Source organism: Salvia splendens, chromosome 6 (genome assembly GCF_004379255.2).
Source record: "Salvia splendens isolate huo1 chromosome 6, SspV2, whole genome shotgun sequence".
Taxonomy (NCBI): domain Eukaryota; kingdom Viridiplantae; phylum Streptophyta; class Magnoliopsida; order Lamiales; family Lamiaceae; genus Salvia; species Salvia splendens.
Window position 1 is genome coordinate 12388568 of NC_056037.1, and position 140086 is coordinate 12528653.

The following is a 140086-nucleotide window of genomic DNA, read 5'->3' on the forward strand; positions in this document are numbered from 1 at the left end:
CTCTGCCCTGTAACCGAGCACATGGGTGGAGGGTGGAACGGCGTCGTCGCGGTGGGTGATGGAGTAGAGAAGGGCCTTGAGCCATGTGGGGATCGGTGTGAAAGTGTGTCCATGCAAACTACTGGAGCTCGGCTTCTGAGCTCGGAAATGAAGCTCGGCTTTGAGTCCGGTTGTGATCGAGTGGTGGAGCCTCGGCAGCTCCGAGAAGAGATCAAGAAATAAAGCTCGGCTTTGAGCTAGCCGAGAAAGGCAGTTCGGTCGATAGCCGAGAAAGGCAGTTCGGTTGATAGCCGAGAAAGGCAGTTCGGTTGATAGCCGAGAAATGCAGTTCGGTTGCTAACCAAGAATGGCAGTTCGGTTTTAGCCGAGCAGCGGTTATAACTAACTTTGGGAAATAGAGTTAGTTGGATTTTATTTCTTGATTGCATCTTGTATAAATAGCTCGATAGAGCTCAGTAGTGAGAGAGCAGAATTACACCATATACACACACTCAGAGAGATTAAATCTCAAGATAGCAAGCAGTTGTGAGCGGTAGCGTGTGAGTGTGAGTTCGTTGTAATTGTAAAGAGTTCGTCAATAAGATTCCGGTCATCTTCTCCGTGGACGTAGGTGGATTATCACCGAACCACGTTATATCGTTTGCGTGCTTTATTTCCTCGTTCGTGCGTGTGTGAGATCGGCGGTATCGCGACCCAACAAGTGGCGCCGTCTGTGGGAAACGTTGAAACGTTTTCTTGATTGGTTTTCTGGGCGAGTTGAAGTCCGGGAGCTCTGTTGTCTGAGCCGATCTTGGCGATTGCCCACCGTTTGTTCGAGAAATGTCCACGGCCAGGTTTGAGGTGGAGAAGTTCACCGGCAGAAACGATTTTGGGCTGTGGAGGCTGAAGATGAAGGCCATCTTGATGCAGCAAGGCCTATGGGATGTCTTGAAGGGAAATAGTGATCCTAAAGAGAATCCGGAGGCCGACGAGAAGGAGAAAGGGAGGCTTCAAGACATGCAATACAAGGCCTATAGCACCCTGATCTTAAACTTGACAGATAGGGTGCTTAGAGAGGTTTCCAAGGAGGAGACAGCCGCAGGGGTGTGGACAAAACTTGAGTCATTATATATGACCAAGTCCCTTGCAAATCGATTGCATTTGAAGCAGAAACTTCTTGCCTTCAAGTTCTCGGATGGAAGAAGCATTGCTGAGCAGCTTGAGGAGTTCGGAAAATGTATTGATGATCTTGAAAACATCGATGAGGTAATCAAGGATGAGGACAAAGCCTTGATGTTGCTGAATTCCCTTCCTAAAAGTTTCGAACATTTCAAGGATGCGGTGCTACTTGGAAGAGAGTCCAAGGTTACCTATGAGGAGATTCATTCTGCCCTAAAATTGAAAGAATCACAGAGGATTGATCATCCAACTTCTTCAAGGAAAAATGATCCAGTAGCTGAAAGTTTGTATCTGAAGAAAAGTCAGAACAAGAAAGGCTTCAAGAAAAAGAAACCAAAGAAGGAGAGGGTTGAGGGAGAGAAGGAGACCAGGAGCTGCTATTATTGCAAGAAACCGGGCCATTTAAAGAAATCTTGCAATGCTTGGAGAAGGAAGCAAGGGCAAGAGATGGCTGGCAACCTGGAGACTGCTGATCTAGCTCAAGAGGTGGAGGCCAACGAGGCCTTGAATATACACTCAGGAGCAAAGATTGAAGAGTGCTGGATTATGGACTCGGGCTGCTCCTTCCATATATGCTCTCACAAATCCTGGTTTCAAGAATTGTCAGCATGGAGAGGATCAGTGATGCTGGGGAATGATCAGACGTGTGATGTCAAGGGCATTGGGGAGATCAAGCTCAGAATGAAGGGTGGAAGTGTCAAGACTCTCACAGAGGTCAGGTTTATACCACAGATCAAGAGAAACTTGATCTCTCTTGGATTGTTAGAATCAAAGGGGTACAAGTTTGATTCCAGTAATGGGATTCTCAGAGTAACAAAGGGTTCCAGAATCATTATGGAGGCCCAAAGAAAGAATAGCTTGTACTACTTGCTGGGAGAGACAGTGGTTGATGCAGTGAATGTTGCTCAGTCAGAGAATCTTAATATTTGGCATGCTAGGCTGGGACATGTGGGTGAAAAGGGCATCAGGCAGCTGGCCAAACGTGGTGTGATGAAGTTAGGTACATCAGAGAAACTGAGTAAGTGTGAATCTTGCATTCTTGGAAAGGCGAAGAAGCTGCCATTCACTGGTGGGAAGCACACTTCAACCGCACCCTTTGTGTATGCCCACAGTGACCTTTGGGGGCCATCTCCAACTGAATCCATAGGTGGAGGTAAGTATTTCATCTCCATCATAGATGATTATTCAAGAAAAGTATGGATATATATCCTGAAAGAGAAGTCCCAAGCATTTGAGAAGTTTAGAGAATGGCATGCTAGATATGAGAATGAGAAAGGGTCAGTGCTGAAATATCTTAGGACTGATAATGGCATGGAGTTTCTGTCTACTGAATTTGATAGCTTCTGTAAGGAGAAGGGAATAAGGAGACATAGGACAGTGCCAAGAAACCCCCAACAAAACGGGTTGGCAGAGAGAATGAATAGGACATTGCTAGAGAAAGTGAGATGTATGCTATTTTATTCTGGAATGCCAAAGAAGTTTTGGGCAGAGGCCGTTTCTACTGCAGCTGCTCTCATCAATAAGTGTCCTTCTTCAGCAATCTCTGATGAGACCCCAGATCAGAGATGGTATGGGAGCTTGGGAGATTATTCTGCATTGAAGATTTTTGGATGTGCAGCTTATGCACATATAAGGCAGAATAAATTAGAACCAAGAGCCAAGAAATGTGCAATGTTAGGATACCAAGATGGTGTGAAGGGATACAGATTGTGGAACTTGGATGGAGAAGGTCAGAATGTTATAGTGAGCAGAGATGTAATATTCAATGAAGAAGAAATGCCATTCAAGAAAAATGGAAGAGCCTCTGATGGTGGCAGCAGCTCTAGTATGCAGAACTTTGAGTTTGGTGAAGGATCTGGTGGGACAGATACAGATGAGGATGCTGATATTACAGAAAATCAAGAAGAAGGTGGAGTACTTAATCCTCAACCAGCTCAGGATGCGAGTGATCATGATCCACCAATGGAGCAAGCTGCTGCAAGTCAGGAAATTAGAAGGAATCCGAGGAGGAATGCAGGCTTGCCTAGTAGGTTTTCAGATTATGATATGAGCTTCTTTGCTCTATGTGTAGCAGAAGTACTCATGTTTTCAGAGCCCTCGACCTATGAAGAAGCCATGAGTTGCAAGGAAAGTCAGAAATGGATCAAGGCCATGGAAGAAGAAATTGAGTCCCTATTGAAAAATGGAACTTGGGTTTTGGTGATTGATCCAGGGATACAGAAACTGATCAGTTGCAAATGGTTGTTCAAAAAGAAGGTAGAGGTGGGGGAGGTTGAAAGCATACGTTTTAAGGCAAGGCTGGTTGCTAGGGGGTTCACAAAGTGGAGGGAATTGATTACACAGAGGTGTTCTCTCCAGTGGTGAAACATACTTCCATTCGGATCTTGTTGGCCATGACTGCTCATTTTAACTGGGAGCTGCATCAACTCGATGTGAAGACAGCCTTTTTACATGGAGATCTAGAGGAAACAATCTACATGATGCAGCCTAAAGGCTTTGAGAAACCTGGAGAGGAGAAGAAAGTTTGCTTGCTGAAAAAGAGCCTATATGGCCTCAAGCAAAGTAGTAGGCAGTGGAACAAGAAATTCCATGAGCAGATGGAGCTGATGGATTTTGAGAGATCAAACTTTGATAGCTGTGTGTATATCAAGAGAAAGGGAGATCTGATAGTTGCCTACTTATTGCTGTATGTAGATGACATCCTGTTGGCTGGATCTAGCAAGAATGAGCTGCAGATTGTCAAGAAGGAACTGAAGCAGAAGTTTGAAATGAAAGACCTTGGGGAGGCAAAGCGGATCCTAGGGATGGATATCATCAGAGACAGAGGAAAAAGGGAGCTGAGGTTGGTTCAAGCTGATTACATCAGGAAGGTGATAGAAAAGTATCAAGTGAAGGATGCAAGGTTAGTCTCCACTCCATTGGCAGGCCATTTCAAACTTAGCAAAGAACAAGAGCCAAAGACAGATGAAGCTAGAAGGGAAATGAGTCTGATACCCTATGCGAATATAGTGGGCAGTGTGATGTACTTGATGATTTGTACAAGGCCGGATGTTGCTCATGCTATAAGCGTGGCCAGTAGGTACATGGCTGACCCGGGCAGAGAGCACTGGGCCGCGCTGAAATGGATCTTGAAGTATCTAAAGGGATCTGTAATGATTGGTTTGAAGTTTGGTGGTGGAGCCTGGTCTGAAAAGGATGAAGTTCTTGAGGGATTTTGTGATTCGGATTATGCTGCCAACTTGGACAACAGAAAATCCCAAAGTGGCTACATATTCACGTTATTTGGCACAGCAGTGAGTTGGAAATCAAATCTACAGTCTGTGGTTGCATTGTCTACGACCGAGGCTGAGTATATTGCGCTAACAGAGGCTGCAAAGGAAGGAAAATGGCTGCAAGGGATACTACAAGATCTAGGAATGAAGCTGGGAGCAGTGAAGATTAACTGTGACAGCAACTCGGCTATATGTTTAGCAAAACATCAAATGTTCCATGAGAGGTCGAAGCATATAGATGTGAGGAGACACTTCATCAGAGATGAGATTCAAAGTGGAAAGATCAATGTGGTGAAAGTTCCTACCGAAGAAAATGCATCAGACATGTTGACAAAATCTCTGCCAACTTCGAAATTCAAACATTGTTTGAAGTTGGTTGAGATTGTGGAGTGTTGAAGCTTGTAACAAGGATTGAGAAGGGAATCCAGATATTGATGGAGTTTTGCAAGGACAAGGTGGAGATTTGTGAAAGTGTGTCCATGCAAACTACTGGAGCTCGGCTTCTGAGCTCGGAAATGAAGCTCGGCTTTGAGTCCGGTTGTGATCGAGTGGTGGAGCCTCGGCAGCTCCGAGAAGAGATCAAGAAATAAAGCTCGGCTTTGAGCTAGCCGAGAAAGGCAGTTCGGTCGATAGCCGAGAAAGGCAGTTCGGTTGATAGCCGAGAAAGGCAGTTCGGTTGATAGCCGAGAAATGCAGTTCGGTTGCTAACCAAGAATGGCAGTTCGGTTTTAGCCGAGCAGCGGTTATAACTAACTTTGGGAAATAGAGTTAGTTGGATTTTATTTCTTGATTGCATCTTGTATAAATAGCTCGATAGAGCTCAGTAGTGAGAGAGCAGAATTACACCATATACACACACTCAGAGAGATTAAATCTCAAGATAGCAAGCAGTTGTGAGCGGTAGCGTGTGAGTGTGAGTTCGTTGTAATTGTAAAGAGTTCGTCAATAAGATTCCGGTCATCTTCTCCGTGGACGTAGGTGGATTATCACCGAACCACGTTATATCGTTTGCGTGCTTTATTTCCTCGTTCGTGCGTGTGTGAGATCGGCGGTATCGCGACCCAACAATCGGAGTGGGTTTGAATGTTTCTACCACTTCTTTTGTTGTTTCCAGGTATGTTTTTGTGAAATTCATACACCATTTCTGTGTTTTTGTGGTTTCCATTTTACTTTTGGAATCTCAAGTTAATTAAAATTAAATAAACATAAATTATTATATATTGATAGTACTAACATGCATGCGACAACATAATTACATCATTCCTCATATTTTTCATACCACTTCTATTAGGAATTTAAGTGTCTGTAAAAACAACAAGGTTTTGAGTTGGAGTATTTATTATTTTGCCGTTCATGCCAGCTACAATGCCTCTCTTTTTTTGGTCGACTTAATTAGTATTACTTATTTAATTTTATATTATAGTATGATTTTTTGAAAAATAATGTAAATTGAGAAAGTTATATGTGTAATTTGAAGTTTGTTGAGCATGTGTCATAGTAATAGACACAAATATCTACATCATTATAAATTTATAAGTAACATTGAATCTCACGAGAATCGGGAGATTATGATAGCTGAAATTTGTAATTAACATAATTAATAAAATTTCATGGGACATCAAGCCTAGTCGTTCTATATTTTTATCATATGATTGATATTTAGTCTTAATTTGAATATAAGGTATTGCCCATTTTGATTATAATTCCATGTAGTATATGTGGCAAATTTTGTGATGCTAAATGTCGAACCCAACTAAGATTCCAAGATTACATTGCATATTTTCGATATTGTTAGGTAAAAAAATCTAAAAACCAGCTATTAAATTAAATCAATCAAAGCCCGAATTATGTATATGTGTTGATGATTTTCGTGGATGGGTCTTTACTTATAGTTGCAAATTTTTTCCGACTGTCGACTCTTCGATTTCGATTTGTACTTGCAAAAGCTTTTAGTATGCACCAATATGTTTGCGATCTAGTAAAAATATTTATATTCCTACAATGTTTTATAAGCTCATATTCTTAATTTATCATAATTATATGGAAAGTTCACTCATATAATATATAATTACGCAGAAATTGTAAAAATGAAAATAATAAGCATTTTTCTAAAAAAAGGCAGGAAAGAGATGGGAAAACCATGCAAATGACGCATATCTCTGCAATTCAGTTTGTGGCACGGCACCTCTCTCTCGTGAACCAACTGCCCCTTCACCTAATTCTCACCCAGAACAATACCTCCACACCCACACCCACACCCACACCCACACCCACACCCACATCCACAGAGAAACACAGAATATCTCTTAGTATGCAGTTATAGTTAGTTCGATCTCTGTGTCTGTCTACTACCTAGGAAATAATGCTGCTAGTTTGCAGTTCACTTGTTTTTTCATGATTGACATTAAGACTAGCCTTCTTCTTTCCTAGTATAAAAAGCTTCCACAAAACTCCCACTTCTCATCTCCAAACAAACAAACAAAAAAGGGAAGAAAAACAGATTTTACATACCTTTTCAAGAATGTCTTGGTTTTGGACGATAATGTTTCTTAGTTTTGCAATCATCAACAATTCAGAGTCTAGACTTCCCAAGCCATCTGCCGTTGTCGTTGGGACAGTCTACTGCAACACATGTTTCCAGCAGAATCTACCAAAAGCCAACCACTACTTCATTCCAGGTTTAGTTTCATCAAATGCTATTTCTAAGTTGAGGTCATGTTCAAAACTACTACTATGTTACTTACAGATGAACCCGGCTCTAACACTTTCCACCCCTCAGGTGCATCTGTCACCGTAGAATGCAAGGACGCAAGATCAGGAAAGAGGTTCCGGAAACAAGTTAAAACAGACAGCCATGGAGAATTCAAAGTGCACCTCCCTTTCCCTGTCAGCAAACATACCACCAAAATCAGAGGATGTTCTGTGAGACTAATCAGCAGTAATAAACCATATTGTGCTGTAGCAGCTTCTGCAACTTCATCAGAACTTCATTTCAAGTCAAGAAAAGATGGGACACATGTTTTCTCAGCAGGGTTCTTCACATTCAGGCCACTCAAACAACCACAAGTATGTAATGAGAAGCCAAGCATCACTAATTTCAATAAATTATCAAATCCTAGTGATCCAGCATTTGTACCACCAGTTCAAGATCAACCATCCTTTGGCAGCTTCCTCCCACCGCTGCCTCGACTACCACCACTGCCGCAGCTTCCCCGCCTACCACCACTGCCCGGAATCCCATTTCTGCCACCAGCACTACCTAGAAAGCAAGAAGCAACTAATGTACCAAATTTATCAGAAAATCTGCCAGGCATTCCATTTTCACCAAATCCATTCAACCTACCAAATATATTTCCTCCAAGCTCTCTTCAGTTACCACCTATTACAATTCCTCAGATACTTCCTTCCCCTGTGCAGTCAATTATCCCTCCTCTTTTACCTTCAACCAGTCCACCACCTTTGCTCAACCTGCCGCTTATTCCTGGTTTAATTCCGTCTCCACCTCCAGTCCAGCTGCCCTCATTTCCTTTCCAGCCAACCCCTGGTTTTCCTGGAGTGCCTCCTGCTAAGGTTGCTGCACTGTCAGAAACAAGCTCTCCTTGATTTAATTTAACATAGCTGCAATGTATGATAATCGCATAGCCGTACACTCACCCTTGAACCTTCAACTTCACACATTTTATACTAGTGTTCCGCTTCCTATCAAAAGTGTGTTAACTATGTCTGCAGAACACAAGAGAATGGAAAATCTGACCACTGATTTAGCAGTGATAAATAATGCTTCACAAGGGAATGCTACCTCACAAGAGATGCTATCAATGTGATACATTTTAGCAGTAGCCAGAAATTGTTTGTTTTCCGTTAGTTTTCCTGGTTACTGATGAATAACAGTTCATGCTTTCTTGAAGTATTTGCTTATCAAGATACACACTTGCAAATGAACGATTTCTGTCACGATTCTATATCAGCACAAAACAGATGCATTAAACCTGATATCTAGATTCTTTAAAATAGATATAACTGCCTTGAGTACTCAAAATTCAAGAGACGAAAAAAAGGAAATTAATATTTCAATTACCTCAGGATTGAGAAACAAGTAAAAAAAACATCACTTTCTATTAATACATAAAACTAGTAAGGGGTCGACTTCTTTTTAATTGGAACTGCTTAGTAGTGTAACAAGGAGCGAGCCAAAACTACAAAATTCACTATAGCAGAACATACAGTACTTGGGAATTTAATAAGTTCCAAATGATTGGTAATATGGGGTCTACACGGGCATATTTGCAGTATTTAGTTCATCGCATCATAGTCATCCAGTTTATCATTATACTCCAAGACCTTCCTTCTTATCTTCGATGTATCTACCCATGTTATAAAGTCTTCCATATTTCTTGTTACAAGAAATGCTGGATCAGTGATGGTATCGGGTCCTACTCGAATATGTCCTTGTTCAACATAAGTAACTGATTCTTTCAAGTGCTCTGCAAACTTCAATCTGACCAAGACAGTGGCAAGCCTACGTCTGAAAAAAGAAGACACCAATAAAGCACTGTTAGCATTATCAGTATTCATCTGCTTGTTGAGAGCTTTCTACTGGTAGATTCAATATGTTAACAACTTAACATTAGTGCTACTCCAAATCCATCATTTGTTATTTACTACAAGCATTAACCATCAGAAAACAAGATTCAAAACCCAACAAGATTTTCATGCAGCAAACCTGTGGAGGAGAATCATCTGCAGTAAGATTCAGATAGAATAATTGTGACAAAATGCATTTGCTAAGAAGCACCGGGACAGGAACTAAATACGAATATTGATAACACTTTAACACAATCCAGTGTCCTGGGCATCCCCTAAGCATTTGGGAAGGTTGTTATCTTCTTGCTCTAAAAGTAGTAGTAGTAGTATTATGGAGTTTCTATATAGCATTATTTGACTTCTTATGCCAATTAAAATTGTGGAGCATATTACACTAAAGGATTTATTGATACAGAACACCACATAAATGTGTTACATTTTCACCCCCACTTACCGACAAAAGGATGACACAGAGAGGCGCTCACACAAAGCCAAACTTTTACGAGATGGTATAACACCCATGTTGTACCTATATCAATAAAATATCAACAAATAAGACACCAATAACATAAACTGAACCAATATTCAGTGCTACTGTGCAATGTACTACACCGCAGAAGTTTAAAGAGACGGTGATAACAGATCAGAGCACTCTTCCAATAACAGAAGAATAAATAGCTATATCATGCAAGATAATTTTTGATAAATTACTAGAATCATGCAAGTGAGCATGTCATAAGTACCCATAGGCAATTCATCTATAAAATATCAGCATCTTTACTTTACTCTGCAATTGGCTTTCAGCCTATCACTTAGGGAGTATATGGCTTCTTATTCATATTATCAACATCCACGTGTAATCATGTGTAATACATATCAAAATTCCTCAGGAAAGACAACTTCCTTTACCAAACCAGAGGAAGAACATATGAAACGCCCGTTACTTCTACTTGTTTCACACTTACACTAATATTAACCTGAGACTGTTCAATTATTTTCATTGTTTCCTCTAACTTTTCCTATAGCAGGAACCAAACAAGAATTTATCTTCCAGGCCAATAAGCTGATGCAAATTACTACAGAGTAAGTTGGCTGTTGGCTGTCCTATAAGTATCAAAGAGGATCTAGGATTGCAAGGTATCTCAAAAACGACAAATTTACTTTAAGATGTCTCCGAAAGGCACCGAAAGAATTTGTTAGTCCTAGCATTTTGAAGCAAGTTTACGCATTCATATTGAACTTGTTATAAATCTTAAAATAAAGGCTGAATTACACAACCAAATATCTAAACAACACAATCAAATGCGGAGGTGGTCAAAAACCAAGCTCCCATTTAAAATACTCACAGTTTTTCAAGAAGGTTATCAGTCATCTCTATTCGATAAGGATCTCGCGCATCCATCTGTTTAAGTATGCTGACCAGCTTCTGCACTGTTCTACACAGACGTGAATACCTGAAAGAAAGAAAAAATTATCTACACATTTCTCACCGATCCAAATTCGTAAAATATGAAAAATGATTTTACTTTTTGTAATCGTCTCTGCCAGTAACGTGGTAACGATGCATTACTAGGTTTTCCCTCTGCCCTCCTTCTCTCTTCCATTCTAAAAAGTTAACCTTTTTTAGCAATTTCTTCTCGTGAAACTTTAGCTTCCTCATCTTCTAGGGGAGAAACGAGTATGATCTTCTAGGGTAGAGACGAGATGCACAAACGGAGATAAACCTCGATAAAACCCTAGAAATTGGGAATTACTAATATTTTCGAATTAGTTTCTATCGGTATTTTGGCGACGCCATAAAAGTTCAGGGCTCAGCACCAAGGCCCAAGTGTGAAGCGGCTTGGACTGAAACAGACTATTACTAATATTTCTGGGCCAGTCCAGTCCACTAATAACACAAAATTCATAATCTAGAGCTGAAATAATTAAGCGCGATAACTAAACAAGGCGTATGCCAATATCTAACTAAATTAGGCGATGAAACACTAAACAAATAAATTTACAAGAAAAGCGGCTTCCTCATTTTCTTCAACTAAAATTGAGACTAACAAGAATTTTGAAACTCAAAAACTGACTTGAACATTGAAATAAAATCAAACTAGTACTAGAAACAAATTGCAAACAACAAGAACATACCAAAGCACCAAACCAATATATTTTGTTTAGTTCCTCCTTCAAGTTTTCAAACAAGATTTGCCCAAAAACACTACACAAACCAAACACAAAGAGAATAAAAAAATACTACTCCCCTCATTCGCAAGAGTCTCTATTTACCAATTTAGTCTGTATTATGAGTCTCAATTCATTTTTACTATAAATAGAAGTTTTGCCCCACATTTCACTATGAAAGAAAAAGAGTTTCATATTCCACTATGTTTTTTTACCCATTTTTTTTATATATTAAAAACTCATGTCAAATTCAAATGGAACTTTTAATGCAGAATGAAGGGAGCAATAAAGATGTTTCACAACAATTTTCAAAAACTTACCCGACCACAACAATAACCAAAATAAATATTTAAACCATATCATGTACACCAGATATGTTTCTAAACAACCCCATCAATCTTAACCAAGAAGCTAAGATGTTGGAAGAAAGTACAACACAAGGTTAATAACAATAAATACTTCAAATTCCTGCAACTACTTCACCTAGGGATGTCAATGTAGCTCGCAATCCATGTACTGGCCCAAATAGCCCGCCAAATTTATAGGGTTAGGGCTGGAAATTTCTAGCCCGATAAAATTAAAACCCGATTAGCTCACACCCGATTAACCCGCGACTCGTTAGGGCCAGACCCGAAACCGATGGGCTGGCCCGAAAACCCGATAAAATTTCTATTATTCTATTTTTTACTCCTAATTCGACACTTCATTGATTAATTTTATAATATAGATAACTAAAAAAAACTTTCAATTTTATATTAAATATACAAATTATATATTGAATTTTTATTAATATAATAATTGATAAATAAATTAAAAACTTCAAATTCACTTAAAAAATATTTAAATTTCTACAACATGCATTAAAATTTCACGAAATATCTCAAATATTAGTATTTGATCATGTTTATGATTGAGTTTGACCATATATCTCAAATTTATCATAATTAAATATTTTACATTTTATGAATATAACTAATTTTCATCATTATTTATTGGATTGATCGCATGTTAATCTTATCGGTAGCAACCCGATTAACCCGTTGGGCTAGCCCGAAACCCGAGCTTTTAGGGTTAGGATTGAACTTTTACAATCCGAAAGAATTCACAACCCGATGGGCCGGCCCGAAACCCGATGGGCCGGCCCGATTGACATCCCTAACTTCACCACATGGTGTTAATGTCTTGGCTGTCTGAAAAATGAAATTTCTTTTCAAAGAAGAGAGAAAATAAGTTCAAGAGAAACAAAACTAAAAGCTAACAGTTGAATAGTTAGAAGTATTTTCTAAAGAGTTAGTTGTTACTAAATTATAGTGTTGTGATACAATATGATAACCCACATCTATATCTATACTAATATAAAAGGCGAGTCTTGGGCATAGTTTTGAATATTCATAAGTTTTTGGCATTATACTAACATAAAATGCGAGTTTTGAGCATAGTTTTGAATATTCATAAGTTTTTGGCATATTTTTAAATATTTGGCATACTTTTAAACATTTATTAGTTATGTAGAAGTATTAGATAATTTCTTTTAAATATTTGGCATACTTTTAAACATTTATTAGTTATGTAGAAGTATTAGATAATTTCTTCCTAAACGTTACTAATATGACTGAAAAATTATGTAACCGCCGCCTTCCACGTTTGATAATAAAGTTTCAATTTTTAATGCACTAGAGTAATTGAAAAGTAGAGTAATTGAAAAGTTATGTAAAATAAATTGTGAGATGGTGCTCGAAGTTGCTCTCATTTTATTTTACAAAAATATTGTACACATGATTAATATAGTAAATAATTGAATGCTCAATAATTATTATGCATTTAATGCCCAACCTCTGTGCAAAGTGTGCGTTTGAATTACAATAAGGCTGACGTTTAATTTTTTAAATTTAATATTAACTTATATGTCTGATTTGTCGATTTTAATATCAGGGAACTTATAAAGATTATAAATTTAAATTGTTAGTGGAGAAAGTGGTAGGTTTTGAAAGAGTCTCCTATAATTCTATTTTTTTGGACTATAAATATAGGAGATTTGATGGCTTATAATCCACTCACCCGCTACCGGTTTTTCCATTACTCTCCAACGATATTAACATGAATCAGTTTCTATATGATGTTTTTCCCCCTTTGTCTATTACTATTAAAGTTTGTTTTGAGCCATCATGTCGCTCTCTCAGTTGTTTTGTGGTTGGAGATTTTTTTTTCTTTAGTTTACTGATCTCTATTTCCATCAGCTTATGCATTCAATTTTTTTTATTATTTTTATGTTAATATATTTGTTGTTGTTGAGGACAAGGAAGAGAAGAAGGTGATGAAGACAGAGATGATGAGAAAAGAAAAGGTTTGAGATATATATTTGTGTTTGATATATCCAAAACATTGGTTTTGCTACATTATCTTTTGTATTTTTTGATTATCGTGTCTTCAAGGTATAATGTTCATTTTCATGATGGCTATTATAGCTTGAACTTTTGGGCCTTGGAGATGATGGGAGTGACGTGGAGAATGCGAGGATTGCTACTAAGTTTTCTTTTACTCCCTTCCGGAGATAGTAAAATAAGGTTTTCACACAAAAATATCCAATATTATTTTGGCTATCTAACTTTTCTATGAATATAAATGTATAATGGTGTGGTTAGGTGGTCATTCATAAATTATAAAAAATGGTGTGGTTGGATGGTTATACTCAAATAGATACAAAAGCTTATACTCTCTCTACATACAATGCGATACATACACACACAAAGACAAACTAATGCAGCATTGTATATACCTCTCATCACCTCCATGCTAGAGGTATGATCAACTTCTTCAACAAGACAACAACCGTAGCAGATTGTATTCTTTGACAAAACCTGAAACCCAAACTCTCTAGTTGCAATAGAAAGCACCCCTTCTAGGGCGACTCAGCTTCGTGTGCTGTTTTCCCTTCAACTGGAATCTCCATGTAGCAAAGAGCCATCACCTTAAAAACTAAAAAACATCAACATCTCCCACCCACCACATTATTTACACCTATGAATCGACATCTTGCCCATCGATCTCCCCATCTCTGAAGTTAAACCCCTTGATCATGCGCTCCTTCTCATAGATCAAGATCCTCGAAATCCTACCATTTCCACCATCACCCTCATTGCAACCTAAGCATCCCTTCTCTATGATGCCATCCGCCGTGAATAGATCAAACGCTCAACGCTCCTCGCATACGAATTAGAGCCATCCAAACTAAATCTATGCCTCTCCACATCAAATGTTCATCCTTCTAGAAGCTGCTAGATCAACCTGAGTCACCTCACCACCACATGAAATCCCTTCAATTGAATACTTCCTGAACTCCATCTGATTGCAGGTCAAGGTTTCTTTCTTGTCCTACAGGATCATCTCAGCCTGCTCATGGCCTTCCTCAATGCCTCATCATACAATAAATCAAACTCATTCCAGAATTTTGCATACTCGCCATTCTTTTTTATTGCTGTCACTGGATTCTTCGATTTCTGGGATCAGATGACATTTCAGAGTCAAAGCAGAATCAATTAGTCACATGGAAAAGCACTTTACAATGCAGAATATTGCTGCATTAAATAAGTACATCATCAATTAGATAGGAAAGGAAACTAGCAACCTCTATGCACAGGTTCTCCCTACATCGGTCAACAATAAAATCTATTTCTGTTTACTGTACCTTTCTTGTCTGTGTCGCTAGATTTATCAAGGCCCTCTTAAGCAAGTTTGCAGATCATATCAAGGACCTTGCGGATGTGTTTCTTCTTAATCATTTTCAAGATGTTGTGGTGTTGTAACGTTTCTCTTAATACCTTAAGCGCCAAGGTGTCAGAAATCAGAATCAACAAGACCCTGGTCACATGCACTGATGCACAACTACTGGTCAGGACAGGTCCCATAGCGCGATTGCAACTTATTAGAACAAAATTTAAGGAGACAAAATTACCAGCGGTTCAGATACTTAGGCAGAAGTTATCGAAATTATCTGAGATAAAGACCCATCTCACATAACCTACATGGCGTTTCCAAATCTAAAACTTCACGCTCAACTGAATTGAGATGAATGGTCATTTCTTCTGAGTACTCTTCTGAACAAATTAGAAACTAGAATTCGCCATGTGACAATATCTGGTGTCAACCCACGGGCAACTCCTAGATCTAAGAGAGCACAAGCGTCCCAAAACAAGCCTTCTTTACAGTAAGAACCTATCAAGATATTATAAGTGACGGCATCCGGCCAGACACCCTTACTTTCCAAATTTTCAAACAACTTATAAGCTTCTTTAATCCGACGCATCTTGCACAAACCACTTATCAGAGTGTTATATGTGACTATGTCGGGTTTCAGTCCACTGTAAACCATCTCTCTAAGGACGTCGAATGCATTCTGTATCTTACCAGCTCTGCATAAACTACTTATCAGTATATTGCAAGATAAGCTACTTGCAGTGACTCCCTTTCTCAACATTTCTTCAAAGAGGCCCATAGCTTTATCAACAGCCCCATCTTCACAAAGTGCTTTAATGAGGCTAGAATACGTGAACTCATCTAGAGCACATCCTCGGAACAACATATCATTTACAAGCTTAAACGCTTCTTGCAGAGCTCTCTTCCTCAAGAAAGCATGAATCAGTATATTGTAGGTTACGGTATTAGCTATGACGCTATCTAGGAACATATCCCTATAAACACATAGAGCCTCTTCCATCTTGTCAATCTTAGTTAGCCCGTATATTAAAGAATTGAATGTAAAAATATCAGCTTTACATCCTCTGCTCAGCATGCCATGGTACAGCTCAAATGCCTCTTCTACTCGTCCGTCCCTACATAACGCAGAGATTAGACAATTATATCCAACTGTGTTTAGGGAAAGGCCCTTACGTGACATCTCGTCCATAATATCTTCAGCTTCCCTCAAGAGACCTTTCTTGCAGAAACCATCAATTAGAGTGGTATAAGTTATCAAATTTGGCTCGAAACCCTTGAGCGACATCTCTTCGACTAATTGATGAGCGGAGAATAATAAACCCTTCTTGGAAAGCCCTTGAATAAGAATGTTGTAAGTATAGATATCTGGATGTAAACCAGCAGTAACCATATTCTCGTCGAATAAAGCTTTTGCTTCTTCAAAACGATCATTCATGACATACCCATTAATCAACGTATTGTATAGGATAACATTAGGATTTGGCACTTTCTTCAACAGCACCCTGGCTTCATCCACTCGGCCTGTTTTGCACAACCCTTGCAATAAAACACCACAAGTTATTTTATCAGGGGAAAACCCCCGGATAAGCATCCGATCAACTAGTTTAGCAGCCTCGTGAACACGAAGAGCACGGCAAAGGGCAATTATGACATCATTAAATGTATTTACATCGGGTGTACAGCCCATAAGAAACATCTCTTCCAACAACTTCAAAGCATCATCAATTCTATTATTAACAGACGACGCATGTATTAATGTCTGATACACTACTGAGTTTGGTACACACCCATGCTTTGTCATGTCCCTGAGAAGGGAGCATGCAGAGTCAACTTCATTCACCATACAAAGCGCTTGCATCACTCTAGCAAACGTAAACACAGTAGGAGAGATACCCCGGCTCAGCATATCATAAATGACATTGGGGGCAATTTTGGGACAATTACCTGCCAACAGAACATCCAAGACGGCGTTATAAGATTTGAATGTGGGTTCATAACAGAACAAATTCCTCATATCAAAGAGCAACCTGGTCGATTGACCGGGCAGACCAGCTCTTCCATAATGTCTCATGATCATAATGAAAATGGACTCTTGAAATGACACCTCTTCTTTCTTCATCCGCAATAACAATCTATCAACGGTCTTAAAGTCGTTCACGGTCCCAATTTTATCAACGAGAGTATAGTACACGTCAAACGTATGACGATAGCCCTTCTGGCTACCAGCCCACTCAAACAACTCCATTGATGTGGGCACCTCCAACGGGAGCTGCAGCAATTTATTCAGCTGAAATGGAGTGATGCTTGTGAACGACTTCCGGAGCTCCTCCAGGTCAAAAGGTTTAAGCAATCTCTCCCATTCAGTCTCAGATTCCATCTCAGGAGGGTCAATAGCATTATTATGAATACTTCCATAAACACCACACGGATAACATGAAGCCATATAAACTTTGGGGAATATGTGAAGCTTCTGAAAATCACATAAAATTGGTTTTAATCTCAACATGACTCTAGAGAGCGGCTTCGGAACTCTTAATTCGACTATTTATTGGACCAGTGTAGCAGAATGGCAATAACTCTCAATTTCCGGTTGCAGCAATAAATACCTTAAAATAAGATGGGTATAAATCAAGCTTAATAGATAAAACCCCATTCAATCAGAGCACGAGCGTGACCAATTTACCTCTAATGGCTCAATTTCTACATGAACACAATGACGGAGCCGGGAGGGGTAGGTCCGTAGCCGATGTCGTGTGGCAGGGGGGCTGGGTGTCTGTGGCTAGCGTATACAGCCCAGCAGAGGGCGAAATCGCGGTGGCGCGGGAGGCCGGAGTGTTGTAGGGCAGCGGGAAGAGGGGCAATTACAAATTTGCGATTTGGGATTCAGGATTTCTGAGAAGTGAGAACGTTGGTATCTCCCTCCATTTGTGTTCCTATTTCGATTCAAGCTACTGTTTAATAAATTGATACCAGTATTTAGCTATTTTTTTATATTTTAATTTAAAATTTTGATATTTAAAGATTAAATATAGAAAGAATAAAGTCATAGAAATAAAGAAAATAAAGGAGAATAGCCTAATTTGACGATTTTGTTGTGTCCCTAACAGAAGAAATTGGTCCATTTTTAACAAAATCATCAAAAACTCAGAGTGAAATATAATTAAGTCATTTTTTTTATCCAAATAATATAATGATCCATTTTTGGTATGTATGTAATGTCTGGAACTAATTTGGTGAATATTTACTTATTTGAATAATTTGATTTTTTTATTAAATTAACAACAAGGTTGCACTTCAATTGGATTTGTGAAAGAAATAGTACTATGTGGGAGGAGTATTTGGATGGGCTTGTGGAATACACACAAATTTGGAATACATATATGCTGCTTTGATTGATGGGAAAATAAATGATGTAATTTGGATAAAAATAAATGGGAGAACAAATCTAACCGAACCAAGAGGATCATTATTAATAGAACAAATCTCGATAGCGACTGCCACCAGTCTAGTTTCTCCCTTGCTGGAAGAACTCATATATCTGCGCACACTAAATTTCACAGCTGCTTCGTCACCATAAAATTAAATTCAAATGCCACCTTTAGCTTGTAAGGATGAAGTCTCTCAACAGGAATACTAAATGAAGCTGCGGAGATGCCTAGCAAAGCATAGTAGTGTACAATGGTCCATGCTTTTGGATGGATGTAAGAGCATCTTGCTCCCTCACAAATGAAAACTGGAAGGGGATCTGGGGAACATGGAACAAAAATTGTAGAATCTCAAAGTTACTCTAGGTGTCGTCACCTCTCAACCTTTTTGGAGGGTGCTCATAATGCTTCCCAGCATTTATAGAAGATCGGTACCCTGCATTGAATTGAGAAGTCATTATGAATCAGGATAGGTCATGAATACAGGGGAGGGTTACCCCAACGGTGAAGACAAAAAGGGAAAAAAACTAGTAGTACGAGATTGCACCATTCAGATCTAAGAAACTACTGTATCACAGAAACATGATAGCTATAATTATGTTCTACTCCATATCATATTAGAAGTCGAAATCACATCAAATTAAGTTTTTGGGTAGTGCATTTGCTCATCTATAGTTCTACTGTTATAGTTGATTTGTATGGTAAGAGGATGGTCGCAGGGCTTATGTATGATAAAACTGCAAGAGCATGCAGAAAAGAACAAGGGAGTATAATCCAATTGTAAATGAGAAGAATAAAGAGGGTGGAACCTTGATAGAGAATACGGGATTGGTATTATTGCTAGTAGTTTGTTTTCCAACGTCCAGCTGCACGGAAATGTTGGTTTGGGACAAATCAACTCCTGACGACTGTAGTGAACATTTTAAGCAATTCAACAGCCTGTTAAACACCACAAGTTCCACATTAGTTTGATAAACTTGTGCAGTGGAAGATCTTCTAACCAAATTGAAGATGTGTTCGGTGGAGAGAGAGAGAGCTAACAATGAAGAACGAGAAAAGACAATGTAAATTAAGTGTTGAAGCTCAAGTTCATGTTTAGAAGGCATATTAATAATTAAACTCAGTAGCACATTAAAAATGAAACAGGCAATGTACAAGTATATAACTTCTCAAACATCAAAATCTCAGTTCCACTTAGTTATTATGGTTCAATTAGAGAGATATAAAATTACAGATATACTGATACTAACTCTTACATTTTAAGAGCATCTTTGTGTTTGTAAGTCAAACATCTTATCAATGCTTATTGCTTAATGAAATGACAATATCATTGTAATATGATCAGCACAGCATAACTAATGATTTTCTATGACATGCTAGTTTCTGTTCAATTTTGTTTAACAGTCCAGGTCCATAAAATCCTCTATAAACAAATACAATGTGCATGTATAGTATACCATCTACCATCAACAAACTAGACAAGGGGAGTAGGGACTACCAAATTCAAACAAGCCTTATTCTCATCAAGGTACAACAAATTATAAACATTTGTCAGATACTGTAAATGATCAGAGTAGGATTCTATGATTCTATCACAGTGTTTAGCCTTGAGAGAGACATTTGACAAACTAACAATATACCCACTCACTCAAGAACAGACTGTATGTGTAGGATTCTATCACAGCGTTCAAATCATTATAGATCAAATCAACCAAAATACAATTCACACACCAAGATGCTACCCATATCAAATGCAGAGAATGATTGACAGAAAGACATGATGTGTGTATCAAACCAAATAGACATGTTACATATCAACTGGTAATTTCTTATTGCTACCTTAGCCAATGCTTACCCTTGAGAGTAGACATTTGAGATACTAGCTTCATCACTCTCACTCTTCAGTTCTTCCCCATTAGAGGAGTATACAGGAACCGAACAATCATCTGCACATGACCTACCCTGCCAAAAGTTCAATTGGTCCGCTTCAGTAAAAGATCCTTGGGGCTGGCCAGGTAAACTCTCAAATATAGCTGCTGGAAGTGGCATGGCCATAGTAGGGGCTTGTGTTTCCATGGGTGGGTTATCAGTTGATTTATATAAGGTAGCTCCAGTTAAGTCAGATTCCACTGGGTTCTGCACATTACTTAGCAGGGCTGGATGAACATCGTCTTCGTGACCATAAAAGTTCCTTTCAAAGTGAGTCTGATCGACGAAGCTTGCATCTGGCCCAGAATTATTTTTCTGTCATAAATATGAGAAGTCACCACCAATAATATATAAACCTTAATTTTACAACAGATTGAAGTTGGCAACTTGTCCAGAGTTTGACTTCAGTTGCTAAGAAGATAATAACATAATACTCCACTAGTATATAATATAATCTGTATAATATAATCTGTAACCCAATTTTTCCACCAATCCACCCACTAAAGAAATTGTGTTACTGACAAAATTGGAATTAGCATCAGAAAAAAAGCCACATCTTAAATCTAACTCTGTCAGATAGCAATACACTGCTATCAAGTATCAACCAGAAAATGTTAAAAACCCTGTGCTTTTGCTTTTATGAGGATTGAGCATATCACAAGGGTATTATAAAAAAAGTAGGAAAAAACCAGAAATATATATCAGTTAAACTACAAGAAAACCTGAGGCATGTACTAGAAAGTTTTGATGGACAGCCAACCTGCTACATTTCAATTTTTTAAAACTCAATAGGTATGATGTGAGCCTATGAGGAAGGGAGTAGATTCGGAAAGCATATAATTGTATGGAAAAAAATGCATAAAGGCATGTAAATTTTACCAGAGGCAAACACTTTGTGGACTCCAAGCTCCAACCTTGACAAGAGCCCTCGTACACCTGCAACTTCTCCTGTAAAAATTGGATATACTGTATAACCTGCATGAGAATGGACTTATCAGAATTTCTACACAAACTGTGCAACTTAGGAAACAGAATAAATGACAAGAAAAGGAGGTTGACATAACTAACCTCCAATAGAAACGAAGCTTTATCTCTTTTTTGATCATTTTCAGGTATCAAGTCCCTCAAAATTTGAAATCTGCAACATATATAAACTTTTTTCATCATTCCAAGCCTCAAGCATCTTAACCTAAGTTTGCTCTAGCAATTCATCTTCTCAACTCAATGGACATAGGAATTTCGACTTCCCAGAAAACTTTATTAACTACATTATCCCACTAACAATTCATGAACATAATAAAAACACAAGAAATAGGGCAAAAACATAATGCGCTTAGAATTCCAATTGGCACACGAATAAGACACGAAATTATCGGAAAAACACAAACAATAAGCATCCAAACAACCCTAGCTGCTGGGGTGAATATGAAAAGGAAAAGAAGGGGAAAGAAAGAGTTGAACTCCTGCCTTTGATTGATTTTACTCCTCCTGCGTTGCTCCGTCTCTGAATGTTTGGAACGTAGCTTCTGATCAGCTGCTTTATAGTCTGCAGAAATTTGAAATTTGAAATTAGAGAGAGCAGAGATACAAGATTAGAATAAACATACGGGGCAGAGGCAGAGATACCTGTCGGAGAAGAGCTATCGTTAGTTTCATCGTCATCTAGGTGGCTCGAACTTCTTCCCATTTCCCAAATTCTTCTTCGTGGGTGAGAAGAGATTAAGAAGCAAACGCCGCCGGTGGTCGGTGACGTTTTCGATAACGGCGCCACTCATTTATTTGTCTCCTCTTTTGCGGGCTCTCTGGCTTTGGGCTTTATATTATTGGGCTTTCTTCTTTTCCTGATTCGACCCAAATTCCCAATTATAATAGCCCCCTCAAAATAATACTCCTAAAAAACTAGTTATAAATTTGTAAGAACCAAATTTTCATATCATTAATTACTACTCCTACTACTATAATTTAGGACCATAATTATAAAATCGTACGATTGTCAGCAAAAAAAAAAATTAAAAATAAAAATAAAAATGCAAGTGAACAATTAAAATCGGGTCGGGCCGGGTCGGGCCAATGCAAATTGGGGCACCTAACAGAGTACCACAAGGTTTTAGAAGGGTTTAAATCGGCAATGCCAATGGCAGTGACTACCACTACCATTACAACTACTCTCTCTCACTCTTCAGCAAAACTTCTCATTCTTCACACCTGATCAATCTCAATCTCTCTCTACCGACGTTTGCCAAATCTCCACTTTTCTTTTTCTCATATTTTTCCTGCCGCAATTTGATGTACACCAATAAAACCCCAATTTCTACCCCCTTCAAACCAAACAATTCTTCAAGAGGTTCATTGCCTAACCCAGTATTCTGTGTCGGCGTCCACAAAGCAAGTCCCACAGATATGTGGAGAAACATCGCCAAACAAATTAGCTCAAGAGGCCCGCCCAACTACCGTCGCAATTCCTCGCTCTCCGCTACTCAAAGCCTTCTGGCCTTCACCCAAGCTTCAGTTTTCCCCAATTCCAGACGCATATACCAGCTTAATTCGCTCTCCGCCGATGCTCTTCCGGTGGAGGTATTTCAGAGAAACAGTGATATCGACCTCCATGATAAAAAATTTCCGTCATTTTCTGGAAGAAATCAAGTGAATTGTTATGGGTTGTGCGGGAGGACCTATGCTAGCATAGCTGAGGCGGTGGAGGCGGAGGTGGCAGCGTCGCAGACAGACATAGATGAGGATGGTAGGGATAGTAGTGGTGATGTGCCTGTACCTAATGAAGTTGAAGAATTGTTGAATGTGATGAGGAAAGAGGAGAGGAGAGTGTATGCGAAGAAGTGGAGGCACCAGAGAAATATGCGAATGGGGAATTTGAAGTACTATGCCCTAAAGAAAAGGCAAGCGAAGATTGAAACCGAGGCGTGGCAGCAGGCGGCGAAAGAATATGTGGAGCTCTTGAATGATATGTGCAAGCAGAAATTGGCTCCGAATTTGCCTTATATGAAGTCTTTGTTTTTGGGATGGTTTGAGCCTTTCAGGGATAAGATTGCGGAGGAGCAGGAGGTGATTAGGAATGGGAAGAGTAAGGCGGGATATGGGAAGTACTTTGTTCTCTTGCCTGCGGATATGATGGCCGTTGTCACAATGCATAAGCTGATGGGGTTGCTGATGACCGGTGGGGACCATGGCTGTGCACGAGTGGTGCAGGCTGCTTGTGCTATAGGAGATGCCATTGAACAGGAGGTTGGTTGGCCAGGGCTCTTCTGATTTTGATGTTGCTATGATAGTTACATTTGGAATATTTGATTATTAGGCGTGACATCCTAGTTTTGCTAACTGTAGAATGATCATGCTGTCTTCAATGTTGAAATGCTGATCCATGGAAACTCTTCAAGTAAATATTGCTATTAATTCTAAATTTGCTTCTGTTATCATTTCATGTCTGTTACTTGGTTCTGGAAAACTAGAGGTGCCCTATGCAATTGCCTCATAGAATATTAATATTAATACTAATAAATAAGAAGTTGTTGTGCTTGGAAAGTATTTGCTAGAGCAACTACTTGAAGATAAAACACTGAAAAAAATTAGAAGAAGATAAGTCTGCTCCTTCTATATCAAAACATAATAAGTTGTAAAATTTGGATGGTTATGTCTACATAGCTAGTCGAAGAAAAACTGCAAAAGGTTGCAACTTCATTTGTTTCATTTTTAATATGCAATCAATAGAATGAAGCTATGCCTTTATTCTACTTTTGTGCAACTTTGCTACTTTATGATTTTATTTTCAAAGTTTCATCGAAATAGTTCCATGAATATGCCTTGCCATTGTTAACAAACCTATGTTGCACTGCATGCCCTGCCAATACAGCTTTGTTGGTATTGATAACAAACTTTGTTGCACATGTATAGCTTAGCTTAATTCTCATCTAATCTCTGCTTCCTCATACTCAAGGTGATACACAATAGGACTGACTTTTTACAATATCATGATGGATCAGGTGAAGATAAACTATTTCCTTGAGAAAACAAAGAAGAGAAAGGCCGACAAGGCTGCAGAGAAGGCAGGAGATGTATCTAGTGTAAATTCACCAGAAGAAGAAAAATTACGGAAAAAAGTCACGACCTTGGTGAAAAAACAAAATCTAAGAGCTGTGAGGCAAATAGTGAATAGACAAATTGAGTCTCAGCCATGGGGACAGGATGCGAGAGCAAAGGTCTAAGATCGTCTGTTATGATTGAATTAAGTTTCCAGATCTTGAAATCTATACTTTCCCATTTCAGGTGGGGAGCCGGCTCATTGAATTGATAATACAGACTGCCTATATACAAGCCCCTGCTAATCAGTTGGCAGAGGGTCCACCTGATATTCGACCTGCATTTGTACATACTAATAGGACTGTAACAAAAGAAAATACGTAAGGGTTATAGCATTTTTCGTATTGACCTCTTATTTCCTTCCATGTATGGGTTTTCTCTAGCTTCTCTTTTAACAGGAACTATAGCAGAAGATATGGTGTTATCGAATGTGATCCTATTATTCGTAAAGGTCTTGAAAGAACAGTAAGTCATTTTATGTTTTACCAGTTTTTCTAATTTTTTTAAAACCAGGCAACGTCTATCCAAAAGAGAATGCTTCTCGAGAAATGACAAGAAATTCTTTTACATTGCTTTATGAGTTTTTGATATTAGATCCATGAAGGTGTGGTTGTAGGTTCAAGTTTAAAAGCTCTATGTTCATAAAGCTGCTAAAAGTTTTTATCTTTTACTTACAGGCTAAGCACATGGTTATCCCATATATGCCGATGCTAGTGCGTCCAGTCAAGTGGACAAGGTATGATAACTTGGTTCTTCCTTTTCCAAGTCCAAATTTTCTGATGCCATTATGTTTCTTTTCTCCTGTTTATACTTTATAGCTCTTGAATGCTTTCCGTGATTGATTTTCTGCGACAAGTGTTTAGTTGATGTCATTCCTTTGAATAAGATAATCAGAATCACTTATAATATAGTACAATGGATCTTCTCTGTTTACTCTGCCTTCACTTTTGCTGGCCTTCTTTTTTTGCGTTTGGACTGTACTTACCGCATAAGCTGAAGTAATAAAATAAGGAAACTAATAATTAAGAATCTGGCTAGTGGCTACTAGCAGTGTTCCCAGGGGCAAATATCATTTGATCTACAATATTTAATCTTAGTTGGTTGCTGAACTTGGGAGGATATATTTTATCAGAGCGATAGTGTCCACTAAAATATCAGTCTACCCTGCGTAGAATGTTTGTCTTTGCTGTGTTTATTCATTGGATTTGAAGAAGTGAAACTCAGTTGACAAAAAATAAACTGAAATTGGCTGTTTAGGCTAGCAGAACTTTTCCAGTTTTCATTGGTTAACCGAGGTATTTTTAGGAAGTATTAAATTATTTTCATAATTTAATATTTGGGTCCTCAATGATGGTATCTGCTACAGTGTTAATTTATAATGCTACAATGTTAATTTATAATCTCCTTCCTTAAATGAATGGCCATGCTCAAGTAGTGGTGCCCTGAATTTGAAGCTTAAAATTTGCCAATGTAGCCAAATAAATTTTTGGAACCCCCTACATGATTTGATGAATCGTTGGTTTGCATTTCAAACTTCCTTTTGTTTGGTTATTTTCTTCGAGTCTATCTGTACTTCTCATTACTATTCTCGCGGTTCTTAATTTGATAGGTATGACAAAGGTGCATATTTATATCTGCCATCTTATGTGATGCGCACACATGGAGCACGTCAGCAACGTGAAACAGTTAAGAGAGCTCCTACAAAACAATTGAAACCAATATTCGAGGTTAGCAGGTTCAGGATCCTGATTCTACTGACATGGAGTTAGTGGAATTAATTGTGTTTTATGTGAAAAATGTGTCATGTTTGTTCTCAGGCATTGGATACTCTTGGAAACACCAAATGGAGAGTGAACAAGAGAATTCTCAATGTTATTGATAGAATATGGGCGAGTGGAGGTCGCCTTGCAGACTTAGTTGATCGCAATGATGTATGTTAAATTACATTGTGATGTTTTAAAGAGATTCATACACCCCTTATTTCAGCAACTTCATTTGTCAATTTCGTTCAATTCTTTGTCAAAATAGTTGTTCTAAATTTTCTGTTTTTAGGACTTTTCTGCTGGGGCGAGTTTCAGGCACCCCTTTTTATAGTAACTTCATTTTCCATTCTTATCTTTGTCAAAATAATTGGTTCTAATCTTTTTTTGTCAGACTCCTCTGCCAGAGGAGCCAGATACAGAAGATGAAACATTAATTAAGAAGTGGAAATGGAAAGTTAAAGCTATCAAGAAAGAGAACAGCGAGAGACACTCACAGCGTTGTGATACAGAGCTTAAACTTGCTGTAAGATTCATCTTTGTATCCTCATTATGTTACTTCTGTTGGGCTGAAGGCATCTGATACTTGCATATTGGTCAGGTTGCAAGAAAACTGAAAGAGGAAGAAGGCTTCTTTTACCCCCACAACCTTGATTTTCGTGGTCGTGCATACCCCATGCACCCACACTTGAATCATTTGGGTTCCGATATTTGTAGGGGAATCCTAGAGTTTGCAGACGGTCGACCTCTTGGAAAGTCGGGCTTGCGATGGCTTAAAATACACTTGGCAAATTTGTTTGCCAATGGTGTGGACAAAATGTCTCATGATGGGCGAATAGCTTTTACTGAGAACCATTTGGACGACATATTTGATTCTGCAGATAGGCCACTTGAAGGAGAGCGTTGGTGGCTCAAAGCAGAAGATCCCTTTCAATGTTTAGCAGCGTGCATTAATCTTGCTGAGGCCCTTAGAAGTCCATCTCCTGAAACAATAATATCTCATATTCCAGTCCACCAAGTACTGTTTTCCTAGCATGCAATAATCTAAATCCTCAATATATCATATTACAACTTTGAATTGAATTAATGAATCTCTGCTATGTTTAATTTGTGTTTCATAATTAATATTCTAATGTTTTGTGTAGATTCTTCTACAATTTCAATCATATAACCTATTTCTCTGCAAAATTACTATGCATCCAACTACAATATTTCACTTGAATCTCTTCTTGTCTATTGATTGTATTAGGATCTAAAGTCATTTAATTATGCATTTTCTATTTCCTTTCTGTTTTGTCGATTTGATGATTTCATGTGGTATGCAAAGTTTTTAACTTTGATATATAGATTCATGCTCTTGAAGTACTTGATAACATCATCGTAGTGCACTCATAGATAACTTATCTAAAGCACCATTGGTATAACCTTCACTGCTCTTCTCATATTATTTCAATTTGTGTTTTATCTAGGATGGTTCTTGCAATGGTTTACAGCATTATGCTGCCCTTGGAAGGGATAAGGTGGGTTTCTTCTTTTCTCGATTATCATCTCTCCTTAAGTACAACTATTGGTTTTGAGGTTCTAAAGCCCAGGTCCTGTCTCATTTTGAAAGTGGACTTTATGAATATCTTGGTTATTTTTTGGTAGGCATGTTGATGGCTTAGATATTAATACGTGGCTAAATAAATTTGAAAATTCTCATCAGTTGCACACTGTGAGAATAGTTAGATGAGACACACCTTGCATGCCATTTATGTATTCACTTGAATTATATGTTTTGTATTTTTCTTTTTATTTTTATTATATACTGACCCACATGTATAGGAGATGGTTTCCAACGATGATGATGAGGCTTAAGGCTTTATTTCAACCCTGACTGATTTTTTTCGTTATAATGTATTCAGCTAGGGGCGGCTGCTGTTAACTTGGTTAATGGAGAAAAGCCCGCTGATGTTTACTCTGGAATTGCTTCCAGGTAGCCTCTGACTCCTCTTTCCATATCAGGCCTTCTTTGCTGTTGATTTGTAATTTTATATGAGCATTTCTAATAGCCTCTTCATATCTGTTGTAAAATGGACACACACATATATACATGGGGCTGTTTATCCGGGCTTCAGATTTAGATCTGGTTGTAACTATGAAATAGGACCGAAATCTTGTTGTAACTATGAAATCTTGAGGTCTGGTTGTAACTATGAAATCTTGAGGTCTAACTCCATCACATTCCTCGACTGTATAATGTGCATGCAGAACACTATTAAAAAGCTTTTTCCATGATAATGCGCTCATGCAGGGTCCTTGATATCATGAAGGAAGATGCGCAGAAGGATCCTGTTAAATATCCTGAAGCTTTGCATGCAAGATTACTGGTCAATCAGGTCAGTGCTATTGCTTGAAGCTTTTAGGTCTATGCTGAGTAGAACTTAGTATTTTTTGCTCTACTGTTTTTATTATTGATTAGTAAATTTATTCACTATTTTTTTGTATCAATTTGTCTTCCCCCCTTCCTTACCTCATGGTCTTGTATAAACATTTGAATGAGGTTTAGGTGGATAGGAAGCTGGTCAAGCAGACCGTGATGACATCAGTGTATGGTGTAACTTACATTGGTGCCCGAGATCAAATTAAGAGGAGATTAAAGGAACGCGATCCCATTGGGGACGATGCAGAAATATTTGGTGCAGCTTGTTACGCAGCAAAGGTATGCCATTGTCTGCTTATGCTCCTGCAATGTGAAGTTTACGGACAATGTTCATTCCCATGAGCTTTATGTTATTTGTTTGTCTTCTATGTGTTATTTTACAGCTTATATCAGTGAATTTGTTCTCATGACTTCAGCAAATGCTTATTCAATCAAATTGATTTACATTCTTATCTATCTTGTACTTGCATATTAATTTCCACATTAATCTGAAATTCTATTTACATATTGTAAGTAAGCATGTTCTCTAGGTTCAGACAGGCAGCCCATGTACATGTTCACATTATCTACAGATGTTTTCAAGAACAGAGAACTATTATGCCGCGAAGAGCGGACACAATTGTCTTAGTGGCATGGGTGTGCGACTCAAAGCGTATAATTTGGTGGGAAGTCGGAAAAACAATTAACTAATAATATATACAGTAGTATATGCCTTTAGTTACTGGACAGATTGGCTTATATTCTTCATGAAATGTACCTTCTGCTTGTTTTTGCTGGATAGGTTACATTAACTGCATTAGGGCAGATGTTTGAAGCTGCGAGGAGCATCATGAGCTGGCTAGGAGAATGTGCAAAGGTCAGTGCTGAAAATAAACCCGAACTCGTTTTTTTTGCAAAAAATTACTCTGTTTCTGTTCAATCGCTTACCTACTACAGCAGCTATGCTAAACCACCACTTGTCGTTCATTTGTTTGTTTGTGTTTCGGTGTGTGATTCTTTATCTTCCTCTACCACTATATCATATATCTGCAATAGATTTGCAGGAATTTATATGCTAGTCTAGATTTTTTATGGATAACTACAAGGCTTATCACATATATATTCATTCCCTATCAAATCTCATTTACTTTAAACATAGCATGATTCTTATTATTTTGGGAAAACATATAACTAACTGTGCATAACACTTCAATTAAGTAAAATTGGAAAGCATCTGCACTGTTTTGCTACAATCAGGGAGTCTTGATACAATTTGACAGCCTTAACTGGAAATGTTCAGGTTATCGCATCAGAAAATGAGTCTGTTCGTTGGACAACTCCACTTGGACTCCCTGTGGTTCAGCCTTACCGTAAAGTAGGGAGGCATTTTGTAAGTGCTGGAATTCAAGCAAACATAAATTCTCTACCATTTTTCGAGTTACAGTTGTGTTATATTTTGAGCATCTTTTTTTAATCTTTATCGCAGGTTAAAACTTCTCTGCAGGTTTTGACTCTCCAGCGTGAGACAGAAAAGGTTAGCTTTTTTTCTAAATAGTCATCTATGAATAGAAAAAACTTGTGTGCAATGGTGCATCCACTCTAATTAAATCTAGTTAGGGTTTATTTTCCCTAGCCAAGGTTTATCAGTCCCAATTAGAAATTAATCAGGGTGGCTGCACCATTCATTTGGATGTACTGGAGTGTGCCTCTCTATGAATTAGGTTAGGCATCTTTGGATCATTGTTTTGGACAGCATTGCTGTGGCAGGAATTAGTCATATGTTTACTTTTGAAAGCATTGATCCTATACCTTGATTTGAAAAGCCTCAAGTTCCTTATAATGGCTTTATCTTATGCTTTGCTCTCTTCATATTTATGTTTGTTTTGGCTTCATGAAAACGGGTTTACTATGGATAATATTGACTTGTGATCCCAAACCTGTTGCAGGTGATGGTTAAGAGGCAGAGAACAGCTTTTCCTCCGAACTTCGTCCATTCCCTAGATGGATCCCACATGATGATGACTGCTATTGCATGTGGGAAAGCAGGATTGGATTTTGCAGGTGTTCTATCTTTCTGCACGTATCTAAAACATCCCAAACTAAAAATTATCGACCTTTGAATCTCCTTGTATGTTGTCCCATTGCAGGTGTTCACGATTCATATTGGACGCATGCATGTGATGTTGATGTGATGAACAGAATATTGAGAGAGAAATTCGTTGAGCTATATGAAACCCAAGTCCTCGAGAATGTAAAGCATCTAGATTCATGCAATCAACCACTATTCAACATTCTTTTTACTATCTTGGGCAAACAAATTCCTATTTGAACAGTTGTTGGAGAGCTTCGAACAGTCCTTCCCTTCATTGACTTTCCCTCCCTTGCCTGAGCGGGGTGACTTTGATCTCCGAGAAGTTTTGGATTCCGAGTATTTCTTCAACTAAATCGAGCAATTCTGGTTGTCGGAGCAGCAGTCATGATGAACGGGCTTGTGTCGTGCGTTTGTAGCCGTTGGTAGCTTGAGCTTAGTAGGGACAGAGGCCAGCAAGTCTATGCACTTACAAGCACAAGAAGGTTTCCTTGATGCATCTTAAGTGACCACATTTTTGTTCTTTGGGAGCTTCAAGAATTCATGTACAGTTTGCAGAGAGAATTCTACACATCGAAGAGGTGGCGCAAGGGCTGAGATAGCTTCTCCACTTTAAGATTATTATAGCAGAATCCATAATCTTAATTTTTCTTTGGAATGAGCTGACAAAACATGCTGATATTCTCTGATCCACTGTCCCTATAGGGATACTTGTAGATTGTACCAAGCACTAGTTGTTGGAGGACAGATTAAAGGAATGTAGTTGTGTATATGTCTACTGATATGTGAGTAAATATTGATCTGAGTTCTAACTATTTGTCAAGATAAAAAATATGGATATTGACACCTAATATCATGGAACTTTCAAAAAGTTGAGTTTTTTCCCACGAACTTTGAAATCGGCAAATAATATCACGAACTTTATTCCGAGTTTGTTATTTTCCACCAATGAAAGCAGAAAATAATATCATGATACGAATTTTTTTTTATAATTTCACGACAACAACTTCGAGAGCTTAAGTTTTTCAAACTTTGAGAATAGTTTTTCTTGAAGCACATCGTCTAAATTTGTTCTTCAATTCATTAATATAACCATAATTTTTTCATTGGTGGGAAATAACAAACTCAGAGTAAAGTTCGTGATATTATTTGCAAATTTCAGGGAAAAATCCAAATTTTTTAAAATTTCATGATATTAGAAGTCAATATCCCTAAAAAAAATATTAGTACTATCTACTAGTAATAATTTCAGCAAAATTCCACATCTCCTATCACTGGTCGCCCGCCTCTCTCCATTTCAACGGCGACTGGCGACTGCGCCGTGAAAAGAAACAGAACAGATCATGAAGAAGAACGTTAAAAGATAAGACGCTCAAAATAGCAAGAGACCGATTTGTCACTCTTTCATTGATTGTGAATGATAAGAACAATACAAGCTTAGGAAAGATGTAGAACTTCTACCAAATCAGTGTACTACATATTAATCTCTTGCTTTTACAACCTAATCACAACAGAATCACTAATTATTATTCTTCATGATTCCACGTCTCATTGATTTGTGCTCCTTCAATGTACATTTGTATAAATTTTACAAGAATACGTTTATAATATATGCTCAAATAAAAACATTAAATATAATAACAATTTATACATTAAATATAATAACAATTTATCATTTGCAAATATAATAGGGCTGTTGGTCTGTAAAATTGCAAGTTTGGTATTTTTTTCATGAATATAGTAAAAATCGTGTATTTTTGCATTTGTATAAATTTAAAAATTATTTGGATTTATATAAATATTACAAAAATACATTTATAATATAATGAATTACATTACTACATAGTCTACATTTGCAATTACAGTAGGACTATTGTTTCATAAAATTATAAGATTGGTGTTTCCATTAATACAGCAAAAAAGATGAATATAGTTCCGGTAGTAAATAGTTAAATATACGTTCATTTGGTTTCGATTCGTAAAACTACAAGAACTGAATTCATATTTTTGAGACTAGATTTTAGTAAAAATTGTGATTTTAGACACCAGTGGCCCTTTTATGAATCTATGAAAATTGTAGATAATTTTTAAACTACACTCAGAGTTCATCATCTTCTTCTCCATGAAAATAATTTTTAAACTACACTCAAAATTGAAGCAATATGTTAATGAGCTGAAAAGAGTTTAACACAAATCATAGTAATATTTTGATGCCTTCTCAAATGTACAAAGTTATAGCTAGACTTTCTCCAACCTGTATTATAACATATCGATCTTTTTAAATTTATTTTTCATGTCAAATCATTGGTTGATACATTATGTATTACAGTGAAGAGTTGATCTGTTCAATGAAACCAGCCTAGCTTATTTTAGTGCAGCAGGAGGAATTTGGTAAACATGCTGCATCTTTGACTCCAGTAATGAAACATATCTGTCAAGCATAGCGATTACAGCTTCGAACTCCATCACTTGTTGCTCTATCGCATCAAGCTGCTGAATGCAGTCGTCAAATGTGCTGCTTTTCGACTTCAATTGTTCCACAAAAACTCTTAATCCTGAGGCCACATCACCAAAGCCTTTGTATTCTTCACCCACTCTTACATTCATTTTCTCCAAAAGCTCTAGCACATTATTTGTTCCCTATCACGTTACATAATTGAATATCATAATTCAGCCAGAACAAGAAAATGGATCAAACAGTTAGGCAAACTCATCGACCAAACCTATCACGAGAGTTAAAGTCGGAACAAGACAATGGATTATACAATCATGCAAACAATTTCTTCAAACCAAATATATCACAAGATGGAAGGAAGATAGTACTCCATATCTCAAGATGCAAAACAGTTTTCAACAATAGAACAAAGAAAACTATGGCATAGTAGGCAGATGGTCTAATTTCTTACCAGCAACATACAGAAAAAGTTGAAAACCAACAACAGCCACTTACCAAAGGGTTAGGCATCCTATGCAAAGATGTGTCACTATAGTCAGGTGTCTAGTACACATTCAATTACCAACATCATCTCAAAATTGTTTCTAGTTGATTAAATTGAGGACAACCATTTAGAGATTTTGCATGGCCTCACCAGTATCTGTTCTTTCAAATTTAACCACTCAGATTTAGCTAGCTTAATGTCTCCAATTACCTGGAGCTCGCCTTTAATCATGTCGGAGACATTGGTGAAAAGATCATTTAGAGAAGCAGCGATTTGGTCTTTCTCTGTATCCTTTCCAGAAGCCATTCTAGATCAGAGCCAATTTGCCTGTCAACCAGGAGCAGACAGTTAGCAGCTTTGCTCGATGCTGTTTGTAATTTCAATTTCTTAAATTTCATTCGTACACAGTTTCATCTTCTTGAATATAAGGAAAAGTGAACAACCCCTAAATGACATGCCATGATAGAATTTCTCACACAGAGAAATTCCAACCATACAAATCTACTTTTCACAATAAAGCCACCTCAAACAAAACAATCTATTCTCATGTTCACATAATGCATTATTAATCAGCAATGAGAAAAAAACAAGTGCTCGGAATGATAAAAACTTAGAAACTTGAACTATAATGCTTTTCGAATTAATAATGCAGAATTTATGCATTAAATAATTTTCTTTTTCTCCCCTCCCTGGGTTTCCCTGTCGATGAGCTTAATCTCATTCATCCTAATCTTCTTCTCGGCCTAATCTCCCTATCCATTTTCTTCTCTCTTAGGGCATCTCCAACCATCCCCAAAAACCCAAATTTGCAATTGAAAACACCTCCTTACCACAAATACCATACTTGCAATAGCTATTTTAGGATTTATGAGATTGCGGTTCAGTCAAATGAATCAAAAGATTTGTAAAAATATGATCAAATTATTTATCTATGAAAGGAGAATTTTCGCACAATTTCTCAAAAACCTTATTGAGTTGCGGGAGTCACTTGAGAAGGAGAGTGACGAGTGACGACGTCTTTGGCTTTACGAGAGAAAGCTCACAGGCGGTGGGGATGAGGAGAGGAGAGAAGAGCGTTGTTACGGCGGACGGTGAATGATTGTGGGGAAGACGAGCTGTGTGGCAAGAGCTCCGATGAATTGCTGTCCTGTGACGCGAACAAATTAAGGTTTTACTATATTGTTCTTGATCTTCTTTTTGTAAATTTGCGATAATTACATATTTTATATAAAATATTTTCCCGTTAGTTCAATTTAGTATAAAAAGTACTCTATTAGGTTCATATGAGAAATTTGGAAAAAAGGACTCAATTCGCATGTCTTTTAAAATTTGAGATTAAATTCACTTACCTTTTGAAATATTGGATCAAGGTATATGAATTTTTCAGAATAAAGAATTTTAGAATATGCACTCTTTCTAGTCTAGAATTTTCTAATTGTAGGATTGCTCCACGTATTTATCTCAGAATATCCTCTATGCTATCATTTTTATGATCTGCTCAGTGTGAGTATTTATTGGATTTGTTCAAGTTCCGTTCGTGTTCTTCACAATGTGAGTTGATTTAGAGTTGTCAAATTATTTTTTGGTAAAAGGGGCTACTCCTGAGATGTTAGAGTTTATGAGGAACCTTAGAAAGGTGGAGTACTTTATTATTCATTTTCAGGCTGCATAAAATTTTGTTATCAGATTAATGTTGTGTTGGTGACTTATGTATGTTGTTTGCTATTGATTCCTTGAAAAGCATATCCAGTAGAGGAAAACAAAAGTATGTGATCAAGCGTTGTACTTATCTCACATCTCAAGTTGTAGCAGGAGCTGAATTTATTGGATTTGTTCAAATATAGGAGGGTGGAGGTGGAGGTAGAGGTGGCGGTGGCGGTGGCGGTGATTTTAGATATGCAGAATTGGGTGAAAACCAAAATTCGGATGAAAATATTTGGGGTAGCTTGGTCAATTTGTAAATGTAGTGAGAAAAATAATAAGAAAAAATGGAGAAAACTTAGAAAATCCCTTATTACGAAAAATTCGCATGCCGCGATCCTATATTCCGGAAGATCAGCGAATTTAAGCCTAAATTTCGAAAGGCCTGCGAATTTAATTCCTTTTTTCGAAATCTCTCACATATTACATACAAAAAAGTTTACCAAGTGTTTTAAGTTAATACATTCCGTTAAATATTTTAAATATCGTTAGTTAGTTTATAATTTGACCAACTTATCAGCATAATTATATAATAATTAGAGATTTAATACAATTAATCACTTTAAAAAATAACATGCAATATCAATTCTTCCAACAATTGATCGTGATTTTAAAAAAATTGTCTCTCAATATACTCTAATTTTTTTTAGTGTTCTCTGCATTTTTTATGTATTTTTTAATGGCCTAAAGGGTCAAAAGTGGTGACTTTTTTCTCTGTATTTTTCATTTTTTTGAGTAATAAAAATAATTGTTTGATATAATTAATGGAATGTTTTAATTTAGTGGTGAAACTTTTTGTATGTATTACTCCCTCCGTCCCAAAGAATATGCACTTTGGGGTCGACACGAGTTTTAATGTAAAATTGGTGAAGTAAGAGAGAGGTAGAGAGAAAAAGTAGATAAAGTATTGTTAGTGGAGAATGAGTCTCACCTCGTTAAAGATAAAAGACTTTCCAAAATTAAAAAGTGCATATTATTGTGGGACGGACTAAAAAGGAAATAGTGCATATTCTTGAGGGACGGATGTAGTATATAATTAGAAGTAACGGTGTTAGTGGGGACTTGACAGAATGTATTATTTTGGAAAACTTAGTAAACTTTTTGTATGTAGTATGTAAACTTAATACTTTTTATACTAAATTGAAACAAATAATCAAAGATAAAACATGAAACATGTAATTACCTCTAAATTTGCTAGGAAAGTATGATATACTCCCTCATCCTAATAAAAGATAGTCTCATTATAAATAAATTTAATGAGAAATTAATAAAATAAAATAGAGAATGAAAAAATGAATAAAGTATGACATAAGATAAAAGAATAGTATAATTTATAAAAAGTGAATAAAGTATAAAAGAAAGTTTTCATTTTTAAATGACACTATTTTTAGTTAACATTCTCAAATGACAAAATAAGACTATTTTTCGGAGACATAGAGAATATTAAAAACAATACTCTCTTGGTTGGGTACGAGTTTTGACGCTAATAGTAAAGTAAATGAGTAATTGAAGAATTGTTAGTGAAGAATGAGTCTCACCTTATTAGAGATAAAAGATTTTCTAAAATTAAAAATATATACTCTTATGGGATGAACTAAAAAATAAAGAATGCATACCCTTGTGGAACGAGTGACTATTTATTATAGTAATCCTTTTTGTCTCTCCTTTTAACACTTTACAGTGTTACTACGTATTTCAATTTTAAATATATAACTTTAATTGACGCCTTTAAAAAAAAAAATATGATTATCTTTATTTTATTATCTTACCATCCAAAGGCCAATATACAAATAAAATTGTATAAATCTTACGCTGAATAAGAAATGCTTCATTTATAGTGAGATAAAGATAGTTTTTAATAGATGAAAAGAGATAAAAGTTCCTAAACTGCGTGGTTTAAGTGCTTTTGCATGTTGTTAGTCTAAAATATCAACGACAGCATGAATATTTTTGTATATTTAGAATCATTTTTCAAAAAATTAATTTACTCTTACCAATCTGTATTTTTCATATAATTTGATATGATGGGTCCGTGTCTTTAACTTTGCGATTCATGAAAAATATTGCAACATATGAACAACAACCACAATTATAGCCACCTAGCTCATTGCAATATATAAAGACAACGTCTTTTACGACAATTAGCATTGAAGATGAGTGAACATGATACAAGTAGGAGATAAATCTATTTTTAATCATTTCCCCTAAAATTTCAACATTTTTATATCAAACAAGCACAAAAACAATGTTTTTCCGCTTCGATAGAAAAAAATTCAATGTAAAATTCATTAGAGATTCGGCGTGGTGAGCTAGCTTTCTAATGATGGGAAGTACATAGTGGAATATATGATTTCCGATGATGATAGTGGAATAAATACATTTTTTTCAAAGTCCAAGACTTGCAAAATATAAATGTAAATTGACAAAATTTTCAAAATATTGTGAAATTGGAAATGCAAGTATACGGTACGAATACCTTTTTATACTATTTACACTTACATGACTTCGTCCTAGGGGTGAACAAAAAAATCGGAAACCGAATATCCGAACCGAACCAAATCGAAATTTTGAAATTCGGTTCGGTTTTGAAAATATAAAAATTTTGATTTTTCGGTTCGGTTCGGTTCGGGCAAAGAAAAAACCTGAAAAACTGAATAACCGAATTATATATATATATATTCTATTAATTTTAATATATTATATTATATATAATATATAGTATATTCTTTTAATAAATTCTACTATATTATATATATTATATGTATTATTAATTTTATATTATATATAACTTTTCTATTAGTGCATATAAAATAAAATAAATTACACACACATATATATATTAATATTATATTTATTTTTCCGGGTTTTTCGGGTTTTTAAGTTCGGTTTCGGTTTTTCGGTTTTTCGGGTTCGGTTCGGTTTGGATTTTGAACTAAATTCGGTTTTTTGGTTTTGGTTCGGTTTTGACAAAAAACCGAACCGAAACCCGAATGCACACCCCTACTTCGTCCTAAAATTAGAAGTAATATGATTTCGAATAAATCAAGGGGTATGAAAATTTATGAAAAATATAACTCGTGCATCATTTATAAAGGTTAGTATCAATAACATAGTAGTTCAACATCTAATCCTTTAAATATGAGATAAAATATTCGATTTCTTTTTATACTACTAATGAAACCAGTGACGGATCCAGGATTTTCGATGTGGGGGTGTGAAAATAATTACATCGACGTATTCAAATAAGCCTTTTTGTTCTCTTTGCCATTTTTTTTGAATTAGAATCTTTATCTTTTATTTTTCATTAAACCCTTCGCTGTAAATAAAAATAAATTATTTTCCTAGTGTTATTACTTAGATGATTTATACTATTTAAAAAGGAGGTTCTTTATATTATGAATAATTTAGTTTATGTTATCTTCATTTGATTTGAAATGAATGTGCTTAAATTTTTATGTATTATGGGAAATCTACGTCAACTCTGTTAGATTGTGTTATATTTCAAAAGAATCGTCTTTAAGTTATGATCAGTTTACTTTAAAAGTCCAATATTCTTAAACAATTAATTCAGATTGAATTCATCCATTATGAATGATAGATTCCGTAATTAGATTTTAATTTGTTTTTTCTTAATATTTTGTTTTAAAAGTATGAAAAAACATATAAACTTTACTATTTATTAAATAATAGCTATATAAATATCTGTTAAAAACAAAAGTAATGAAACAAAATATAAATGAAAACAAAATTAAAGAAATTACGCTTATTAATAATTTAGCTATATGAATATTTATCAATGCAAACAAATTCAAACCGAAAAGGCAAGTGAAATCAGTGTATGAATGAAAACAAACATAAATTTAAAAGGACAAGTCAAGTTATGTATCAATGAAAACAAATTTATTAAAAATAAATAGAGTACATAATAAAAATAAAAATAAATTGAAAAGGATAAATGAGTATCAATGAAACATTGTGATGAGTCAATGAATTTTTACAAAAGTTAAAAGACATAATATTAAAAATTGTTATCACAAGGAATCGAACTTGGACTGTGGCTAATAAAAAGAAGCTTTCAACCGCTAGGCTACTGATGCCAAATGTTAACTTGTCCACTAATACTACATTAAACCAAAATATTTTGTCCCAAGTCATTTAACTAGTCTACTACCACAACTTAATAACCGGTTACTATGAGAAGCAATAAGAAGGACAGCTCGAGATACCAATTAAAAAGAATAGGATAAATACATTAAAGTTAAATGAAAAAGTATAAAGGGTCAGCCGAAATACTTATACACCCCAATTTCATTTCCGTGTATTTCCACATTTCATACCTGGCAACACCCATTTCTTGAGCTCCCAAATTTCCTCGTCTTCTCGTCCCTACTCACTCACACATATCGAGGTCGAGAGAGAGAGAGAGAAATTCAGGGCGACGGGTAGGTTAGGTTCAGGCCGGGTCCCGGTTGAGGGAAGGAGAGCTCGAATTGGGGGCTAGGTCCGCTGATTTGGGTGCTGATGGGTTGATTTCCGGCGAGAAGAACGCGGTTTCAGACGGATGAATTCCGATAGAGGTTCGGAAATTAGACTTCCTCTTCTTGTTATTGTTTGTTATTATTTTGTTGATGTTGGTGGATACATCCTATTCGAGAGCCGACTATTGGGTCGAGAAATTTACCCGGTAATGGATTTGAGATTGAGATTTTGGGGAATTGGGGCGTCGGTCAATCTGTCACCAGAATGAGTTGCTGTAAAAGATGATACTATGAAGATTTGTTTTTTAGTCTATTGTCGGCACAGACTGGAGCATAACTGGGCATTGATGTATTGAGTTACCCGAATTCTCAATTTTCCTTGTTTCCAGTAGTGACTGCTAAATTACTGGTTGTAAATATTTTGAATGTGAGTTTAAGTATGCTGGAATTAAGATAGTCGACTTTAGTAGCGGTGAGAGAGGTGGTCTTTTTATGTGAGGTCAGAGGGGAGATCTTCTTCGCAAAATCTTTATTGACATTTATGATGTTAGCTGTTTTGTATATAAATTTAATTTCAGTTAACACATGTTTTATTTGTATGCTAAGGTCTTTATCTAAGTTTGTAGTTTAATCTCAATTTCATTTGCTATTATGAGAATATCTTTACCAAGATTTGCATGAATCTGGCATTGTTGTTTAACGAGGAATTTGATGGATAACACATTATTATTATGATAAGTTTTGTCGCCACTGCTACTGGGCTTAAGAACTGGTTTAGGCTTTATGGAATATTTTCTTTTAGCTTAGACGACTTTAATGGACATGTAAAACGATTATCAAATTCAACATTTGGACCTTATTATATTTCCCCATTTAAGAAATTATTCAAATGTTTACTATACTCTGCTAGATGTCACTTTAAAACTTCTAACAAGACTTGGGTACTGCAGCTTCTAGCTATGAGAGTAAATTATTTTTCTAAATTTTTGAAATGCGTTCATATAATCAGTGTAATGTAGGAGCAGTATTTGAATCATAAAATTTTCCTTTTTAGCTACTGTAGCTGAATCTTGCTTTAATATTTTATTGGTGATTTCTGACCTGTTGCATGTGATCAGGATCGCTGATGGGGATGAACACAATGAATATAGCTAAGATGAATTTGTGAAGTTGGAAGCTGTTTATATTTTGCATTCTAGTCAGGGAAGAAATGAAGGCAGGGAGTGCGGCAAAGCTGATTGTCGATGCGCTGCTGCAGCGGTTCCTTCCTCTTGCCAGACGACGCATTGAAACCGCTCAAGTTCAGGTAAGGTTCTTTGTGTCTGCGTATGATACTATGATAATATAGTGATCGAGCTCTTCAATTTCCAGCATGGTTCTGTAGTTTGTTATGTCAAGTTGTAAGGTTTATTTTGGATTATGATACACAATACCATTTAAACCAGTTTGGCTCTACCTATATGTCTTAGATTGAAGAAGGATCGAGAATTAATTGTTGGTATGATAAACTTACTATGTATAAGGAGGCTTATATTTGTTTGGCTAAATACATGAGAGCAAGGGATGAGGCTGAGCTATGTTTACATAAGGAAAAGTTGTTGGGAAATCTTAGAGAAAAAGACATAATTAGATAAAAAGTTTATTGGCTGTCTGGGTATGAAATTAATGGTAGTTGAGCAATCCATGAAATTACTATTGTTGGGGGCTTTTATGTGCATAGCACTGATTCTTGACTCTATATAGTTCTCATGATTATGTCTCAACAATTTTGCAGGATGGACAGTATCTTCGTCCATCAGATCCAGCTTATGAACAAGTATTGGATTCTTTAGCTATGGTGGCTCGACATACCCCTGTACCTTTACTCGAGGCTCTTTTAAGATGGAGAGAAAGGTTTTTCTTTTTCCGAAAAATTGGTTCTTGTTAATCGCCAGCCAACTAAAACATTTAACATTCCTTTTATGAATTTATCGTTAAACTTAGTCCTAAGCTATCTTATCTCTTGAATACATAATCCAAATAAACTCCACAAACAAACAATAAGCTATAGGAATATGTCAATCGGTAAGTAATTGATTTTCTGGTTACAATACCTTTTTCCTTTCCGGGATAACTCATTAGAAAGCTCCAACTTTGGGGTTTGAACTTACTTAAAATATGTTGTAATATTGTCCTTGATATTCTGAATTGTATCAGTCTGGCAAACGGAGCCCTTGAACAATGTTGGGCTATGACAAGAATTGTTATTCTATCTGTATGCATGCAAATATATGAGCCATTGACTATAAATACCCTGCTTTAGAGTTTAGATAAGTGATCTTGTACTTTAGTTAAGGTTTTATTATTATTTAAATTTTTGAATGTCTGATATGAAGTGTTCAAGTACTACCTAATATATACTATCTAGCTAAGCAATACCATATTCTAAGCTCAATGTTATATAGCTACCCAAAATAACTGATTTGTGCACCAAAAGGCTCCTTTGGGGTGACGTTTCGGATGGTCAATCCTGAAAATTGACTATTCCAAATATCCTTCCACAGTTTGTTTTGAATCAAGATTTATATGTTGTGATTATGGAAAGTACCAATGCTATAGGTTTCAAACACTAGAGGCAGATGCACACCTCTAGAAATAGTGATTTAACAAACACAAGCACAATGATGTTTGATAGTTTGCTCAATGGAATAAAAGAACTGATTCGTCCTTGTGAATTACCCCCTCGGAGTGACCGAGTCTATCCCATAAAAAATAGAGAATTTGGGAATGACATAGGTTTTAATGCGAAATTGGCTAAGTAGGAGAGAGATAGAAAGTAAAAGTGATTGGAGTATTGTTAGTGGAAAAAAAGGCCCACCTCATTAGAAAGAAAAAGTTGCTAAAAATGGAAATGGTCTAATTTTAGGGGACAAACTAAAATGGCAAAAGTGGACTATTATTTTGGGATGGAGGGAGTAGAAGACTGTGGCATAAGGAATCGCAGTCATAGCCTCGAAGAATGTAAAGCTATTGCAATGACAGAAGGATATCAATTAGGTTGAAAAACTAGATAAGCCATTGCCACTATTGTTTTATTCTTTATTGAGTTGGCTGAAGCTCTTAATTGCTTGCCTGATGGAACTTTCCCTCGTACCAGCTCTACATTACTTTCTAGCTTTCTCTCCAGACAATATTCCAAATCATTATGTAACTTCTCTAAGGTTACCAAAAAAGTTTTAATCTCCTTTAGAAAATCTAAGCTATTCAGCATAATTATAGGATAGATATTCACTTTTTTCTGATGGTCAAATCTCAATTTCAATTTGATATGAAATCATAGGGGATTGGTTACATTTTCAGATATTAACACGCAAGTTTGACTGAAAAGGTGTATATATGATAATAATAATACCTTCTTCTATAGTGGCTTTGAATGGTTATTGTTTGATTGTCTAAGGTAGTAGGGATATGTAGTAGGGATATTTGTTATATATGTATGACCTTAATATATATTCATTTGTATTTAAGAAGGGCTTTTGGGTTAATTATGCAGTGAATCTCCAAAAGGTGCTAATGATGCTTCAACATTTCAAAGGAAGGTTAGTTTCTCTTCATTCTTATGAATAATTACTTTCACGTTCTTACACACCCTGCTAGGGTAGTTTTTGTATCTTGTTTTTGTTTGTTTGTTAGTTTTTGTTTCCTTGTCCTTTTTCCCTTTCATTTGTAGCTTGTATAGAAGAGTTGTGCTAATACCAGGGTGCTGTTCTAGGAAATGGTAAGATGATTCTGAGTGGAAGGCAGGATTTGAAAAATAATTAGACCATGAATAACAAAAGAATGATTCAGTGTGATGAAAATGTATTAATTGCATAGTGATGCACTTGAAACAGAACAAACAATTTCAACCAGAACATGCATCTGATTCTTAATAGCCTAGCCTGAGAGTATCTAGTGACTAGCTATATCATCACACCAATTTTCTTAGTGAAGGATGTGGCATTAAACTTCTCAATCTCTGTCTTTTTAGGCTTCTATATCTTAGTTGCTTCTCAACAAAATCTTGATAAGACATCTAAAATAATATAATCTTGAATATATATTTTTTCTGATGCTCTTCAGAAAGCATCAGAATATATATTTTTTCCTGTAACTGCATATTGTAAAACTTGTGTGCTGGGCATGATGTTGATTATGAGAACTCTGGTTTCGTGTGCAACCTTTTATTGTTGTAACAACTAACAAATTATAATGTTGGTTTGATGCATGTTGGATGGATTGATTATCTTAGAGAAAGAAATAAATCATGCAGGGGTCCATTAAAAAGATGCGAGCAAATTGAGTAATGGTTAAATATTGCTATCATTCTATGACAGTAATATGGATTGGATGTGACAGTTTTGATGCTTAAGTGGGATTGGCTTAAATGATATACTGGTCCCAGGAGAACCAATTTAGTTTTACCTTCTTTTTCTAAAGCAATAGATTTTAATTTTCAAGAGTTCTATGGTACACTCAATTCTTAATAACTTTAGTTTGCTTATGATGTTTAATCATACAGCTTGCAGTGGAATGTATTTTTTGCTCTGCATGCATTCGCTTTGTTGAATGCTGTCCACAAGAAGGACTTACAGGTTTGTTTGTGCAGTTATGGTCCCTTGAATCTTTAGCTACCCATTAAAAAAATTCCTGATTTATGTTTGTCATCTATCTTCCACTGGCTGGGACTTCTCTCCCCTCCTCCATGCCCTTAAACGAGGAAAGAAGATTCAAAATTTCTAATGAGCTTCCTCTTTTGACAGAAAAACTTTGGATTGGGCTTGAAAACTTTGTCTTTGACTGGTTGATTAATGCAGACAGGTAACCATGACTTAATCTAGAAAATGATGGATGATTGCAAATTCCAATATGACTATCCATCTCCACACCTGACTTCTACTACATTTATGACATCTTTGTGTGGTGTATCTTCGGTCGTTGATGTGTATGACACCTATAAAGTTACATAATTGGATTGAGTTTTCTGTTGGCTAAAGCTAAAGAGGTTTTCACGCCATACAGAGTGGACATATATAAGTGTTTTAGAGCTTAAACAATTTAATGTGCCATCATTATTGTGGTTGTAGTTATGTTTGTCTATAATTTTCTTGTTGGTTTTAATAGTGAAGATGTTGTTTTAGGGCATAAAAATGCCCTCACTTATTTTATTTTTAATTTTCTCTGGATTCATTGCAAATGACAGGGTTGTCAGCCAAGTAGAATATCCTTCTCTTGTTGACTTAAGGGGACTTCTGCTTGACCTAGTCGCGCAGCTCCTGGGTGCTTTATCACGTATCAGGTATGAATATGGTAGTGTATTGATAACATTCATGTGCACAGCCCGTTAACATAACAAAGGGAAAAGCTTAGCATAATATATCTGCTGGGGGTGTCTGCTGAACGTTTTCTGAAAGATGTTAATTTATGTTTCCCTGATCCTTAAGTTGGTTTCCTTGAGTTTACTCGTTTAACACTCAGGTTGAGTTACAATTATCAATTATGTTTGGAAAATAGGAAAATGAGTTTGAAGTAGTGAATGAAGTTGTTACTGTTGTTTGTTGTTACATAATTTTATGTGTATGATATGAACTGCAGCACTTTACACGATGGATATGTCAATATACTTGTCAAACAATACAGATTGGAGTTATGACATTTCTAATTTTTAAAAGTGGATGACGCGACTCCGGGTTTATGTAGCTTTGTTTCTTATATATGAGGACTCAATTAATGCCATGATCAACACAGATTTAAGGAAAATTGTTTCTTTTGGATGAGCATTTTTTACACAAGAAAACATTCATGAGCTCCATGTATAATGACCAATTTGTAATACCTTTTATATTTAGGAGATAGCTCAGTAAAATATACTGTATTTTTTGTGTCAGTAAGACTTGAGAGTGATAGTCTGTATCATTTCTGCTATTAATTGGAAATTTGGAACTTGTGGCTAGACTATTAACATTTCTTCAGTTTTATCATCTGTCAATAACATTTATTATTGATTATGTGCTTTTGAAGCCTTTATGTTGCACTAAAACCTGATTCAGTATTTGCATGCTTTTATTGTTCTCTACAGATTTAGTTCCGTGACTGAACGCTTCTTCGTGGAGCTTAATACTCGCCGAATCGATACTAGTGTTGCAAGGAGTGAAACACTTAGTATTATCAATGGGATGCGTTACCTCAAACTTGGGGTATGCCTAAATTATTCTCACTTACCATTAAGCTGTTCCAAAACATTATTGACGAAGAGATGGTATTCAGGTTAAAACAGAGGGAGGTCTGAACGCATCTGCCTCCTTTGTAGCAAAAGCCAACCCTCTAAATCGCGCTCCTCATAAGCGTAAAAGTGAACTTCACCATGCACTATGCAACATGCTTTCAAATATACTAGCACCACTTGCTGATGGTGGAAAAGGTCAGTGGCCTCCTACTGGCGTTGAACCTGCTTTGACCTTTTGGTATGATGCTGTTGCACGAATACGAGTGCAGTTGATGCACTGGATGGACAAACAAAGTAAACATATAGCTGTAAGTTTCAGTTTTGCAAATTTCCAGTCGCTTTTACAATTAATTTTGATGATAATGTACGTATTAAAATTTTGGGGGTTGAAACATCATGCCCAAGTTTCAAATTGTTTCATCTGTTGAAAAGCTTCAGTCCATTAAATTACTAATGCTTGTCCAATACACTCTCATCGTTCACTAGTAGATCAAATACTGCCTTGATATCATTATTCTTTGAAAGAAATAAAACCCGTGGTTACATTATTTTTGTGCTGCACTGTCTTGGCTCTACTTTTCATTGGCAGATTTTTAAGCTTCTTCTTACGTGTTTTGTCTGTGTCATAATGTCATTCATTGAACGGTCATTTATTGTATCTTTATTTGAGTTCTAATTTACTTATGACAAAATGGAGTTTTATTTTATGTGCTGGAAAGTCTCTTGCTTCTTGGATTATTGTCTCTCTACTTCTTTCCTGTGTGATATAATGTTGCGTTATCACAAATATATATAATGAATGTAATCAAATGCAAACTCTATATATTGTACAAACTCCAAACTTTTCAACACAACGTCAACACAATGTCAACATGTGTAAAATTTCAATGTGTGATTGGGAAAATAAGAGAGAAGGAGAAAAAATAGTTGAAATTGTGTAGTGGATGGTGGGGCCCATAAATGATAAAGTAAAAGAGAAGGAGAAAAAGGATGTCATAAAGGATATGGACTATTTCTATGGGACGGACGAAAAAGAAATATGGCCTATTGAGTATATATTATAAGAACCTCTTGATCCTGACAGTAGATGTTAGTTCTTATTGCATTTATGTAATTAAAAACCAAACAGTACTTGATGATGCTTAAGTGTTGTATTCTTCCATGATGTTGGATAAATTTGGTCTTGAGTGGTTGCTAAGATTTTCACTTCTCCCTTTTAGGAGTTATAAATTTATGTAAATAAGGTTGAATATGTAACTTAAATTATCTTATAGTTATCATTATATAAATTATCTTAAATTATCCTGTAAATTTGGACACATAATCTAGTTATTCTTGTCCAGTCAACTGATTTCTGAAAAACGATGAAGTAAAAGTATCTTCCATCTGTCATAGTATTTTGAACTAGAAATTGGAAAATGAAAATGATAATTTTATTTAATTTTATCTTTTGATATCTAACTAGAATTCTAAAATAATTTAGTGAGGGAACCACATAATAATAATAAAATTGTCGCTCTTTATTTGAATAAATATCAATGTCAACACAGTTGTTGATCATTGGTGATCAAGAAATCGTGCTTTGGAAATAGAGCTTACATGGGATACTGTGACAGGAATAGAATGGGAGAGTAGTGGCAAGTGGGCTATGCTTTTATTTGTTAAAGCCATCAGGCTATTTGCTTCATCTGTTTTTGATCTCTATGTCAACCTTATATCGTATGCTAAAGAAGTTATCTGTTTAAAATTTTAAAATGTATCTTTCACGTTTTGACTCATGTGAGTTTTTTCTTTGTTTAGGTTGGTTACCCTTTGGTAACCCTTCTCCTATGTCTTGGTGACCCTAATGTTTTCCTCGGCAATATTGGTTCGCACATGGAACAACTATACAAGCATCTAAGGGTAAGTTTAGAAATATGGTCTACATTGTTAGGATTTGTTACCCACGTAAATAATTTTGTGCCACCTATTTGTGTGTTTATTTATAATTTTATGCTGTCTTCTAGGATTTTTTAGTATTTTATTGATTTTATGTTTCAGGATAAGAACCACCGTTTCATGGCATTGGATTGTCTGCATCGTGTTCTGAGGTTTTACTTGAGTGTCCATGGGGATAAACAGCCTCCTAATCGTGTATGGGATTACCTAGACAGTGTTACCTCTCAACTTTTGACGATCCTCAGAAAAGGAATGCTCACACAGGATGTCCAGCATGACAAACTTGTGGAATTCTGTGTAACTATAGCAGAACATAATCTTGATTTTGCAATGAATCACACGATTCTGGAATTGCTGAAGCAAGATAGTCCGGAGGCAAAGGTGATTGGTCTTCGTGCATTGCTTGCCATTGTTATGTCTCCTACTAGCCAGCATGTTGGGTTGGAAATTCTTCACGGTAGTCTTAATTCTTTATCTATCGAGTATGCCATGTCTTTTTCCTTTAGAAAAATAAATCTAATCTTATAATTTGTGCTGCATTTGCAGTTCATAATATTGGTCACTACATCCCTAAAGTTAAGGCTGCAATTGAAGCCATTTTGAGATCTTGCCATAGAACCTATAGCCAGGCTCTTCTTACTTCCTCAAAGACCACAATAGGTATATTCTAAAGCTCTTGCAAGTCTTTATGCCCAATGATGGGAAATTATCTGGGCATGTTTATCTTCACATCGCATGAAGCATTATAAAGTTGGCAAATATATATATTTTGATTTATTGTTATTCGTCATGTAAGCTCAGTGTTTCTAAAACTCTCTCAAGAAAGAGGAAGGTCTGGAAATTGAACTGCTATAAATTAATCTTTCCTGAACTTATAATGGTTGATTTCTAGAAACATGTATTGGAAGGAAATTGTTATATCACATGTTGGGCCGCTCATATGCCTAACTTCTCATGTTGCTCATACCTTTCTTACAACTTTTGTGCCTTCAGTGAGCAAGATGTCATTTGAATCTTTTAGTGCCACTTCAGTTCAACCTCATTCAGTGCCCCTTGTACTATCACGGCCTTGTTTCTTGGGTTTAATTCAAATGTTTATATTATTTGAGCATGATTTTGACATGTATAAGTAGTTATTAGTTAATAGCACCAACCATTTATATCCTAGACATTTGAATTACAGCTGTGAGATGGTCATTTGACTGCTTTATATGTTCCCCGTACTGCCTCCTGTTGTATGTTCTGCACCACATGGACATAAAACTGATAAATAGTTTTCAGATGCTGTCACGAAAGAGAAATCCCAAGGATATCTTTTTCGCTCGGTGCTAAAGTGCATACCCTATCTCATAGAGGAAGTTGGAAGAAGTGATAAAATCTCGGAAATAATACCTCAGCATGGCATTAGCATTGATCCTGGTGTTCGTGAGGAAGCTGTGCAGGTCCTAAACAGAATTGTGAGGTACCTCCCTCATCGCCGCTTTGCAGTTATGAGAGGGATGGCAAATTTCATCCTACGCCTTCCAGATGAGTTCCCCCTTCTTATTCAGACATCATTGGGACGCCTTCTTGAACTCATGCGTTTTTGGAGAGCTTGCCTATTAGATGATAAGATGGAAAATGATGGACTTGATGCAAAACGTATACACAGAAATGAGGGATTGAAGAGGTCCTCATTCAATTCTCAAGAGGCACTTGAGTTCCGTGCTTCAGAGATAGATGCAGTTGGTCTTATATTCCTAAGTTCTGTAGATAGTCAGATAAGGCATACTGCTTTGGAGTTGTTGCGTTGTGTCCGTGCGTTGCGACATGATATTCGGGAACTCTGCATGCAAGAACGTCCAGATCATATCTTGAAAAGTGAGGCTGAACCAATATTCATAATCGACGTTCTAGAAGAGAATGGGGTAAGTGAAAGATTCGGCTCCAGCTGGTTCTGTTCTTTGAGTCAGTTTCATTTTCATGTTTTCAATATTAAATGTTTCATACCATGTTTTCAAGTATGAGTTGAATTTATTACAGGACGATATTGTTCAGAGCTGCTACTGGGATTCTGGTCGTCCTTTTGATCTGAAACGTGAGTCGGATGCTGTATCTCCTGATGTAACTCTCCAGTCTATAATGTTTGAGAGTCCTGATAAGTATAGATGGGCTCGATGCCTTAGTGAAATTGTTAAGTATGCTGCTGAGCTCTGTCCTAGTTCTGTTCGGGTGGCAAAGTAAGTATTGTCTTTATGATCAATTTTTCCCAGATATGCTACCTAAGGTTTTCTCTGAATATATGTGAAGTCTTTTCTATAAAGCAGCAAGCTTGAGGAAATCATTACCCTAACTATACAATAAGCTGTGCAATTAAATAACGAAGCTGTGGTGGTTTATACATAAATCAATTATTCAGGTTCTCTATTACTGTATTCAAACAGTTAAGGTTATCATATATTGCAGATTGGAGATTATTCAACGTCTTGCTCATATCACACCAACGGAATTGGGGGGGAAGGCTTATCAATCGCAGGATACTGACAATAAGCTGGATCAATGGCTCATGTATGCAATGTTTGCATGCTCATGTCCCCTTGATAGTCGAGAAGGTGGTGGTTCAGTAGCGACAAAAGAACTATTCCATCTGATTTTACCTTCCCTCAAATCTGGTTCTGAACTACATATAGTAAGTGGTTGCTACTGCCAACAATCTTTTAGAATGTTTCCGTGGATCTATGTTCTTATATCATTTTTCCTTTCAGTTTATGCAAATGATGAAGCCAGCCAGTATGAAATCTCTGTTGTATAATTTATTGATTGGTTTCTATAAAAGATCAGTTTATGGATTCAATTCCAACGAAATTGGCATCAGTCTGAAAGGACCCTCTGAAGCTTCTAGGGAAATCTTCCACTCTAAGGAAATCTTGTAGGATTTAGATAGCATAATTTTTTGCATATAAGTAATTTAGTGCTAAGCAGACTGAGTGAATATCTCAATTGTGATGTATTCTCCTCTTAAAACTGATTAAAAAGGCCCCTATAAAAGTCAAATTTAATGTGAAAACGTTTTCCGCTTTCCCCCGCGTTTTAGGGTGGGGGAACGTGCATAGAGTTACAAAACCAGCATTTCATGTTGTATAGATCAATTAGTATAGTTTTGAGAAGTGAAGGATAATATCCTAAGATGCGGGATACACATTCTAAACTCTTTAAGGATGTGTCATAAATTTCTGTGAAATTCTGTAAATTGATGTTGATGTATTGCTGCACAAGATCTTTATGTGCATAGCAAAGCTATATCTGATGATAATGCTGCTGAGTTTCCTAGGGCACAAGAGGCCAGTGTTTCTATGTGAATAGCCAAATAAACATAAATGGTTGCTTTTGCACTAGGGAAATCGTTAAATTGATAACAAATGATGGATCTTTCCTCCGCTAGTATGATACTATTCTATCTGCATATGTATGGGGATTCTTGGGTGATGTAAACTGCTGACACCTTGTCTTTGTATTGTGAGTTACTCCACTTCCTCAAGAGAAAGAATATCACTCTCACACCAAATTTGCAATTGATTGGTTATATGCTGTGTTAACTTGGCATCTCATCGCCAATGTTATCAAATAGCGGATATGGCGGCGCCATGGCGCTATGGCATGGCGTTCGGTGGTGGAAACGCCATAGCACCATGTCGCTGCCATAGCACCGCCATATCCGACATTTGACAACATTGCGTTTGTACTGCATTTAGGAATAGGGCATTATGCAAGAAACATGGTTGTTAGAGTGGTATATTATGCTTTATTAATTGTTTAAAGTGTTTTAGATGTTATATTTTTAATATTTTTTAATTTTTGAATTATATATAAATATATAAGTATTATTTTATTTATTTAATTTTTGACCGCCATATCCGCCATACTAATACGCCATATCCCTGTGGCGGTTTTTAGGCAAACGGCCATAAGCCGCCATACGAGATTGATAACATTGCTCATCGCATAGCACAAATTATTTCCTTACCTGGAGTGTTTTAGCTAGTTAATAGTGTCAAAATATGCTGATTTTTATGGTTGCACCCCATTATAAGATAAAGGTGGTTTCATCTACATATTTTGTCATTGTGTATGGAGATTGGCATAGTATTAGAACTGCAAAGCATGCTGAATATTGCTAAATAAATCATGACGTTTACCTTGTTTTGTGAATTTGACTTGACTTTTAAAACAAGTAAAACTTTCTGTCGATTTTATAGCAAATTCAACATCTCTAAGATTTTCAGTGATGAAATGTCGCCATTTCATTGGTGCGTCAACACCATTTCTGGGAAAAGGTTGTTTGTTGAAAAAATTGGGTGTGTTGAATTTAATGAAAATCAAAGGTGGTGGTATTGTTAAACATTATAAAAGTCGTGTTAAATTTGCAAGATAGGATAAAAGTCTGATTTAGTAAGCAACCCAGTCATCCCTTCTATTTATGTTAAAGTCATGGGGAAACAATTATATTCTAATTAATATTTACTATCTCTGCACTTGCAGCATGGAGCCACCATGGCACTTGGTCACTCACATCTGGATATTTGTGAGATAATGTTCAGTGAGCTTGCATCATTTATAGATGAGGTGTCTATGGAAACAGAGGGAAAACCAAAGTGGAAGGTATATTTCCAATGGAACACTACAGACTGTTCGATTTCCCAGTCTTTTGTTCCGTCTTTCTCTGTCCCTTCTAAATATTTTGTATTGTGTGCTATATACATCCCTTGGTTCATAATCTTTCTCGATAAGGAATTGCATAATTGCACCTACTCATTTTGTAAAGATAGTGTATTGTGATTGCTGGTCTATTACACGAACATGTCGATGAGGATAGTTTTGACATATCGCAAAGTCTTTCCTCAAAAGAGTCAGCAAAATACACCCACGGGTTGTCAGGTTCATGCATTTTTTCAAGGCTCATCCTCATATGGTCTTACTTTAGGGAAGTAGAGATTTTAACAGAGTAATACACATCAAACTAAGATCAGTCTGTATCAATACTCAATATAGCACATACCTGGCATTTTTCGTTCTTGTTTCTCTCAGTCTCTAGCCTTAATTGTTGTAGTTGATTTGACTTATAAACTGGTATTTACACAGAGTCAAAAGTCCCGCCGAGAAGAACTTCGTATCCATATCTCAAACATATACCGCACAGTTGCTGAAAAGGTATGGCCTGGCATGTTAGGCCGCAAACCAGTTTTCCGCCTTCATTACTTGAAGTTCCTTGAAGAAACAACTAGGCAGATTTTGACATCGCCTCCTGAGAACTTTCAAGAGATACAACCTCTCCGATATGCACTAGCTTCCGTTCTGAGATTTTTGGCTCCTGAATTTGTTGATTCGAAGTCTGAGAAATTTGATATTAGAACAAGAAAGAGACTTTTTGATCTCCTCATTACCTGGGGTGATGATACAGGCAGTACCTGGAATCAGGATGGTGTTGGTGATTATCGACGTGAAGTTGAACGTTACAAGTCAAGTCAGCATTCAAGGTCAAAGGACTCAATTGACAAGCTTTCATTTGATAAAGAACTGGGTGAACAAGTTGAAGCAATACAGTGGGCCTCCATGAATGCAATGGCCTCTCTGTTGTATGGACCATGTTTTGATGACAATGCACGGAAAATGAGTGGCCGTGTTATTTCGTGGATCAATAGCCTATTTATTGAGCCTGCACCCAGAGCGCCATTTGGATTTTCACCGGCTGATCCAAGAACTCCCTCTTTACCAAAATATACTGGAGATGTTGGGCGGGCAGCAACCAGCCGTGATAGGCATAGAGGAGGTCACCATCGAGTGTCTCTGGCAAAATTGGCCCTGAAGAACCTTCTCCTCACTAACTTAGACCTATTTCCTGCCTGCATTGACCAGGTAAACCATGAAGTCCGGTACTTTACTAAACTATCAGTTTTCATGTTTGCCATGGGCATTCTCACAAGAGGCTATTTTATTTTACCAAATTGTGGACAACAAAAACATGTTTTTTTTAATTAAGTGGAATAACTAATGTTCCGGGACTCTGTCTTGAACTTAATGTTTGAATTAGTTGTGCATTTAATCATTGTATCTTCTATTAGTTTTATTTTTTATGTCCATATCTTGCATTTACCGCTAGTTAGTAGTGGCTGCCTAAGTGCATCTCATATCATCATTATGGTAATATGGTAGTAAATTTGATGTGGCAAAGACTTCTTAATTAGGCATATTTGATACACATATTAAAACTCCATGTGTACATGTATCTCGTATTATTTTACCTGACACTACTGATTAGAATTAATATTTGGTGCAGTGCTACTATTCTGATGCTGCAATAGCTGATGGATACTTCAGTGTCTTGGCTGAAGTCTACATGCGTCAAGAGATTCCAAAATGTGAAATTCAGAGGCTATTAAGCTTGATCCTTTACAAAGTGGTGGATCCATCAAGGCAAATTCGTGATGATGCTCTTCAAATGCTTGAGACGCTCTCTGTTCGTGAATGGGCTGAGGATGGTGTTGAGGGTGCAGGCAGCTATCGAGCTGCTGTTGTTGGCAACCTTCCTGACTCTTATCAACAGTTCCAATACAAACTCTCTTGTAAACTTGCTAAAGATCATCCAGAATTGAGCCAACTCCTTTGTGAAGAGATAATGCAAAGGCAACTTGACGCAGTGGACATAATTGCACAACATCAAGTTTTGACGTGCATGGCTCCATGGATCGAGAACCTCAATTTTTGGAAATTGAAGGACTCTGGTTGGAGTGATAGATTGTTAAAGAGTCTTTATTATGTAACATGGCGCCATGGTGATCAATTCCCTGATGAAATTGAGAAGCTATGGAGCACAATAGCTAGTAAACCAAGGAATATAAGTCCTGTTCTGGATTTCTTGATCACAAAAGGGATTGAGGATTGTGATTCAAACGCATCAGCTGAAATAAGTGGAGCATTTGCCACTTATTTCTCAGTTGCCAAGAGGGTTAGTTTATACCTAGCTCGAATTTGCCCACAGCGTACTATTGATCACTTGGTTTACCAATTGGCTCAGTGGATGCTTGAAGATACTGTGGAGCCTCTGAGACTTGGTGCAAATAAAGGTGATGCTGGAGGAATTGTCCTAGAGTTCTCTCAGGCACCTGCTGTGGCCCAAATAACTTCCACTGTGGACAGCCAGCCTCACATGTCACCTTTACTTGTTCGTGGTTCTCTTGATGGACCGCTAAGGAACACCAGCGGAAGCTTAAGCTGGCGAACAGCAGCTGTTGGTGGCAGAAGTGCTTCGGGTCCATTAACTTCTTTGCCCCCAGAGCTTGGTGTTGTTCCTGTAACTGCTGGTCGCTCAGGGAAACTTCTACCTGCACTGGTCAACATGTCCGGGCCACTAATTGGGGTTCGGAGTTCAACAGGAAGTTTACGAAGTCGTCATGTATCTCGAGACAGTGGAGATTACCTCATTGATACCCCAAATTCTGGGGAAGATGTATTGCACCCAGGAACTGGCTCTCATGGTGTGAATGCTAAAGAACTTCTGTCAGCATTGCAAGGCCATCAGCAACATACATTGACTCAGGCGGACATCGCATTGATTCTTTTAGCTGAAATTGCCTATGAGAATGATGAGGATTTTAGAGAGCATTTGCCACTTCTCTTTCATGTTACATTTGTCTCAATGGACAGTTCAGAGGATATTGTGTTGGAGCACTGCCAACATCTCCTTGTTAATCTGCTGTATTCACTTGCTGGTCGGCACTTAGAACTGTATGATGTTGAGCATAGAGATGGAGAGAACAAGCAACAGGTTGTCAGCCTGATCAAATATGTCCAATCAAAGAGAGGTAGCATGATGTGGGAGAATGAGGACCCCACACTAGTCAGGACTGAGCTGCCAAGTGCAGCACTCTTATCTGCTCTTGTGCAGAGTATGGTTGATGCAATTTTTTTCCAAGGAGATCTTAGAGAAACCTGGGGGGCAGAAGCACTAAAATGGGCTATGGAATGCACATCAAGGCACCTTGCTTGCAGGTCCCACCAAATATACCGTGCATTACGACCACGTGTCACAAATGATGCATGTGTCTCTCTCCTTCGCTGCTTGCACAGATGCCTGGGAAATCCAGTACCATCAGTTTTGGGATTTGTTATGGAAATTTTGTTAACTTTGCAGGTGATGGTGGAAAATATGGAACCTGAGAAAGTAATACTCTATCCACAACTCTTCTGGGGCTGCGTTGCCATGATGCACACAGACTTTATTCATGTATACTGCCAGGTGCTTGAGCTTTTCTCTCGGGTAATTTATCGTCTTTCGTTCAGGGACACGACAACAGAAAATGTGCTGCTCTCAAGCATGCCACGTGATGAGCTCGATTCAAGCATATCAGATGGTCCTGATTTTCAGCGTATGGATTCCAGGATTGTATCAGAAGTATCGCCATCAACTTCAAAAGTTCCTGCATTTGATGGAGTGCAGCCTCTTGTCCTTAAAGGACTGATGTCCACTGTCAGCCATGGTGTTTCCATTGAAGTTCTCTCTCAAATAACTGTGCCGTCCTGTGACTCAATATTTGGTGATACAGAAACCCGCCTATTGATGCATATCACAGGCTTACTTCCATGGCTGTGCTTACAGCTGAGTCAGGATGCAGTGGTGGGACCAGCTTCGCCACTACAGCAACACTATCATAAGGCTTGTACTGTTGCAACCAACATTGCAATATGGTGTCGGGCCAAATCATTGGATGAGTTAGCAACTGTGTTCATGGCTTATGCCTCGGGAGAGATTAAGGGCCTAGAAAATCTTCTTGCTTGTGTCTCGCCATTACTGTGCAACGAGTGGTTTCCCAAACACTCTGCTCTGGCTTTTGGGCATCTGCTCCGGCTTCTAGAGAAAGGACCAGTCGAGTATCAACGTGTAATACTTCTTATGCTGAAGGCACTACTCCAACATACTCCTGTAGATGCTGCACAGAGTCCTCACATGTATGCGATTGTATCCCAGCTGGTCGAGAGTACTCTGTGCTGGGAAGCTCTGAGTGTTCTCGAAGCACTCTTACAAAGCTGTAGCTCTATACCAGGGTCCCATCCACATGATCTGGGTCCTTTCGAGAATGGATTTACCGGAATGGATGAGAAGATCCTCGTCCCTCAGACATCTTTCAAAGCTCGAAGTGGGCCTTTGCAGTTTGCCGGTGGGCTCGGATTTGGGACAGGCTTGACTCCGTCTGGGCAAGCTAATGCCATTGAATCTAGTACATCACAAAAAGAGTTAGCGCTGCAAAATACCCGTTTGATGCTAGGGCGAGTCCTTGATAGTTGTGCGCTTGGTCGACGGAGGGACTACAGAAGGCTGGTCCCCTTTGTAACTACCATTGGGAACTTGTAGATCGATCCACACCATGCTTCTTCGTCCTGCATGTGGTTTATTACAGTCCACTGGGGATGGTTGGGGGGAGGGGTCTGGTTAATGTAAATAGTAATAGTTATTTACTTAGATATAGTTGTTCCATGATGTGAGCTTGATAGGTTTCGTTCATTGGTAGGAGGTAATATCTCTTGCATAAGTTTCGTGAAAACTTTGTTAGTTTATACATTCTATGATCTCAATTGTTGGTACATACATTCAGCTGTGTGGAATGAGATGTACAGAGATATTTTTGTCATGGATTACTGGGTAGCTAGATATTATCTAGGCTTTGAAGCATTTTTTAGCACTGTTTCGGACAATTTTATCTTCCTTATACTTTTTCCATTATTTATATCTGAATGTAAATTCAAATTTTGGTGTTTTTTCTAATTGTATTTTGCAGAATTAATTGATTGTATTAAGGTGATTGTTTCATTGGTTGTGTGAGGTCTACTTATGGATATTCATTAGGGATATCAATCTGGTTAGTCAATTAAATTTTGAGTTTCACACTACATTCATTGAGTTGAAATTTTACAAATTTATATAATTGGAATCCAGTCTTAGATGTTTGGTTTCAAGCTAGCGTCAAAAAGTTAACTTGTGACCGCTTTAATGCGTAATGAAAAAATTATTAATACTAATATTTATTGAATGTGGAATATTTAATTAATAAAACTGGAATATAAACTTAAAAGCTAAAATAAGTTACTTGTATAAAAATAAAAATATGACCTGAATAAGAATGATACGGAGTGCTTAATAACATTGGTTGAGCAAGTGTAAAGTCTTAGTAAACAATTTTTACATTATGAGAAAAAGTGAAGAATAGATTAAATTATCTAAAGTCAAATGAAGTATGTAAAACAATTTTATTTTTAATTTCATTTCATTTTTGAATTTGGTTTAATTTATTAAACATTTGATATTAATTAAAAAATAAATTTAAAGAGTAATTTTAAAAAATTAAATATAAAAAACAATACATCAAAATTGGTTGATGAAACACATTTGTGCTTGCAATAAAAAAGACCATACTTCCGATCACAATCAGATGCTCAAAATTTCTTTAATTACTTTATTCATTTCTCTCTCTATTTTTACTTTATAAATTATTCTATCTTATTTTATCAATTATACATTAAAATTTATATTATTTTAAAAGTTTTAGTATTTTTTAATGATAGAGGTAGCAGTATTTCGAGTGTAATGCTATTTTCTAGTAATTGGTTAATGAATTCTGGTTGGGCACGGTACATTTAGTGCTTGTTTGGGAGGCTATACGTCTTAACGTGTCCTAACGTGTGATAACTCAAAGTATGATTTATCTTAATTTTATAAGATAATATAATTTTATCTTAGTGTTTGATAGCTTAAAATATGAAATGAGATGATTAATTTATACGTGTGAAAGACGTGTATGCCCTTTTTATATTTATCTTTTGTTAATTGAATTTACTTATAACATAATTAATGAATTTAGCATAAGGAAAAATTTAACGCAAACTTTATTAATTAGTATAAAATAGTATTAAATTTTAAATAGCTGAAATCCTACAAATACTGATAAATTACAATAATGATTGTAAAAGCCATAATTATGTTCCATACAAAAAGTAAAAATTATGATCTTAGTAAAAAATTTAGAATTTAAATTGAAATATAATATAAACAAATTAAAAAAACCACACAAAAATAATCACCATGCCGAACTTCTTCAACTCCTCAGGCTATCCACAACCGCCTAGCCGAGCGCCGGCGCTAGGCGGTCGCTAGGCGAACCATTGCAGCCTCCGAAAACCGCCGAGCGGTTTTTCGGAATTAAAAATCGCCTAGCGCTAGGCGGTCGCCGGGCGCTGGGCGATGCGCTGGGCGATCCGCTCGGCGCCATTGCAGCGTCGAGATCGCCCAGCGGTTTTTTTTTTTTTTTTTAAATTGTCCCGACACTATATATACGCGATTTGCACTTCATTTTCATTCGCACCACTTGTATTAACGAGTACTCTCTCTATCTAAATTTCTAAACAAGATAAACACCGAGAAATGGATCTAAACAACGAGCCGAGTTCAGGGACGAGTGGTTCTCAAACTCCCCCAATTAATGTTGGAGGCGGATGGAATCAGATGCCCGGGTACTACAACATGTACCCGTGGCAGCAGATGCTACCCGGGATGCCGACCGGAGGGAGTCCGCCGGGGGGGTTCCCGGCGGTGCCGGGTTGGGGACCCAATATGCAGATGATGCCGGGGTGGGCACCCAATATGCAGATGATGCCCGGGGGAGTACCGGCGACGCAGGGGACGCCGGGGGGAGTACCTGCGATGCAGGGGACGCCGGGGGGAGTACCGGCAACGCAGGTGACGCGGGGGAACGTCTATCGCCCCAGTTTTGATTTCAGCACTGCTTCGTGGAGTCGTCGCAGCCGGGTGGGGATGACCCCACGGCACGGAGAAGGTGGACGGACGAGGAGAACGTTGCCCTGTCAAGGGCGTGGGTGAGTGTTTGCGACGATCCTCTTGTTTCTAATAACCAGAGGATCGTCAACATGTGGGGCAAGGTAGCAGCAGCCTACCAGCGATTTTGCCCGGAGGGGAGGCCACACAACGGGGAGGATTGCCGGAAGGCGTGGAACCGAATCAGGGCTGCCGTCTCCCGATTTTCGGGTTTGTACGCCAACGCACTCCGCATGCAGAGTAGTGGCCAAACGGAGGACGAGTGCAGGAGGATAGCGGAGAAAGCCTTCCCCCAGCCCGGGTTGTATAAGGACTTCACCTACTGGAACTGCTATCTTGTGCTGAACGACTCTGAGAAGTTCCGAGTAGGTGTCGATGCTGGCTGGCCGAAACGACAACGATTGAACTATACCGGGGATTTCAGCGGCAGCAGCGGTGGTTCCCACGACCTCCCCGAGACGGACCAGGTGCTCCCCACCCCTCGTTCGTTCGGCCGCCGACCTCGCCCCGTTGGGCAAAAGCGGGCGCAACGGGCGGCGAGGGGGGCCGCCGGGGGTTCCCAGGAGGTCCAGTCGGCATCCCCCTTTGACCGCCAGTCTACAGAGGATCTCAAGTACTTCGCGCGTCATCAAAAGCGCCAGATGATGGTGAAGACGTTAGCCGAATGGCGAGCGGCGACGGACCCCCAGGAGAAGAGATTTCTCTTCACATTGCTCGAGAGCATGAATGACGATCTGCGTGGAGGCGGCAGCGGCGGTGGCAGCGGAGGCGGCGGTGACAGTGGCGACGGAGGCGGCGGAGGCGGTGGCGACGGATCCGGCGGTGACGGTGGCGACGGCGACGGCGACGACGGAATCGAGGGAGCCACCGAGTGATTTTTTTTAAGTAATGTACTTTTTTTAATGTAATTTTTATTATTAATGTACTTTTTTAAAATTTTAGTACTTTTTTAAATTTATTGTACTTTTTTAATTTTTTGTATTTTTTTAAAGTAAAATAGTATTATTAATGTTTCCCGTATATGTCTCGTAAATTAAATTCCGTATATTGTGTTATTTAGTGATGTGGCTATTGATGTGGCTGGGCTATTTATGATATGGCTGGGCTATGACTGGGCTATTGCCACTGTGGATACTAACTCAAAGTTCTTTTTCTCAACTCTCTCTCTCTCACACACACACACACACACACACATATCAGCACACAGAACATAGATTCGCGTGTACCTATATCTGAGCTCACATTCCAATCCACCACTAAGAACTAGTCTACTGTTCCGATAAACAACCACCGAGTTGGGGATTAGCCGGATTCGCGGGGTAATTCCTGTGGCGGTCGTGATGGCTGTGGCGGTCCGGGGCAGTCGTGTCGGATCTGGCAGCGGATCCCTCCTCCGTAGCTTTTTCAGCTACCGGATCTTCGTTTCCGCCATGCTCACGCTTCTTTTCCTAGCTACTCTCTCCGTCCTCCTCACATCTCACCCATCGCACAACGATTCGGTTAGCACTCACAATTCATGTCACACTCGGTTTTGTTTCAGTATTTAGTGCTTTATTTCCTACATTTTGTCCTCAATCATTCGTGATTAATTGCTATGCAATTTATGTCAATATGCTACTCCATTACTTTGGAGTATCAAATCTGTTTCTCTCTGGTCACATTTAATGCATATGATGAACTTATATCACGCTCAATTAGTTTGTTGGATATGATTCCTCTTTGGTTGAAACTGAACCTAAATCAGATGTTTCTTTGCTAAAAATTGTTGTGAGCATGTTGTTGATGTTGCAGGGAATGCACATGTAAGACGAAGTTTTCTAGCGTGGCAGTCAGATCCGGTGAAGACTAGGTTAGAATTGATATATAACCAGGTAAACAATCATGTTGCATTAGTAAATGCATATGCTACCTACGCCAGAAAACTCAAGCTTGAGATATCCAAGCAGCTTAAGATGTTTGATGATTTGGCTCAGAATTTCTCTGACCTCCAATTGAAGCCGGCTTACCGCGCTGCACTGTTTGAATCTGATGGGCCGGTTGATGAGGATGTCTTGAGGCAGTTCGAGAAGGAGGTAAAAGATAAAGTTAAGATTGCTAGGCTTATGATAGCTGAGAACAAGGAATCATACGACAATCAGTTGAAGATTCAGAAATTGAAGGATACGATATTTGCTGTGAATGAGTTGCTGTTGAAGGCCAAGAAAAATGGGGTCTTTGCTAGCGTGATCGCGGCAAAATCAACTCCCAAGAGTTTGCATTGTTTAGCAATGCGGCTTATGGAGGAGAGAATTGCTCATCCTGAAAAGTATGTGGATGATGAGCCAGGACCTGAGCTTGAGGATCCTAACCTATACCACTATGCTTTGTTCTCTGACAATGTGATTGCAATCTCTGTGGTGGTAAACTCTGTCGTTAAAAATGCAAAGGAGCCATGGAAACATGTATTCCATGTTGTTACCGATAGAATGAATTATGCTGCTACAAAGGTTTGGTTTAAGATGAGGCCATTGGAAGGGGGTGCCCATATTGAGATCAAGGCAGTGGATGATTTCAAGTTCTTAAATCCTTCATATGCACCTGTGCTTAAGCAGCGTCAATCTGTTAGGTTAAGGAAGTATTACTTTGAGACCAGAGCTGAGAACACCTCTACAGATGTAAACAACATGAAGTATAGAAACCCTAAGTATTTATCGATGCTCAATCACCTTCGGTTCTACTTGCCTGAACTCTACCCGAAGCTGCACAAGATTCTATTTCTGGATGATGATGTTGTAGTTCAGAAGGATTTGACTGCCTTGTGGACAATTGATTTGGAAGGGAAGGTTAATGGTGCTGTTAGCACTTGCTTTGGATCGTTCCATCGTTTCTCTGAATATTTAAACTTTTCCCATTCTCTCATCAAGCAGAAGTTTAGTCCTAGGGTGTGTGCTTGGGCTTTTGGCATGAATATTTTTGACCTCAATGCTTGGAGACAGGAGAAATGCACTGAGCAATATCACTATTGGCAAGATTTGGTAAGTCAATACACACACTTCAGCAATTTACTTACCAAGATATGTTGTTGGTAATTTACTTTTCCATTATTTGGTCACTAACTCATATGGTTAATAAATTTTAGAATGAGGATCGTTCATTATGGAAGATGGGGACACTACCAGCTGGGCTTGTTACGTTTTACTCAACAACCAAGCCATTGGACAAAGCTTGGCATGTGCAGGGGCTCGGGATCAATCCTAGTATCAGTATGGAGGAAATTGAGAAGGCTGCCGTTATCCATTACAGTGGAGACATGAAGCCATGGCTGGATATTGCCATGAACCTTTACAAGCATCTATGGACAAAGTATATTGATAACCAAATGGAATTTGTGCAAATGTGCAATTTTGGTATGTAGAGAAGCACGACTATGGCCGGAGCAAGCATAAGGTACCAGATACATATACACAAGTCATAGCTTTGAAGAATGGAGGTTCTATGTAACTTTTGCCTCAAAAAATTTCTGGTAGCTGCTATTTATCTTAGTTAACGTGGATGGGCCTTGGGGAAACTTTTGTGTTTTGTATACTCATAAACATATTCTTTGTAGAAGATAGGCATAATGATTTGGATATAGAGATGACTAGCATCCTTTCACCACCAAGCTTCTTAAGTCAAAGCTATTCTCTAGTTTGGTACCACTTGTGAAAATCTGCTCATTGTCTGTGGTGTTGTTTAACGTTGTTACAGATGGGATTGTGATATCCACCAAAACAAAAATGACTCTGTTTATGTATTCTAAGATTATACATCAATTTTATTCTAAGATTTGGTAGCGTGCATATGTGCAAAATGGGGATATGTTGTGTTTCTTCTATGTGCACTTACAAAATCTGCAGTGCGCCCATTTTATATGCATCATGAATCATACGTATGACACAAGGACTATTGATTTTCTCTTCTTGTTCATCTGTTTTTCCCATATGTTTTCTAGTACTCCCTTTGTTAAACTAACTCACTCAAAGTGGCACATTTTCCTTTTTTATTAAATATCCCACTCTAATAAACCCATTTTCTAAAATAAAAATATCACCATCTCTACAATACTTTCTTTCTAACCAATCCTTGTGAGACTAAGATGGTAGCTGAATATTTCAAATTCCTTAGTAATTGAATTCTTTTAGCATCCATTTGAAACATGAAATGGAATTAAATTCTAATTTAATTTAAAATCATTTGTTTGGTAAAATAATGTAATTGATAGTATTAAATTTAATTTAAAGAAATTGCATACATTGTACACACTTACTAAATACATACATTATTGTACACAATCTCGGAATACATACCGAACACACATAACACACTACACATACGTACATGACAATGAAGACATGCAACCAAATATACAATACACGGGGTAAATACATAACTCATACAAAATGTATCACTTTTGTTTCATATTAGTACAAAAAGTTTGAAGTTGACATAAATCATACAAAAAGTTTCATTCGTATTTCAATTTAGTACATTCCGTTATATGTGTTTAAACAGTGTTAACTCTTTGTCTATGTGAAGTACAAAATGTTTCAGGTTGGTACAAAAAGTTTTTTGATTGTTTCATATTGATACAATTTTTTTTATCATTGTTTCATTGTTTGTACGTCATATAACTAAAAAGTTAACACCGTTTTAACACATATAACGGAATGTACTAAATTGAAACACGAAAAAAACTTTTTGTATGATTTATATCAACTTTAAACTTTTTGTACTAATATGAAACAAATGTGATAATCACTCACAAGAACACATGTATATATATATATATATGAAACAAATGTGATAATCACTCACAATAACACCGTTTAAACACATGCTGATATACACACTCACAAAAACATGCACTACACGCACACAGTGTATGCACGCATAATCACACAATGCACACACAACAAATGCTTCTTTGATATACGAGGAAAATATATTCTAATTTTCATAATTATCCTCTTGATTTGATTCTCAAATCATTTCTTGATTCGATTCTCAAATCATTTCTTGATTCTTACCTTCATTCTTTTCTTTGATTGAGATTTATTTCCAACAAAATCTATGAGTTCGCAAAGCAGTAAATACAATAGCAGTAATTTTTCAGAGAAAAACATGCGTTGTTAAATAGAATTCAATATTTGTTAAAGAGATAAATTATCTTTAAATATACTCGTATGAATCTTGTTAGTATTTTTTTGCACACATATACCCATTTTGGTGGGAAAACGCCTTACATGATTGTGTTATATCATTGTCAAATTTGATCCATTTTTCTCGTAATAAAAAGTGGGCTTAAATTAGTCCAAGTACAAAACAAATTAACAAATAAAGCACCTAACATATCATGAAACAACAGCTTGCTTAAACCCAACAATGAATTTTCTAGGACATGGACATGACGGAATCTTCAGTAAAACTATAAGCAAAATGCAACGAAAAAAAATCAGCCATATACCTTCAATGCAACTTCTGATGTACAATTTGTAGAAATTTGGTCCTTTTTTATTCGTATGTCAAACATAAAAATTTGTCAAAACAAGAAAATGTAATTACTGACTAGATCATTCAAGGAACATTAACAAACAATCAACCTACATATGTAAATTAACTCTAATCTTACCTAATTGAAAAAATGTTGTTGAAAGAAATGCAAGGCCTCAAACTTGTTCATGGGGCCGGGCGGCGATGGGTTTAGCGAGGTAGGTGGGGTTAGTTTCTCCGGCCATGATGACAACTATCCTGGGCTCCATCTCCGGCTGCAGAGCCGGCGCCTCCTTCACCGATTTTTCGCTTGAAGATTCCTCCGACGACGATGAATTCCTATATGAGCAAGCCAGAACTAGTAATGCCAGAGCCACCACTCCCATCACAAGAGCTAGACCGCCGAAGAGGTACGGAATCGGCGAGTTCCATCTCTGGAAACTGGCGTCAGCAGCCGCCGCTGTCGTCGTTGTAGGGTGTTGGATATTTGCTTCCATCTCTCTCTCTCTCTATTTTCTTGGTTCACTTTGTGTGTCTCCTCCTTGTGTGTATTTATATATGAAGATCTTTGTCTTGTGCCAGGTTGTACTTGAATTTGATGTTCTATACTATTATATATATATAGGATTTTGACGTATGCAAAACTAGATTTAAATACAGAAACGTAGAACACTATCATACGTAGGGCACTTTTAGGTCATAGTTAGTTAATTTTTAGGTCAGGCTAACAAAGCATGACCTAAAATGATCTTAGCATGACATTAAACCCAAATATAATTATTGACCATTAGATCATCTAATCCTAGGGCCAAGATTTGGGCTGCATTTCTGGATTTAAATGCATATTTATTTTGATCATCTCGCTATATATATATTTATTGTGGGAGAGAGTGTGAATAAAGGGAAATGAAGTGGAAAAAGGTTGAAGAGTGCATGGATTAGGATGGTGATTTGTGTGTGAGAGAAGGGACTCAGAACTGAGCAAATTAAAGTTGATGATTCTTGGCTACTGCTTTGCTGTATCTGTGATGATTCACATTTCTCAATGGATGACTTGCTACCAAAGTTTCTCTTTCTTTTATTGATTTTCCAATTTTAGCCATGCTATTACAATTCACCTACATATGTGATGCTTTATGTTTACTTTTTTTCTTTCTATGTAGATTAATGTTGGCTTTGCAAAGGGTTAATAAATACTAACGCATACTCCCGTCGTCCTATAAAAAGAAAATGAAACATCTTTTATGGGACGACACTCATAAAAATAGAAATGAATATAAATTAAACTAATTGCGAATTTTTCCAAGATTACATTTCAATAAGGATTTAATGATATGATATGTAGACACATGACATTTCTGAAAATAGAAAAACAAAAAAATGAACAGCCCAATACAAATGGTGTTTAGCCAAGCAAGCAAGGTAGAAGAATGAGTGTATTTTCTTACATTGTGGGCCTTCACTCGCATTAACAGGGCCCACCAAACTTGTGTTTTGGGTTCAGGTATCCACCAAATTCCACTACTTTTCATTTATTTCTACTTCTTCTTCACTACAAAAATATGTTCCACACTTTAAGTATTTGCTTTCGCCTTTCTGTTTGTCAAAAGATTTTGAATTTTTAAGTTTTATACAATCGAAATAGAATCTACAAGCTTTGAGTGTGCAATAATGAATTTAAATAATAAAATTGAGTTCTACACCTCTCTCTCTCTCTAAGTTATCATTTACGTGTACGCATATGTCCACATTGGGAAAGAAAAGGGAAAGTAAAGAAGAACAAGATAGAAGGAAAGGAATGAATGAATTCATTGCTTGTCTCATACACTCTGTGAATGAAAAGGGAATAATTTCAGTGTGAACGAAAAGGGAGTTTAAATAATAATCGTATTATCCAGTATTATTTGTTACTCCTTTTTCATTTTTGGGGGTACCATCTTTAGCTGTGGATTAGTTGGGAGCTAAATACCAATAATTGAGGTCAATTTTTTTAAGTGTTTGTGACCTAATTAATATATAGCGACGATTTATAATGGGTTAGTTGAGATAAAACTTAAAGTAGGTTATTGAGGTCATCAGAAGTCTCTCTCAACTATTAACAAATTGAATTCGTATTCATTATATAAATTTGCTATAGATTGAGACATTGAGCAGGATACCAAGTGCTCATTTTAATTTCGTAAAAAAGAATATTATTCACCGACTAACATTATAATCAAATTTAATTGAATAACTCATTTTTTTCCCATAAACATATTAATACATAATGCTCCATCAGCGGTGCATCTATCCATCGTATATATACTACGTTTACATTACTGAATAGAGATAGTGCAATCAATTTATTAATATTCATGACTTTTTTGTTATGAACTTATCATAAAAAATTATTTTCTAAAACTATATATATATATAACTGCATCCGCTCCTATTAATCATGTAACCTGGCCTTTACCATTGCAATTTCAGTCTCCTTACTTAGAGGATTACTTTAGAAGTAACAGTTAACAAGTTGGGCTAACCAAAAGAAATGGTGAGTTGGGCTAACCAAGGTTTTGGGCGGGAAGTTGGGCCAACTAATAAGCCCAATAGAGGCGATTATCAAACCAATTTTTAAATGCGAAAACTAAAAAAAAAAGAAAAATAGCAAATAACAATACAGAAGTCACTTGACAAAAACATACATGTATATATATATATATATATATATATATATATATATATATATATATATATATATATATATATTTATGTACAGAAGGCAAGGGACAAATTAAAAGAAGCAGATAGAATACAAGTAGGTATATATAGTCTATTGCAAAGAAGAGAATGAGAGATCAAAAGGAGGGAACGACACCGTATGCATTATCCGGTTGTGAAGAGAAGATCTGATCAACTTGGCCTTGTGCAGTTTTCCTCTTGGCGAAGCGGCCTTTGATTCTCGGCCTTGTTTCGGCATACGCCTTCCTTGATGCGTACCTTATCGTCTTTTCGAACTTGCGCGTCTTCTTCTTCTCCTTGTACCTCAGTACCCTCGCTTCTCGATCCATCGGGCTCAACTGAGTTGGGGCTTCGATCAAGGGGCTCCTGAATAGTTCGATGGTGCCTCGTTTGTCCGACGCTTCGCATTTCACCGATGATGCTTCGCTTGTGGATTCCTGGACTATCCCAATGTCCGTTGATACCTATGCTCAATAATCAATGTTTTCACTTAGCATTTCTTCTCATCAGAGTTCAATAATTTACATGCTATCATCCTAATAAATTTCCTTGTTTACATGCTAAAAATGAATTTGCAAGATTACAAAAAAATAAGTTACTCCCTATAAATACCATCTTCATGGCAAAACGTGTCAAGACAATATGAGGAGTTATTTAGCTATAATTACACAAAGTTTTGAAAAAAAAAAATCTCTCAATAGTAAATAATTTCAATCAATTTAAATTTATTTTATATATTCATTAAGTAGTAGTAGTTTTTATAAACAAAATTTATTTGACATAATTATGTCATCAAATTTCATAGATATATTTATATATATACACTTTTATTTCTGATTAATTATTTATTATTGAATCTCTAACTCCAAATTAATAATATAGAGTAATACTTAGTACGAAAAATCATTAAGAGCATTGCAAAATCATATTTGGAGAAGAAAAGAAAAGGTAAAAAGTTGTAGAAGTACTCACGGTATGAGTGAGTGATGCAGGATAAGTATATCCAGCTTCGTATCCCTTGTTGTGATAATCAACGGGAACGATGCTGTCGTCATAGCTGCTCCCTGCAGCAACACCGCAATGCTGCTGCTGCTGCTCATTGTTGTATGAATATCCCTCACTGAACTCATTATAGTCCTCGAGATCCAAACCCAAATACTCATCCAGAAACGACGGCGGCCTCGCATCGCCATTCCTGATTGTATTCAGCAGCAACCACGATCCCGCTTCGTCTTCCTCGTCGGATGGGCTGTAACTGTAAGCTATGGGCTGGAGCGGGACGCGGTGGTGGCGGCACGCGAGCGGATTGGCCGAGTGGATTTCCGCGTCGCAGGCCGCGCAGAGGGACGCCGCGTCCGCCTTGCAAAGGAAGGCGGCCGGGGCCCTCTCGCAAGCCTCGCACACCCCTATGCGGGCCCACTTGTTCGCTGTTTCAGACTTCAGCATCGCAGTTTTTGAACCTTGATTATATTGCTTTGTGTTTAGTTTTTTGATTGGTGTGTTATGTTGAGAGATTTTGGGAGTTGAGGATTGCATTCAAGTAAAGGTGGGTGGCTAGTGAGAGCTGGGATATTACACGTGGCAGGTATTTAGTGGGTTGGAAAAACTGTTTAGTAATTTCGTGGCTATTATAAGTCGAGGTGGGACCTACGCCAGACTAAGATGTTTGCTGATGTGGCTTAAGCTTAACACACTGGATGTTGATGATATATGCAATTGCATTGATATAGTGCACCAAAAATAAATTTTCAGGGCTCATAAATGATTAGAGCATTTCCAATGGCGGACTTCCGGTCGGACTTCCGCGACGGGCGACCGGGACTTCCGCCATTGTAACACATACACTTGGATACGGACGTCCCGTAAGGAGTCGGATGTCCTTGGACGTCCGCGCGATGGGTGGGTGGACGTCCGCCATTGTGGCGTGGGTCGGACGTCCGAGATTAAATTTTTTTTTTAAACTCTATGTATACGGCTTGTTGAACTTTATTAATATGTAATTTTTTTTTCGAATCATGTATGTTTTTAATGAAGTTGTTAATTTTTCCCGTTCGTATTCGTGTTGAAATTTTATTTCCATAAACGTAAATTGCTTTATTTGTGAATTTGTGTTTTTTTTATTGCGGGAAGGGCGATGGGAAGGGCGGATTGTGCAGGGGAAGTCCTAGTGACTTGACAGTGGGATGGGAAGTCCTAGTGACGTGGCAGGAGGTGTTTTTGGGAAGTCCTAGTGAATGTCCGAGTGGGACATCCGTGCATTGAAGATGCTCTTGGGAATAACATCGCTTTCACGTACGAGTTACGATCTCTCTCTCTTTTATTTGAAGAATTGGACTGATTATATATAAAAATTAGAAATATAGTGGGGAAAAGAAAAACATGTGAACGAACGTAAAGAAGTAGTGGTGTTCCATATTTGCAATCACTTGGTCAAGAATGAAAAGTGTGGGATAGCTATCCATTTACAGTAGCAGCATGATGAGTCGGATAATAAGGTCAGCCAATGGGAAGATACCATATTGTGTAAGAAAATAATTTTGAGTTAGCTGACTAATAATCACAACCACGAATTGAGACCTCTACTATTTGTAACAATCTAAGCCACGTGAACCTTTGGAGCCAACCATTCTCTCTCCACCGCACACTAAAATTCTAACATACTAGTATAATAATACTAATATATTGTCTTATCCGCTTATTCAAGATTGAATAAAAGAGTAAAAAAGAGTTTATCTGTAATGTTTCACAAACTCTCACCGTCCAAATCAAAATTCATCTTACAATGAAAATTTTATATGTGGACATAATTACTTTATATCTGCTTGCTAAAATTAAATTATTTATTAGTAGTCAAATATACGCAAAATATTTAGATATATGGAGTATATGACTTTTGAGCATTATCATATTTTGCTTGAGATCTTGATCTACATATAAGCATCATCTTATCAAAAAATATGAACTACTATTTTCTTTTTAGTCCTACTCTTAAAATTTATATGAACTTTTTAATTTAAGAAATTTTTTCTCTCTTATCAGATTAGACTCATTGTTCACTAATAATACTCCAATCAACTTTTCTTTCTATCTCTCACACTTCATTGGTATATTCAAAACTTATGACCTTTCAAAAAATTCACTTTAAGGAACGAAGGAAATACATATCAATTCTAAACATTCATTTACCATAAGGATCTTTCTATACCCCGGGTCAAATTGAGAAGTGGGAACTTTGATCGTGGACGGTGAGAGTATTATAGTTATTTTCTTAAATAATTTTAATAAAACATATCCTATTTTTGAATTATTCAACTCTAATTAATAATCCTTTTTATTAATAAAAGTGATAATAAATTCGTAAAACTAATTATATACTCTACTTTAATTTGATATAAGTAATAAATTCACAAAAGACAACAAAAGTTGAAGGTAAAGGAAAACATAAAAAGTTAAATGTAGTACTCTTATAACGTGAGACAGTAATTTGGTCTACTAGATATCCCCCGACGCTAACTAACAACATTTATTATTCTTTGATATAATTATAACTGGTTTGATTAATTAATCTCCCATTCAATATTTGGCTGCGATTGAATCAAATTTATGAAGACAATATAGGAGGAGTACTAAAACAAGGACACAATTTATAGTTTCAATCCAGTTGACATTCCTATAGACAAAATGCTTTAGAATCTCCAACTCTTTCGAGGTCAAAAAAAGGAGTAGATAATACTATTGTTTTCGATATTAGTGGTAGTACATTCGGAAATGGAAATGGAAATGGAAATGGAAATGTTTCTGCACGTAGAGAGTGAGGTTTAATATTTTTCCAACGCATCGTTTTATAAGATGATAAAATCGATCGATTGGACACTATAGTAATTCATATTACTATTTTTTAATTAATTGCATCTTGAGAACATATATGCTTGACAAAATGAAATGCCTTTAAAATAATAAAATATTATTATTTATTTATTTATTATAATCCATAAAACTTCATGCCGGACTGTGTAACATGTCAAACGACCGAAGCAAAGCTAATTAAGAAAAAATAAAAAAAACAAAGAGCTAACAATACTATAGGGGATGTCTTAAAAGACATAATTATGGAGGGGGTATATATGTTGATAATTAAAATGGGTCAATTTTTGTTGACAGCATCTCTGACAGCATCCACTGCACCTTGTGCCTTGGCCTGTGCTTGATTTCCAACCTGAAGCACAATTTTAATTAGTATAAAGAATAATACTACTAATTTACATAATAATTATAAATTAAAATGCAAGAAAATATTAATACATCCTGAAGGGATTCCTTAGCGGATTGAGCAGCATTGCCGGCCTTCTCCAAGAGTTGGTTACCCTTTTCTTGGGCTTGGCCCTTGGCCTCACCGGCTCTGTAGCTGGCGCTCTCTGAGTTATTCATATTTTCTTGAATGAGAAGTTGTAAGAACAAAAGAATATGTTATTGTTGGTGGTTTGATTGAGGGGTGTGTGCAAACTAGGTATTTATAGGTCTTGAGATTAGCGTCAAACTCGTGGCGCCACATGTTAATATGCCAACGCCAATAATCCCAACCTTACATCTCATTTTTGCTATCTATAGTTTGTTTTGAAAAGTCAATTGTAAGATGATCCGTATATATATATATATATATATATATATATATATATATATATATATATATATATATATATATATATATATATATATTGTCTTTTGCATTATAAACCTATTAAAATTGTGAGCGAGTGTTATAAACAATAAGAACAAATAAGAGATTGTTATTATTATTATTATTGATAAATATTGATTTGATTTAGAAACAACTAAAATAGAAAATATTCTCTACATAATAAATTATTAAAATAGATTATCTTGTTATTAGTACTACCAAATTATACGAATGAAATTAAAGTATTTTGTGATCACTTGTGAGATGCAAATAAGTTGTATAAATGTGAATTTTAATTATTATTTTCTATAATTGGTGTCCTATTTTTAATTAGTGACCAACACGTGTTTTGTTGCATCCTCTTTGTATGGACACGTAGTAATTTATATGGCAAGATTATTACCAAAGTTAATCCCCATCTCTTCTATTTGATATTCAAAAATAAATTTCAATGTACTCAACATTGAATTTATATAAAATAATGATAGTGGAAGATAATACAAAAATTTATATGGTTATGTGATAGATAAATACAATAGGAGTCAGCTAATAAACCGACATTTGGAAATAATATATATGTATATACGTGAACATGCTTGGGGGGAGAGATGCGGAGAGTATACAGAAATGAAGAGCAAGAGAAAGTTATGTTTCATATGTTATTTTCTCTCAACAATAAAGCACTTACCATACACACTCACTTTTAATTACACGCATCTATATAGTATATCATTTGTACTAATACTCTGATAAATAATTTACAGGATCTCGGACTGTAAATAAGAAATCGGAACCAGGAGTTCGACTAACAATCATATGAAAAAAAAGTATGTATAAATCACACTTTTAGTTTTACATGTGTTATGTGGTTGATTGTTATACGTTGAATTGGAGTGAATTATTGAATTATATGGTGTGAAATTGATATGATTATGAATTATTTGATTTTGATGGTCGAATATGATATGAATATTTGATTGCTAAAATGGACATATTTGTTTAGATATATTGGATAATTTGATGGAATATGATATGGATATGTTATTGGTGCAAATGATATGTTTATGATATCGATTATGTGAATCATTAGATTAAAGAAGATCTGTGATGGTTTTGCCTTGGATCTGAAATCACAGTGGATATATTGGGACCTTCGGGTCGATCATGTTGGAACCTTCGGGTCGATCATATTGGGACCTTCGGGTCAAAAATATTGGGACCTTCGGATCAAATTACAGTGGGACCTTCGGGTCAAATCATAATGGGACCTACGGGTCAATCATATTGGAAATCTCGGGCAGATACCGGGTATCTGCCCAGGCTTGACTGTTACAAAATAATAAACTGGATAGAGTGACGTATGCATGTGAATATGAAATGGTTTGTTTTTAAATTATGTTATATATTGTTTCTGATTATATGTATTGATAAAAGAATATGCTTGATGTCTGTATCATGTGAGATTAAAGGTAGAAATTTATATATGCTGAGTTGTGGCTCATATAAACCACTAAATTTTTTCAGGAATAAGATAGCAGTAAAGTTTTGACTGACGTGGGTCATAGGAACTCCACGTGTAATCAGGTTCGGCGGCTGACGTATATTGGCAACATTATCCTCCTCATCATTTTGCATGTAGATAAATCTATAGTATATAGAGTGGTGAGAGGGTTCCACTACTTTACAAGATATTTTGAAATATGTATCGGATAGTGTTGGTTTGAACTTATATAATATGGGTGTTCTATGAACTAGACACGTGTATTGATTACTTTTATAATAAGTGATTTATTTATTATAGAAGTATACGTCAAAGGGGTTTGAGGTGTGATAGTTTGGACATCCATCTCAAACTCCTCTCCTTCCATCGCGTGCAATAGTTTAAATTACATTTGTCCTATTACAAGTGGGCTTTTTTAGTTGCTCGCACTATATAACGGTGTCATTTCATTTTATAGCAAAAAAAGGAGTATATTTATTCTCTCATGCTAATTATTTCGTTCACTTCTATACTTTATTTATTTTCTATCCAAGTAATTTACTAAAAAAGATGTGTCTCATATTGTGAATAGAGGGAGTAACTGTCTATTTAATTAACTCCAATCCAAATTAGGGTTGGGGAAAAAAATAATGAAATATCGGCCTAATCATACTAAAAACATATCGAAAATACCGAATTTTTAAATTTCGGGTAAGCTAACGGTGTGAGTTTTCATATACCGTGGTATATAGCAATATACTGAAATTTGGTATATACCGTAAAATAAAAATATAATTATATACTCCATATAATAGTATTCTATATATTTATAAAGTACAAAATCTATGGTGAAATATAAATATAATTATATATATAATATATTTAATACTCCCTCCTTCCTACAATAAGAGTCACATTTCACTTTTTATCATAAGTAGTAAGTATGTCCACATTCCACTAACTCACTTCACTCACATTATATTATAAAATTAATATAAAAAAGTGGATCACATATTCCACTAACTTTCAACCCACTATTCTTTATTTTTCTTAAAACTCGTGCCCACAACAAAAATGACTCATATTGTGGGATGGGAGGAGTATATTTTAAAAAGTACAGTAGTAAATATTCTAAACTCAAATATTTTATTTTCATTGATGTTGAAAGTTAGGTATACCGTAAAAGTACGGTATACCAAATTTTGGTACTCCCTCCATTTCTTCATAGTTGAGTCATTTCTATACATAGTAATTATTTTCTCATTCTTACTTTACTCTCTCTTACTTTTTTCTCTCTAATTTATTCACTTTATACTTTATTCTCTCCACCTTTTTTCCCCTCTTACTTATTTTATATATTTATTAAACACACTCAACATCTTTTTTTTAAACTCCGTGCCGAAAAGTTTCGCCTCAACTATGGTGAAACGGAGGGAGTATAATATATCGAAAAAGTGGTATGGTGTCAACATTGAAATTTGTCATACCGAAAATAATGTATGCCGAAATTTGATATATTGAAAATTAAGGTATGCCGGAATTCGATATATTGAAATTTTGATAAAGTATACCCATTATTTTTTATCATATCGAATTTTCAGTAAGTATACAGTATACCTACCCACTCCTAATCCAAATTAACCAACCTCTACAATACTACAAATAACCAATCCAGAATTTCAAACTTACGAATAGGAATCAAAATAAATAAATAAATAAAATAACCAACGAGAATTTTGGGGGGAAAAACAATGAAGACAGCTCATATCCATTTGATTCATTCCGATAAGATTCTGTTGCACAGATAATAGATCCATTTAGTTAGGTATTTTGAAAGAGGGCCTTTTAGTGTTCACCATATCGGCCGCTTATTTCCCGGTAAGTAATTTCCTTGACCGCATATTCTCCTACGCTCACGGAGATAACATGCTCTTATATATCCAAACAGTTAAACTTCCCTTACTTACCAAAGAAGTAGCAAAATGCAAAACTGCATGCATCTATCAAACAATTAGTTTCAAAACTGCATTTTGTTAATCAATCAATTCCTTCCTTGTTCATGGCACGCCGCTACACCACTAGTATCCCAAAACTCGTATCCAAGATTCATTATTGCCAGCGCCGCCGCCTCAACTCGACGGCCTACATCAATCTGGATGACTCCAAGGAGCTCTTCTCGACCGTGACAACGTCGAAGCTGATGGCAACCGCATTCACTCTTCATGTGGTGATGAATGAAGCCATGATCCATTTCGGGTCCAAAGTCATGAATTCGAGGCTGATGGACACCCCCATCTCCAGAGAGGTTTTATTGGGGTCGATCGAGCACACACTCTACCACCATTTCTGCGGGGGCAAAACCCTAAAAGATGCCGACCGCGCTGCCCGGAAACTCTGGGAATCCGGCCTCCAATCCATGCTCGATTACGGCATGGAGCACGCCCACGACAACGCCTCCTGTGACCACAATATGCGCGAGATCATCCATACCATTTCTTCAACACTTTCACTCCCCTCTTCTCCTGTAAGCAATTCTCACATTTCTTAATTATCATGATCATTGAATAATAAACCAATGTGTTTCCACCACAGGTGAGCTCGGTTGTGGTGAAGATAACGGCGATTTTCCGTCCCCAATTGCTGAAGAGAGTGAGTGATCTATTGAGATGGGAATTCATGGATAATTCCTTGCATCTCCCCTGGAAGCTCCAAAGCTTCCCTCTTCTCTCAAACTCAAGCGCTCTGTACCACACACCACATGGGCCGGAAGCCCTTACCCTAGAGGAAGAGCGGGATCTGGATCTAGGGTTTGAGAGGCTGATAAAGATATGCGAGAGCAGCTTAGAGGCCAATGTGCCCCTACTGATCGACGCAGAGGATACCGCAATCCAGCCTGCGATCGACTACTTCACATTCCACGCGGCTATAATGTACCACAATGGCAACAAACCCTTGATCTTCAACACCATCCAAGCCTACCTCAAGGACTCCAAAGAGAGGCTCGTCATGGCCAAGAGAGCTGCAGATAAAGCTGGAATCCCGCTAGGAATTAAACTGGTGAGAGGCGCGTACATGTCCACTGAGAGACAGCTTGCCTTGTCTCTCGGGGCCAACTCACCCATCCATGACTCTATTCAGGATACTCACGACTGCTACAATGCCTGTGCTGCTTTTATGCTCGAGGGGATCGCCAACGGCCCCGGCTCCCTCATCCTCGCCACCCATAATATCGAATCAGGTAGTTGCTTTTGTCTTATCTATCGTCCTTGCCAAACGCCCCCTAAGAGTGTTACTTATAACGACGCAGGGAAACTGGCAGCTGCTAAAGTTGTTGGTACGGGAATGAAAAGGGACAATGTGCAGTTTGCGCAGCTATATGGGATGGCGGAAGCGCTTTCTTTCGGGTTAAGGAATGCGGGCTTCAAAGTGAGCAAGTATTTGCCGTATGGGCCGGTGGAGCATATCGTGCCCTATCTTCTCCGACGGGCGGAGGAGAATCGGGGATTTGTTTCCACTGCAGCATTAGACAGACAACTAATGAGGTGAACAAACTATACACATCTTAGCTTATCACTTTGTTGTCATTAATTAAGATATGCTACTTGATGGAGTACGTACTAAACAAGCCCAACAGCAGTAAAGCCCATCAGCCTAAAGCCCAAGAAAGAGTATCAGTTCGGCATGACTAAAGAGTATCAGAGTTCAGTTCGGCACGACCAAAGAGTTCGGCCCCAGCCTACAGCTCGGTAAAAGCCAACCAATCAAACTCTGCTCTCAGGTCGGCATCAAGCTCTACTCTCAGATCGGCAAAAGCTGCTCGGCAATCATTCAGCAGTTCGGTCTCAGTATTCGACCGAACTAGGAGATAGTGGACTCATGCAGGATTTCCACCTCCACTACACCCACGATCTATTTAGTGGTGTCAAGCAGTCATTAACTCATGCAGGATAGTGGACCCATGCAAGATTGCCACGATCTCCACGACATCCACTACCTAGTAAATGGCTGCATGCCACGATCTAGGTTCAATGTATAAATAGAACCTAGATCAGATAGATAGGGTTACGTTCTAAGACTCTCTCTCTCGCTCTCTAGAGATAAAATATCAAATAGCAAGTTTGTATTTGTAAGCTGTAGAAAACAGATCAAGCAATACAACTCTGCCCTCTTTTCTTCCCGTGGACGTAGATTTACCTCAGTAAATCGAACCACGTAAATTCTTTGTGTCGTGATCTGCGTTTTTCCTGCATTCTTCAACATCAGAAATTCGCGGATCCATCACTGGCGCCGTCTGTGGGAACCAGAGAACCAAGTTTGTGATAAAGCGAATTTTTGACCCTTTTTCCACCCCAAAAAAATGCATACCAGATCACGTAACACCCATAATACCGTTCGTGATAACCGTGAGGAAGCTAGTCCAGCTCGCAGGTCTGAAAAAAGGCCTCGGGAGACATCTACCTCCGGTTCTCACGAAGAAGGAACAAGCCACTCCAGGAGTCATCGCACCGAGTCTTCCCAGCAGCCCGATTTAAATGAAGCTGTCAAGCTGTTCTTGGCCGAGAAGCAGGAGGAGTTCTTAACCTTCCTGCAGAAGAGCCAACAGCCGGAGAAGACAACGGCGGATTCTCCCTCCTCATCCAGACATGAAAGTCACTACCGCAGTAGTGACGTGTCTTCCAGGAGAAAGAATCCTCAACCCCGACATGTTCCTGTTCCTCCTCGGTATCGGAACCACAGGAGAACTCCATCTCCTCCGTACCGAAGAGATATCGGGTTCGCCATGTACGGATCATTAAAGACTCCGTTCTCGGACGATATCACCCGAACTCCTTTGCCGCGGAACTACCGGACACCGTCAATGACTTATGACGGGCTAGTGGATCCTCATGACTTCTTGGGACGCTATCAATATAACATGGCGAACCAGGGTCTCAATGAGGTCCATATGTGCAAGCTGTTCCCCGAGCTGCTTATCGGGAACGCGAGAAGGTGGTTCGACAGCCTTCCTCAAGGCAGCATTAGATCCTACCGAGATCTAATGGATGCTTTCCACAGGAGGTTCTTTCAGAAAGCGGAAGCCCGGATCACTTCGGCTCAGCTGCTTTCTATTCGTCAAGGTCGCGACGAAAAAATCAGCGACTTTATGACAAGATTCCACAAGGAATGCCTGCAAGTAGACGATCTCAACGATCTGCTTGTCATCTCGGCATTCCAAAATGGAATCCTGCCCGGAGCTCTCTACAGGAAGCTCGTTGAGTGCGGTCCGCAGACAGCTCAGGAAATGTGGGACATTGTGGACCAGTACTCCCGGGCCGATGAGGCAGACCGTCGCAAACGGTCGTTAGACAGCTCATCGTCCCGAGGAGACAGAAAGAAGCCCGATCATAGCGATCAGGGGCATTCTCGCCGGACTCCATTTGAAAGAATTCAAAGGGCTCCGGTGCAAGACAGATTGGGACCCCGTCTCAATCCCGAGAAGCCGCCCGCTCAGTTCGTACCGCTGAACAAGTCAAGAACGGAAATTTTCGAACTACATTCCGATATGTTCGAAAGACCAAAGCGGATGACGAAATCAGCTGTGCGGCGACCTCAGGATCAATATTGCTCCTTCCATCAAACCCACGGTCACGATACCGAGGAGTGCCGAAATTTGGCTGCAGGTATTGATGTTCTTGTGAAAACAGGAACGTTAAAAAAATACCAAAGCAAGCAGCCGAAAAAGAACAAAAGACAGAGAGGTGCGAACTGCAATCCTCAGGATCCGAAAAGGCATGAGGATCCCGAAGACGACGACGAGCCGCAATATGATGGAGTAATCCTGACTATTGATGCTCTCCCTGCCGGGAAGACTAAGTCGTCCCTAAAAGCAGAACGCAGGGGTTCCAATCAAGAGGAGCCAACACATAAAAGGCTGAAGAAAGACGAAGTGATTACATTTTCAGATGCCGATCCCGTCCCAGCCATCTCTCCTCATCAAGACGCTATTGTCATTCAAGCCGGAGTGGCAAACAAACTGATCCACAGAGTATTTGTGGATACAGGAGCGTCAGTCAGCATTCTTTTTAAAGAATGTTTCGATAAAATGGAAGTGGATCCAGCTCGGCTCAGTCCGGCTCCACTTCCTCTGAAAAGTTTCGCCCAGGAGGACACCCGCCCTGAAGGTATTATCAGCCTTCCGATCACGGTGGGAAAAGCGCCTACAAGCTCCAATACGATGATCGAGTTCTTTGTGGTGAAAGCTCGGTCCCCGTACAACATCATCCTGGGGAGAGACTGGCTCAACACAGTTCGGGCCGTTTGCTCTACTTATCACCTCACCATCAAGATCCCCACTAAAGGTGGGATAGCGGTCATCCGAGGTGATCAAAAGAGAGCAAAAGAATGTCTGCAGATTGCGCTTAAAAGTGCCGAACAATCAGTTCGGCACCATCAAGCATAGCAATCACAGCAACCGGAGTCAGAGGCAAGCGAGATGACCGAAGTCACTTCAGAGCCGAACTCAATGACCGTTCAGTTATACGAAGATGATCCATCCAGAACGGTCAAGATCGGCTTCGCAGGAACGCCTCTACTCCGGGAAAAGACCATTCAGCTCCTCAAGGAGTACAAAGATGTCTTTGCATGGTCTCCGTTGGACATGACCGGAGTGCCCCCCGAGGTAATCACTCATCGGTTAAATATTGATCCTTCAATCCGGCCAGTAAAACAGAAGCAAAGACTCTTTGCGGCAGAAAGAAGCCAAGTCATCCATGACGAAGTCCGCCAATTGCTAAAAGCGGATGTACTATTCGAGGTGAAATATCCTTCTTGGGTGGCCAATCCTGTGATGATCAAGAAAAAAGAAGGAGGATGGCGGATGTGCATAGATTTTACCGATCTAAACAAGCACTGTCCTAAAGATTGCTATCCCCTTCCGAATATAGATAAAAAAGTAGAAGCTTTGATCGGCTTCGAAATTTTCTGTTTTCTTGATTTATACAAAGGATATCACCAAGTGTTGATGGATGAGAGTGACGCTCCGAAAACAGCTTTCATTACCGATTTCGGCATTTTCGCTTATAAAAAGATGCCATTCGGTTTAAAGAATGCCGGAGCCACTTATCAAAGGATGGTAGACAAGCTTTTTCGGCACCTAATCGGAAAGCAGGTTGAAGTGTATGTTGACGATATAGTCGTCAAAAGCAAAAGCACTTCGGAGTACGAGCTCAACCTCAAGTCCACTCTCAACGTGCTCAAGAAAGCCAACCTCAAACTTAATCCCCAAAAGTGTACCTTTTTGGTAGATTCGGGAAAGTTTCTGGGTTGTTGGGTTTCAAAGGACGGACTCAAGGCAAACCCCTCAAAAGTTCAAGTCGTTCAGAACATGGCAATGCCGAAGTCCATACATGACGTGCAAAGGCTAACCGGATGTCTAGCCGCACTGAATCGATTCCTTTCCCAAGCAGCCGAAAAGCAACTGCCGTTCTTCAAAGTATTGAAAAAGGCACCAAAATTCGAGTGGGGAGCTGAGCAGAAAAAGGCCTTTGACGAGCTCAAAAGTTATCTAACCGAGCTTCCTATTCTCTCTGCTCCAACCGAAGCCGAAGTAATATTCTTATACTTAGCGGCTTCCGATCAAACCATTAGCGCGGTGCTTGTACGAGAAGAAGGCCTAAAGCAGTTTCCCATCTACTTTACAAGCCGAGCATTAAGAGGTCCAGAAACAAGGTATCAACCTCTGGAAAAAATTGCTCTGGCGTTAGTAAATGCAGCAAGGAGACTGCGGCCATACTTCTATGCTCACAAGGTATGCGTCTTAACCGATCTGCCTCTTCGGCAAGTTTTGACCAAGCCAGAAGCATCAGGCAGAATCGCCAAATGGGCCATAGAGCTGGGAGAACACTCAATCGAGTACCTACCTCGGAAAGCCATCAAGGGACAAGCCTTGGCAGATTTTCTTGCAGAGGCCAAGTTCGATCAAGCAATCCCTGTCATTGCCGAACAGAAAAATTCCGCCAATGCCGAACTAGCACAGCCCTTGGAATCCGAAGTAGAGCCGCCGGACTGCTGGAGCGGATTCGTAGATGGAGCTTCAAACAAGATGGGAAGTGGAGCTGGTATTTTACTTGTCGCTCCCGACGGACACGAGGTAACCTACTCACTTCGGTTCCTATTCCCCACTACTAATAATGAAGCCGAGTACGAAGCCCTCCTGGCCGGACTCCAGTTAGCGCAAAGTCTGCTCATCAAATCTCTCAAAGTCCATTGTGATTCACAAGTCATAGTAAATCACATGTTGGGTACAAGTGAAGCTCGTGACGAGAGAATGAAGAAGTATTTGGACAAAGCGCAAAGCATCAGCCGAAGTTTCTCCTATTTTCGGATAATCCGCATTCCCAGAGCGGAAAATAGCCGAGCAGATACCTTAAGTAAGTTGGCCTCAGATCCGAGCTCAAAGGCGGAAGAATTAATGCATCGAAGCATTGATGAAGCCGAGGTACATTCAGTATCCAGCTCGCCGAACTGGATGACGCCGATCTTGCAGTATCTGGATCAAGGACAATTGCCCGAGGATAAGAGAGAAGCTCGGAAGATCACGTGCCGAGCACTTCGGTACGAACTTCATGAAGGAGTCCTCTTTAGAAAGTCTTACCTCCAGCCGTTATTGCGGTGCGTAGGACCAGAAGAGACGGACTACATCCTCAGAGAAGTTCATGAAGGATCGTGCGGCAGCCACATCGGAGCTAGAGCTTTAGCTAAAAAAGTTCTAAGATGGGGATATTATTGGCCAACCTTGGTACAAGAAGCAGTGCAGCTCATCAAGACCTGCCCGAAGTGCCAAATCCATGCAAATATCCCAAGGATGCCGCAGACCGATCTATCCACTATGCAGAGCCCTTGGCCTTTCATGCAATGGGGCATAGACATAGTGGGACCACTTCCTCAAGCTCCTCGGCAAATGAAATTCCTAATCGTTGCCGTGGACTACTTTACGAAGTGGGTGGAAGCTGAACCATTAGCTACGATAACGAGCTCGAAGGCATTGGATTTCGTCTGGAAGAACATAGTGTGCCGATTTGGCATACCCCACATCCTCATCTCGGATAACGGGACTCAGTTCACCGACAAGACGTTCAAGAATTGGTGCCAAGAGCTGAATATTCAACAGCGGTTCACTTCGGTCTCTCATCCACAAGCAAACGGACAAACGGAGGTAACAAATCGTATCCTGGTGAAAGGGTTAAAAGCTCGGTTAGAACAAGCCAAAGGACAATGGGTAGAAAATCTCCCTCAAGTCCTATGGTCCTACCGAACTACACCCACAACCTCCAACGGTGAAACTCCGTACAGTCTGGTGTACGGCACTGAAGCCGTAATTCCGGTGGAGATCGGCGTACCCAGTCCCCGAACTCTAAATTTCTCCTCAGAAATGAATGACGACGGACTGAGAGCCGAGCTAGATCTTGCCGAAGAAAGAAGAGAATTGGCATGCATAAAAGCAGCCAAGTACAAGGAGCAAGTAGCCCGGTATTACAACCAAAGGGTGAAGAAGCTGCAATTTCAAGTGGGAGATCTCGTCTTGAGAAACAACGAAGTAAGCCGAGCAGAAAAGCTGGGCAAGCTCGAACCCACATGGGAAGGTCCGTATCGGGTGTCAGAAGTCCTCGGCAAATGGTCTTACAAATTGGCTCACATGTCAGGAGAACAGGTACCCCGAACATGGCACATTTCCAACCTCAAAAAGTTCCATTTGTAAGAGACAGTCCGGTCAGTCAGTCTTGAGTCCTGTTCAGTCAATGTGCTTTATTTGGTTTACTTGGTCTTTATTTGTCTCTGTGCGTTTTGTCTGTGTGTTTTGTCTGTCTCTGTGCGTGTCGTCTCTTACAAATGTTACTGAGGTATCTTGTTCTTCGAAGGCTGATCCCCTTCTTAGAACATATACAAGCCAACGATTGTGAGTCAAAGCTTCTACAGAAGATACAAGACCACAATTCAGCTTAAACAAGCAGTTCGTCTGAAACGAGCTGCAACAAGCCAACGATTGTGAGTCAAAGCTTCTAAAGAAGATACAAGACCACAATTCAGCTTAAACAAGCAGTTCGTCTGAAACGAGCTGCAACAAGCCAACGATTGTGAGTCAAAGCTTCTACAGAAGATACAAGACCACAATTCAGCTTAAACAAGCAGTTCGTCTGAAACGAGCTGCAATAAGCCAACGATTGTGAAGTCCAAGCTTCTAAAGAGGATACAAGACCACAATTCGGCTTAAAAATCAAGCACTTCGTCTGAAACGAACTGCAACAAAAGTCCGATTCACGCGATAAAACTTGCCTGAATTAGGACAAGGGAAAGTCCGATCCACGCGATAAAACTCGCCGAATTAGGACAAGGGAAAGTCCGATCCCCAAATTAGGACAACGGAAAGTCCGATCCGAGCGATAAAACTCGCCAAATTGGGACACAAGCTTAGTCCGGTCAAAGATGTTTATTTCATCAGACCAAAGACAAGCTTAGTCCGGTCAAAGATGTTTATTTCATCAGACCAAAGACGAGTCCGGTCAAAGATGTTTATTTCATCAGCCCAAAGACGAGTCTGGTCAAAGATGTTTATTTCATCAGACCAGAGACGAGTCCGGTCAAAGAAGAGTTCACTTCATAAGACCGAGGACAAACATCAACTTACCCCGTACCTTTTTCCAGAATGCCGAAGTAATTCACTTCGCTTTCCGGGGGGGTAGTGATGGAGTACGTACTAAACAAGCCCAACAGCAGTAAAGCCCATCAGCCTAAAGCCCAAGAAAGAGTATCAGTTCGGCATGACTAAAGAGTATCAGAGTTCAGTTCGGCACGACCAAAGAGTTCGGCCCCAGCCTACAGCTCGGTAAAAGCCAACCAATCAAACTCTGCTCTCAGGTCGGCATCAAGCTCTACTCTCAGATCGGCAAAAGCTGCTCGGCAATCATTCAGCAGTTCGATCTCAGTATTCGACCGAACTAGGAGATAGTGGACTCATGCAGGATTTCCACCTCCACTACACCCACGATCTATTTAGTGGTGTCAAGCAGTCATTAACTCATGCAGGATAGTGGACCCATGCAAGATTGCCACGATCTCCACGACATCCACTACCTAGTAAATGGCTGCATGCCACGATCTAGGTTCAATGTATAAATAGAACCTAGATCAGATAGATAGGGTTACGTTCTAAGACTCTCTCTCTCGCTCTCTAGAGATAAAATATCAAATAGCAAGTTTGTATTTGTAAGCTGTAGAAAACAGATCAAGCAATACAACTCTGCCCTCTTTTCTTCCCGTGGACGTAGATTTACCTCAGTAAATCGAACCACGTAAATTCTTTGTGTCGTGATCTGCGTTTTTCCTGCATTCTTCAACATCAGAAATTCGCGGATCCATCACTACTATAGTTCTACTCCATATTGATAGATGTAGTTTTTATGGTTTTGTGCAGGAAGGAGTTGCTGAGGAGATTAACCACTTTGGAGAAATAGAAGATAGATTGGTAGAGATTGACAAGCAGGTTAAATAGTGGCACTGTACATTTGCCTAAACCAGCTAGGACCTTTTGGATTCAATAAATGTACAAAACTTTCTTGTAAATCATTGGACTACGATGAGTGACCTAGTTTTCAAGATTTTTTTTGTATATCTATTAATGCAATGACATTTCATGCGCTTTATTTTTTTTTATCAATGATTTTTTAGCTGCATATATGAGATGTAAATTTGGATGCATCCAAAAGATTGTTTGGACTTTGGAGGACTCACCTTCTATTACTCCATATAATAATGTTACATAATTCAAAAGATCGATAAATAAAACCATTAATAAGTTTTTTTTTGTGATAAGTCAAGAGTATTTTCTCATGGATATCAATTAACAAGTAAGTAATTTATAGTATTGTTCGTTTAATCTGACCTATCACTGGAGTATCGAACTGATCAGTTTTGCTTTATCTACGGACTAATGCTTTGGTATGTATTCTAAGTATGAGATTATTGAATGAGTTTGAAATTTTTAATATATAGATTGGTTATTTATAAGTATCTATTCTATCATCTAACGTAGTTATGTTTTATTTAACTAAATTAAATATATATCATTACAGAAACAATGAAGAGGTCTATTATTATCGAAAGCTCAATTTGAATTTCGCGTCGAATGCATGTGAAAATGGGACTGACAATTTCAAGTCCACAGGCCTTCAATAATTTCACTATATGGATTTCTAATTCAAAAAATTGCTCTGTATAGGTACAACAATGCTTTTCAGAGTGAACAAAGATCTCTCTCAAGAACATGACTCAACCTTGAATCTACAAAAGATGAGCGAAAAACTTAAGATCCAAACACCGTCTCGGAATAGCAGTGAACGACGGTGGGAGATTCGACTCTCATCCAGGGCCGGGTAAGCAAGTTAGTAGGGGAGGAATTTCCTTGCAGCTCGCAAGGAAATTTGCTTTGCAGCATCATGATCTCTGCATTCACAACCCACACACATTTCAGTATGAGAAAGCGAGTAGCATCGACACGAGGAATTATTTGACAAGTTAAAATGTCAGCTACTGACACATTGGAAAATTTAACATTGCACGTGTGAGGAGAAGCATATCAGAGAATGAAAAGCAGAAATGGACTCTGATGCTTGCAAGAATCAAACTACCATAAACATAATCCTTTCACCAACTTTATAAAACAAATAGAACAAATCAAATGTACGGGCGATCTAACATAGAATGCATTGCTGTATGAAAGCTAGCACAAGAGATTTTGAAGAAAGTACCATTTCTATGTGCTTCCCTTCTGTTGAACTGGTAGAAATCTAGGCCAACTTCCTTCTTTTTCTTCTTTCCCATCTTGTCTAGGACAGCAGCTTGGGCCACAGAACCAACAGCAATTCCACTTTCAGCTTCAGTACTCTTCTTACGACCTTTCTGATGCACACCAACAGTCCATCCACCTTCTGCAGCTGGGGCCAGCCGCTCTGCTTTAGCCTGCATGAATCAAAACGTCAACAGAAGTTTGACGAAGAAGAAAGCAGATCATAGAGATCGTGATACAAATGAATGAGAAAGAGCAGCATATACTAATTTATATATATATAAAATATACTATATCCTTTACAAGAACAAAACCCAGCCCTACAACCAGTAGTCTTGTTCAGCCGATTTTAGCACACTATAAGCAACGATGTCACAGTGCTACCTTTCATCATACAGTATGTTGTAAATGAGAGAGATTATGGTATGCTGCAGGATAAAACCATTACCTGCTCCTCTCTTGCCTCATGAGCCATTATGAAGTCATCAATCCTCTCTTGCAAAACCTCCAGCCCAGGTCTACTCTGATGATAGTGTGTGATGTTGAAAACGGAACAATAATGAAAATTATAATCCCACTTAGGCTAGAACTCGAATATGCATTGTCGTAGAGACAGAGAGAGTTCTACGTGACCATTTCTCTTCACTCAACCGAGCTAAAGCATGCTCAGTTGGTGTTAATTTATGACCCAAAAAAAAACTATATTATTTAAACAGGCTAAATCAACCAACATATTTCAACAGGTTGAAATAGAGGACACATCAACATCAACCCACAGATCTCAAATAGATATCACATTCAATAAGCTTCATTTTGCTAATCATACAAACGTATGATGACAAAAGTAACACAACCATTAAAATGAGATTCTAATTTACCCTAAACCGTAGCTAACATGTGTAAAGGCATTTGATATCACATGTATGATGAGGAAAAAGGAAATAGCATCACTATTGGAAGTTCAATATAAACCCCGTGCAGCCATAATGATCATGTTTCATTAATCTGTATGCAATATCATGTGTATGGTGAGAAAAAAGAAAATAGTATCACTATTGGAAGTTCTACATAAACCCCTGTCCATCTAGATTGATCATGTTTCATGAATCTATACACAACAACAGAAATTCGCAAAAGATCATTCCATATAAAAACAAACTTTTTAAACTTTATCTTCTAAGTTTTCTTCTCTTGTTTCCAGCAAATTGTCAGACAGTATATGATTTGACACTAGCTGCCTTTTCTTTTTCTTTCTTTCAGGATGTTTTGACTTACCTAACAACAAAAGGATTCAGTTATTTAAAACATAAAAGGAAGCAAAGATAACTGAAATTTGCAGCATAGCATTAACTTTTTTTTTTTATACCTTTTTTGGTGTTCCTTGCGGCATCACCCTCTCTAGTTCTTCCAGAAATTGAAAATTGTTCTCCAGGTATAGAATCTGCCATCCAATAACTGTTAAGAAGTACTAATATAATCCAGAATCCAAACACTATCTAAATAAGTCTCAACAAATTACAACCTCTTATAATTGAGGTGATGAGATACTCAGCCTAGTCTCATTCTCATATGAAATTTTGTCCAGTTCCATTTTCACACATCATCACACACCAACAGGCAACAAGATACTCAGACATCAGTTTCCATTCATTGGCTATCGAATGATTTACATCCTTCTGAAGAAGGCTAGAGACCAAAGGCATAAGAAACAGGGTCAAGGTAAAAACTACTGCTAGAACACAGCATCCCAGATAGAATACATGATTGCAATACAATTTTTGAGATATAAAGCAATGAGAATTTTATCATTCATTCTATAATTTTTCTTACCATTACACTCTTCAGATGCATCTTTTTTGTCATTGGATTCATCAAAGCGGCTGATACTATCTACATTCTTCCTCTTCTTTTTACTTTGTTTAAGCAAATTTGCCTTACTTGGTTCTCTATTAGGAATTGTATCTTCAATATCGTTGGTAAGGCTGGGAACAATGCTCTCAGCATCTCTTCTGGCTGGCCGGCTCTTCTTTCTTTTTTTATCACTCAATTTCTGACTCTGTTTCTTTCCTGCAGGTGTTGCATCTGCCAATACCATATCTCAGTGACTCCTCTCCCATCACGAGTATGATCAATTGAAGCAGTTAGATTACCTTTCACCGGGCGAGTTTCAACCATCTCACCAACAACTTTGACGTCAGTCAAAGTTAATGTTCATTGCCAGCTCCACAAATACTTTCCTCTAAATGATGAAACGCGGGTTCAGGAAAGGGAAACATCGAATTCTTCAAAGGTAGAAAACTAAATTCAATATTTTTACAATCACAGAGCAAAATCGTTACAAAATAGTAAGATTTTTGGTGCATGAAATAAATGATGACTGAAATAGGGAAATAAATGCTGAGGTTTTACACGAAATAAGAGTGTGCATGGGTGCATGCACACGAGAGAAGTATGTTGCGAAGTTGGATATCAACACATAGCATAGAGTTTGGTAGATCTAGATCTATGATTTGAGTTTGTTAGTTGTAAACGCAGCTATATAAGCTGTTTCCATTTCAGTTGTAAGCTCATACTTATGAATTAATGCAAAGTTCATCTTCTCCCACTCTCTCTTCTCTGTCGAGTAGTTCTATCCGTGTAGCTGCGATTCTGGTTACCGTTCCTATCTCCGGTGACCCCAATTCTGCACCAATTTTCTAGGGTTCATGATTCATACTCACGAGCTGAATGTTAGGTTGACTTTGTGGTACGCGAGCCGCGCGGCGCCGCCGCAAATTGAGTGAATCAAATATGATATGTCTGCGCCTCCGACCGACTGTGGAGTGTTGATTTTAATAGGGTTTAAGGTGTTTCAAGGTTTAAGAACTCATTGTTTTCCATTTGCACACAACCCCACATGACCACATCAATTTTTTCAACTATTGTTTTCCATTTGCACACAACCCCACATGACCACATCAATTTTTTCAACTATTGTTTTACGCTATAGATTTCGCCCATTCTCTTTTATTTCCTTTTGTTTAGATTTTTGCTATTCTATAGTATAAATTACAAGAATTTTATTTAAATAGAGAAACATATATAATCAAATTTCAGTTAAATTTTAAATTATGTGTAATTCATTGCATTTTACTAGTGTAATTTAATACTCCTATAATATATTAAAATAAAAAACATAAATTGTTATACTATATGCTAAATTACTCTATTTGTCCCAAAAAAGGACTAGTTTTAACATTTTGGAACGTTCTCTAAAATTAGACAAAGTCTAAATATGGAAAGTTTTTCAATGGATAATAATCTTACACGTCATTTATTACGTGGAACCCACAACCCACTAACGATTATTCCACTACCTTTCCTCTCTCTTACTTTTTTTATCTCTTTTACTTTACCAAATATACATTAAAATCTATTACATTAAGTTTATTAATTTTTTGGGACCGAAGGAGTATATCAAAATAAAAGGCTTAAATTGGTTTGAAGGAGAATCGAGCCCAAATCAAGTGCACTACTTCCATAATTTATTAATCTGTAATATCAATGTTTAATGGTAGTATTGTAGATTTGTAGTAGTACTACTCCTATGTATCGATGTGAAATATTCAAAACACTAGGAAGTAGGAACCCATAGTGGCTCTGTTGACTGTTTCTAATGTAACATATGTAAAGTCTACCAACATATAATTGCAATTATGCCCAACTAATAGTTTTTTTTAATCAATAATCTATGAACCTAAATTAAATATATCTACTGTTTGGAAAATTTCTCAATTTTTTGGCATTTATTTCTAACCAAAACCTTCTTCCCTAATTTTGGCATATATATATATATATATATATATATATAGGGGAGCGTTATTCTCCTTTTCACATCTTAGATCCTTTTTCCTTCTTAATATTACGCGTTAGATCTAAGGCATCAACAGATCAGATTGATTCTATAAAACTGGTTCCGTGTTGCATTATAGAAGGTGGTTGTATGCATTACAGGGTTATTATTGACATTTGACGGAAAAGTAACTGCCACATTTTGGTATCTGCGAATAATGCACCACATGGTCACGAGTAATGCATATAATTGACTATATAATGCACAATATGTGAACTGCAATGCATACGAATAAGATGTACCATGTTATGATGTTTGGACACACGTTTCTTGTTTCCCCTAAGAGTTTAATAAGCTTAGGGGCTAGGGTATAGTACGTACACACGTATGTAATCTTCACATGGTAACGAGTAATGGATATAATTGACTATATAATGCACAATTTGTGAACTGCAATGCATACGAACAAGATGTGCTGTGTTATGATGTTTGACACACGTTTCTTGTTTCCCCTAAGGGTTTAATAAGCTTAGGGGCTAGGGTATAGCACGTACGCATTAATAACAAATTATAAAACGATACGAATAATTCACCAAATTGTCACGAGTAATGGATGTTATTAACTATATAATGCACAATATGTGAACTGCAATGCATACGAATAAGATGTACCATGTTATGATGTTTGACACACGTTTCTTGTTTCCCCTAAGGGTTTAATAAGCTTAGGGGCTAGGGTATAGTACGTAGACATTACTAACAAATTGTTGTTATTGGAATATACGTATGTGCATTATTTGGTTTAGGTAGTGCATTATGTAGCTGTTAATTGTCATTATCTCAGTATATTATGCATTATTAGAGGTATTGTGTATATGGGTTAATCAACGGATTGAAGATTACATACGTGCATTTAGTAATGTCTACGTACTATACCCTAGCCCCTAAGCTTATTAAACCCTTAGGGGAAACAAGAAACGTGTGTCAAACATCATAACATGGTACATCTTATTCGTATGCATTGCAGTTCACATATTGTGCATTATATAGTTAATAACATCCATTACTCGTGACAATTTGGTGAATTATTCGTATCGTTTTATAATTTGTTATTAATGCGTACGTACTATACCCTAGCCCCTAAGCTTATTAAACCCTTAGGGGAAACAAGAAACGTGTGTCAAACATCATAACACATCACATCTTGTTCGTATGCATTACAGTTCACAAATTGTGCATTATATAGTCAATTATATCCATTACTCGTTACCATGTGAAGATTACATACGTGTCTACGTACTATACCCTAGCCCCTAAGCTTATTAAACCCTTAGGGGAAACAAGAAACGTGTGTCCAAACATCATAACATGGTACATCTTATTCGTATGCATTGCAGTTAACATATTGTGCATTATATAGTCAATTATATGCATTACTCGTGACCATGTGGTGCATTATTCGTAGCGGTTTCCAGCCATTATTAGATTACTATTGTACCCTCATAATGCACAAAATAGGACAAATAATGCAACACGGGATTAATTACCCAATGTTGATCTTGACCGTCCATTTCTCTAATCTAATGGCTGATATTAAGAAGGAAAAAGGAGGAAATATAGGAAAAAGAAATGAATACACTCCTATATATATATATATATATATATATATATATATATATATGGGAGCGTTATTCTCCTATTCATCTCTTAGATCCTTTATTCTTCTTAATATGGGCCGTTAGATCTCATTCATCAACGGTCCAGATGATGTGCATTATTACACTATAATGGTGCATTATTAGTCGGTGTGCATTATTCAACTGAAAATCTGCATTATTAAATGACACGTGGCACCAATCTAACCGTCGGATGACAAAATCGTGGGGCTGAGATTAAAAAAAAACAAAGAACAAAAGATACAAAAAGGAAATAAATACATCCATATATATATATATATATATATAATTAGACATGTACCAAGGATGTTACACAAACGGTAGTTCTCGCGGTGATAGGGGTACAGAAGGATGAATTCATCTTTGGAGCAGTGGTAGAAGATTGTCGTCAACTTTTGAAAGAGGTATCTGGATCCTCTGTGAGGTTTGCAAGACGATCAGCGAATCAGTTTGCTCACACACTTGGTCGGACATCAGGTTCTATATAGCTGATAGCAAGTATTGGTTGAATTGCATTCCAGTTTTTATTCGCCGTGTAATCGTAATGGATTTTATTGAATAATATATTACATTTGGTGTAAAACTATTGTACTTGATTGAATTACTTATGAAATTATAATTTGTTATTAAAATTATGTTTTATTTCTTTATTTATTTGTTTAAATTAAATATGTTATAGTATAATTAAAATTTATACTATTAAAATAAAAAAATAAAAATACATTATAAAAACTTAACATACAAAATTTTATCAATTAAATTTAGTTGAACTTAATAAGAATGAAAATTTTCTAAATTAATCTAAAAAAATATTGAAAATACGTAAAATTATTTTGAAATTAACACCAATATACATAGAATATACTCTACTTCATAAATTTATTTTAATTGCTGTTTGTTCACGTGTTTGCAACGATCTTTCGAATTCACTTCACTTCCTCTCTTTCTTCCATCTCCTCTACTTGTCTCTCTCTCCTTGTTGCCACTCGTCACGTCGCCGCCCCCCTCCGATCACGAGTCGACCATGTCTCTCTTCCTGTATGCCCTAATTCTTTTAGATGGAATAAGAGCTAAAAGAATTCGCTTTTGATACCATGTACATTTTTTCTATTTTTAACTTTCTTTTTTACTCTTTTGAATCGTTTAAATTCTCAGATATTGTCATTTTGGGAAACTGATTAGTTTACTTCGCATATTATTTTATCATCAATTTTTTTTTTCACTTTTGTTTTAAAATCCTGTTGAAGCAAAAAAAATGGCTAAAAGAAAACTCATTTTTTAGATTTTTTGAGCAAAAATAGATGAGAAGAGGGTTGGGATTTTTACGGTTGGATGAAGATGTGGATTTCCTTGTATTAATCTACTGCTTTTGTGAAATGAGTTGTTTCGTGGTTTTTGGCAATGTGGTTTAGATAGGAAACAATGTTACTTTGTCGTTTAAAAACATTGAAGCTTATTTTGGTGAGCTTTTTTTTCTCTGTTTCTTATTGGTGTGTGATTAATGTTTGTTTGAATCTTTGCAATGTGTTTTCTTCACTGTGATATGTTTTTTTACTGAATTAATGAAGCAATGTGTTGTATCTGATTGCTTTATTTTTGAAGGTTCTAACTATTTGATGGTTGCTTACTGTTTGATGGAATGCTTGAATGGTTTTTAGCTTCTGCATTAATTGAATGCTTAATGATTTTTGAGGCTCTAATTATTTCATGTTTATATAATTACATGCATAGATATATTTTTGCTATAGTATTTCGGCTCGACAAGTGGTTAGACCAGTTAAACTATGAACCGATAGCTTCACTAGTTTGCTTATCAGTTCGGTTTTTAAATCATTGGTTTGAACTTTGAACAAACATATTTTCGCTAATTCATTTTTTCCGGAGACTAGTGAAATACTAATATCAGTTTTTGAGTTTTATGATTTAAGATTGCTCAATGGTATTTGCAATTATGGTGATCGATCAATTTGTTCCTTGTTCTTTTCAGTGTATTGAGGTTGTTTTTCTAATGTATTTTTAGGCTGGATACAATTTTTTCATTGATGGATTTCGTTCATAACAACGTAACAGAAAGAATGTCATTGCTTCCATCTGACTTTGGCTGAAGTTCAGTAGTTTTTAACAATAAGTTGCTACATGTTTGCTTGGCGATAGATTTATTTATTTGTTGTATTGCTTGAGAGGTTTCTAATCGTGTTTGTTTTTTTGTCGGTTTCTATTTTTCATATTTGTGATCAAGACTTTAAATCAGGTTTATGATACCATAATTATATGATGATACCAGAAATTGGTATATTAAGATAGAATTTCTTTGTTATTTTCCTAGTCGATTGTTGAAAGATGTTCATACTAAAATTAACATGGGTGTCTTGATTGCAGATAACCTTTTGCATAGGTAAAAATAAGTGTTATAGCTGTAGGAAATGGTTAACTCAAAAGAGCCAAAGAGAAGGGTTGCTTTTATTTTAGTCGATGGGGTGGGAGATGTATCACTGCCAAAATTTGGTTTTAAGACTCCCATGCAAGTTGCTAATGTCCCTAATTTGGATGCAATTGCATCGGCTGGCATCAACGGTCTAATGGACCCTGTTGAAGTAGGCTTAGGTTGTGGAAGTGACACTGCACATCTCTCTCTACTGGGCTATGATCTTAGGATCTATTATCGAGGCCGAGGTGCATTTGAGTCCATGGGTATAGGTTTGGCTATGGCACTTGGAGATATCGCTTTTAAAGTACGCACCATCTTTTCCGCTGTTACTATGCTTAAGGTCTTATTAGTTGATGCAGTTTTAGATTGGAAAAATTATCATAATTTCTTTAGACGTACAGTTAATGAAAATTATTGTGCCTTGAGATATTCAAACCTTTTCTACATCAACTCAAAAGGAATGCACAATCTCATAATGAACCGCATTTTATAGCTGCATCTTATTGATCTTCACAATAGTTTGTCTTATACCAACTGGATACAATCTTAATTATTCTGAATTAATAATTATAAACAATATGGCTGGTTCTCATTTCAACCATCTTTTTCTCTCAGTCCAACCTTGCAACTCTTGATGAAAGTTCTGGAGTAGTTACCAGCAGGGGGCAGACAGGCATTTTGAAGAAGAAGGACCTGTTCTTTGTGCAGCACTGGATGGACTCAAGCTGCCTTCTTTTCCTCAATATGAAGTTAGAGTCAGGTGCATGTCGTTCTGGATTTTTCAAGTTTAGAAAACACCCTCACTTTGTTGAATAGTATTAAGCTAATGTTAAAATTGCATCCAAGTTGAGCTGTGAATTCTAACCAGTTAGGCTTGTTGATATGCTAATGCTACTGTTCATTGAGTATACCTCATGTGCATTATCATTTTTATAGGTATGCCATGGAGCATAGGTGTGGGGTGGTTGTTAAAGGCCCAAAATTAAGTGGAAACATATCAGGAACCGATCCATTGAAGGATAATCGCCTACTTTTACAAGCTCAACCTCTTGACGATTTTAGTGAAGCAAAGAATACGGCTGCAGTTATTAATGAGTTATCGAAAGAAATATCCCGCATTTTTGGTTGGCCATCCTGTGAATGCTAGAAGAGTTGCTGAAGGAAAGAATATAGCTAATGTTGTCCTCTTACGAGGTTGTGGGATTCGAATTGAGGTAATCTTTGATAAATTGGGTATATGCTTCTACCTCTCATTTTATAAATTTAAAAAGTATGGGCTGCCTGTTTGTTTGATTGGAAATTCCATTTTTGGATAGTTGCTTCTGAACAAAAATGACAAATCCAGGTCCCTCCTTTTGAAAAAATACACGGTTTGCGGCCTTGTATGGTTGCTCCTACCAAGATTATTGCTGGTTTGGGTTTATCACTTGGTATTGATATTTTAGGAGCTCCAGGAGCAACAGGAGACTACAGAACCCTGCTAACCTCAAAAGCAGATGCAATAGCCAGAGCACTCTCAGCTCCTTCTAAATCATGCCCCAATGTCTTTGTGCCTGGGGAAGATGAACATAAACCCGGTAGACCTAATGGCTATGACTTCGGTTTCCTTCACATTAAGGTTGCGTTTTACTAATTTATGTCCATTCAGTTTGTCACTGATATAATTGTTCTTAGAGTACTACTTTTTCTTGCTTATGTCGTACAACAAAACATGTCATTATGCATACTTGGTAATTGTGTGCGGAAAGTATGTTACCTTTGCAGCTGCTTTGAGCTCCTGCTAGAAAGTTGGATCTCAAGCTTTATTTATCTGATTAAATTCTTCCTACTCGTCTCTGTTCAGTTTGAATATAAATATCTGAATTGTTTGGTTCTGTTGTGTTCTGAGTATTTCCAAACATGTCAAAATTGCAGGCAATAGATGATGCTGGTCATGATAAAGCAAGTGTATTCAAAGCCAAAGGCTTAGAAGCTGTTGATAAAGCTATAGGGCAACTAACTAAGCTCCTCTGGCAGGCAGAGGCTGCAGGGGAGTTCCAATATTACATTTGTGTCACCGGGGTCCATTCTACTCCAGTTGAATATGGTGATCACAGCTTCGAACCAGTCCCATTTACACTGTGTCGTTTGAAAGACTTCATTGGTGCTGTGGGTGGAGATTCACATCTTTCTAATATCCCTCTCGATCCTTTTCCTCTTCCAACCGTTGAATCTGGTGGGGATTTAGCACATGCTGACAGGAGTCAAGAAGAGAAACAGGGCCTGGCTTTTAATGGGGACAAAGTTTTCGAGTTCAATGAGATAGCAGCAGCCAGAGGAATTCTCGGACGATTTACTGGTAGTGAAATGATGGGGATCATAAAGGCACATCTCAAGCTTTCATAATAGCTCTTCCATCCACTTCTTTGTTGGTATTCCTTTTTTACCTTGTGACAAGACCGACTGTGCAGAAAATACGAGAGCAGATAGTTGCGTTGGAGTTTTTTTTTTTTTTTTTGCGTGTTCCTGTAACTGCTTGTGTATTTCGCTTTGTGTTAGTAGAAAGAGAGACTCTAGTAGTTCGTTTCGGTCACTTTGGAGACATGTCTTAGTACCTTTCTTGGTACAGTTTATCAGAAAGTGAAATAAAAACTTATGTTGGAATCCTTCTTAGCTCGAGACCCAGTGTTATGAAAATTACCCCTGGGCTGCAGGATGCACGTTCCTCCACCAGAAATAGTCCCGAGTTAGGTGGGGCGAGCAAGAGGCCGGGGTGAGGGCAGGGTGATATTTCATATACTCTAGGTGACGTTATATCTTTTTATACCCCCATGTGAAATTATCTCTTCATTTTTATGTCACTTTATATCTCTTTGATTTTAAATTTGTTATTTGAAAATTCATTTTTATTTTAAGATTTAATTTTTAGTAATGTTAACTGCTCGAGACAAAATTTTTTTGTAATAATCTCTGGCTTAACAATGCTTTTTACAATTGTACTACTCTGTTCTCAGTTGAAGAGAATATAATCGAAGAGGCCAAATCTCTCTGAGTCCCCCCTGGTATTAGGCAGAGAATGATGAAGTGATTTAGTCACATGTAGGAAATAGTAGTAGTAAAATACTAAAAGATATCCAAAATTGAGAATAATGGAGTAGTCTTTAAAGGCGTGCAGCATCCACAAACCTGTCTATTTTCCCCCAGACAAAATCCTAGAAAAATGAAGATATGTCTCAACCTGTCGACATATAGAGCATCATAAAAAGCAAGAAGAATGCAAGCAATTTTGGTGTAAGAAATGGCGAGTAAAATTCCAGTGATCGATCTGCAAGACTTCCCCGGCGAGACAGGGATGCTGGTGGCTGCGTGCGAGGAGTGGGGATGCTTCCGGATAGTCAACTACGAGGGAATTCTGCCAGATTCTCTGCTCTACGAAATGAGGCAAGTGGTGGGATCGCTGCTGGATCTGCCAGCCGAGGTCAAGGCCAGAAACCGCGACGTCATCCCGGGAAGCGGATACATGGCGCCGTCTCCGGTCAATCCGCTCTACGAGGCGCTCGGCCTCTACGACACCTCTTCCCCCCAAGCTGTCGATGCTTTCTGCTCCAACTTGGATGCTACTCCTCAGCAAAGGTTTCAATTCTCTCACTAGTAAATTATGTTTGATGAGAAAAAGTGATGATTGTCAGCTATGAATTGATCAGGGATGTTATCTCCAAGTATGCAAGAGCAGTGAATGAATTGCTGGTGGATATTGGGGGTAAAATTGTGCTAGGGTTAGGTGTGAGAGGCTTCTCCTTTGATGATTGGTGTTGCCAGTTCAGGATCAACAAGTACAAGTTTGCCCCTCACACTGTCAACTCCCCTGGTGTGCAGCTGCACACTGATTCTAGCTTCCTCACTCTCCTGCACGACGATAAAGATATCGGTGGCCTCGAGGTTATGAAGCCCTCCGGCGAATTCCAGCCCGTTGATCCATCCCATGGAACCCTTGTTGTCAATCTTGGTGATATTGCAGCTGTGAGTCTGATCTTACAAGATAGCCTTTCCTAATAATACATTGTTGTAACTTTTTTTTGGGGGTTTAAAGGTGTGGAGCAATGGGAGATTCCTGAACGTGAAGCACCGTGTGATGTGTAAGGAAGCGGGCACGAGGCTGTCGATTGCTTCCTTCTTGTTGGGGCCGAAGGCGGAGATGGTGGAGGCGCCACTGGAGTTGGTGGATGCGGAACATCCTCGCCTCTTTTCGCCCTTCACTTATCATGATTATAGGAGCCTCCGAGTGTCCAACAGTCTGCAGACTGGTGAAACTGTGGATTGCTTCCGCATTCATAAAGGTTAAAGCAAACTTGTAACTGGAATCATATCAAATCAATTACTATGTATTGTAATGGGATGTTCAACCAATTCATTGAGGAATAAATAAAGCTATGTATCTTTGGACAGAATTGAATTTATTGTGAAGCTATAACTTTGTATATATATATATGTTTGAGAAACAAACTCACTAAAACGTAATACATGAAATAAGTAGTGAATTAAGGTCGATTGGATGAGCATTGAGGGCAGGAAAAGCAGCCTCTTCCAGCACAGTAGGTGCAAGAAAGTGAAGTGGATTTCTGAGAAACAATAGGAGTCAAAGGGGAAGGGCCTCCTTGTCTGATGAGTCCAGAGCCTTTGCATTTCCGGCAAGCGATGCGATTCACATCACCGCATCTCTTACACATGCCTAAAGAACTGCTCGGAAATGGATAAATTCTTTGTGAACATAAAAGCAAAGTGAGAAAACAAAGTGAATGAGTGTATGTATAAAATGACCTGCGCTGAGAAGAAGAGATGAAGGAGTCGATCTTGGGGGCTGAAATGGTGGCGGAGAGGAGCAGAGCTCCGACGGCGTAGCCTGCTACTTCGCTTGTTGTTATCTGTTCAAACATGCTTTCATCTCCACAAATTTCTCCACTGGACTGTTCTTATCTTCATCATCATTATCATTATCATTATCATAATAAAAATACATACATAATCATATTGATTCATTTACATTTCAACAAGGCCTATTAGCTCAGTTGGTTAGAGCGTCGTGCTAATAACGCGAAGGTCGCAGGTTCGAAACCTGCATGGGCCAGTTATATTTTTACGCTGAATTCCATTATATTTTTTGGCGAAGAACAAAATAATGCAAAGCCATTCCTTTTCCTTTATTTAAAATATATTTCAATTCAACTGAAGAGTTACAACCGAATTTGAATTCGGTAAACATGAAATGGAACTCGAAACTATATGAATTACTATTATCAAACAAGTAAATGGTAATCTCTTCTTGAGCCTAGCTTCCTTAAAGCAGAAAATAATCAACTGCATCGCCATCAAAAGGATGATAATTTTCCGGCGGTATATTTGGAAGATGATCATTTTCAGCATCCAAGTTCCACAATCCACCCCACAAGTAACAATCCAATGGCACAAAATCGGACGACAATGCACTTTCCTCCATCAATAACTGATCGATGATGCTCATCTCTTCATCTTTCTTCTCGTGAGCCGAGGATTCACTACCACTACTATTGGTATGCATATGCTCACTTTGCTGTTGCTTGATAATATTGCGCTTTTGTTGTTTCGCAGTCAATGGGTTTCTTGTCTTGAAATGAGTCCTCCAATAGTTCTTGATCTCATTGTCCGTTCGTCCAGGTAAGTATCTTGCTATTGTAGACCATCTGCACACATACATATAAATATAAATCATCAATTTAATAGTACTATATATAGCACATTGTAGGGAGGGAGAATGACAGAAAAAGAGATGAATTACTTGTTTCCCCAAAGGGCATGAAGTTCAATAATGATCCCTTCTTCCTGTGGTGTTAAGTGTCCCTTTTTAAGGCCAGGCCTCAAGTAATTCACCCACCTCAGCCTGCAGCTCTTCCCACTCCTTCTCAAACCTGATCACAATCACAATCAGTCAATCACAATCACTATCATAATATGCATATATTCTTTGTTTTTTTTATCTCTAGCTAGATAGACATACCTGTGCACTTAGAGACAGAGCTCCATCTGCCTTCACCATGCTGAGAGACATACTGAAAGAGAAGCTGGTCTTCTTGAGGAGTCCATGGCCCTTTTCTCCACCAACCTGCTGCAGCTTGCTCCATTGAATCACTATGAACTATATTTGTATTGTATTCCCTTTTCAACTATTTGTCGGAAGTTTCTATGGCACATGACTGCTACACAATATTCTCTTATATATATAGACACACACACACGCCTACATGCATGTACATGAGAGAGAGAGAGAGTTGGGGTCATCTTCATTCTGCTTTTGGAGCCACTAGAAGCTGAGGTAATTAGCACTAAACATGATTAACCATTAAATCTGGATTATTTTATTACAAAATCAGCAGCGAATCTGCCAGGTGTCCATGAATCTTTCCATCTGCTAGACTATGCCAATTAACATGGGCCAAATGTCGATGCCAAATCTTGGCCACGGTACGATATTTTCTTATGCCGGAGCTGTGTAACTAGTTTCTATAGTTTATTCTTCTATACCTTTTCTTAATTCTTTAATTAATTGTTGTGTTATTGGGACTATTGTCTTTTCAATTTTACTGTATCACATATTAAAATTAGGAACTTTACATCTCATAAATATAGTTTAATTTAAGTCACTTAATTAATATACAGATCGTCAATTACCTTAATTGATATGTATTGTATCTATCTTTTATCTATGTAATACTCCTATAAGAAATACTACTACTACTATTGTGTTACTGAGAATATAAATTATAAGACGACAATAAATATTACTAAGTGTGTTGTATTTATCGAAAAAAGAAATGACACAACTTTAATAGAACGGCCCGAAAAAAAGAATATAATCCAACACTAATGGGACGTAAAGGGTATTTTTTATTATGAGGGAGTTCATCTGTACATTTCCAACGTTGTTTCTAATTCAAATTTTGTTTTCAGTTTTTAATCGTTTATATCAATCATCATGTTACTAATGAATGCAAACGCTTATAACGATGTTTTTTCTAATGATGTCGAATTTATGATTCATTTTATACTATAGACTATTTAATTCCTCTACAAACTTTGCCAAGTAGTCCAGTCAGATATAATATAGTATCTTTCACAATCACATCGGTTTTTATTCCAAATCTCAATCTTCCCAAAAAAATATCAATTTTATCAATCATTTTCATATTATTGTCTCTGAAAGAGTAAAAATTAAGTGACATCCTTGTACGTCAAACTACTATGCTAATAAAACAACACACAAGTCAAACTTTATTGACTGTTTTCACCAATTTTGACCGGTCCAATTACTACTTTCTTTCTATTTGACTCAAGCACATCGGATGTGGTCGATTTTTTTCCCATTAAAGGAATAGATTAGATCTGGCGCGTTTGAGATTAATATTAGATTAAGTAGATGTTGCATCAATACAGTGGCGGAATCAGAAATTTAAGTAAGCCGCTGAATTTTTTTTAAATAATACTATCTCTGTTTCCAAAGAATATGCATTTTAGGTTTGACACGAATTTCAGAATATGCACTTTGGATTTGTCACATATTTTAATGTAAAATTGGTAAAGTAAAAGAGACGTAGAGAGAAAAAGTAATTAAAGTATTATTGGTGGAGAATGGGTCCCGCCGCATTAGAGAAAAAAATAATAATTAGAAAGTACATATTCTTATGTGACGGACTAAAAATGAAATAGCGCACATTCTTGTGAGACGGATGGAGTAATAATATTCAATTTTATGTGTAATATTTTTACGATTTTTAAATCCCTAATCTTAAATTCACACAATCATAAATACAAAACACAACCCAAATACCTAACTATCTCATTTCAAAATCAATATATTAAATTATAGTACAAATTTACAAATTTGAATGCACTATCGTAATTTTTAAATGTGAAATTTTAAATTGAATACATAAATATAGTATTGAGCCTCGTCTAGATAATTTTAAAAAACTAGATTCAACTGGAAATTAGAAAATATTTAATTTAATTTTACCGTTTCTAATCTATTGATCATCTAATTCATTTTTAAAAGAGCATATATATAGCACATATTTAATTAGATTTTAACTTATATTTTCAAATGAAATAAGAAGTGAGTACAATACAGTATATTAGAAGTCAGTAAATTGGTAGGAAATGTTAAACTCTATAAAGGGAAGAGCGATAGCTGGTAAATATATGTGCCTATTTTTTATAGCCTTTATCATTTTTCTCTAGCTTAAATTAAATTCCATTCATATCCCCTATCTTCTTCTATAGTATATTTCTTTTTCGGAGACCAGACTGAAACTTCCTGGGGCGGGGTGGGGAGGCAACGGCGAAGTTATAGGGTCCGGCACCGGCCAAGCCCCCACTGGCGCGGTGGCTTGGCCTACGCCGGTTCCGTCGCTGCATCAATATTAAATATCCCAACACAGATGAACTCATATCTTGTCACGATACAAGACAATGTTTATTTTAATACACACGGAAGGTCTTAATTTTTTTTACCGTATCCATAGGAGTAATATGCATATATCTATCTAGCTATTGGCCTGGGAAGCATTAGAAGATTCTTGAAACCCAAAATAGTAATAGGAGGTATTTAAATAAAATAAAAATAGTAAAGTTTAGCATAAAGAGGATAGCAATGACTCATATGATGGACGCGTGGAGTATCATGTGGTATTTTTAGAATGTGACGGCACATAATTACTGGTTAAATAGGAGTAATTAAATGGCATAATGCTATATATAGGTAGTGAGGTTAGCATAATTACAATTTATTATGTTGAGAGGTTTTATTAATCGGATGCTAACATCCTATAGCATTAGAAATTGTATAAAGTTGTCAAATTTGGTGGCTGCTACGTACAGTTACACTTCTCTTTAATCGTCATCATCTTATTGCTAGCAATGCATTATAATATTGTGACCAATGGCGGATCCAGGAACAAATTATCGTGGGGTCGAACAAGATAGTAAACATTTATTTAAAATAATTGTTTAAATTAATTATTTTTATAAATATATTTTTTAATATAAATAATTCATGCGAGTATCGATATTCTTAAAACAACATACTCCACTTTCTTCGTCCCGTTATAAGCGAGACTCTTCTTTTGGATACAAAATTTAAGAAAAAGACGTTTCTGGAGCTAACTGAAGAAAGAATAAAATATGATCTTAGATAAAACAAAGATGCAAATAAATAATAAAGTAAGAGAGAACAATTATGTTATATTACGTATTTTGACAAAAAAAATGACATACACATAGCATAATTTTTCTGTAACATACCAAATTTTTAAAGATTTAAAAAATTGAATATGAATAATAAGGTTGAAAATTTAAATTATAAAACTAAGAGTAGAAGAAATTAAGAAATATTTACTTTATATAAGTAGGTGGTTAATTTAGATAAATTGATTTTGATATACTGTAAAAAAAATATTACTACTACTACTATTTAACATTAATTGATAAGATGAGAAAATATTTTTAATGGACTTCTAAGAATTAATTCAAATAAAGAAAATATTTCAAAGCCCATTTTACAATTAGATAACATATTTAAGATATTTAATCTTTTAAACTTAGTTAAATTTATTGATGCCGGTTTATTCTATTTCACGAGTGAATATAGGGATGAGAAAACAATAATGACATCGCCAATACCATTCCTCTTTCTCTTCGAAAACAAAACCGCGGAAGGACTCTTCCCCTCCAACTCCTTCGTTCTCGACGACAGTCTACCTATCCGGCTGCCTCACTTCCTTCCTTTCTCTCTGATCAGTCTCCCCATCATCTCACACAGCGTGAGGACGTGAGGTGGGGGCGGAGACGTGAACGCCGACCCCGTGGGGTCAGAGGCTGAAGAAAGTAGCTTTCCGGTGCACTCCGTGGCAGGTGGTGGGGTCGGCCGACCCCGCCCGACCCCACCTGGATCCGCCAGTGATTGTGACATTTATTTTGTGGAATATCATTGAAAAATAAGAATAAGTGTTATCAGAGGATTTCCTGCAATGAATCTTATGGAGTATATATTCTTAGGACTAAGAGCATGCGCAGCGGTGGCGTCCGTCGCCACCGCCGTCCGCGCCGCTGGCACGGCGCTGCTCGATGTATCGAGCACGTCCGTGCCAGCGGACGCACACGTGGCGCGCTCCCATTCGTCAACGGCATAGCCGTTGTGTTTAAACATTTTTTATTTTATTTATTTAAATCGGTTTTTTATTAAAAAAATCGATAAAAAAAAAATTCACTTCCCCAAAAAAATATATCCGTTTATAACCGTTTTTTACACCTTTTTAATTTTTTTTTCCATTTTTTTACTCCAAAAATACACACTTTCATCTATAAATACCTCCAATTTTACTCCAAAAATTCACATCAAACTACACAACTCTCATCATCATTCTCCAATATCCATTCTCATATCCATTTTCATCTATGACCCCCACGCAACTTGAAACACACGAGACCATGATAAAAGGTCTCCAAAAACAATTGGGGTTGATCCCGCCGGATGCGTAGTCTTATTAGGAGTTTAATTATGTAATTTTTAATTTTTAGGATTTTAATTATGTAATTTTTAATTTTAAGGAGTTTAATTATGTAATTTTAATTTTTAGGATTTTAATTATGTATTTTTTAATTTTATTTGTAATTTGTAATATTTATTGTGGTTTTTAAATGGATTTTAATATTATGGAAATGTTTTTGTTTAATAGAATTTTATATTAATTGTGCTCGTCCTTGCGGAAGAGCACAGTTGTGGGTGTTGTGCTCTTGCCAGAGAGCAGGCATGAATAGTACCGCCCGGGCCCACAACCGTGCCGCTGGCAAGAGCACGGTTGTGGATGCTCTAAGAGCATCTCCAATGGCGGACGTCCGGTCGGACGTCCGCGACGGGCGATCGGGACGTCCGCCATTGTGGCGTCGAAGGTCGGATACGGACGTCCCGTGAGGACGTCGGGTGTCCTCGGACGTGCGGGCGACGGGCGGGCGGACGTCCGCCATTGTGGAGTGGGTCGGACGTCCGGTAATTATTTTTATTTTTTCTTAAAACTCTAGTGGGAAGGGCGATGGGAATGGCAGATTGTGCAGGGGATGTCCTAGTGACGTGGCAGTGGGATGAGAAGTCCTAGTGACGTGGCAGGATGTGTTTTTGGGATGTCCTAGTGGATGTCCGAGTGGGACATCCGCCCACTGGAGATGCTCTAAAGAAAATGAATTTGTCCACTTTTCGAGATTTTGAAGAGGATAATATTCTTAAGAACTCATGAATGAATCTTATGGAGCATAATATTTTTAAGAACTCATGAATGAAAATGGGATAGAACTCCGACATTATAAAAACTAGTATTAACACCCGAGCTATGCACGAGACATAAGAGTTTCAAATAATGAATATAAAATATAATAAATATACAGAAAATAAGAATTGAAAGAAATATGGAGATTTAAAAAACAGAAATGTACTTATCTTGTCTCACTCAAAATGAAGAATTTACTTCTCCCCAGTGATTGAAATATTTATGCAATTTTAATTTATAATCTAAGTGAAGTAAAAACAATAAAATATAAGGCTAATTAATATATAAATTTAATAACTTAATTATAAAAAAATTTAATGGTAGTGCACTATTTAAATGTGTTTTAACACTTCTTCAAGAACTTAGCATTTTATTGGGCTATTATTTGTCCAATTGTTTTTGCCTTAAAAATTTATTTTTGAATAGAAGACACCTCATCTTTCCATTTTCCCTCCAAAAAGGGTATTAAGGACTTTTTATCAAACTTGCACTTTAGATTAGTATAGATACTTATCTTTTAAAGATATAAAAGTTGAGATCAATTATTAATATTTGAATTTTTTTAAAATAACCATAGTTTATGATGCAAAAGAAAATGTCTCTAAGTTGAGGGCAAATTATCGTAATCTTTTACTCCCTCCGTCCGTGAAATGTTGTCCAATTTTGCCATTTCGGTCCGTCCGCGAAATGTTGTTCACTTTGCTTTTTTTTTTTTTTTTTTTCCATTTTTGGTAAATGGTGCCCACTTTCCACCAACTCATTACACTCACATTCTATTTTAAGAGCATCTCCAACGGCGGAAGTCCGGTCGGACATCCGCGACGGGCGACCGGGACGTCCGCCATTGTAACGAAGGCACTCGGTTACGGATGTCCCGTATGGACGTCGCATGTCCTCGGACGTCCGGGCGACGGGCGGGCGGACGTCCGCCATTGTGGCATGGGTCGGACGTCCGGTATTTATTTATTTTTTTTAAAACTCTATATATACGGTCGGACGTTCGGTATTTATATGACTATGTATTTTTTCTTTTTTGTATGACTATGTATTTTTTCTTTTTTGTATGACTATATATTTTTTTCTTTTTTATTATGTAATTTTCCCTATATTCCGTGTCAAAATTACAATTCCGTTACGTAATTAAATAATTGTGATTTTTTTAATTGCGGGAAGTCCTAGTGGGAAGGGCGATGAGAAGGGCGGATTGTGCAGGGGAAGTCCTAGTGACGTGGCAGTGGGATGAGAAGTCCTAGTGACGTGGCAGGAGGTGTTTTTGGGAAGTCCTAGTGGATGTCCGTGTGGGACATCCGTGCATTGGAGATGCTCTAAAACCAATATATAAATGTGGGACATACATTCCACTTATAACTTTTTCCACTCACTTTTCTTCACATTTCTTAAAACCCGTGCCGAATCAAACATGAACAACATTTTGCGGACGAAGGAAGTACTTTTTAAAGATGTTTCTCTTTATATTATCATCTAAATTTAGTTGGGACACCAACACTAAAAACATTTTATGAGGTGTTGTTGATATAATTAGACACTCGAATTAACGTCCTTAATAACATTAAAAAATTGTCATTAGCCATTCTTTTTGTTGTATTACAGTTTCTTGTAGTGGTTATAATTAAATGGTTTTGCTTAAAAGGTTGGGGTCAAATAAATTGCGTCAAGACAAAGTCGGCCCTAACTTCTTTTATTTGCAGGTTTCATTTCCTACTTTTCTTTTAATTACTTAACACTCGTAATCCTGAACATAAAAATGTTCATTCTCATATTACTATTTGTCGCACCATTGTTCATAGCCGCAGCTAAATCCCTGAACACATACTTTGGATCCTATTAATTGTTCCATTTTTCATTTTTGTCATGTTCTTATTAATTAGTAGTCTCTTCGTTTCATTACAAGTGACATATTTCTTTTGGGAACAAGTTTTTAGGTAATGTATTTAGTGGTTAAATAAAAGAGAATAAAGTAGGAGTGAGAAAAAGTAAGAGAATTAGAGTGTTGTTTTTTTGCCATAAAAAGAAAATGTATTATTTATAGTGGACGACCCAAAAAAGGATACACCTCACTTATAGTGGGATGAAGAGAGTATTTGATTTCATTTTTGTTATTTTTGGTAAGTTAACCATATATTTTATTAACTCATTCCATTAACACCATGATAAAACTAAGTAATACATAAAAATAAGATAAACATTCTACTAACTTTTCCGTCTTACATTTCTTATAATCTACACCGATCCACTATGAGACAATTAACGGGGACTAGATGAAATAATTATTTAATCACCATAATATCTTCCCTTGGAAAGCGCTTGACCGTTATTAATAAACTAGATAAATACTATGAGTAATATATAAAATCTCATAGATCTATGCAACATTAAACTCAGAGCATTAATATTATGCTATCACATACTCATGCATAGAAATGTTTGCGAACTTAACAATCTACTTAACAAAGAAATAATGGATACTACTAAATATGACATTCAATCAATTGTCAGTCTTCCCCATATTGAAAATTCTAAACCATTGTTTCTTCTACAACCTCACTGCACCATACATCTTCAACCTCTTTTCCTTCGAACCTCTCTCATTTCCTGAAATTCGCTTTATATTTCCCAAAAATTAAAATTAGAAAAAGAATTTATTTATTTTTTTCTGTTTTTGAAAAAGCTCATGGCGTCAAAATCTTGTAATGATAATTTGCAATGAAATCCCAGGCTTCGGAGCTTCCCGTTGGGAAGGCTCAGCCACGAAGAAAAACATCGAGGCTCGCTCCATTGATCGCTCTAATCATACTTCTAACAATCCCTTTATATTACCCTGCATTAAGAGATTCGTCGAAAAAGTTGTACGAAACGACGTCGCCGCGGTTGGAGGATTTGGAGGATCCAATCACCCAGACTTCCCATGTTGAAGAAGCCCCTCCAACTGAAAAGCCTTGCTCCATCGACTGCCACGACGACGACGACGACAAGGCCAGCGTGGACACGCCCGTCGTCGTCCGCCAACCTGCCCCTGTAATGAAAAAAAATGATAAGGTGCTTCCATCACTCAAATGCCATGATGCATGCTCAGTTTGTAAATCAATCCTCAATAGTAAATGGTTGTTTTTGGAACGAAGGGAAGAAGAAAGAGGAAGAAATCTGGCAAAGGGCAGAGAGAAGATGAAAAGGTGCAGGCGATGATGAGAGGGAGGAGTAGCCATCGTGGGAAGATAAGAAGCCGACTTTTCGATGAGGATGAGTGTGACTTGTTTTCGGGCGAATGGGTACCGGATCCGGACGGCCCGTATTACACGAATGAGACGTGCAGTGCAATTCAGGAGCACCAGAACTGTCTCAAGTTCGGGCGGCCTGATCTCGAGTTTTTGAAATGGAGGTGGAAGCCCGACGAGTGTGAGCTGCCCCTTTTCGACCCGCAACAGTTTCTGGAGCTGGTCACGGGGCATTCCTTAGCTTTTGTTGGCGATTCTGTCGCCAGGAATCATATGCAGTCTTTGATTTGTCTCTTGTCCAGGGTAAGCTTGTTTATATCTTGATTTACTTTTACTGTTTACGTGTGTAGATCAACAAATTCACAAACATTTAACCACTCTAAGATTAATGCATTTTAACCAAATAATCAAGGTAACTTGTTATCTAATCGACCACTTATAAATGGGTTACTTTTCATTTATGTATGTGTCTCAGTTTTGTATTTTGGGACGTAGTGACCATTGATCACCTGTCCAGGTTACAAATCCAGTAGACATGTCGGAGCCAGGGGACCAAAACAAACGGTACGAGTACAGAGAGCACGATTTCAACATTACCATGTTCTGGTCTCCCTACTTGGTCAGAACCTCAAAAACGGACCCCAACGACGAGCGGCGGCCTTACGAGCTTTTCCTGGACGAGCCCGACCCCCACTGGACCTCCCAGGTGGCCCTCTTCGACTACGTGATCATCTCGGCCGGGCACTGGTTCTTCCGCCCCACCTACTTCAGCCTCCACGGGCGGCGCATGGGGTGCCTCTACTGCCCGGAGCCCGAGGTCACCCACCTCACCTCCTACTTCAGCTACCGCCGCGCCTTCCGCACGGCCTTCCAGGCAATCAACGACGCCGGGTTCGGGGGCGTGGCGTTCCTGAGGACGTACGCGCCGTCGCACTTCGAGGGGGCGGCGTGGGACAAGGGCGGGGACTGCGCGCGGACGCGGCCGTACAGGAGGAGCGAGGTGGCGCTGGAGGATTACAGCCTGGAGATGTATCTGATACAGCTGGAGGAGCTGAGGATAGCGCAGAAAGCGGGGAGGAGAAGCGGAGGGAAGTTCAAGCTGTTTGATGCGACGGTGGCGATGCTGCTGCGGCCGGATGGACATCCTAGTAGATATGGGCATTGGCCGGTCATCAATAACACAATGGCCAATGACTGCGTGCATTGGTGCTTGCCTGGACCCATTGATGCTTGGAATGATTTTTTGCTCCAGTTGTTCAAGACACAATTAGAATAGCATTACTACATTTTTTTAACTTTCTTTGTGATCGTCCGTGTATTTAGTCCATCTCGTTCACCAAGTTATACTACTATGTCTATGTTGTTAAAATGGCCACACAAGAAAATTCAATATTAGACAATCACCATACCAAAATTTTATGGAAAAATCATGGCCGCACGAATATGCACGATACAACTGTTCATACTTCATAGAGAGATTGCAAAATGGATTAGTGAAACAACGATTATCTCATTATCAGTTATCACCTACCCCTACTTATGGCAGCTAAAATAGATAGCCTAATGGATTCCAAGGCCCAACATAAAACTCTCAATGGCTCGCCCCGTTAACCAGGGGGAAATTATCACAAATGACAACTTTCAGCCCAAATCTCCTCTTTAATTTAGGAAAAATATACACTAGTAATGGATAGTGGATTCATGTCATTACTAGGGTTTATGTTTTCTAAATAAGAAAGTTTATAATTATTAGAAATAGACAAAAAAATTCATCTTTATTAGGGACTGAGAGAAGTAGTATAACAGTAGGTGTTGTAGCATATGTTATATGTGATCATTTAGTATTATACATTATGCCTGTTTACTTATGTTTGCATTCCATTTAAAGCTATCCCAAATTTTGACTCATTCATATTGTGTTATTGATAGTACACTTAAAAAGTATAATATCTAATTTTACCGACTTTATACTCCATTTTTCTTATTTATTTTTATCTCATTTAATATACTGGGCATACTTTTATTAATTTCACGTACAAAAGAGTAAATGTTTTTGGGTAAATATAAAAAGGAAAGTAAAGGCGAAAGGCGGCCGAGAATACAAAGGGGATTTATATTTCCAGTTGTTACTTTACCTTGAAGGAGGAGCAACTAACCAGACAAGATGGGTGGTGGAGAAGGAGAGGATCCCCAGAAGTTGAAGCGAATTGCGGCGGCGGCCTACGATTACGACAACGACTCCCGCTGGGCGGATTATTGGTCCAATATTCTCATTCCGCCGCACTTGGCGTCCCGCAACGATGTTGTTGACCACTACAAGCGCAAGTTCTACCAGCGTTACATCGTGCGATCTCTCTCTCTCCGATGTCATCTTGTGCCAGGGTTTTATCGGGATTTAATTGGTTTTCCCCCAATTGAACCTTGTTTATAATCCTTATTGAAGACTAATCTGGATTTTCTTTCGGACTTAATTTTCGCAACTTTTTCCCCCTTTATATTCTTACTTGATAATATTCTTCTAGCGTAGTATTGGAGAAGATATTTAAGATCCGTGCGCAGTTCAATTCAAGTAGTAATATATTTTGTTATGCTGTTTTTGTTTTCTTTTATCGTTAAATGTGGTCTGGACTCAGTTCCGATGCGGTTTTTTCGAACGGTATTACTTGTGAGGTTCTGATTGTTATCGTTTTCGAGCTTCAGATTTGCGTCCTCGATTTCCTTCATTGTTTTCATGGATGTGGAGATGACCATTGAGTGCAACTCAATGCTCTTCTTGTCACTAGATTTTAGACATATATGATGCTAGAATTGCTTGATGTATTTCTATCGTGTATGTAAGGCATTGAGTTTAGTATTTGAAGGACAAGATAAGATACTCAAACTAGTACAAATATAATTAATCCGTCAAAGTAATGGTAGATTGGGTTTATCTTCGGTTATTTTTATCTTTCCATCCTATCATGAAAAGTAAACCCCCCGTGGGAGTTTAATTTCCCTATGATCATCATATGTGGAGGCCACATTTAGTGGCTTGTTGGTTCTATTTGATAGGAGTATTTTAAAGCCGTATCTTGTTTTTAATTTTTCAGGACCCTGATCTAGTTGTCGAGGCAATGGCGACCAGCAGCTCATCCCAGTCGACAACAACATCAAACCCACCACAACAATCCTCGTCATCAACTGCTAACCCCAGCGATACTCGCCAAAGGAGTTCAGGTCTCAGTCATAATTTCCACGTTTTTCCTTGAACGAGATTGAAATTTCAGTAGTTATCAGTCTTACGTTTTCTGTAGAAGCTAGCTATTCTTTGATGTGAAGCCTATGGAAAATCACTTGTAGGGTCCTCTGGTAGAACATCGGGGGCATCAACTACTCCACCAACCAATTCTACATCATTGCGTTGGGATCAGCATACAATCCAATTTTCTGTCAATGCTTGGGTAAGTTAGATTTCTTGGTATTAAGATGAGAAGGTCTTCATTATCTTTAAGCTGATGTAGTTTGCTGCTAGTTTTGAGGTGGAGTATTGTTTTACTAGTATTTTCATGTTGATTTATATGTTTTTCTGGCAGGTTTTTGTAGTGGCAGTCCTTGCAATATTTCCACTTGTTCCAAGGAACCTCTCCAATCGGGCATACCGGCTTTCCTTTTTGGGGACTGCATGTTCTTCCTTGTATTCATTGTATTCACTATATGGGGTAACGTTCTAGATTAGCCTATTTGCCAAATATATCATCTATGTCTATAATGCCTAGATTGTTGACAATTTATCAGTGCGCCATTTAATTGTTAGTATAACTAATCAATGTCTGCAGAAACCTAGAGCATGGAACTTGCAGGCTGTGCAAGTTTGGTTCCAGTCGGTGGTTGTCACCAAAGATTTTATGTACTCTATCTACTGCCTTACCTTTGTCAGCTCACATCTGGTTCTCAAATGTTAGTCCAACCTGTCTGTTCTTTCTGTCTCGTGTTACTAGATATATGATGCTTCTCTTCGATGATAATAAGTTAGCTTTTTAATTCTGTGCAGTTGCTTTACTTCCTATAATGTGCCGGGCCCTTGAGCATGTTGCAAAGTTCCTGAGGCGTAACTTTAGTAGATCAACCATATACAGGTAACTAAGAAAGCCTGTATTTCTCCTTCAGTTGCTCAAAATACACTTTTTAGCCATAAAAGTCATGTGTTCTGCTTTGCAATGTGAACTTTGAAATTGGATGTACTACCTCCGTCCCACATTAAGTGTCACATTTAGTGTGAGCACGGGTTTTAAGAAATGTAAATAAAAGTTGGTTGAATAAATTAGTGGACTATAGGTCCCACTTATATATATTAGTTTTATAAAAAAATGTGAGTAGAATTGGTTGGTGGAATGTGGGGTCTACTTACTATTTATGGTAAAAGTGAAATGTGACTCTTATTGTGGGACGGACCGAAATGGCAAAATGTGACACTTAATGTGGGACGAAGGTAGTAATTTTTATTCATTTCTTCAAAATATTTGTGGGCCATAGTCAACCAAATCTTTTCTTTGCTTGCATTTGACTCTCTACATGTATTACATAGTTGATTCCAAGCACACATTTTTAGGTTTTAGGTTAAGTCTGACGCCTCATATTTTGTAATGAGTCATATATGTAATTACAATGGGGCTATCTATTGATTGTGTAGTAATTTACTCTTTGATATAGTTGCAATAATTACATTAGTGGATGTGTGATTGTCTTGTTGATTGTCAAGTACAGGGAGAGGAAATAAGGAAAATGTAGGAAACACTAAGCTGAATTGTTATTTGTTCCTTGGCTTATAGCTTTTCTAAGCTGGGATAATGGGGGTTTTGCTCACAAGATTTTAATAATGCCGTCGAGGGTCCTCGCTTTCTAAGTCTCTTGGGTAGCTGTATCCGTAGGGTATGCCAGAATACCTTGTATATTCTTTTGTTCTTTATATTTTTATTGCTTACCCACCTAAGAAACAATTTTTAATTTTTTATGCATGGGTCACACTTGTCATTTTGGAAGGCCTGTCTCTGTAATATGTTTGTGATTTATTGGTGGGACTTTTACAGGAAATACTTGGAAGATGCTTGCATTTGGGTAGAATCAAATACAACTACCCTTAGCATTCTCTCCTCACAGGCTGAAATCGGACTTGGGTTCCTTCTGATTATCTCTCTGTTATCGTCAGTACTTCTAGTTTCCTTCCATTATATGTTTACATCAATTCATGTATTTTGTCATAGTTTCTCTAAAAAAAACTTCCATTACTTGCTGTGAAACTTTCTTGCTCACTGCAGGTGGCAGCGCAACATTATACAGACATTTATGTACTGGCAGGTGATAACTCTTATTTTATTCCTTATATTTGTCCACTTTTGGGTTTCAAAAATATTTAGCTACTGGTCAGCTGCAGCTAACAACTGCATTAATTTGTATTTATTTTTCTCCTTTCGAGTCCATGGGTCCTTTTGTAGTATGTGTGGAAGAGACACCACAATAGTACTAGTAACTATAATGAGCTATTGCTGTTACCTGGATAGACGTTGTTTTTATATACCCACTCCGTCCACTACCAATAATAGTCTTGGTAGGGGTTGGTAGGGGATTATATGAGTTTTAATGTGAAATTGGTAAAGTAGGAGAGAGATAAAGAGAAAAAGTGGCTGGAATTTATTATTAGTAGAGTATGAGACTCACCTCATTAGAAAGAAAAAAATTACCATAACTTGAAGGTGATTAATTTTTGTGGACGGACCTAAATGGAAAAACAAAACTATGACGGAGGGATTGTATGATTCTCAAATGCTACTTTGTCAAATCAAAATTGTAGAGAAGGTCTTACGATATTTTGGATATCTTTCTTTGGCAGCTACTGAAGCTTATGTACCATGCTCCTGCCACTGCTAGTTATCACAGAAGTGCATGGTCTAACATTGGGCGAATAGCGAATCCATTAATCCAGCGCTACGCCCCATTTTTGAACACTCCAATGGCAACCGTTAAGAAATGGTGGTTGAGATGAAGTCTTGAGAGGAAGGGATTAATGACAGAGAAGTAAAATCTGGAGTAGGCTGATTGTTATAACAGTCACTTAGACACTCCATGTTGATTCGAAAACGTCCAAAATTCTGTATTTTCGATTCAAAGCAGTTGGGACTAAATCAATGGCAACTAATAATCAGTTAAAACCTGGCTTCATATAGCTCTCAGTTAAATGACTAGAAGCGATTCCCAGTTCGATGTAGCTTTATTTCATACAATCAATCTTTGTGTTTTATAATTATAGCTTTTTCTTCACAGGTGGTTATCTTTGTGCAACTTTATTTGAGACACCTTGTATCCTACAGACGTTGTGGGAAAAGTTATGGATTGCTTTAGCATTCTAATTTCTCAAAAATAGATCCCATTGTTAAGATTTAACAAAATGCCTTCAATTTCTATCTAATTCAAGAATATCAAGTTTCGGTCTGACAATTATCTAGGAGTATAAACTAACATTTTTTTTTCTCTGAAAAATATCAATAAAGTTAATTAATACTCTATTAAACATTGATTGATAATAGTATTTATTACTAGTTGTTAATGAGAATTTGTTAGATATGATTGCTATAAAATGGTGTGTTTTCTAAATCATTAATATCGTGGTTTTACATTCTATAAGCATGTAATTAAAAGCAATATATTCTGGGGTAAGAAATATGCATATCATAATCATAAATAATTTGTGTATTAAAGATTCTAGATTATTAATCTTGAAATAATACTTTCTCATACCTCGTCTTTCAATAATAGTAAAGTTATCTTATTATGTTATCATTCTAACACACTCCTACTTGTATATCATATAAGTGTCATTTGTCTTCCCAATGTTATAAGACTTTAATCTTGACATAGCAACCATTTACGAACTTATTTGTGCAAGGAAATAAGATAAGAGATCTTTTAACGATGATATTATCACTATTTGTCCTACAATTCGTAAAATTTGGACTATTTTATTCAAAATATCAAATAATTATTGAAGAAAAATAATATGGCAGAAAAAAATTTTCTCCACATAAAAATTAAGAAATAGGGTTAGATACATAGTAGCACCTCAAAACATTAGTATTTATCCTGATACACACAATCTTTATTTCTGTGCTTTACTACATAATTTCAGTACAATGTGTGTCGTGTTCTAAAACATCGTAAAATTTTCATATGCATATTCCTATCAAATTATTTGCATAATTCCTTATCATATTAAACATATATTCGTATAAAACAATTATTTGCATAATTCAAATATCTAACAAGATATTATATCACGCGCATGTTATAAAAAACAAATTTATACATTCGGAATAAATAATCTTCCTAGCACCTAATTCTGCTTTCCAATTAACATCATTCAATCTTTGCTAGCTCTACTTCTTAATGTATATCTTTTCCTCTTCACTTGTAATATCTGTATTAATAAATGTGCAAACCTGTTAGCCAGTAATATCAACTAAAAAAATGGTTAATCTATAGGTTGGGGGTGGGTCAGTTCGTCAAGGCCTTTCCACAGTTGGATTTCTCATAGCTCTATCTCAACAAGTACTCTCTCTCATTTTCTCGGAGTATAACTGCTACCTTTTTAGCTGCTATCTGAAACACAACATAAAAAATGAAAAATTTATATGCAGACTCAGCACTCGTTCAAAAATGAAAATATGCTCCACTTTTTTTCCAACTTACCATGCCATACCCATAGTCTGTTATGATCACTGATACATAGTCGGAAGGTGTTGCATCATAACTGTTAGCAAAAACAAAAAATTAACTATCAAAACTGATTTCTATAAAATGATCACTCAATGTTAAAACCATAGTTACAGCAGAGCAGGTTCAAGGGTTGTAGATTCTCATTACTTCCAGAATCCATTGAAATCATTTCAGCATCACCTGAAAGAGTATGCGTATTATTAAGTGCATAATTCGATGCAAATTAAACTACCTTCTCTTATATGACAACCTGATCTTACCAAGCTCATTACAGGAAATGGAATCGAGTTGAACCCTGTCGTGAAACTTGTAAGCTTCACAACATATCAGGACTGGGACACGGAACTGATGGGCAACCATAGCAATACATGCTGTGCCAACTCTTGATTGAGTAAACAGTTCCATTTGACAACACCGAAGATGCACCCAGAAAAACTCTTGTTACTTCATGCATGACATAAGAAACAACATTTATATGAGTGTATGTACAACTAATTCCTTTCCCCACGAGCCTGCGAAGCAGCTTTTTTCCTTCAAGCTTGGGACGTGAATCAACTATCACCACTCGAAACTGTTTCCCAACCTCATGGGCATGTAGCAGTAGCATTTCAACAGCAGAAGACGATGCATATGTCAGAAGAACATCGCCATCCCTAATTTTAGACACAGCATGCTTTGCAATAACCTTATCTGCTAGAATTATCTTGTCGTTTATAAAACGATCAATGTCAGAGAGAAGAATGGTAATTGCTTCTGAAACAGAGATGTTTAAGGGAAAGCTGGCAATTCGTCTCTTAAGAAACCTAATTGCATTGCTCATGCTGATCGAAAGGGGTCTACATTCTATCAGAAAGGAAACATAACAGTTTATTTTACAAGTCAAGTCCCTAATAAGATTTGTTTCAGGTGGTGTAGAATAATCCTTGATTGATACTTGAAATGCTTGCAACATCGCAATGCACCAGGCATTGCCACCAGATATATCCCCAGCTAGATATTGGAAACCAACCTGAAAAGTTCATGTTACCACAAGCATTATGCAAAGAGAATAAAAACTAATTTTACCTTGTACAGAGCAGGATGGATGGGGCCTAATCGAAAGAAATTCGATTCCAGGTGAGTGAGCTTTGCACCATGATCACGCTGAGGTAGATCCCTAAAGAGTTCAACTATGTTCCTGGCTTCTGATTGTTTTACTACAGAACTCTTCTTTGCCTTCCTACCTTTATCTGTTTGACTGTCACTCCTTTTTATCTCAGAGTTGTCTTTCCTTTGAGGAGCTGGCTTTACAGACTTCCCTGCATTGGCTGAATCGACTCCAGCAGTCCTTCCTTCCTTCACCTGGAAGATACAACAGAAGATTGGAGATGAGATGCACAAAACACGCAAAGAACTTCAACGGGGCAAGAAAAATAAGGAACAAATGGAAAAAGTGGGCAACATAAATATGGATATGACAAATTGGAAAGCAGGATATTTTTACCTTTGGTAGCAGCTTTGGCAGCACGCTGTATATTATTTTGTATAGTGAAATATGAATCTCACTTTTGTATATTATTTTGATAATACTAAAAAATGTGAGTGGCAGAAGTTAGTGGAATGTGAGACCTACTTATCATTTATGTCAAAAGTGAAAGTGGACAATTAATGGGGGACGGAGGGAGTATTAAAAAAAGACTCCATACGTCATATTCACATATAAGTGTTTATAAATAGTAGAAAATAAAATAGGATGCAAAATAATGTAGAGAGAATAGTTTTTTCACTTTCATAAGGAGATGTTTTTGTTTAAAAATAAAAAAAAGTGTTTAGTAAAATGAAAAAAAGATTTTGTTATACCTTGTTACAGTTTATATATTTTAATAATATTGTCACACATCTTTAAATTTTTGTTTAAAAATAAAAAAAAAGTGTTTAGTAAAATGAAAAAAAGATTTTGTTATACCTTGTTACAGTTTATATATTTTAATAATATTGTCACATCTTTAAATTTGATGTAATGTTGTTGGAAAGACTTTAAATGGGAACAACCTGGATTGCTTGAGCCATTGAGGAGTGAATTTGATAACCCCAAAGGCCAAAGCTGATCTCGACTACATAAGATAAAACTGAAAAAAGCAATATATAAAACCAAGAAAAGAAGCTACCCAAAAAATATAAAGCAAAATAAACATAAATTCACTCCCGTCGCACTTTTATATGTCCTTACCTTTCCTCCATAACATAAATATAATGACGCTATTGAACAGGTTATGCAAAGAGCTCTCGACTACGCATGTAATATTTGATAAATGAATTGACTCTATTATTTTAAGTATTTAAAAATTATTATATTACCCAATTCAATCTCCAATAATTTAGTATCTTAGCAACTGGGGCTATAATTGCAGAGATCTCAGCACATTTTGATTTCGTTTCGTTCCAGGAGATCAAAATACAATTGCTCGGCATGGGACATAATGCCAGAAACATGTAAATTTGCATTTTGGAGGGATGTTCGGGTTTGCACTTGATTTAACATAAACGTATTCACAAGAAAAGCAGCAAACAAAAATGGAAAGAACATATGATATTCATAGCCAATAATGAATTCCGACAGTAGGAAATTAAGTCGTGAAGAGAGCAAGATCCAGGCATACAAGCACGATGACTCGCAGCAGAAGAAAGTAAGCATATTTTGAGCCTTTTTAAGGGGACAAAGTATATGTTAGAATCAATACACCTGGAAAACAGCCCTGAAATCGATTCGATTGGTACTTTACATGAAACTGGGGCATGGTGGTCCTTTAGACAGACCAAGACGAACTTCCATACCATGATGCATGTCAACTGGACGGTATGATTCAGATTCCCTGGGATCTGAAACAATATATAAAAGTTGAGCAAGGATCCGGAAAGACAATCAGAACCATAACACAAATATTTTTCAGGAAGCATCATGAACAAATCAATTAAACCATAATTTTTGTCAAGACTCGACTGATAGTTCAAAAATCTGTTTTGTGTATGAATTGAAACACTGATACAGCAGGACACATCAAAAATACAACATACATAACTTCAGCAATAGGCATTGACATGCCTTTCATGAGAATGAACATCAAACTCAGAACTTTAACCTTATAGTTAAGGACTTCATGTATTGGTTACTATATTCAAAAAATTATACAGTTCCCTATAATGCATTTCAAGCTAGTTGGCAACTGAAATAGTCCTAACAGCATGCTTTTATAGTTTTAAGATTTTTTAATAATGCTATAAGATCAAAGGTATTACTTTGCCTATTTATAGTCCTTGACACCCAATGTCAATTTGATGAAAAGTTAAATGGGAAACGTTCAGTAATTTGAAATTTTGAATGGAAATCTCTCTCAGCACTTCCTTACCATTAAGATAATCTTCAAAACCAAACTCTTCCATTGTTCCAGTAAAGGCCTCTAGACCTACAAACGATGAAGGTACTGCACCAGGAGGCCTTTGAAATCTGTACATCACAAATTGATTGCATTATAATAAATTCCAGATAATTTGTGCACGGCTAAAGTGTAACAATAAGATCCCGAGAGGTCTTTATATCATCATATGAGATACATCGTGCAGCTCACAGACAAGATTTATAAATTCAAACTATCTTCTTGCAAGATTCAACACATGGAACAGGTTTCAACATCACTATTATAAAAGGAAACAAACGTACACAAAATTTCCCATACAGGAAAAGAGCATAAGAACTTAATATTGCAAGTCTCGATACCAATGAAAATGAAATTGTACAAGAACAAACACAAGAATCTTTATGTAGTACTCCATACTATTTGGGACAGTGGAGACGAGGCATCATAAGTCATGGTAAGAAACAATATCACTTACTAAAACAAAATAAAGCACATTGAGAGTACTGCTCATATTTCTTCCAACTTTCAACCTAATGTTACATCTCGCATATGGTATCAATATCACCAGTTTCATTATAGGTTATAATCATAGCTTGTCAATCAGCTCCAGGACACATTACCACATTCCATGAATACATATGTATGAAAGAAGATATACTCGAGCGAATTCTATTTACAAAGGCAGGTGCATAATTGAAGAAATAGAAACTTCAGTAGCACATATAACTAGCTGAAGACCAAAAGTAAATAATCATCAAATCAGTTTATGACACTCTTTTAACCAGTCTTCAAACAAATAGTATCAGAACAAGCCCATCCATACAATTATCAGAGAATCCAGTTCTGCATACCATTTATGCAGAATATTGCAACTTTCAAACATTTTAGCAAAAGAAAAGGACCAGGAACAAATGAACGGTAACATTATAGCAGAACAAACAAATTGCCCATTTGAAAGAAGGCATCACTTGAAATTTAGTATGGAAAGAAACTTTGACATTACTAGATTCAAACGCATAGAAATTGTAAAATTTAAAACCAATTTTCCGCCAAACTAAAAACCCTAGCCCCTAAAGTTCCCTACACTACACAAGCAAAATTAAGAGGGAGAGAGAGAACAAGTGTGCAGTGAGAGAAAGAGTAGAGAGCTAGAGAAGCACAAACTTGGAGAGAATCTGACGATCCATCTCCATCTTCATAGGAAATACTGCTCCGTAAGTATTCGACAGGATTTTCTTCTTCATCTCATCTTGCGTTTGCTTCGCCTATTCAATACCAAACATAAATTCAACAACAAAGTCACAAATCAAGAGACACAAGAGAGAGAGAGTGTGTGTGTAAATTGTTGAAACATTACAGAGCGACGGGCAGACTGAAGAGGATGTGGTTCGATGATATCGCTCTTGACGCCGTGGATCCCGAATCGCAGCAAATCATCGGTGCGGCCTTCCAATGGTATTGTCTTCGCAGGATCCATTATTATTGTTGTAGTTTGTGAATTTTTTTCGTTCTGCTTTTTGTTTGCGCAAGAAAGAGGAGAATGGCAGCGGAGGAGAAAATATGAAATATTAAAAAAAAGAAAAAGAATTTGAGTTATCTTTCAGCGCAAGAAAATATACTATTATATTGACGGTAGGACTGCGGTCTTCAAAGGCCCAAAGAGATTCTATAAGAACATAAAATAATTGGTGGGACCAATGGGCTTATTAGATGGATTTTAGTGTTGTTTTCGTATCCAAGCCCTAATTATATTTAAGCTTACTAAAAACAAGATTATTTTCCTAAAATCTGTCGTAAGTATCACTTACATTAGAGAATTCAAACTATTAAATAAATTTTATAGAACCGATTTATGATTTATACAATTTCTGCACCCATGGAAAAATATACATTAACCTAGTTTCCAACAACAAAATCCACCTATTAAATTTTGATATTAATGCTAAAAATGTTCTCTCTCTTCTATATTAATTAATAGAGGCATTTCTTTTTTACACAGAGATTAAGAAATAGATATTTAATAAGTGAAGTGGAAAGAATAAAGTAAGATTGAGGATAAAGTAACATGGATGAAGAGAGAATGAGAGAGAGTGTAGTGCTTTCTGCCAAATATAGAAATGACTCTGTTATGTTGGAACGCCCATGATAAGGATCATTTCATGTATTGGTTATGGGGTTAAATTATGTGATTTTAGTGAACTAATGAGTGTTTATAAGTTCAGGTGCGTAAGAAATCTGTCGGATCCAGGAAACGTATGCAAATTGACCGGGCAGATGAAAGCGGAAGAAATTGAAGTGAAAAGTGTCCGTCATCAACCTGATCAAGGAGAATCACAAAAGTGCTGGCAGGAGTAAAAAGTGAAGCAAGGAGCATATTTTTAAAGGATTTCTTTCGGAGGCCAAAAATGACAATCAACAAGAAGAAGAGCCCTAGGGATCCGAGCCTCGGCTATAAAAGGAGATAACCACCTTGAAGAGAGGCAGCTTCATCACCTCAGAATTCTCCTTTAGCTTCACTTAGCTTAGCTCACTTCACACACTTCTTTCGCACTTGGCATCAATGGGGTAATATTCTGGGCGTTCACAGCATTCCAGTTAGTTTCAGTGGTGTAACACCATCCCCGGGGGGGTCGAAGATACAATTGCTTTACTTTTTTGTTGTTTTTGTCGTCGTGAACTTCTCTGTTGGAAGCTCGGCGTTGATACTTCTGTTTTGAATTCTATTCCAGCTGCTATGGAAGTTCATGTTTTCTATTTTATCTGGTATTGATATTTTGTGTTTGTTATACTGATTTGGATGCTTTTCGCAATTGGTTGTTGAGTTGAATCTGAGATCGGTTGAATCGGAGTAGAATCGTTGTTGAATCGGAGTTGAGTAGATATGGATCTGAACGTGGTTGAGTTGGGATTGGGTTGATCTGGTGTGAATTGTGGTTTGGAGTTGTGGATCTGATACGTACTGTTTTGAATCTGCATGGTCATGGTTGTTTTTACTGTTGCTTTCGATTTGCTCGACCTCTTAGTTTAGATCCGGTAGTTTTTCTGCTTAATCGTAATGTTTGAAGTCCAATTCAGATAGATTTATGATCCGATAGTTTTTCTACGCACTTCAGTCCCCAAAAAGCATATGACTCTATTAACGTGGAATGAAGGGAGTAACTATTTTACTAAAGTATGTCGCGATAGTAGTACTCCCTCCGTCCCACTTTAGGTCACTTTTGCACACCCGTTTTATAAAAATCATAATAAATAGTTAAAGTGGAGTAATGGTAAAGTAAGAGAGAGATTAAGGTAGAGAAGAGTCTTGTCTACATTATTCTCTCTCTTACTTTACCATTTATCCACTTTAACTATTTATTATGATTTTTACAAAACGGGTGTGCAAAAGTGACCGGGACTCCTAAAGTGGGACGGAGGGAGAAATAGTTTACTTCTCGAACAACCTAAGCAAGGATGGATATCCATTGTACAAAAGAGAAGTATGTTGGCAGTAAGGGGAATAGTCACATGACCCGTCGATGGATACATTTGGTAATTATTAAAAAAGAGCCGTTGACTCAATTTTCATTGCTCACTCTTTCACCAATCCTAACAAAAAAGACTCTATTTTAATTTAATTTATAAGTAAACACTACCACAATAAATTATTGATTTCTTTTTTTCAAAAAGCCACACCTTTATCTTTCTTATTTTATTCTCTCTTTATCACTGTTACTTTTTCTTCTCTCATAATATATTCTCTACACTTAACTCAATAAATGTCACTTTTTCAAAACTCATGCTCAAAAGAAATTCATCACTTACGATGGAAGGAAGAGATTATTTTCGAAAGTGGAGTTGAAATTTTAGGGATAAAAATTTATGTCCATGTATGAATCAACAGTTGTAATCACAATTGCAAAAATCAATTAATCACGTAATTTAAAACTACTCCATATATTTAGCAAATCCTACTAAATTAGGCATAACTCATGAAAATAATAATTGAAATTTATTTTATCAAACTCTAATATAAATAAGACGCAATTCAGGGAACTAGCCACTCATGATAGTTATAAGAATACAATCAACAATCATAAATAACATGATAGACATGTTCTTCATTGTGTTATATAGGTGTGCAATGTGGTTTTTGTTGTGTATGTGTGTGTATTATGCTCTTTTTGCAGCTGAAGAAATTGAACATGTTGAGTCGGGGAGTTACAAAGATGTTAGTATTAAAATTAGAGTAAGAGATAAGTGGATCAAGGTCATGCAAGAGGAGATTAACTCACTACTGAAAAAATAAAACATGGATTTTAGTGACCAGATCAGTAGTGCAGAAGGATTTATAAAAAGAAGGTAGAGGCATTTGAGAATAATAAAATACTCCATCTATCTCATGTTACTTGCACTATTCCATTTCGGCTCGTCTCAAACTACTTACATTATTTCTAGTTTAAGTTAGAATTAATATATTTAACTAATATGTTAGATTAAGATAAGAGTCCATTTATCAAGTTATGTCTCATTACACTTAAAATTCTAATTTAATTATACTAAAAAATCAATCCCAAATTTACGGCCTAAAATGAAAAGTGCGAGTAACATGAGACGGAGGGAGAAAGATACAAAAGTATATACCAAAGACAATGGATAGATTACAATGTAGCTCAGAATGAATGAGAGCTCCAACAATTAGATGTGAAGACTGGTTTCTTACTTGAGATCTTGAAGAAAAGATATTCAAAGAGCAGTACGAAGAGGAATTTATATGGACTAAAACAATCAAACATACAATGAAACAAATAGTTTGATGATCACATGTTGAAGATGGGCCTATGAGAGATCAAAGTATCATAATTAATGTGTTTGCATGGAAATAAAAAGAAAAAGAAATGAGAAGTCATAGTATATTTGGTAGGTACTATATTTGGATGAAGTACTATATGTGGATGACATACTGGGTTCTTGAATCAAATATGGATGAAATCAAATATGGGTGAAATGAGCATGATTTTAAAGTCTAGATTTTAGATAAAAGACTAAAGGTGACATACAGAGAAATCTGGGAATGGTTGTTTGATCAATAATACATCCAATCTATTTCTCCCGTGGATGCAAGCAATTGCCGAATCACGTAAAATTGTTGGTGTTCATTAGTTATTTCATGGTTTTTGCGATTGTTCTTCTTATAATCGACGATGTTGATCGATTATCATTACAGAACTGATTAACATAATTCAGTGTCCCACCTATATAGCCATTGTTGTGAAATATGGCACCATGTTGAGTACAAGAGATATGCGGAAGGATAAATATAGTTTGGAGGAGAGGAAAATGGAATCGATTTTTGGGAGATTTGGTAATTTTGACAAACTAAGACACCCTTCACGTTTCAATTTCTTAACTTAAGCAAAATGATATAACATACCTATATATAAGCATCCTTTCTATATTCTATAATTTTATACTCTATTTTTTTAGATTCTATTTATCTAGATTTTTATTTTATATATAAAAATCTAAATATATTATTACTACATAACATCCATATCGTGATAAGTCTATATCTAGATAATTTTACTACAAATAATCTAGATTTTCTGTGCACAACTCTTGGGAATACTATATAACACCAAGATTATATAGATACTTTTACTAAAAAAATTAAATTTATTCTCATTTAATCCAACACCGTGATGCATTTGCTAGTACATGTGAATAATCTAAACCTGCCTCCTATGTACGAAATAAAACAAAAACAAAAAAAATGTTAACAATTATACTAACAAATAAAAATAGGGAGATGATACAAACAAAAATGCACCTAAATCCATAAATGCAGCCTGAATCTTGGCCTTAGGATTAAGTGATCTAATGGTCAATAATTAACCAAAAACACGGATGGTCATTATTAAGCAATTTTAGGTCATATTATAAAATTCGGGTTTGATGTCAAGTTAAGATCATTTTAGGTCATGCGTTGTTAGAATGACCTAAAAATAAACTAACAATGACCTAAAAATGCCCTACGTATGATTTTGTTCTACGTTTCTGTATTTAAATCTAATTTTGCATAGATCAAAACCCAAAATATGCCTTATAACACTTCTATAAATGTCAAAAATATTTCATTACAGTATTGACTCAACTTATTTTAACACAAGAAATACCTGCAAGTGTACGGGACTAGTGTAGCAATTAGCAAGCAAGAGTATCGTATCCCACAGAGACAAGATTATATCAACTCAAGTACCACGAACAAACGTTGACTACTATCTAGACAATCGAATTGGAATTGGTTTTGTTCTAACACTACTAAAAGCATATAAAAAAGTAAAAGTAAACAAAAGTAACAAAAGAGAATTAAACACAAGGATAAGAGTAGAACTTTGGATCCAACTACAATGGAAATGTCGTGCAATTACTTCAACAACTTCGATTACCCATTTTATGTCTCTAGGATTACTAGGAAAGTCGCTAGTCTAGGTTGAACCCCCTCTCGAGTGTACTCACCCCGTTGATTAACCCTTAATATTGAAATCTCCTTCTAATATGTTTAGATTAATTCCACTGCACAAAAAACCCAAGCCCTCACAAAGGATCCCCTCTCTCGAGTGTAGATTATCAATGTCGTGTTCACTCTTTTATCACCCCTAGTTAGGTATCTCTCGATTACTACTATCTAGGTAAACAAACTCAATTGGTAGCTAAGCAATTGAATTGAAAAAGCACAAGAGTGAACAAAGAAATCACAAGAGCTAAGCAATCTAAAGAAGTCCTTGAATTAATCACAAACATTCATTGTAGTCTTCACCAAAACTCCACAATAAATTTAGCTACTCATGTTCTTCATGAAAACCAAAACAAATGATTCAATCAAATACATAATAAAGCAAATAGATACTCATGTGAGATAGATCTATGGAATGGAAACTTCAATCTTTCGATTTGTAGTCTTCAATCTTCAAATCTCTCTTCCCAGTGTTCTTGGGAGTGTGTGAGAGTGTGGTAGGCGGTAGTTGTAGAATCCTCCTTAACCTTAGCCTTTTCTCCTTTAATCCCCCATCAAAACTCGCGTTTTTGGCAAAAGAATCACCAAAACAATGTACCCGGCTGGGTGAAATTGTAAAGGGTAAAAAATCACCCGGCCGGGTGATGATTTTCGACCAGTTTCTGACCCTTTCAGCGCAGAATTACTGTACCCGGCTGGGTGAATTACTGGACAGCGCAGTGTTCTTATAATGGCTATAACTTCTTCTACCGAACTCTGATTGAGGTGTGCAAGATACCCACGCGAAGCTCTTTCAAAGACGAAGAGATTGATATGCATTTGAGGCTGATTGAGAGTCAGAATCACCGACAAAATTGTCTCAAATCAAGGCTGTTGCACATCCATATATTTTGTATATTTTTCTACACATTCTTAACAAAATGGTCGACATACCAACATAATAGAGAAGTAGATATAAACACGCCCATTAATAGATGAAATATGACCAAATTCATACAAAACCACCTTCTAAAACCATGTAAAATCCAAGTTTGTCAAGTACGAGGTTTGGTTCGAATAGAGTGACATTTGTGGACATAGTTCCCATTTGTCGTCAACATAAAAAAATTTCCGAAACACTTGATGAAGATGATTGTCCATGCTTCTTGCTTTCCTTCTGAGGCCTACGTTTCGGCCCTATTTTCTATGCTGGTACTTTATTATTTTAAAATTTTTAGACAAAATCCGTATGAATAATAAAAAGAAGAAAATATGAAAAATGTGCGACTGAAAGAAATTAGGGAGGGAAATACTCTGCAACTTAATTACTAATCTTTATATAAAGCTATCTTTATAATCTTATTAATCGTAAGCAGCTCTGTATCATGTGATGTCACTTGAATAATCTTTTCAAATTTGTGACTGCGATGAGTTTAGATCTGGGTTCGAGAATTCATAACTTTCTTTTGATTTATTCTTTTTTTCCTTTTCTAATACAATCACGTACGAAATATTACATCCACAAAATATTGTTTTAATGATGTTGATGCATGATCAGGACTAATTTTATTATTGAAATTCAATTTCCATTGTAGTGTTCGATTGAATTTTATGTAGTCTCCGAGTTTTATTTACTTGAAAAAAATTGAAAAAATTAATGCAAAGTAAATATTACTACTCCATAAGTAACTTTAATAAAACATTGCAACTAGTTTAATTTTGGTGTGTGTTTATTAGCACTTTTTCGGTTGAAGGATCGACTCCAAGAAACTAATTATGAAATTGTACTTCGTAAAGGACATTTGGATCTAAGTTGTTTGGAACCATTGTGGTGAATTTGATACTTTTTTTTAAAGGAGAAGCTGAAGGCTTTTGTAGAGAATTTGTAAGAAAATTTGAAACGAAACGAAAGACAATGTGATGTAATGAAATGGGTGTATGTAATTATTTATAGATGAATATAATTAAAAACAATAATTATTCCCTTCATTCTACCATAGATGATTGATTCATTGTTTTCGGAACCTGAATTAAGGAGATTTTACTTTCTAAGTAAAATAATATTGAGAGAACCCAAAATACTATACAAATATTTATAAGTGGAAGGGAGTATTAGTTAATGGGTATAATTTTGCATGTTTGAGATAATTTTATCATTTTTATAATGTCAAAAAAATAACAGAATCTTTCCATTTTAATTGAATTTTCAGTTTAATTAATCGCCCTCCATATTAATCAAGGAACAGATATTGCTTAATGGAGTATATTTTTATTAAAAAAATACTCATCTTCAGAAGTAATTTAAAATATAATTAAAAAATGAAAAGATAACACTCAAAAAAATACTTATCGTTATAACTATACAATTTTATTATATAATTTCAATTTCAATAAGGAATATGCTTATTTTTTAAATATATTTTTCATATATTTTTATAATTAAATATAGTATTTAGTTATGTAATATGTTAATTAATAGTGCCATAATTAATGCGTATTCTAAATCAATGTTTTTTTTCTCTCTAAAATAATAGTGTTAAAAAAATACTCAAAACTATATACTCGTATCACTGAAAATAGAACCAAACTAAAGAGCATTATGTATGTACATACAATTTATATGAATTTATCTTTTCTCTCCACAGCAACCTTCACAAGTTATAACATCTAGATATCAAAATAAACTTATTAAAGTACACAAAAAGTATTGTCACATATAACTAATGCTCCATTTCTCACAGACTCACAGTATTTGGTAAAATGGACATAATTCGATATACAAATTCAATATTATAGTTTTAATTACGATTCTATGGTGAAAACTTTAAAAAACATGAATTTCAAAATAACAGAAGGCTTAGCAAATGCAGTAACTCCGGCCCTTCCAAATAAAGTAGTCAGATTCATGAAGTTGACTGCAGAAACTTGGTTGAATATTTAAATTTGGCTTCAGTATAAAAGATTTTAGTGAGTTGAAACAGTAATAATTTTATTTAGAAGCAATATACCACTTCAAAGCCAAGTAATTTAATTCGTAATATTGGTTGAACATTTCCGATTCCCTTAAAAGTTTTGGACTTCAACCATACTAACTTTTTTTCTAATTAAGAACATTATTCTTTTTTCTTAAATGGGATACGCTATAGCTAAATAAACCTATATTTATAATTGAGCATGTGCATTCATATGTAGACGACATACATATATATATTTATACATATAAACATTTTAAGAGCAATAAGCTTGCTTAAAACCTTTTCTGCTCTAATATATATCCTGAAAATTTTCTCATCAACTGTATTTGCAAATAAGTGGGCATGAGATTCAGAAATATATTATCCGATATGTTTTGTTATAGACCATTAGGTATAAACCTAACTACGTATATACATGTAATCAAAAGAAGGAGGTAATTATATTTATCAATCCAATAGTAGATTAAATTGTTTTATAAAGCCCTGACAACCATATTACATCAATGGGAGAAATTCAAGAAAAACAAGGTAGCAGAACTTACATATATGCCTCAAGCCACAAGGTGAAAACAATTTCAACAATCCTGAGCTCAACTGCTAGTGTTGCTTCCCAATATTATCTTCTTCTTTCTTTCCTAGTTGTTTTGAAGTGCTGCAAATTAAACCAAAAAAACAACCACAATCTCAAAAACATTTTTTTAGAAAAAAAAAAGAGTTCCAAAATGATTCATGGAAATTGATTTTTGTCCCCACTTATTAATGAACTTGTGCTGATCCAAAATGGCACAAATGCTGTCCCAATTCTCAGCAGCGGCGGCGTTGTAAGGCGCTGGGACGCCGTAGTTGGAGCTGGAGATGATCAAATTCTGCTGAAATCCCATCGGATTCTTCACTTTCCTATTGATCACAATGGATTCCTGAATTAGGTCTTGATGATTTGCTGCTGCGACTTCGTAGGTTGGGTGACAACGGAATCCGAGATTGCTGCTGCTGGAAGCTATCTTGTTGATGAAGTTGAAGTCGCCGTTGATGTTGATGTTTCTGGTCTCGTTGAGCTTCTTGATGCACATCTTCTCCCTCGTCCTCTCCCTCGCCCTCGCCCTCGCCTTGTCCCTCAACTCCTTGGTCGAAGAAGAAGCCGTTTTCATTTTGTTTGATGACACTTTGAAATTCTCGCGGGAATCAACCTCGCACTCGGCGGCTGCGGCGGCGGCGGCTCTCTCCCTCGTCTCCTCGAGATCTTCGATGGCAGTCTTGGACTTGGTGAGGAGCCAATCGAGGGTTTTACTCGGCTTGTCGAAACCTAGATTTTCTTGGAGGTCGAAGAACTTTCTAGCCACTCCGATGGAGAGGCGAACCCTCCGATCCCTCGGCCCTTGGGCCGTGTCGATTTTGCTGTGGCGGTCCTTCTTCCAGGCCTTGGCCGCGGCCGAGGGGTCGCCGCTGAGGCCGTAGAGCTCTTGATTGGCGGCCAAGAGCATGTCGTGGTGGTGGTGGAGCAAGAAGTCGTTGCCATTGAGGCCGACAAGGGAGGCGGCGGAGGTACGAGGATTGGAGGGGTGTGGGTAATTGTATGCATTATTCTTGGTGAACATTGTTTTTTTTAGGTGGGATTAGAAAAGCAAGATGTTACATTTGATTTTATCGACAAAGATATGGAAATTGGAAACCCTTATAGTTGAGAATTGAATTAAATCGGACGTGGAAGGATGGAGATGTAGCAAGAGAGGGTTTCTCAGTGGTGGATGCTGATTACAGTTTCAAGTACTGAAATCATAGTAAAGTTGTCCGTTTCCATATTTAAATCTAGAAAGTGTCTCTGTCTGAGAAGGACTTCTTGAGAGTGTACTCTTCTTTCCATCCCTTTCAAAACAATCCATTTTTCCCTTGCATTGTATAAGTTGGTAAAATTTGAGTTGATATTACCATCAACCAAACCTAAGTTACTGTTTGGCTACAGTACATTATTTGGTCAATATTTTATGGTGTCCCATGTAGAGCATTGCTGAAACTTTACTAATTATAAGTTTTTGCTTCTTTTTATAAGGTGTCTCGATCATAGTCTTATCACGAACTATATTCTCATCAATTTATTTCTAATATACTATAAAAAAAATTAACAAAAAAAATAGAAACGTGTGACTGTCATGAAATATGAATTGACATTGTGTGATCCGGAGATTAGACGTTATGTTACTTATATAGTATATAGTTTAATAGCTTAATTAAGCTTATAGTAGACATTATTTATTGTCGATATAAGTCGCTAATAAAAAAGTAACACCAACTATTTATCATAAGCCATGTTCGTTGTCACGGAATAAAATGATAGTGGTAATTATTTTGAAGAAAAAACCACAATTGTTGTTTTAAATATAAAGTGACAGTTCATGTAATTAGAGTTGAAATTTTTAATAAAAAAAACATGACAATTGTTTTAAATAAAAATGACAATTCTCGTTAGAAAAATGAGACTTGTTTCCATGTATATCATTTAACTATTTTAGTAGTATATTTTATGTTGAATAAAATTAAGTGGCAAATTTATAAATAACAGTTACTATTTCTCTATGAAAGAAAATGAATATGTTGAGTACAAACCCATCAGTCGACAATCCGAACAGAATAAATTGGCTACATATTGGATTTGGATTGGACCCGACTATAAACTCTCGACAAACAAACACTTTCTTCACTCTATTTAAAGAGATCACTTGAATGATAGGAGTATGACATTTTTGATGAATTTATTAACTATAATAAAATAGAAAGATTAATGATTAAATATTTTAATAAAGTGAAAAAAGAGATACATTTTGTTCAAAAAAGAAATGTGATCATTTAAATGGGATATTAAAAATTAATTTAAAAAAATAGTGTAATACATAGAAAAAAATATTTTGTGTGTATACTTTTTATATATAGTACTTAGTATTTAATTACTCTCTCATCCACTATTAAATTAGTTTTATTTTAGTATTTTATCATTAAATATTGTATTTCATTCATATTTTTTATAAAATTTAATATTTTCTAAATTCATATTAGGAGTCTTTTTCGGTACACCGTGTTATAAGACATACAAGGTGAAAAGTATGTAAGATGCTTCTTCTCTAACAAATAGGTCAGAGGTTCGAATCAATACGGAGGTAGATGGGAAACCATTGTTGATGCTCTTTTAAAAAATATGAGTGAAAAAGGTCAATAAACTCATATTGGCGGACGAATGAAAATGTCAAAAGTGAAATGAGACTCCTATTGAATGGATCAAAATAACAAAAAATGAATGTTTATTATTGGACTAATTGTATATACTCCCTCTGCGGCTCTGTCCCATTTTAAGTAAGAACACCTTTCTTAAAATAGAAACATCGCTCCCCTTTACTTTCCGCTTAACTCGCAATCACATGATAAATAAGAAATCTAGAACGGAGTAGTATTTCACTAATTAAAGCGGGAAGGAAAAAGTATAAAAGTAGAATGAATGCACGTTGCACTAATTTTTATCACCTACTACTTTCTTCTATCTTTCCTAAAATCCGCATCAAATTGAAATGAAATATTGAGCATATGTTTGTAACAAAATATGTGAAAATATAATAGAAGGGGAAAAATAATTAGCGTGTAGAAAGAGCATGGCAAGTCAAAGGGCGGCCGTGAGTGGTTTGTGAATGTAGGTGTGACCACCCTATCCGTATATTCCGAAAAAGCTGGTATTATAGTAGTATAATAAAGCATAGGCTACGGAATCGAGAAATTATGCAGTTAATGAGGTCTGAATCTGATGATGAGCGAGGGGCCCCGTCACCTTCGTGTCCGCTTCTCCTTCTCCATTTTCTGCTTAAAGAAACCCTCACTCCTCCTCTTTTTTCTCAGTACGGCTTTTTCATTCCAGCGCCGATCAATCCTCATTTAATAATTATTTTTCCCGACCTCCCATTCTCTGCATCTGCTGCCCACCCTACAAACCCTAATTTCCTTTTCATTTTGAAAACTGTATGTGAGTGGTGGTGGCTTTCCTGTTCAAGAAGAGGCGGAAATGAAAGATTTATTGGTGGTAAGTTGAAAAGGGGTGGTGTGTGTCTGGATAATTTGGGAAATTATTAATTTGAAAACAAATCAAGAATGAGAATTTCTCTCAGTCCCTCTCTCTCTCTCTCTCTCTCCTTTTGTGTTTGGTGGGATAAACCCTAAATCTGGTTTCTGTCTTTTTCTCAAAGAGGGAGAGGAAATTTGTTGATTTCTTGGTTCATAGACAAATTTTTCATTTCATAAAGTTCAATTAATCCATGGCTTTATTTGTTTTTCATTTCTTCTGAAATAACCATCTTTGTAAACAAGTAAATGTCTTTCTAGTTGTGTATGAAGAAAAACTTGTCTCTAGCTACACATCAAGATCTATATTAATAAATAAAAAAAAAAGTGTTCTTTTTTTTTTGAACGAAAACCGCAGATGTTCTTATTTTTCTTATCCTCCTCCATTCTTTTTATATTGTCTTCTTCGAGGGGAGAGGATGGTTATTAGTTAGTGAAAGGAACCATTTTCAATGTTTGTACATGTGTCATTCACTTGCTCGATCGGTTTTAATCTTGCATAAGAAGGAGTAATTCTTTTGGATCTGCCATTAACTACTAAGTTTTAACAAAGCTCTTGGGTGTTTTCACACAAAAATTTTATGATTGTAAAAGAAACCCTGCACGACTTTATTCGGGTTAGTAATTTTACAGCAGGAAGTCAGCATAGGACATATTCTATAAAAACATCCCTTTTTAATATGCACTACATATATGAAATTTAAATTATAGTACTCCGTAATTCATTTTATAAAATCACCTCTCTCACACTCCCAGGCCAGCCCTTATTTTCTCTCCTTGGTTGAGATCTCAACCGACACCATTAATTAATTAAGGGATTAAGCTTGACTCACTTATGCAGAATCCCGTTGGTTTTTTAAATTAACTATAATATTTACTTATATAAAACGACATTGTTTTAATTGAATTATGTCCTATATAACTATATTTGACTGCAAAACTGATTTTAAAGTAAATTTAGAGTGATTAAGTTCGCAGTAATTTTGATCATTTTTAAAATTTACGTGCTAAACGACCCCAAAATTTATGTATTGAAGCGTCAATTAATACTCCTTAAATAAGTTAACTTTTGTACTAACCAGTACTTATTTTATTTAAATAATTAGGGTTTATTACTCTTTTATTTAAAGACAACTTTTCTGTTCCGATTCCATATGAAATTTGAAAACCAAAAGATAATGAACATATTCAAGTACTATAAGAAGTAATCATCAATCCGGACTTACTAGGTAAAACTAAAAATAAAGGTAAGACAATTTTACTAATTCCTTAAATATATGAACTAAAAGACTTATTAACTCTGATTATTAACAAAATCTTAAAAATGTAAAATAAGACTTCCTTAAGTTCAAGCTCATGCTTCGAAAACCTCGGAAGGACACTGTTAAAATAATTATTAAATTTTATTTCTGGTGATAAAAAAGTACTGTACTTATTCTTTTTTGTTTATGCTCGTCCTTAATTTATTACTATAATCGAAGCCTAATGCATTTCATTTTTAGTTACTTTTACCAACTTTTGTGTGAAATAGTACATTGCACAATATTATCTTAACAGAAACTGCATAAATAATTGAAGCCTAAGGAGCTCAATAAATGGAATTAAAAAGTACTCTAGTTGGGTACTCCACAAACAAAATGAAACTAAAGTTGCTTAATAAGAGATCCATATAAGATAAGAATACCATGTCGTTGGTAGGATATACTCTCTCCATCTGTTCATGATAAGTATCACATTTTGTCATTTCGATACGTCTACAATTAAATGCTCATTTACATTGTTCCATTGTTAAATAATTACACTCACATTTTATTATAAGATTAACTTGCTAGTTTTGTTCACCAGCTTTTCTTCATACTCCCTCTGTCTCTGAAAATTTGTCACGTTTCATTTTTTGCACTCGTTTTGGAAAAATGATAATAAATAGTTAAAGTGGAGAGATGGTAAAATAAGAGAGGGAATAATGTAGAGAAGACTCTCATCTACATTATTCTCTCTCTTACTTCATTTTTCCCTCTCTTATTTTACCTTCTCTCCACTTTAGCTATTTATTACTACTATCATTTTTCTAGAATGGGTGCAGAAAGTGAAATGCGACAAATTTTCAGGGACGAATGGAGTATTTCTTGAAACTCGCACAGTGTTAAAATGGTACTATGAATCACAGATAAAATGTATTAGTAGTATCATTTATAAAAACTTAATCCTTACAATGTTAAAATTGAATAGATATGATTAGAATTATGTATTCTACTTAGAGATGTTTTACAAAATCACATAGATTTATACTACGTATTTAAAGAAAATTGTCATTTAAATAATTTTTAGTTGACTTTTGATCAATCTCATACTTTTCAAAAATGGTGAATTAAACCTTAAGTTTTTTACATTTCACAATTGTTTTATACGATTAAAATTTTGATGAATTTTTTGTAACTTTTGTTGTTCTATCTTCATCGCACACACAACAATCATCTAAAAATTGATCATCATTATAATATAGAACAATGTCAAATTTGTCCAGAAGTCAACCAAATGATAATCTAAATGACAAATTTCAACGGAATTTTAATTGTATGGAGTATGGACAGCTGTGAAAGGTGCAAATATTCTGATTTAATTCACTAGTTTTAAAAATTATAGAAAGTGACATTTTTTTCTTATATGGTTTATATTTTAAAATTGTTTTATTACTGACATTTTTTTGTGTTTAATTTGAAGCAAATACGATATTATAGATTCCAAGAATATTATATACTCCTGACACTTAAGATTGAAATTTAGAAATTTAATAAACTAATTATATTCAAACGCAAACAATATCGTTTTCCCGTCACATGAGGTTCAATTTTAGGATTAATATGTTTAAAGTTGGATGAAGACTATATACGTACCACCTATCTTGAATTATTTGGTTAAAGTTGATTGATATGTAAAGGATGATGAAGAAAACGACTGTAGGAAATATGTAAAGTACATTAATAAATGATGAGACGAATTCATATGATCTTTAAATAGTGATGAATGTGACTCAAGTTTAAAAAAATGTAACGAACGTGACTATAGTCGTCTCATTTACCTACAAATTGAATAGGCCCAAATCATCAGTAAATGCAACGGAAGAGTAGAACAAATGGACCATCCTGCTTTAACAAAACGAGATAGGCAAAAGAATATTGCTGACCTCTGTGGAAATAAATCTAGGGTGGTTGCTTAAATCACTAATTCTAATAGTATAAGTTACCCATGACTAATAGCTTTGGCGAGACTGAGAAATCGAATCAGCAGTGAGCAGTTAAATATATCAAAACGACATCATTACAATGTTAAATTACAAAAGAAAAAATGCAGTTCACATCGTTAGAAGAGATGATCAGGCAGTTAAATATATCAAAACGACATCATTACAATATTAAATTACAAAAAAATGCACTTCACATCATTAGAAGAGATGATCAGACGCCTAGGCTGGATCAAGCTATTGCTAATCAACTTGATCAAGCCACTGCATGCTGACGCTCACATTGCATGCCGCAGCTGGATCAAACCGCTGCTAATCAAGTTGATCAAGCCGCTGTTGGAATCGTGCTTAGTCAAACGACTTTGACTAATAATAAATGTTACAAGACATTTAATTTTGTGAAATTAAATGCAATAGCGCCGATCTACGTTCTGAGTCGATGACCGTAGTATATTCATTTTCTTAAATCCGATTCCCGGTGAGTGAGAAATAATATATTAAAGTTGCTAATAATAAAACTAGAAATGAACTATGAGAAAAACTAAGGGATTAATTAACTGAGTGTTAATTATCCCACATCGGGGATGATAAACTTCTTTGATGAAGTATTTAATAGATGAATTATTATGTGTAATAATTATCGTGGAATAAGATGGGTGATAGAGCTCACATGCGCGCACGCCGCCGCCCCCCGTGAGCCGCGCACCGTGACCCGTGCCCCGTGCACCGTGTGCCGTGTGCCTTGTGCCTTGGCAATTGGTCTTTGGGCTGCTCTTTAGAGCTGGTCGTTGAGCCTGGTTCAAGCCCCGCTTGTTCTTTTTAGACCACCTCAAACTCCACGCTATCCCCGACGGAACCTGACTCATGGTGATCCTGGTCCATGTCATGTCCCCGCTGGACCCCGACGCCCCGACTCATGGTGGTCTTGGTCCACGTCATGTCCCCGCTGGACCCCGATGCATAATGGGAGACAAAAGGTCCCCGACGGTCCATGGTGTATCCCGTCGTGTAGTGTGTCCAGGTGCGTCGTGTCTCTTCAGCTCCCAATGGCCAGTGCACCAGTCAGTAACTCCACGAGAGCTAAAACTGAGAATGAGACAAACAAGAGTAAGGGGTGTGTGTTCATGGCTTCCGCAGTTTTCTTTCATGGTATCAGAGCAGGATCTCACTGATCCTGGCTCTTGCTCCTTTCTTGGTTCTTTTTCTTTACTACTCAAAAATGGCAGAAGCCAATGAAACTATTCCGGTGGCAACACTGCCACCAATCTTCTCTCAGTTGCCCCCTATCTCAGTTAAACTAACTGAAAGAAATTTTCTCATGTGGCAGTAACAAGTAGATGTTGTTGTGTATGGATATGGCCTAGAGAGATTTATTACAGGAGAAACAGAACCACCTCCACAGATGATTGTTTATCAAGATGGAGAATCCATGGTGGGGAATCCTGCCTTCACAACTTGGCAAAGGCAAGATAGAAGAGTGGTTGGATGGCTGCTGTCTTCTTTATCAGAGAATGGTCTAACCTTGGTGGTTGGACTCAGATCTGTCAGAGACATATGGAGTGCTCTGGAGACTAATTTTGCAAGCCGCTCAACAGCAAAGGTCATGCAATATCGCCAGCAGATGCAGAATTTAAAGAAAGAAGCCATGTTCATGTCTGATTATTTGGGAAAGATGAGAACCTACTTTGATTTGCTGGGATCAGTTGGCTGCAGAATCTCGGAGGGAGAACAAGTTCTTCACATTCTAGGAGGGCTTGGACAAGACTACGACCCTGCTGTGTGTGCAGTTACATCCAGATCAGATCCATGGAGCATTGGAGATGTTAGTGCCTTTCTTCTAAGCTTTGAATCAAGAATGGAGTCTACCAGAACACATTCTGTAAGCTCAGATGGATCTCATCCTTCACTCAATCTTGTCCAGCATCAATCTGTACAGAAAAGAGAGCAGCAAAGTTTTAATAATAGCAGATTCGAGTCTGGAGGTGGAAGAAGTTTTGGAGGAAGACACAGCAGAGGAGACAAAGGTGGAAGAAGTTATGGCAGAGGTAACAACAAAATCATCTGCCAATTGTGTGAGAAACCAGGCCACACTGCTGCAAAGTGCTGGCACAGGTTTGAGCACAACTTCACACCTCTACAAGTCCAGTTTAGAGGAAGTTCTTCACAGCAGCAGAATCAAGGATTCTTCAATCCATCAGCCAATCCAGTCCAGTCAGTGCCTAGATCTCCATCAGCTTCCTTCTTAGTTGGAACACCATCAGAATTCAGCTATGCTTCTAATCCTTCTTCAAGCTGGTATCCTGACTCGGGGGCAACACATCATGTCTCCTATGACTTAAGCAATCTCAACATAAGCACTGAGTACACAGGAGGTAAAAATCTCTTACTTGGAAATGGTAGTGCTGTTAATATTCATAACATTGGAGAAAGTGCTTTTAAATCTCACTCAACTAACTTTTCCAGACAACTTCACCTCAAAAATCTCTTGCATGTCCCTAACATAACCAAAAATTTTCTTAGTGTGTCTAAGTTTGCTCAAGATAACTCTGTTTTTTGAGTTTCACCCGAGTTTCTGTTTTGTCAAGGACCTGAGCACCAAGGAAATTGTGCTCAAAGGAACTCTTGAGAGAGGTCTATACCACTTCCTAGTGGATCATACCCCAATCAAGCGTGGCTCAGTCCCCTTTTCTTCTTCCAGACCGG

General features: G+C 37.0%; 19 protein-coding genes, 1 non-coding gene and 1 pseudogene across 24 annotated transcripts; 10 read left to right on the top strand and 11 right to left on the bottom strand.

The window, feature by feature from the left end:
* Positions 1-6718: 6718 nt before the first annotated feature.
* LOC121807711 (proline-rich receptor-like protein kinase PERK9) lies at positions 6719-8337 on the top strand. Its single transcript, XM_042207993.1, has 2 exons — positions 6719-7108; positions 7210-8337. The coding sequence occupies exons 1-2, from the start codon at positions 6952-6954 to the stop codon at positions 8031-8033; spliced, it is 981 nt and encodes a 326-aa protein (XP_042063927.1). The 5' UTR covers positions 6719-6951; the 3' UTR covers positions 8034-8337.
* Positions 8338-8483: 146 nt separating this feature from the next.
* LOC121807712 (U3 small nucleolar ribonucleoprotein protein IMP3-like) lies at positions 8484-10764 on the bottom strand. The gene is made up of 4 exons (XM_042207994.1): positions 10541-10764; positions 10361-10468; positions 9469-9543; positions 8484-8955 (listed from the first exon to the last, which is right to left on the bottom strand). The coding sequence occupies exons 1-4, from the start codon at positions 10672-10674 to the stop codon at positions 8724-8726; spliced, it is 549 nt and encodes a 182-aa protein (XP_042063928.1). The 5' UTR covers positions 10675-10764; the 3' UTR covers positions 8484-8723.
* A 3057-nt stretch (positions 10765-13821) lies between these two features.
* LOC121806195 (pentatricopeptide repeat-containing protein At5g64320, mitochondrial) lies at positions 13822-17827 on the bottom strand. Of its 3 annotated transcripts, none has more exons than XM_042206154.1 (3): positions 17581-17827; positions 14869-17503; positions 13822-14680 (listed from the first exon to the last, which is right to left on the bottom strand). In XM_042206154.1, the coding sequence occupies exon 2, from the start codon at positions 17401-17403 to the stop codon at positions 15235-15237; it is 2169 nt and encodes a 722-aa protein (XP_042062088.1). In that variant the 5' UTR covers positions 17404-17503; positions 17581-17827; the 3' UTR covers positions 13822-14680; positions 14869-15234. The 3 variants fall into 3 exon arrangements, with proteins under 3 accessions (XP_042062088.1, XP_042062087.1, XP_042062086.1); XM_042206153.1 differs by having other exon boundaries at positions 14869-15054; positions 15136-17827; XM_042206152.1 differs by having other exon boundaries at positions 14869-17827.
* A 436-nt stretch (positions 17828-18263) lies between these two features.
* Positions 18264-22012, bottom strand: LOC121806404 (transcription factor BIM2-like). Its single transcript, XM_042206427.1, has 7 exons — positions 21878-22012; positions 21719-21797; positions 21320-21389; positions 21131-21226; positions 20178-20566; positions 19132-19261; positions 18264-18758 (listed from the first exon to the last, which is right to left on the bottom strand). Exons 1-7 carry the CDS (start codon positions 21936-21938, stop codon positions 18741-18743), a joined length of 843 nt encoding a protein of 280 aa, XP_042062361.1. The 5' UTR covers positions 21939-22012; the 3' UTR covers positions 18264-18740.
* Positions 22013-22412: 400 nt separating this feature from the next.
* LOC121808573 (DNA-directed RNA polymerase 2, chloroplastic/mitochondrial-like) lies at positions 22413-31526 on the top strand. The gene is made up of 19 exons (XM_042209127.1): positions 22413-23491; positions 24247-24462; positions 24530-24663; positions 24742-24808; positions 25021-25079; positions 25953-26070; positions 26161-26274; positions 26498-26629; positions 26705-27121; positions 27573-27623; positions 28008-28078; positions 28397-28481; positions 28652-28804; positions 29307-29381; positions 29805-29894; positions 29991-30038; positions 30451-30565; positions 30652-30755; positions 30838-31526. The coding sequence occupies exons 1-19, from the start codon at positions 22538-22540 to the stop codon at positions 30946-30948; spliced, it is 3114 nt and encodes a 1037-aa protein (XP_042065061.1). The 5' UTR covers positions 22413-22537; the 3' UTR covers positions 30949-31526.
* Positions 31527-32758: 1232 nt separating this feature from the next.
* On the bottom strand, positions 32759-34732 carry LOC121806655 (biogenesis of lysosome-related organelles complex 1 subunit 2-like). 2 transcript variants are annotated; one of them, XM_042206773.1, is made up of 3 exons: positions 34485-34732; positions 33743-33859; positions 32759-33233 (listed from the first exon to the last, which is right to left on the bottom strand). In XM_042206773.1, exons 2-3 carry the CDS (start codon positions 33836-33838, stop codon positions 32958-32960), a joined length of 372 nt encoding a protein of 123 aa, XP_042062707.1. In that variant the 5' UTR covers positions 33839-33859; positions 34485-34732; the 3' UTR covers positions 32759-32957. The 2 variants fall into 2 exon arrangements, with proteins under 2 accessions (XP_042062707.1, XP_042062706.1); XM_042206772.1 differs by having other exon boundaries at positions 34499-34728.
* A 4799-nt stretch (positions 34733-39531) lies between these two features.
* Positions 39532-57734, top strand: LOC121809561 (protein furry homolog-like). Its single transcript, XM_042210266.1, has 18 exons — positions 39532-39810; positions 40830-41017; positions 41486-41604; positions 43244-43289; positions 44252-44324; positions 44493-44550; positions 44933-45028; positions 45809-45926; positions 45997-46263; positions 47756-47857; positions 47996-48350; positions 48440-48553; positions 49175-49800; positions 49916-50112; positions 50339-50561; positions 52412-52531; positions 53012-53785; positions 54207-57734. The coding sequence occupies exons 2-18, from the start codon at positions 40922-40924 to the stop codon at positions 57276-57278; spliced, it is 6456 nt and encodes a 2151-aa protein (XP_042066200.1). The 5' UTR covers positions 39532-39810; positions 40830-40921; the 3' UTR covers positions 57279-57734.
* Positions 57735-60920: 3186 nt separating this feature from the next.
* LOC121808479 (probable galacturonosyltransferase 9) lies at positions 60921-63567 on the top strand. The gene is made up of 3 exons (XM_042209005.1): positions 60921-61252; positions 61526-62767; positions 62872-63567. Exons 1-3 carry the CDS (start codon positions 61094-61096, stop codon positions 63145-63147), a joined length of 1677 nt encoding a protein of 558 aa, XP_042064939.1. The 5' UTR covers positions 60921-61093; the 3' UTR covers positions 63148-63567.
* Positions 63568-65437: 1870 nt separating this feature from the next.
* Positions 65438-65758, bottom strand: LOC121808805 (protein GLUTAMINE DUMPER 5-like). Its single transcript, XM_042209380.1, has one exon. It carries the CDS (start codon positions 65756-65758, stop codon positions 65438-65440), a length of 321 nt encoding a protein of 106 aa, XP_042065314.1.
* Positions 65759-68031: 2273 nt separating this feature from the next.
* On the bottom strand, positions 68032-69540 carry LOC121807251 (zinc finger protein CONSTANS-LIKE 1-like). The gene is made up of 2 exons (XM_042207471.1): positions 68955-69540; positions 68032-68446 (listed from the first exon to the last, which is right to left on the bottom strand). The coding sequence occupies exons 1-2, from the start codon at positions 69516-69518 to the stop codon at positions 68099-68101; spliced, it is 912 nt and encodes a 303-aa protein (XP_042063405.1). The 5' UTR covers positions 69519-69540; the 3' UTR covers positions 68032-68098.
* Positions 69541-76124: 6584 nt separating this feature from the next.
* On the top strand, positions 76125-85688 carry LOC121807385 (proline dehydrogenase 2, mitochondrial-like). Of its 2 annotated transcripts, XM_042207600.1 has the most exons (5): positions 76125-76664; positions 76733-77197; positions 77279-77378; positions 77448-77682; positions 85590-85688. In XM_042207600.1, the coding sequence occupies exons 1-5, from the start codon at positions 76200-76202 to the stop codon at positions 85627-85629; spliced, it is 1305 nt and encodes a 434-aa protein (XP_042063534.1). In that variant the 5' UTR covers positions 76125-76199; the 3' UTR covers positions 85630-85688. The 2 variants fall into 2 exon arrangements, with proteins under 2 accessions (XP_042063534.1, XP_042063533.1); XM_042207599.1 differs by having other exon boundaries at positions 76733-77378.
* A 7696-nt stretch (positions 85689-93384) lies between these two features.
* LOC121807957 lies at positions 93385-97687 on the top strand (annotated as a pseudogene).
* Positions 97688-98037: 350 nt separating this feature from the next.
* Positions 98038-99323, top strand: LOC121810004 (2-oxoglutarate-dependent dioxygenase DAO-like). The gene is made up of 3 exons (XM_042210876.1): positions 98038-98508; positions 98580-98895; positions 98966-99323. Exons 1-3 carry the CDS (start codon positions 98174-98176, stop codon positions 99215-99217), a joined length of 903 nt encoding a protein of 300 aa, XP_042066810.1. The 5' UTR covers positions 98038-98173; the 3' UTR covers positions 99218-99323.
* Positions 99324-99328: 5 nt separating this feature from the next.
* LOC121810005 lies at positions 99329-99822 on the bottom strand. The gene is made up of 2 exons (XM_042210877.1): positions 99694-99822; positions 99329-99612 (listed from the first exon to the last, which is right to left on the bottom strand). Exons 1-2 carry the CDS (start codon positions 99807-99809, stop codon positions 99414-99416), a joined length of 315 nt encoding a protein of 104 aa, XP_042066811.1. The 5' UTR covers positions 99810-99822; the 3' UTR covers positions 99329-99413.
* A 104-nt stretch (positions 99823-99926) lies between these two features.
* Positions 99927-100000, top strand: TRNAI-AAU. The gene has a single exon. It is a non-coding gene; the product is annotated as a tRNA-Ile (tRNA).
* A 210-nt stretch (positions 100001-100210) lies between these two features.
* On the bottom strand, positions 100211-101039 carry LOC121808806 (MYB-like transcription factor EOBII). Its single transcript, XM_042209381.1, has 3 exons — positions 100907-101039; positions 100688-100817; positions 100211-100592 (listed from the first exon to the last, which is right to left on the bottom strand). The coding sequence occupies exons 1-3, from the start codon at positions 101028-101030 to the stop codon at positions 100211-100213; spliced, it is 636 nt and encodes a 211-aa protein (XP_042065315.1). The 5' UTR covers positions 101031-101039.
* Positions 101040-108947: 7908 nt separating this feature from the next.
* On the top strand, positions 108948-110732 carry LOC121808807 (protein trichome birefringence-like 19). Its single transcript, XM_042209382.1, has 3 exons — positions 108948-109280; positions 109364-109759; positions 109974-110732. The coding sequence occupies exons 1-3, from the start codon at positions 108948-108950 to the stop codon at positions 110730-110732; spliced, it is 1488 nt and encodes a 495-aa protein (XP_042065316.1).
* An 808-nt stretch (positions 110733-111540) lies between these two features.
* On the top strand, positions 111541-115750 carry LOC121806788. The gene is made up of 9 exons (XM_042206939.1): positions 111541-111800; positions 112546-112672; positions 112796-112896; positions 113029-113154; positions 113272-113392; positions 113487-113571; positions 114523-114636; positions 114751-114790; positions 115323-115750. Exons 1-9 carry the CDS (start codon positions 111621-111623, stop codon positions 115473-115475), a joined length of 1047 nt encoding a protein of 348 aa, XP_042062873.1. The 5' UTR covers positions 111541-111620; the 3' UTR covers positions 115476-115750.
* A 976-nt stretch (positions 115751-116726) lies between these two features.
* On the bottom strand, positions 116727-118892 carry LOC121808808 (probable translation initiation factor eIF-2B subunit delta). The gene is given in 7 exon segments (XM_042209383.1): positions 116727-117085; positions 117176-117236; positions 117314-117382; positions 117463-117589; positions 117591-118211; positions 118268-118595; positions 118888-118892. Coding segments are annotated over 6 exon segments (1185 nt in total). The 3' UTR covers positions 116727-117085; positions 117176-117201.
* An 860-nt stretch (positions 118893-119752) lies between these two features.
* LOC121807937 (cyclin-B1-2-like) lies at positions 119753-122175 on the bottom strand. The gene is made up of 4 exons (XM_042208268.1): positions 121955-122175; positions 121762-121862; positions 120589-120686; positions 119753-120061 (listed from the first exon to the last, which is right to left on the bottom strand). The coding sequence occupies exons 1-4, from the start codon at positions 122072-122074 to the stop codon at positions 119961-119963; spliced, it is 420 nt and encodes a 139-aa protein (XP_042064202.1). The 5' UTR covers positions 122075-122175; the 3' UTR covers positions 119753-119960.
* Positions 122176-130491: 8316 nt separating this feature from the next.
* On the bottom strand, positions 130492-131714 carry LOC121807560 (transcription factor DICHOTOMA-like). Its single transcript, XM_042207825.1, has 2 exons — positions 130801-131714; positions 130492-130699 (listed from the first exon to the last, which is right to left on the bottom strand). Exons 1-2 carry the CDS (start codon positions 131640-131642, stop codon positions 130645-130647), a joined length of 897 nt encoding a protein of 298 aa, XP_042063759.1. The 5' UTR covers positions 131643-131714; the 3' UTR covers positions 130492-130644.
* Positions 131715-140086: the final 8372 nt, after the last annotated feature.

What these genes read in the sequence shown, in the direction of transcription:
- LOC121807711 (XM_042207993.1), top strand. Translation starts at nt 6,952, where the DNA reads ATGTCTTGGTTTTGGACGATAATGTTTCTTAGTTTTGCAATCATCAAC. An exon ending in CAACCACTACTTCATTCCAG is followed by an intron (nt 7,109 to 7,209) that starts GTTTAGTTTCAT and finishes TCCACCCCTCAG; the next exon opens with GTGCATCTGTCACCGTAGAA.
- LOC121807712 (XM_042207994.1), bottom strand. Translation starts at nt 10,674, where the DNA reads ATGAGGAAGCTAAAGTTTCACGAGAAGAAATTGCTAAAAAAGGTTAAC. An exon ending in GATAACCTTCTTGAAAAACT is followed by an intron (nt 9,544 to 10,360) that starts GTGAGTATTTTA and finishes TTATTGATATAG; the next exon opens with GTACAACATGGGTGTTATAC. An exon ending in TCTGTGTCATCCTTTTGTCG is followed by an intron (nt 8,956 to 9,468) that starts GTAAGTGGGGGT and finishes TTCTTTTTTCAG; the next exon opens with ACGTAGGCTTGCCACTGTCT.
- LOC121806195 (XM_042206154.1), bottom strand. Translation starts at nt 17,403, where the DNA reads ATGTTGAGATTAAAACCAATTTTATGTGATTTTCAGAAGCTTCACATA.
- LOC121806404 (XM_042206427.1), bottom strand. Translation starts at nt 21,938, where the DNA reads ATGGGAAGAAGTTCGAGCCACCTAGATGACGATGAAACTAACGATAGC. An exon ending in CGATAGCTCTTCTCCGACAG is followed by an intron (nt 21,798 to 21,877) that starts GTATCTCTGCCT and finishes AAATTTCTGCAG; the next exon opens with ACTATAAAGCAGCTGATCAG. An exon ending in CCACAAAGTGTTTGCCTCTG is followed by an intron (nt 20,567 to 21,130) that starts GTAAAATTTACA and finishes TATTTATGACAG; the next exon opens with AAAAATAATTCTGGGCCAGA.
- LOC121808573 (XM_042209127.1), top strand. Translation starts at nt 22,538, where the DNA reads ATGTACACCAATAAAACCCCAATTTCTACCCCCTTCAAACCAAACAAT. An exon ending in AATTGAAACCAATATTCGAG is followed by an intron (nt 26,071 to 26,160) that starts GTTAGCAGGTTC and finishes GTTTGTTCTCAG; the next exon opens with GCATTGGATACTCTTGGAAA. An exon ending in GTAAAGTAGGGAGGCATTTT is followed by an intron (nt 29,895 to 29,990) that starts GTAAGTGCTGGA and finishes TCTTTATCGCAG; the next exon opens with GTTAAAACTTCTCTGCAGGT.
- LOC121806655 (XM_042206773.1), bottom strand. Translation starts at nt 33,838, where the DNA reads ATGGCTTCTGGAAAGGATACAGAGAAAGACCAAATCGCTGCTTCTCTA. An exon ending in TGATTAAAGGCGAGCTCCAG is followed by an intron (nt 33,234 to 33,742) that starts GTAATTGGAGAC and finishes GTAACGTGATAG; the next exon opens with GGAACAAATAATGTGCTAGA.
- LOC121809561 (XM_042210266.1), top strand. Translation starts at nt 40,922, where the DNA reads ATGAAGGCAGGGAGTGCGGCAAAGCTGATTGTCGATGCGCTGCTGCAG. An exon ending in AACAAAGTAAACATATAGCT is followed by an intron (nt 46,264 to 47,755) that starts GTAAGTTTCAGT and finishes TTCTTTGTTTAG; the next exon opens with GTTGGTTACCCTTTGGTAAC. An exon ending in TGGGTTGGAAATTCTTCACG is followed by an intron (nt 48,351 to 48,439) that starts GTAGTCTTAATT and finishes CTGCATTTGCAG; the next exon opens with TTCATAATATTGGTCACTAC.
- LOC121808479 (XM_042209005.1), top strand. Translation starts at nt 61,094, where the DNA reads ATGGCTGTGGCGGTCCGGGGCAGTCGTGTCGGATCTGGCAGCGGATCC. An exon ending in ACCCATCGCACAACGATTCG is followed by an intron (nt 61,253 to 61,525) that starts GTTAGCACTCAC and finishes AATTGTTGTGAG; the next exon opens with CATGTTGTTGATGTTGCAGG. An exon ending in ATCACTATTGGCAAGATTTG is followed by an intron (nt 62,768 to 62,871) that starts GTAAGTCAATAC and finishes AATAAATTTTAG; the next exon opens with AATGAGGATCGTTCATTATG.
- LOC121808805 (XM_042209380.1), bottom strand. Translation starts at nt 65,758, where the DNA reads ATGGAAGCAAATATCCAACACCCTACAACGACGACAGCGGCGGCTGCT.
- LOC121807251 (XM_042207471.1), bottom strand. Translation starts at nt 69,518, where the DNA reads ATGCAATCCTCAACTCCCAAAATCTCTCAACATAACACACCAATCAAA. An exon ending in CTGCATCACTCACTCATACC is followed by an intron (nt 68,447 to 68,954) that starts GTGAGTACTTCT and finishes TATTGAGCATAG; the next exon opens with GTATCAACGGACATTGGGAT.
- LOC121807385 (XM_042207599.1), top strand. Translation starts at nt 76,200, where the DNA reads ATGGCACGCCGCTACACCACTAGTATCCCAAAACTCGTATCCAAGATT. An exon ending in TTTCACTCCCCTCTTCTCCT is followed by an intron (nt 76,665 to 76,732) that starts GTAAGCAATTCT and finishes TTTCCACCACAG; the next exon opens with GTGAGCTCGGTTGTGGTGAA. An exon ending in CACCCATAATATCGAATCAG is followed by an intron (nt 77,379 to 77,447) that starts GTAGTTGCTTTT and finishes ATAACGACGCAG; the next exon opens with GGAAACTGGCAGCTGCTAAA.
- LOC121810004 (XM_042210876.1), top strand. Translation starts at nt 98,174, where the DNA reads ATGGCGAGTAAAATTCCAGTGATCGATCTGCAAGACTTCCCCGGCGAG. An exon ending in GATGCTACTCCTCAGCAAAG is followed by an intron (nt 98,509 to 98,579) that starts GTTTCAATTCTC and finishes TGAATTGATCAG; the next exon opens with GGATGTTATCTCCAAGTATG. An exon ending in ATCTTGGTGATATTGCAGCT is followed by an intron (nt 98,896 to 98,965) that starts GTGAGTCTGATC and finishes GGGGGTTTAAAG; the next exon opens with GTGTGGAGCAATGGGAGATT.
- LOC121810005 (XM_042210877.1), bottom strand. Translation starts at nt 99,809, where the DNA reads ATGTTTGAACAGATAACAACAAGCGAAGTAGCAGGCTACGCCGTCGGA. An exon ending in ATCTCTTCTTCTCAGCGCAG is followed by an intron (nt 99,613 to 99,693) that starts GTCATTTTATAC and finishes ATTTCCGAGCAG; the next exon opens with TTCTTTAGGCATGTGTAAGA.
- LOC121808806 (XM_042209381.1), bottom strand. Translation starts at nt 101,030, where the DNA reads ATGGAGCAAGCTGCAGCAGGTTGGTGGAGAAAAGGGCCATGGACTCCT. An exon ending in CTCTGTCTCTAAGTGCACAG is followed by an intron (nt 100,818 to 100,906) that starts GTATGTCTATCT and finishes GATTGTGATCAG; the next exon opens with GTTTGAGAAGGAGTGGGAAG. An exon ending in CATGCCCTTTGGGGAAACAA is followed by an intron (nt 100,593 to 100,687) that starts GTAATTCATCTC and finishes GTATGTGTGCAG; the next exon opens with ATGGTCTACAATAGCAAGAT.
- LOC121808807 (XM_042209382.1), top strand. Translation starts at nt 108,948, where the DNA reads ATGAAATCCCAGGCTTCGGAGCTTCCCGTTGGGAAGGCTCAGCCACGA. An exon ending in TAATGAAAAAAAATGATAAG is followed by an intron (nt 109,281 to 109,363) that starts GTGCTTCCATCA and finishes TTTGGAACGAAG; the next exon opens with GGAAGAAGAAAGAGGAAGAA. An exon ending in TGATTTGTCTCTTGTCCAGG is followed by an intron (nt 109,760 to 109,973) that starts GTAAGCTTGTTT and finishes TCACCTGTCCAG; the next exon opens with GTTACAAATCCAGTAGACAT.
- LOC121806788 (XM_042206939.1), top strand. Translation starts at nt 111,621, where the DNA reads ATGGGTGGTGGAGAAGGAGAGGATCCCCAGAAGTTGAAGCGAATTGCG. An exon ending in CATTGTATTCACTATATGGG is followed by an intron (nt 113,155 to 113,271) that starts GTAACGTTCTAG and finishes CAATGTCTGCAG; the next exon opens with AAACCTAGAGCATGGAACTT. An exon ending in AGACATTTATGTACTGGCAG is followed by an intron (nt 114,791 to 115,322) that starts GTGATAACTCTT and finishes TTTCTTTGGCAG; the next exon opens with CTACTGAAGCTTATGTACCA.
- LOC121807937 (XM_042208268.1), bottom strand. Translation starts at nt 122,074, where the DNA reads ATGGATCCTGCGAAGACAATACCATTGGAAGGCCGCACCGATGATTTG. An exon ending in TTCAGTCTGCCCGTCGCTCT is followed by an intron (nt 121,863 to 121,954) that starts GTAATGTTTCAA and finishes GGTATTGAATAG; the next exon opens with GCGAAGCAAACGCAAGATGA. An exon ending in TTTTGAAGATTATCTTAATG is followed by an intron (nt 120,062 to 120,588) that starts GTAAGGAAGTGC and finishes ATATTGTTTCAG; the next exon opens with ATCCCAGGGAATCTGAATCA.
- LOC121807560 (XM_042207825.1), bottom strand. Translation starts at nt 131,642, where the DNA reads ATGTTCACCAAGAATAATGCATACAATTACCCACACCCCTCCAATCCT. An exon ending in CAGCACAAGTTCATTAATAA is followed by an intron (nt 130,700 to 130,800) that starts GTGGGGACAAAA and finishes TTTAATTTGCAG; the next exon opens with CACTTCAAAACAACTAGGAA.